The sequence below is a fragment of the Camelus ferus genome, chromosome 15, assembly GCF_009834535.1.
Source record: "Camelus ferus isolate YT-003-E chromosome 15, BCGSAC_Cfer_1.0, whole genome shotgun sequence".
In the NCBI taxonomy this organism is placed as follows: domain Eukaryota; kingdom Metazoa; phylum Chordata; class Mammalia; order Artiodactyla; family Camelidae; genus Camelus; species Camelus ferus.
The window spans coordinates 6,424,343-6,565,670 of NC_045710.1; the positions used below are offsets into that span (position 1 = coordinate 6,424,343).

Consider the following 141,328-nt stretch of genomic DNA (forward strand, 5'->3'; position numbering starts at 1 on the left):
GCTTGTGTTTTGATGTCATATCTAAGAAACCATTGCCTGATCCATAGTCAAAAAGATTTATGCTTATGATTCCTTCTGAGAGTTTTATAGTTTTAGCTCTTACATTTAGGCCTTTGATCCATTTTGAGTTAACTTTTTGTAAATGGTGTGAGGTAGGGGCCCAACTTCATTCTTTTATAAGTGACTGTCCAGTTGTTCCAGCACCACTTGTCAAAAAGACACATCTTTCTCCCATTGAATTTTCACAGCACCCTTGTCCAAAACCATAAATGTGAGGGTTTATTTCTGGACTTCTGATTTTATTCCATTAGTCTATGTATCTATCCTTATGCCAGTACCACACTGTCTTGATTACTGCAGCTTAGAGGTAATGACATAGTTCCCAGATGTAAATTAGAAAGCACATTTCCTGGTTGCCTCAGAGGAGTGTCTAGGCCAGTGGTTTTCAAAGTGTGGTCTCCAGTTAGAGATGCAAATTCTGGGGGAAAGGAGTAGCTCAGAGGTAGAGCACATGCTTAGCATGCTCATGGGCCTGAGTTCAATCCCCAATACCTCCATTAAACAGACAAAAAACTCAAAACAAGAGAAGGAAATGCAAATTCTCAGGTAACACCCCTTTGTGAATCAGAATCTCTGTGGGGTGGGACCTGGCAGTCTATGTTTCTACAAACTCTTTTCGGGATTCTGATGTGCATTAACGTTTGGCATCCACTGGTCTATATCTGCACCATCCACATGATAACCACCAGCCACACACTGCACTTGAATTGCAGCCAGTCCAAACTGAGATGTACTGTTAAGTATAGAACACACACTGAATTTCAAAGACTTAGTGTAAAAAAAAGAACGCAAAATATGTCATTCATAATTTTTAGATTGATTACAGGTTGAAGTAATATTTTCTATAGATTGCATTAAAGAAAATGTATCATTAAGATTAATTTCATCTGTGCCTCTTTACTTTTAAAAATGTGCCTACATATGTGGGTTGTGCTTTCTTTTTGTTGGAATTTGGACAGTGTTGGGGGGAAGAAGAAATGAGAGACGCGCAGGGCTGCGGGGGTGTCATTCCACCCTAGGTTAGTTGTCGAACTGTTTCAGGCAGACACTCGCAGATCGTCCTGTTCAGGGCATGTACCAATTTCTCAGGCACCAGGAACTCTATTTCCCAGTAAAGAATCCATTGGGAGCAGAGCTGGAAAAACAAGCAGCCTTTTCTGGTTCAAAATGGTTTGAAACAGAGGTCCAAGCCGTTGTTTGTTTGGCTTTGGGTTTTGTGCTTTCTAGGGAGTGCTATGCAGCCAAACAGACTCTGGGCTGCTCCCGCATCCTTCACTGACATGGAAAAGGTGTTAGGCCGGGTGGGCAGAGCCCTGGGCTGGGGCTTCGGCCTTACCAGTGGCTGCTGCCCTGGTGCCCCCTCCAGCACGGAGTAACCCCGTTATCCGTGGGCCATCTAGTGCATGGATACAGCCCTCTTCCATTCCGCTCTGCAAACCAATGACGAGCGTCTGCCCTGGGGGCCCTGGTGCAAATCTCCCACCTCTCTTTGTGGAGCAACGGCTTCGAGATCAACACTCCAAAGTCCCCAGCCTGCATGGCAACAGGGAACAAAGCCATTTCCTATTTTCTGGGGCATTTGACCCCCTCTCCCTGCAACCACTTGAGGGCAGAGCACCTGTGAGGAAAGGAGCTCAGAGAGGGCAGGCGTCTTGATCAGGTGGCACAGCTAAAATATGTCAGAGCCAGGACTGGAACCCAGGTCTCCTGGCAGACTCACCGGGGTGGGTTTCTTTCTGTGTTGGTACTGAGTCAGCCAGCCTCCCATGATGTGGAGGAGGCCGATGAAGGTGACATACTGACCTTTTACTGAGTCTCTCCCATACTATGGGCCCTGTACATACATGGCCTCTTTTAGTCCAAGGGAGATATTAATATCCACACTTTACAGATTAGGGAATTAGAACCCTGGATTAGGGGTCTGGTAGTGTTGCTGAAGAGAATGTTCTAGGCTTGCTAAAGGAGAGAGAAGGAAGAGGGAGGAGTGAAGGAGGGAAAACTTAGTTTTTTTTTTGAGAACACCCAGTGTTGCTCATTTAAGCATCTCCACCACCCCATGAAGCAGGTTAAGAGGTTCAGTGAGTTTCAGGGACCTCTCCACGGTCCTGATGCAAGTGACTGCAGGAGCTGGAAGTTGCCTCCAGGTCTGCCTGACCTGGAATCCTGTCCAATTTCCTCTGCACCTCAGAGCGGGAAGCTTTGGTGATGATGGGCGAGGCGCCGGGCTCCTGAGCCCTCACCGGCAGCCAGGCTCCCTGCCACACCCTCACCCTGCTCCCTGGAAGCCAGGCTTGGAGAGGGGTCAGGGAGCAGGGGCCAGAGGGCAATGCACTGCTCAGGGAACAATTCAGTCCATAGCAGGGCGGTTTCTCTAGGAGGAGGGACACTCTAGTTTGTCTTGATCCCCTGGAGCTTGTAAGGATGCAGGGGAAAGGGGAATCCATCAGAATGTGCCCTGAGTCACATTCTCTGGGTGACAGCCTCTGCTTCAGGGGCCGTCACGAACACTTTGGACCTCAGGGATAAGCAAGATGGCCTAGTAATTCACTGTCCCCACCCCTGATCATCTACTGACCAGGGGCAGGAGCCAGTGATTCTTATTGCTGGTGCTGTCAGCGAGTTTTCCGCTTGTTTCCTCGGCCTTGAGCTTCTGGGGTCAGGAGGAGGGCGGGCAGCCTGAGGATCCATCTCTGGTCTAAGGGAGCATCGCCCATTCTATTCCTGGCAGCCACACTGTAATTGCAAATAAAACAGTGAAAGAACCAAAGAGGACGTGGAGACAACTGGCCTCCACTTCCTCAAACATTCAAGAGCAGAAGTTTGTGAGGCAGAACCTCATTTCTCTGAAGGACCTCCCTAGTAGGGTACCCACTCAAGTTCATCACAATACTACAAATCATTGTTTGTTTGTTTGTTTGTCTTTTTAAGCAGTATTTTTTCCAGTGCCTGTGTGGACCCAGCATAGTGACATTAAGTCTGGCTTTAAACCTGGCTGTCACTGATTCTATTGTGCAAACTTGGACATTGCATTTCTTTAAGCAGAGGTGTCCTCATCTGTAAAATGTGGAAATAAGCTCAATAATGTTAGCGATAACATATGTAAAAGTGTTTCAAAAACATCCGTAAAACTAAGTCAGATATTATCAAGAATAATCAGTTATTCCTGCCTTTAAGTGTTTACAGCCATCATATGGAAGACAAACTGTATGGCACCTGTGAGGTGTTGAATTGTTCCCCCATAAAAACTTTGAAGTCCTAGCCCCTGACACCTGTGAAGATGATGTTATTTAGAAATAAGGTCTTAGTGGCTGATAAAGTGAGGTCATTAGGGTGAACTCTAATCCAATGTGACTGGTATCCTTATAAAAAGGGAAAATTTGGACACAGAGACAGATACACACAGAGGGAAGATGAGGTGAAGATACAGGGAGAAGACAGCCACCTAAAAGCCAAGAAACCCCCAAGGCTGCAGAAGTTGTGGGAGCAGCCTGAATCAGATTCTCCCCCTTAGCCCTCAGAAAGAACCAGCTCTGCTGACACCTTGATCTTGGACACTCAGCGTCCAGAACTCTGAGACAATAAATGTCTATCTTTTAAGCACCCCAGTTTGTGGCATTTTGTTATGGCAGCCCCAGGACACTAATGTCACACCTTACCCTAGATTTGCTTTCTTATGTTACATGTTTGAGTTTATTAAATCCGCAAGTATTTGTTGAGTGACTCGTATGTGCTCTCCTCCCACTAAGCTGCATAAGGGGTACTGAGGGAGCAGCAGACACAGAAAGGAAGGTTCCAGGTTGTATCTCACCTCAGGGAGAACACGTCTTCCTTAGAAGTTCAGAGAGGGAAGAAGTCTACCTGAGCTGAGGGATGGAGGGCCAGCGGGAGCTAAACTGAGCCTGGAGGGACAGGAAGGTTCCAGATTGGTGGGCAGACAGGGGAAGCGATGCTGGGTGAGAGAAGAGCCCAGGCAAAGGCAGGAGGTCCACAGGAGAGGTGGGGCCCGGGGACCCGCCCCCTTGGCTTTTGTGCTTTCCCAGGCTTTCCAGTCCTCCACTCTGCCTCTCCCCAGTGTCTACCATGCTGTCCCCTCCTCCTTATCTTTCCAGGCTTAGCAAGATTGTCACCTGCTCTGTGAGCCTCTTCTGAGCCGGTTTTCCATGTGAGCACGGCTGGTCATAGCTCAGCCCTTGATGACAGCGACTCTTGTGCTTTTGTGGGCGTCTGTGGCCCTGTGACGGAGCTTCGGAGAAATATTCTGATTTTGTAGCAGAGACTTTGCCATGAGCTTACCAAAGTGACTGTTTTCTCCTGAGCACACAGGAAGACGAATTCCCAGACCCCTTGCATTCAGGTGGGACCCTGGGGCTAATGCTGGTCAGTGAATGTGGCGGATGTGATGTGTGCCTCACGCTGCCCTGGCTCCTAGGATCCCTGAGACTCCCAGCTGGCGCTCCCTTCCTCTCTCCTTTCTGGCTGGTAGTGGGGGTGGGGTGGGCAGTGGAAGCTTCAGAGGCCCTGAAAGGAGGGTGGTGGAATCTCTAGATGGAAGAGGCTGGGGTTCCTGAATGCCTGTACGGAGTCCTCCCTATACCCTCCGACCTGCATTGAACTGCACCTGAGTGCGGAGTGGGATCGTTAAGTGTGACCACAGCAAACCATAATCTGCCCTGACTAACCCAGGCTGATAGGCCTGGGCTGGGCTTCTGACTGAGGGCACCTCACCTGTACCACAACCCTCTACGTGGAAATGCTACCAGATGCCTGTGCGATGACCTTGGCTACTGTCTTTGCTGCGAAGGAAAGATGGAACCCCTGGATACCAGAGCTGGTCCATATGACATCACACCAACCCAGTCCTGTCTTGCTCACAGTCATTGGAACATTTAACACTTGATGCAGGGCTGCCGAGGAGACTAACTCCTTCTGGGTTTAGTTTTGTCACTTGCCTGAGGGAGGGGTCTGGGCTCAGACCACCTTGCCTGCCAGCCAATTCCCCCCAAAGCCGCCCTCCTCCATTCTCTCTGCAGCATCCTGTGTAGTGGGAGTTCACTCACTGCTTTTGTGGAGGAGGATTTGACGGAGGATTTGAGTTTTCCCCTGGAGACGCTAGAAAGACAGTTTGTCGCAGCCTAACACTAACGCCCAGCTCCACATTTATGGCTGTTTCTGTGGTTACCTTTCTTCGGGGATGTTTGGGGTGGGTGGTGATGGTAGTGGTGGGGGTGTGTACATATTTGCTCTTCTAGGACCCAGATTTTCTGGGGCTGCTGGCAGGGGCCCTGGGAAGCACAGACCGATTCTTGTCTGCTAGCTGCCCATGCAAGTGCCATCACAGGGGGATTGAAAGAAGTCGGCAGGATACACTGGCCCGCCTCCCGCTGAGACCCAGGACACGGTTCCCAGGGACTGAGATGTCAACAAAGTCCCTTCCTCAGCAGAGACTAAACTCCCACGGCACGTTATGGAGGGAAGGGCCCAAAGAAGCCCGTTCCTCCTCCCATCCATTATACAGGTGGGGAAACTGAAGGCCAAGGGAGGCTGAGGGATTTGTCAAAATGGCCTAGAGTTAGCAAGAGCCACCAGAGGTGGAATCCAGGCCGCCCTCCTTTCGGCCCGGGCTCCTCTCCGGAACGAGGTGCAGGAAGGCTGGTGAGATCTGCTCATGGGACGGGCCGTGCAGACATCAGAGGGGCTTAGCAGGCGGCCTGGGGCGACTCCGGCCTCTTCCTCTTCTGGGCCACCCGGGCCGCACTTCCTGCGGAGGACTCGGGAGGCGGGGAAGAGGGTGCGGGGCCGGCCCTTCCCGGGCACCGCCTCCAGGCCTCTCCCACACCCTCAGACCAGAGGCCAAAGGTTAGAAGAGGCGGAACCGGTGCTTGGCACCGCCCCTTCCCCGAAATCCCCTCGGGGCAGGGACCGGGTCAAGGCCTCCGCTGGGCGGAGAGGCGCGAGAGAGGAGCAAGGAGCCAGGGTGGAAACTGCCGATGCCGGGCGCAGTGAGAGCCAGAAAGGGGCGTGGTTAGGGATGGGGGCGTGGCCGGAGCGGGGGTCTGCAGGCGGAGCTAAATTTGGGGGCGTGGTCGACGCGGGGGCGGGTCCACAGGAAATGTAAGCGCCCGCCCCTTTGGTGCACCCCGCCTCCAGCCCCCGCCTCCGGGCCCCGCCTTCACGTCCCTTCCTTCCCCCGGCTGGCAGGCGGGCCGCGGCGACTGCAGGCGGCGGACTGGCGGACCAGCGGACAGGCGGGCGCCTCCACCTCGCTCCCTCCCTCACTGACGGCTTCCTTTTGTCTTTCTGGGAGGCGATGAGCACAGGGCCGGCGCGGCGGCTGCGGGCGCACGGAGGCCCGCGCTCCTAGCCACCCTTCCCGGACTCGACGCGCTAGTCCCTGGCAGCGGCCCGCGCTCGCCCCAGCGCCGGCGGCGCGGAACTTGGGCTCGGGGAGCCGGCGGATCACGTCCTGCTCCGGAGCAGGTAGGGAAGGGGCAGGCTACTGGGCTTGTGCACCGGCGTGCGCTGCAATCGGGCTCTCTGCGTGTGTATGTGCGTGTGTGTTGAGGGGGATACTGTGTTTCCCTGCGCGATGGAGTTGTGAGTGACCGAGTACGTGGTATGTCTCTGGAATGGCGTGTCCTCGTGGGGATCCGTGTGTGCAGTTGAATGTACACATTTTGGGTTGCGTTTGTGGAATTGTGTGTCGAGGCGCAGTTGCTGGTGGGGACTGGTAAGGGGAGGGTGTCGTGTGTGAACGGCTCTGCGTGGGGTGCGGGTGGCAGGGTGGGCGTGGGCGGTCCAGCCCTGAGCGCGGAGCCCCAGGTCCCAGCCGGCCGGCGCAGTGCGGAGCTCCAGAGCCTGGGAGGACAGCTAGGATCCGAGGGGGCTAGCTCGGGTTTCAGGGGCAGCTCGGGATAGCCCCTCCGGGAGACAGGTCAGTGCGGCCCAAGTGAGTCTCCTGTGCGCTCTGGCCAGGGGAGGGGGCCCGCGCGGCAGCCATCTGCTCCCTCTTCCCCAGGCCGAGGGGCAACGGACAGAGCCCTGCTGCGGAGTTAGGAGCCTTGGCATCACCGTGACCGCACTGCGACCTGGACCCGACACGCCACCTTCCCGGGCCGCGGTTTTCCTATCAGATGGGGACAGTTCCTCCCTTGGGGTCTGTCGTGACGGTTAAAAATGAGAACCACTAAAGATAGCTCTGGGCCCAGTGCCTGGCACATAGTAGGTGTTATGTTAATTGGATTAGCGTCTTTGTTTTTTAAAATGTTTTTTTCCTTTATCGTGAGCAGAACTCTTGCGCCACACCACACCCTCGCCCTTCGCGCGTGTTTTGTGTTTCTCTCACCGCCCTAACTTAACCGCGAAGCACCGAGATTCAAGAAAGTTTAGGCTGCCGAGTGCGTCTCCTCCGCGGCACCTCCCGGGCGCCGCCGCCACGAATGTGTAGGAGCGCGCAGCGCTGGCCGCCGGCCCTGCTCCAGCCCTGAAGGCTCTCGCGCCCGAGCCGGGGTCCCTCTCCTGGCCGAAGGCAGAGGCTGCGGGAGGCGGGAGCCCTTTTGTTCAACAAGTGCCTAGTCCCCGGGGTGTGCAGCTCTGCTGAGAGCCACGGTGTGAAAGTGACACTCCCCACAGAGACAAACCTCGGGCTCCCAGGGCACCCCGCCGGACCTGGTCACGCTGAAGGCTGCCCCCTTTTCTCACGGCCACCACCGATTACCCTCTAGGAGCATGTTTGCTAGGATAGCACGTCCTGCCTTGGGCCTTGAGATTTAACACCCTCCCCTCCGACCCCCGCCTCCCCACAGTCATCCTCCACCCCCTTGATCAGCCTTACATCAGGAGACTAGTCCCACACCTTAATTTTTAAAATATTTAGTTTCAAACCTACTACTCATTGAACTGCAGTGAATGTGCACACAGCTCTAACCACGATTCACTCTCAGGCAGAGCCCTGCCAGCTGCACCATAGCGCTTGGCCCCAGCAGGGCCAGCTGGCCAGGGCTGCCCTGTTGCCGTCTGCCACAGCTAGTGATTCCTTCCCTCCCTCTCTGATTTCTTCCTCTCGGGACTCTTCCCATTTCCGGGGCTGGGGTGTGGGGGCCGGGGCGGTGTGGGGGCCGGGGCGGGGTTGGGGGGTGAGGGGGACCTTCACCAAGGGAGCAGCTGACCTCATGGTACATGAGGTTCTCAAAATGAAGCTCTGGCATGGAATGGACAGGGATGTTAGGAACATTGAGGGGCTGCGTTTGGGTCTGGGGTGCCTTTCCAAGTATGAGGTATTCCAGGTGGGTATTCTCAAGGAAGCTGGAATCCTGTGCAGGCTTTGATGACACAGGAGCAGAGAAACCTCCGGTTTGGATCCTTTGGTTTGTCTTCAGCCAGGACCAAAGCCCTAAGATCTCAACAGTGATGGCAGGGGAACCGAATAAGCTAATTTGTCATCCTGATTTGGTGTTAGGGGCACATTTAGAATGCAACCTGCTTTTCCTGTTTCATAAAATGATTTTATATCCCAGAGGAATAAAGGGCTTTTGATCTGAATCTATTCTCTTCCCCGTAATCAGATTCAATAATGATATTAAAAAAAATCAGTCTGGCTTTCTCTGCTGAGAAGACAGACCAAAAGCTGTTTTATCCCCCTAGTTAAAACCAGCCCTTTGTCTCAAGGAAACCAATGTTTCGGCCCTAGATCGATTTATGTTTCACTTTTGAAAGCGCCTGTAATTACCAAACTCTTGAGGTTTTATTGGATAATATGCCAGAGGGAAGGGCCAGGGGCTCTGCCTCCCGCTTGCCATGGGACGTGATGCCACATTCCAGCGTTGCCTGCTCCCTTTGGGTTCCGATTTTGTAACATGGAAAATAGACGTCAACGTTCTACAGTAACTTGGGAAACTTGGCTTTGGGAATCAGATGCCAAGAATAAGAATAAGTCAAAACCCCAGGAGAACAGAGATTTGCCCCAACTGTAGCCACTAACCCATTCATTTCCAGCGAGCCCTTCGAGAAAGAGAGACCCTAAGAGAAATAAAAAGCTTGGACAAATTCCTCTAGAATTTATCCTCATGTCCCTTTCTGGCCACAGGGCTGTGCAGAATTAGGGATACAAGCGACAGATGAGCGAGGAGTGGGCTCTCCTTGGCACACACTCCCCAGTCTGGGCCTCGTACTCACCAAGCCCCATTTCTACCTAGAGCTGCTGTGGAGTGTCATCTGGGGAAGAGGTAGTGCCATCATCTGGGGCTCACACCTCCTTCCATCAGGGATCCGCATGCACAGTTCCAAGGGTCACCATTCACATAAAATACCAAGGTGGGTGTTTGTGCATCGAGGTAGTCTGTCTCCTGTAACTCAACAGGACTTCCCCCCAAACTTAATTCTAAGACCATGCGTTGCCACTTGTAAGTGGTGATGTGCCAAGGTCTGATCATCCAGGATAGTAATAAGGAGCCCCAGAATTTTTTGGCATCAAAAAGTAAGCTCTTTGGCAGCTGAAATTTTCTCTAGGTTGGGGATCGGGTTTGTGTGAGAACTTAACACTCCAGCAAGCCCTAAACCATGCTTGTTTGCTTGAGATAATGCTTCCAACGTATGAGTTGCCAGCCCAGGCTTGATGGGGGATTATGTGTTTTTGCTAGTTTGTCAGCCCTGATGTCATTGTGCTTGGGGTAGAGGGCACTTGTAGACTCTAATTATGCTCTGCTCTGATATTTACCGTTCTCCCACATTCTCGCTGGGTTTCTTCCACGTGTTCATGCCCACACGCAAGGCTGTGCATCCCTGCTTCTCACTCTTGTCCTCTTCCCTTTGAGTTGAATTTCTAATTAAGGGATGACGGAGAGTAATTGTATATGGAGATAGCAGAGTGGGCTTAGGGGCTCTTGGTGCCACTTGCCCCACAGAAAAGGACGTTTCAAATCACTTTCTACCAAAAAAAAAAAAAATCCGCTGGAATATAGTGGTGTGGGTTTAATGTAACTTCAGGTAATCAATACAGTTTGTCAGGTGGAACACTTCTTAGGCACTGAGCAAGGTGCACGTCTAGAGAATTAAAAAAAAATCTCCTGAAAAGCACAGTAAATCCTTTAAGAGAGCCCTATCTTGGTCATGTCGTTTCAAGTAAAACTGAATGTTAGAGGCAGGTCTGCATATCTTTGTGTTTATGAGGTGTGATTAACTAAAGACACTTTCTGAGAGACCTCAGGCTCCTTCCCCTGCCTGCATCAGGGCAGCAAAGATGCTTTCTTTTACCGTTTCTTTTTTTTTTTTTTTAATAAGCCCAGTGCATCCCCTGCGTTTGCTAATCCAGCGGCTGTGTTTTCCGGGTGTTTTGTTTCTTTTTAGAATTTGATATACAGCCCAGATTGGCAGGAAGCCAGGAGACTGGGGTGGGGGTTCTGGCATCAGCCCCACCTGCCTCATTAGATGAGAAGTCTTCTTGGAGGACCTAGTGATGGATCTCTGACCCTTGGCTAAGAAACATTCAGGATTGTTCAATTCTTATTCCTTGGATAAAGCAGCCATGATCCTGAAGACAGGAAAAAAGCTTTTGAAGGTGTGTAATTCCCCTCTCAGAAGTCCTCACCGATTGCCAGAATACCCTGTTGCCCTAGCCGAAGTCTTCCCTTGCTCTGTGTCCCCTTCAGCAAGGGAGACCTACCCTTGGTCAGGCACCTGCTCTCATGTCTATGTGACGGCAGTGGCTCTCCCACAGCTCAGACCCAGTGCAGTTCGTTGTGTGGGCTCCACATCACTACACATCAAAGCAGAGCCCAGAGAGCCCCCTCCGCCTCACAGGGTTTCTGGCCCTTCCCCCTTCTTTCTCCATCAGTCCTCTGTGGCCCTGGTATTCCTCCTTATCTCCACGCCACCTCTTCCCGACGCCCAGCAAAGCCCCATCCCTTAGCCTAGAGCTTGGCTTCCAGTTCCTTCTCTGCTGTCATCCTGTTGTCAGGTCAGTGTTTAAAACAGATTTCATCATCTCCTTTTCCACCCCCGCCACCCGCTGGTTCATTCTCTTCTTCAGTAAGTTCTTCTGGAACACCTGCTGTGGCCTTGCTCCAAGCTGGGCCCTTAATGCTGGACACAGGCTTCATCCCCGCCCCCTCGAGCTTGGTCTTGGGCTGGTGGTGGGGAACCATCAAACAAGTTGACACTTGCCCAGGAGGGCAGCTCTCACCCTGGGCTAGAGCCCCCTGGGCTAGAGCTGGCCTCCAGGAGAAGCATGTCTAAGCTTCTAAGCCGGCCTGGGAGGGGGTGCGGGCCTCTGGAGGGAGGCGGGGGCGTGGAGCGGCTGGAGGGTGAGACCAGGCGGGTGGACACAGTGTCTGTCTGCTCTCCCACCCAGACTTAATTCACTAAACTACTCAATCTGTAAAAAAACTTTTTTTAATTAACAGCTTTATTGGGGTATAATTTACATATCATAAAGTGTACCCATTTAAAGTGTACTGTTCGATACTTTTCAGTAAGCTTACAGAGTTGCGCAGCCGTCACCGCAGTCCCGCTTTAGAGCGGTTTATCCCCTTGCTGGGAAGCTCCCGTAACTGTCACTCCCTGTTGCCCCTTGGGCTGAGGAAGTAGCCAGTGCTAGCGCGTGTGTGCGTGTGTGCGTGTGTGCGTGTGTGCGGCGAGCTCTGACACAGCCCACAGGCCTTACTGGCCTCTCGCAGCACCTGGGATACACCCGGAGCACACTGGCTGCACTAACTAAAGTTGCCTCCCTTGTGTTTCTCCGGTGAGCTCCTGAGTATCCAGTCAAATGCTGGAATTTCAAGTACAGGTTATGTAATTGTGTTGTGAGGCCTCGCTCCGAATCTTATTTCAGCGGGAACACTTCAGGCACATGGGATCAAAGCCATCTTTTTAAATGAAAATGTCGCAGATGCCCAGAGCCAAATAAGTAGCCGAAAGCCATGGACAGAAAGTAGAGGCACCAAGAAGTAAACCACGTGGCTTTCTCTTCCACCACTATTTGACTGTAAGGATGTGCCCCTCTGTGACTTTTCCTGCCGTTGGCCCCCAAGCAGGCCCCCCTTTTTGGGGCATGAGTGGTTCACGACACAGCTTCATTTGCCCCTGTACCTGGCTCACAGCTGACCAGGTAGGAGCAACAGTTTAAGCGTGTGACCTGCAGAGAGGCAAATAGATGAAGGCCCTGAGGGAGGGAGGGGGTGAGCGCACTTCTAGGCCTCGTGTGTTTCCGAAGCCTCTTGCATCATTTTTGTTCTTTGAGGAAAGAACAGAGGAGGAGAACTCATTTTACAAGCATGCCACCTGAGACTTGGAAATTGTATACCTAGTGTGTACTGGTTGCTCTGGGCCAGGTGTGCAGACCACTAGATCATGAATAGGCTCTCTCCCATGGATGCAGAGAACTTTCTCGGTGGACAGTGAGAGCATCTTGTATCTTTCTGAAGGTTCATGGTTGTTAGAACCTGTTTTGCAGAATTTCCCAGAGGAAAGACCAAGGCTGGGGCCAGGCAGCCTGGGGTTCCGGGAGGTCTCTGCTCTGTTGTTTATTGGCTGAGTGATGCTTGCTGAGCCTGAGTTTGCGCATGCGCACAAAGGGGTTGCAGGCCCCCTCAGTCTCATGAAACCTGGATGTGGAGGACCCGGTTAAGTCTGGCTGGTCACATGTGGGCGGAAACGGAGGCGGCTGCAGTGTTTCTTCCACCACTGAGCATTTCTTTTCAGATTTACGTTGTTGCGCATATTTCAACCCAGACTGTACTAGCACGGCACGTAACATGAGAGCCTGTGAACGTGTGTGTGCCAAGGGTCCTGGAAGGGACCCGGTGAGGGTCATGACTTGGAGTTTGGGGAGCTGCCATGTCGGATGCCCCAGCTTCCGCTTCCGCAGAGCATCTCTCAGGCTCCCTGACGCAGCCACAGTGACCCTGAACTTGGGGGAGGTCTGCACAAAGAGATCTGCAGGTTATTCCTCGGACACAGGGGGGCCCAGACCTCTCAGTCCCCTCCCACCTCGGGCGCTTGGAAAGCATTTATTGAATTTGGATGCGTGCGTGCCCGTGGGCTGAGGGGGACTCGTGGGAACGTTGGCAGAATGATGGTTCTGAGCAGCCGTATGTGTGCATCACAGCGCCGTTTTCCCTCCAGCAGTAGAATGCTCAGGTCTCTGCTTCCTTCCTGTGCAGTTAACAGATGTTTCCAGAAAACAATTGACGAGAGCTCCCCACCCTTCCCTGTCACTCCCGTCCTTTCTCTTTGCTGTGCTGTAATCCACTTTTAGAGGGACAAGAGAATCTCTCAAAATCAATCACTTGGGTTTAAAGACAGTCATTACCATGTCATGCAATTTTCTGTATTTCCATGTGGGTGTCCAGAAAAGCCGAGGGACTGGGCTGTCTCCCCCTCGCTCAGCTCTCGCTGGATCGTGGGGCGGCGGTGGCAGGAGTGAGGCTTTATTAAAAATCCTTCAGTCATGTGGTGCCAATACCATGCCTGGTGACTCAGCCTGGGCAGTCGGGCTCACTTCCAGGGGTGGGAGATGGGGCACACTCAGTGGCTGCTCTGATTTGTTTGGGTGTCTTGCTTCTTCCTGGTAAATAAAGGTAGAAACAGGCTTCAGACAGATGCTAAGGTACGGCTTTCCTTTATGCCGGAACTTTGGCATTTCTTATTCTCTGGGGATTGCTTTTTCTTCTTTCTTTCTAAAGACGGTATAAAGAATTGCTGCTTTTATTAGCCTGTGTTCTTGGTGATATGCTCTTAGCTGACTGAAAAACAATATGGCCTGGCTGATTGTTCTCAGAGCTAGCTATAAAGTCAATGCTTATGCGCTGGCGTATTATTTTTGCCATTGTTGGTGGGAGTGGGGTGGGAGAGGGGACGTATAGCACAGGTAAAGAATTCCAGGTTCTCTGGGCCAGGGGCCCTCAAGCTGTGTAAAGATTTCCCTGTTTCTCTGACTCCTTCCCTCTATGTGTTGTCCGGGACTAGTTGCTGGCTTCCCAGTACAACCACATCATCCTCATCTTCATCCTCATTCTCACCATTATCATCATCATCACTATCGTCATCACCACCACCATCGTTATCCTCACCAACACCCATCACTGTTACCATTATTGTCAGCATCATCAGCATCACTGCCGTCACTATAGCCGTCATCATGATCATCATCATTGTCATTCAGTCTCAGCACTGCTTCCCAAGCTTTGGGCCACTGCATCACATAACCCGTTTCTGTTGAATTAGCTGTTCTTTTCGGGGGATGCCCTCGACTGTTGGGGGCACTGAGGAGGAGTTACAACAGGATGGTGGTAGGCATAGAGAACCCAAATGCGGGTGGGTGATGGAATGTTACTCTGAAGGTAGCCTCATGACAATAACTAATCTGAAAGATTCTTGGAAACATCCCACCTGTGATGGTTAATTTCATGGGTCAGCCTGACAATTTTATGCCGAGGTAGCTGTTAAAACATCATGTATGGGTGTGTCTATGAGGGTGTCTCTGGTAGAAATGCGCATTTTATTGGCCTCAGTAGACCGAGTAAAGAAGATCACCCTCACCAACGTGGGTGGGTGTCACCCAGTCCAGTGAGGGCCCAAATAGAGCAAAAAGGTGAAGGAAGAAGCTCTTGAGCTGGGACATCCATCTTCTCCTGTCCTTGGACATCAGTGCTCCTGGTTCTTAAGCCTTTGGACGTGGACTGGGACTTACACCACTGGTCTTCTTGGTTCTCTAGTTTGTACATGGCAGATTGTGGGACTTCTTGGTCTCCAAAATTGCGTGAGCTAATCCCTGTAATACATTTATCTATCTATGTATTTATAGTCGTCTCCCTTTATCCATGGTTCCACTTTTTATGGTTTCAGTTACCTGCGGTCAGCCATGGTCCAAAAATATTAAATGGAAAATTCTAGAAATAAACATGTGTAAGTTTTAAATCCGGTGCCATCCTGAGAAGCATGATGAAATCTTGTGCTGTCCCACTCCGTTCCCCCGGGATCCCTTTACCCATTGACATCATCTGCTCGTGACATCCAACCACCAGCATCTCGATGGTGCAGTGAGTGATCCAGGATGAGCTGAGGCAGACGCCCCTCCTTCTGATGTGTCACTGGAAGGTCAGCAGCAGCCTAATACTACGTCACAGTGCCTGCGTCACTCACCACACTCTGTCTCCTCACGTGGGAGTTGTATCATCTCACATCATTGCAAGGGAGAAGGGTGAGTACAGTACAATATTTTGAGATAGAGAGAGCATACTCACGCTTACTACAGCATTTCATTATAACTGTTCTATTTCATTAGGAGTGATTGTTGTTAATCTCTTCCTGTGCCTAATTTGTAAATTAGGCTTTATCATGGGTGTGTGTATAGGAAAAAAACAGCAAAATAAGGTTCAGTACTGCCTGCAGTTTCAGGCATCCACTGGGGGTCTTGGGATGTATCCCCCTCGGAGAAGGGAGGACTACATAAGATGGAAGCTGTATGCATCTCTTGTATTGCAGCTGCCTGTCTATCTGGGGAAACCCTGGCCCATTCACCACCTGTCTGTTCAGGCCCAAGAGAGAGCCAGTGTCACGTGTTCTGCTAAGCTCCCCTTCGCCCCTCCAGGGAGGACAAATTGGGCTCTCAGCTGGGTTCTCCAGGCCCTTTGCTGCTGCGGCTCTCCAGGGCCTGACCTGGCAGGTTGGGGACCAAGCCTGTCCACTTCTCCCAGGGCAGTGGGCATCTTTGCATGCCTGGGACACAGTAGATGTCCAGATGTATGGCCCAACCACCATCCTCTTCTTTCAACTATAGGATGGTGGGTGAGTTGAATTATTTAAAACGTGACACCTCAGCTAAGGGGCTTGCTTGGCAAGCCTGAGCGTGTGATTGGGCAGTTCAGGGCTCTAGTACTGTTTTCTGTGCTGTTGCTGATGGCAAGTGTTTTACACACTCATTGCAGTTGCAGGACAGAGGGCAGGATGTAGGTCAGTGGTAGAGTGCATGCCTAGCATGCACAAGGTCCTGGGTTCAATCTCTAGTACCTCCATTAAAAAAAAAAAAAAAATATATATATATATATATATATATATATATATAAAATAAGTAAATAAACCTAATTACCTGCCCCTCCCTGGCAAAAAACAGTTGCGGGACAGTGGTCAGGAAGCCATCTTGGCTTTATGGCTTGCAGAAGTCATTAATGCCTAGCTTTCCCTCTCCAGCTCTCAGTTTCCTCCTTTGTCAGGTGCAGCACGGGACTGGATAACCTCTTCTCTCTCAACTCCGCCACTCAGGAAAAATGCTCAAAAGCGTAAACTTGAGTTGTAGGGCGTATCCAACATAAAGCGCAGAGAGACTTCTCACGGTGAAACTGACTGCAGCAAAAAATGAGCCCCTCAGGAAACACAGACACCTTAGCAATGGCCGTCTGAAGAGCTGGCATCACAGTTCAGAAGAAAACGGTAATACTGAGGAACAGACTTGTAGAGCACAGACTGGAAGGAAGGGGTCGGGCCAGGGGGTCCTGAAGGTAGGGAGATGAACTCTGTGTATTTCACCCACCCATCTGTCCATTCAGTGCCTTCCTCTAACTTCCTGTGCTGGGAATGGTGCTGTGTCTTAAGGAAGCTGAGACTGAGAAGGAGAGTGATTTCAGTGGGATATTCGCTGTGGGAGCACGGAAGAAGGTTGGCAGTTGAGCTGATATCTTAGGCTTTAGATTCAGGGCTTTACTTAGAAATCGTTAACGATTCCTTTAAGAGAAAACTCGGGCAAGAAGCACCAGAGCTTAGGATGTGGACGGTACTCTCTTCTGTGTGATGGTGCACTTCTGTTCTTTCCAGGAGGTTATACCTCTCACGATCTAAGAAACTGTGGACTCAACTTCTTGTTTTGACTAATTGTGAATTAGAGAAAAGTCAGAATTAGGGAGTACTGTAGAAGATAAATAACTGTATTCTTTTCAGACAAAAGTATACATATCGATGCAAACTCCTGACCAGCTTTTACCTCAAGCTGGTCTTTCTAATGAATTACTAAGCGTTCTTTGAAGTTAGCATTTGTGGTAGTAAGCTAGTAGGTATTTGCTAAAGGGGTTAAAAATAAGCAGTTTAAACATCTCCTAAATATGGACCTGGGAAGTAAGATGTAGAGCCATATAGACAGTTTCATTTCATTTACTTTTGGGAGGAAAAAAAGTCAGAGAAAATAGATGGGGCGGAAATATACCAGACTGTTAACAGCAGTCGAATCTCATGGGATCTGAGTGTTATTTCTTTTATGCTTTTAAAATATTTTCTCTACATTCTAAATTTTCATCAATGAGCATGTATTAGTTTTGCAATTAGGGGAAAAAAAGTGTTTTAAAAAGGAACCCCAAGAATGCATTCCTCTGATAACCTTGTTTATTCTCTTAATTTGCTTACCAAATTATCTTTATAGTCAGACTGGCTGGAACCCACAAATTCCATACTTGGGATGATTTGAATTAATGCAAGTTCATCATACTACATTATCAGAATTTGTTAGTCTCATCTAAAGTCAATACTGAGTAATTCTATTAACTTGGATATAAAGAAAAATATTCTGACTCTTCCAAGAAATTCACCATTTCCACATGGCAAGGATCAGAATTTGTTTGTGATCTAGAACGTGTTTCTCCTTTTTTGCTTGCTTGAATTTGGGTGTGCACTTTGCTTCTTGACCTGGAAGGAGACTTCGAGGCTCCTGCCATGTTGATGTTGGGTTTTTTGATGAGATGGTTTGATGTCCTCACACCACCTGTCCCGACTTTCCCTTCTCCGTTCTCATCACCAAATGTTCGCACAGTGGCCCTCTTCCAGGAATGATCTCCTTCCTGTTTGTCTATCAGCCTGATGTTTTTCAGCTCCCTTTTTGAAAATAACTTTTTGGTTTCACGGTCCCTAACCTTCCGTCCTGACTCCCCCGAGTGAAACTGCTGGTCTTCAGCTCCTGTGAATTGGAGGATTCCTGGGGGTGATCCTTCCCCACCGCCTGTGCTGGTCCTGCCTTGGGACCGTGGGTTGATGTTGGGCCGACTTGGGTTGACTTTGGGTTGATCGTGGGCTCACGCTGGGTTGACTGTCCCTGCTTACTGGCTGGTGAGCAGGGCCATCTCAGCCCTGGTCAGGGCCATGCCTGGCATCCCTCCAGAGGCTTCTTAGGCTGTCATCCCTGTCATTTTGCAGAGGGTTAATCTGTCTGAGCCCAGGATATTGAGTCAGCAATGGAAAGTTATGAAGGCGAAGCCAGCCATCAGAGAAATTGGCTAATATGAAAGATTAATTTCAGAGCAAATGAAGGATGCCTGGGGGCTGGGCTGTCTCTCCAGGCAAATAATATTGCTATAAAATGTGAGAAGCCAGAGGTTGCCTTTGCTACTGGCTCAGTGCCTGCTTATAGTTTCTTGGATTAAATTCTTTAAAAATCGTATGTTTATAGTCTGATGTCCATATTTATGATGTTAGAAAGAAAATATAATTGTCAGCAAAATTACATACACATCAGGTAAATATTTTGGGATCTTCACCATGAGGAAACCGTATTTAAAAAAAAAAATTAGTATGGCACCCGTGTTCAGAAATTGTTATTTTTGAAAGCTGGGTCCTTAGGTTTTTGTAAGATTCCACATGGAGGCAGGAAGTAAGCTCTCCTATCACTGGAAACAGGTAGGTTACCATGGAGACCAGGTGTGTCCCACTGGTTTCCTGGGTATCCCAGTTGTCCTGGGGATGGAAAGAATAAACCTCACTTTCTGTGATATTTCTGAAATTGTGTATGTGAATTAAGTTTTTCTAAACAAAGGGCCTACGTTTTGTTGACTTACACAGAGATTTCTGACGTAATTTTGCCCTCCGTTCTGTTTGCTTAGTCATTAACGCTGTGGAGCCCTAACTTTCCTGCCAAAACACTTAAAATACATCAAAGGAACACCTATCCCCAAACAACAACCAGAACAAAGTCTTTTAATAAAGCCAGGAATGCTTTCTTTAGTGTGAATGAAGATTACCCTGTACAATTCTACAAATTAGTTCAATAATTGTATATCGTATGCCAAGCCTGGCTCTGGGCCTGGGGATACAAAGATGACCAGGATGTTGTGGAGCTGATATTGTGGTTGTGACCCAAGACAGCAGGAAGCCGAGGAGGGGCCTTGGGCTGACCTGCCCTGGCTTGCACCGTCGGCCCCTGCCAAACAGTGTGGCCTTGAACCCGTCTCACTGCCCTGGGGGGTGAGTGGGCCTGCCTGTTGGAGGGATGACAACTGTAACTGATTTGTCTGACCCGTTCTTACTCACAGGCCTTCTCCAGAATGTAGAGCAGTGCTTTATCAATCTGCTTATCATAATTTTACACACTAGAAAAAATCCTGTTCATGCCCATTCATGTGTCCTCTGCCTAATAATTTCAGAGGGCAACCTGTTGCTGTTAACTGCTCCGAATGCTCTTTGTACTTCCTGGGTCTTGCTCAAACACCGGGCAGTTTCCTTTCTCCTTTCATCCAGTTCAGTTTCAGCATCCTCCGCCCCCATGGAGACAGAGCCTCCCCCAGCACCAGCAGCTGGAGGCCCCGGTGGGCGTCCCTGCCTCTCTCTCCCACCGTGTGCTTCTCTGCAGTCACTTCATCAGCAAAAGGCACGTCCACTCATTTCCTTCCCTTCCTCAGGTTGGTAGTAATAAGCAAAGGCCTCCTGCAGCCCCACCGCTGGACAGCCTGCGTTGCACAAGCTTGTTAACTCGTGGGGACCTTGAGTGGGCTTGTCACAGCCTGAAGAGGCTGCATGTGGGCATGGAACAGAGTCAGTAGCTGTGTTGGATGTCAGTGATACTGAGCAAGTGGCAAACTTCAGCCTCTGTGTTCACTGTGATTTGACTGGAGAGCATAGTCTTACAACCATAGAGGATGCTGTGGACTGAACAAGAAAACAACCCTCAGGCTCCAGGTGCCCTGGGCTTAGGGACTTCTTGCCTTGTTGAACTCCAGTTTTAAGGTTGCTGCAGACTGGAGATATCGCTTCCTGATGTTGCACTGACTTCCTTACAACTAATGGACAGTGAACAGACCATTCTTTTTAAAGGAAAAAAGGCACATCTATCACTCTGTCCCTATCCTGCTCTCTCTGAGGCTCAAACAGCACCCACCTTTCTCTTCTCCATGCAGGTCCCTTGGGTCTCCTAAGCATCTGTTTCCTCATCTGTGAGATGGGAATTACAATACCTCCCTCCCAGTATTGTAAAAATGGCCATTAGACTTCTTGTGAATTATAACATGCTTTATAAATGTAAGGACCATCATCATCAGCATTGTGATCATCACCATCATCATCATTATCATCATCACCATCATCATTATCATCACCAGCATCATGATCATCATCATCATCATCATCACCATTATCACCATTGTCATCACCATCATCACCATTGTCATCATCATCATCATCATTATCATCACCACCATCGTCACCATCACCATCATCATCACCATCACCACCAACAATCTTTTTCTTCACATCCAGCTGCCCCTGACACATGATTGTCTAAAACAATAGGGTCTTTGTGGCTCCCTTTGTGGAATCTGAGTCCCCAGTCTTCTGCCCTTTTCCTTTATCTGGTCTGGGGTCAACCTGTCATTTTCATTTTCCTCCTGCAAGATGTTAGCCCACAGAAGAGGCCCAGTGAAAGTATTGTCCAAGCCTCACAAAGGACGTGGAAATTCGTGTGTGCTCCTCCGTCTTCCTGGGACATCAGCTCCGCTCCATCTTTCCATCTGCCAGGCAGGGGAGTCATTGTGTGTGTGCTGGGACCTTACCACTTAAATTAAAGACACTTGTGTGGATACGGACAGTCAGCTTGGCTCAAATTGGAGCATATATTTAGCAAGCAGCTCCCGTTAAACCTGCTTCTGGATTACAACCAGCTATGTGGTCACCTTTGTCAGGGACAGAGGGGCAGGGTAGGGTGGGGACTTGGTGTCAAACTCTCAGGGAAGTTTTTCCCATCTGGCTTTTGCCTTGCTAAGGGAGGCAGTCCTGGCGGCTCCCCATTGTGGGCCCTGGGTCTTGGATTATGATGCTCAGCACATCATTTGAGGAGAGGACCACTAGCCACATGCTAACCCTCCTGCCTGTGGTACTCTCTTGCTCCTTGCACCCTCCCAGAGCACCCTGACAGCTCCCAGCCTTGCTCAGGAATCACCTCCTCCAAGAAGCCTCCTGGGCCTGCTCAGGTGCCTCACTCTTCCTGAAGTGCTGCTACTCCGGCTCCCATGGCCCTGCCACCTGCAAGGTTCTGGTCCTGGCTGGTCACCTCCCAAACGTGTGTCTCATCTTTCCTCCAGGGCAGGGGCTTCAGAAAGCGGGGGCCGGGTACTGAGTAGTTTCCCTTTAAGCAGAGACTGGGCCTGGGAAGAACCCCTAGGTAGGGAAAGGTGCCTTCTTACTAGCTGGCCCTCATTCATTCATTCATTCATTCATTCACATAGCTCCTTCTGTGTGCCAGATTCCGCACAGGAGAATATCCAGCAGAAGTCCTGACCTCTCAGAGCTGATGTTCCCAGCTGGGAGCGACAAGCAGTAAACGAAATAAGTCAATATGTCGTATAATGTAGCAATACTTAGAAGGTGATAGGACTGTGGGAAAAATAAATGAGTGCAGGGGTGGAGGTACTGGACAGAGGGTGAGTGAGAAATGAAATTGTAAGTAGAGTGGTTGAGAAGGCCTCATAAGAAGCTGACATTTGAGCAAAGACTGGATAGAAACGAGGGAGCTGGGCGGGATGGCTGGACAGGGAACAGCAAGTGCAAAGGCCCCTCTGCTCAGAGGCTGGACAGCTAAAGGCTCCACCTTCCAGCCAGGAGAATCCAGTGAGTTTGGACCAGTGAGATGTCACTTCAGGGCTGCTGGCATGCTCTCCTGTCCCTGCTCCCTTCCTGAATAAAAAGCCAAAGTCCCAAGACAGAAAGCTTTTGGCCCACCCATCTTCTTCCTGCCTGGAAAGCAGAGGTAATTTGTGGAAGTAGGGCAGCCATCCTGTGATCATGAGGCCGAAATCCATGTGCTAAGGATGGTGGAGCAGAAAAGACTCTAGGCCCTTGGGTGGCGTTCTTGAGCTGCTGCCCAGGCCATGAACACAAAGAAAACCTTTTCGTGTCCAAGCCGCTGCTTGTTGGGTCTTAGGTTGTTTGACAGAATGTCTAAAACAGAATATACTGTTCCGAAGTCGCTCAGATACGCAGGCAGGCCCTGGAGACATTCTAGCCCTGCTCAGCTTTCCTTTCCCTCTGTCCTACCCAGTTGGTCTCTAAGTTAGTCTTGAAGATTTAGATTCCCCAGATCGGTCCCAGTCTCTCCAACTTTGCTGTTCCCGTGTGACATTCACTTCACCTGCTTGCGTTATTGTCAGTTTCCAGCCCGTCCCCTCACCCAGCCTCCCCCCAGCTCCCCCTCAGACCCATTCCCCGCACCAGCCCCAGCCCAGCACCAGCCTTCTCTAATGTGTGTTGGTCACATTGCTCCATGCTTTCAAACCCTTGCTTGCAGAGCGAAGTCTGAACGCTAAGTGTGGACTGAAAAGCCCTCCTTGTGACCCTCGACCCTGCCTGATTTCTGGTCCAATCCTTCATCCCCCATGCTACATCTTGAACTCCCATCGACTGGCAGTTCCTTGTCATCCCTTCACTCCTCTGGGCCTTTGCACATGCTGTTCCGGCTGCTGGGGATCCCCCCGCCCCCAGCAAGCACTCACACATCCTTCAAGAATCAAGCAGGGCTTTTCGTGCTAGTTGATCCCCTTTCCTGTGCACCTGACTCTATTGTCCATGTTAGAGCATCTCTCAGGGGAGATGACATTTAAAAAATACATCTTTCTTCCCAGGAGATGGATTCCCATGAGAGCAGAGACCAAACGTGGTTCTGTTCACCTCTCTGGTCCATGTTGGGCTTTGCATCAGGCCTGGAACCATCCCTTGTAGTAGATGGATGTTCAGTGGATTGTTGCGGGGAGGGGTGGGTGACTGAGGCAGTTACAGGTGTTGCCCTCCCAGGTGAGGTCCTGCCCCTCCCACCTGTGTCCACATCCTTACAGACCCAGAAGTGCCTTCTCCAGGCGTGAGCCCCACCTCACTTACAATGATAATGAAAATAGTAAACACTCAAGTGACTGGCACTGTGCTAAGTGCTGTACACACTTTACCTCAGGCACTGAGAACTGGCCCACATTCATTCATTTCAGCAGGTGGTTATTGAGGGCCTACTGTGTGCCAGGAATTCTAGGCACAAGGAATACATCAATGGGGGAAAAAAACACCTCCCCCTGCCAAAAACAAAACAACCCTCTGTCCTCGTGGAGCTAATGCACACTTCCATTCTTGCTACTTTTGCACACCTTGCACTAATAACACCAATAGCATTTTAATCATTAATTTTTAAATGGGATGCAGGAGCAGTCTAAAGGATGAATTTCAACATGCAAAAGGTCCTGCTGTCCTCTCAGAAAAAAAAGAGGGGAATTAAGCCAAATGTGCTTCCAGCAAGTCAGTGAAGACTTTTTCCAAACACAAAAATTTTAAATTACTAGCTTTCATCTTGCTGTTTTAAGGGTCCCACTATTAAGAACTCATTCACCCTGTTGTTATTAAGGGTGAAACCTAGACGTCTAGTTATATAAAAGCCAATTAAAATAAATTAAATGAAATACTGTTTCATTGTAATGTTAATTTTGAGAGCTGGATCAATCAAAGGTTGTGGAAATGCCAAAGTTGTTAAGACTCTGGTTGCCATGGCGACAGCGCTCCATCTCCAGTGGTCTGTATGGCAGTGACTGCATTTCTCTGGGCAGGGCTGGAGCTCTCTGCAGTCAGGTCTGGGTTCAGCCAGGCTACCCGTCCCGTGACTTTGGGAAGAAAGTCACCTCCCCTTTTCCTTGCTTTAGGGACGGCCTATCTACATCTGTGAGTCTAACAGAGCGATTCCTTCCGCAGTTCTCAGGAACTGCTGCATTAAGGTTCAGGATTTCTCGTTAGCCCTGCTGGTTTTCAGCCTGCATTTGGGGGAAACGTGAATAAGAGAATCAAGGGAAGGGGCAGAAACCGCTCCCTCTCCTTCCTCACCTTTCTTAACTGACCTTTGATGAAAATGGAGTTCTTTATCATCATGGCCAATGGCCAGTGAATAACTGGCTAAGGATGGTTGTTTGTTCTGTTTTGTGTGTGTGTTTATGGAGGGTGGTGGAGGGTGGGGGCAGTTGTTGGGATGAACTCAGTGCTTTTAACCCTTTGGCTGCCGGAGTCACATTTTCTCAGGGATTTTCCTCTGGGCCTGCCATTGTTTCACAGATGAGCACATTGGGATTCAGAGGACAGCCTGTCCAAGCTCTGGGGCTCTCAGGCAGCCAGGCCAGGATTGGTAGGGGCTCCCGGGTGCTGGGCCAGGATGGGCGGTCTCCATGGAGCCCCAGAGGCCCCTGCTTCTCTGCCTTGCCCTGTACCAGCTTCTGTAGAGGGCTGCTCAGAGTGGGTCCCAGCCACCCTCACTTGCCAGCATCCGACTGACGAGGCCTCAGTCCCCAGTCCTGGGCCCAGAGCTACCGTGATGTTTCTCTGGGGGATGTCCTGCAGTGAAACCTCCTCACAGTGTGTGATTTTAGGACATCATGAGCCAGAACTGCTCTCCTGTCCGGGAGGAGAGCCCAGGAGTGTCTGCTCGGTGGCACCGGCCTGACTCACCATGCCTGCCCTGCGGTCCTGCTCTCTCTGCTTCATCGGCACGAATTAGTACCTTGATACTGTGGTCTGGTCCTTGAGATCCGACTGGCCTTTTCCCATCTTTGGGGGGCAGTTGTTGGGAAATGATGAAGTGGATGGGGATTTTTAAAAACTCTGTGCAGGAGACAGGTTGTCGCACTGACATTTAATTGGCTGCATAGCGGCTGAAAGTGCGGCCCGGCAGAAGGCAGAGGAGTGAGGCTGAAGGCTGGACGTTTGCCACGGGCCTGCAGTCGCAAGACTCCACCTCGGTGCTGGCACCGATGGCCTGCTGGGTGCTCCCCGAATACGTCTTGGATGGAATACAGGGAGAGGCAGCAGGGCGCACTGGACAGCCTCGCTCCCGGGCTTGCTTGGGGGTGTGGAGGTGAGTTAGCTTAGCCGTATTCTCTCGGGGTTGCTCCTCTAGTAAGTGCAGAGGGGCTCTCCCTGCATCATGGCCGTTGGGGCCACGAGTGAAGGCTGTCCTGCTGGCCCCAGCGTGTCGCTGGGAAGGTAGGAGGTTTCAGTGTGGGTTGAAGGAGCCTGGCATGTCATCCTCGTCATTCTTGGGCTCTTAAAGCAGATAGGGGGAACTCTGGTTGATCCTGCTTTTGAAACTTGACCAGCCCCTCTTTGGGGGTGGGGGTTGGGGTCCGGTGGCGCGGGCGGAACGCCTGGGCTGGGAATTCGCAGCTGGTGTGTGCGGGCCTGCCTGCCTTCCCGCCTCCGCGCCCCAAGCCTCAGTGTCTTCTCCTGTGAAGTAGAGGAGGCTGCCCGCTCTGGCCAGCTCACTGGTTAGGGTGAGACTCAAAGGGGAGAATGGGAGAGAGGCTGGCCTGAAGCCTGTTGAGCCCCACGTGAGGGACTCACTGTCCTTCTCAGCAGCAGCGCTGATACATTTATAAGACATGTGGTTTCTCCCCTTGGGGAGAATTGGGGCTGTGTCGCTTGACACATTCTGCCTTTTATAGACCACTTGCCCCTTTTCACCGCTCCCCAGGCACTTTGAAATTGGCCAGGGCTTTCTAACAGATGCTCCAGGCCCCAGACTGGGCCACCGGCTATCATGGCCTCTTGCCCCAGATCCACCCTGTGTTCCAGCTGGGCTGGACCTTTCCATCCCCCAAATGCATCTGCGAGTCCTTCCAGCCTCTAGCTATTTGTCTTTGCTGTCCCTTTGGCTCAGCCCCAGGCGTCGACTCCTCTGAGAAGCTCTCCTTTACCAAGCTGGAGCGGACCCTTTGTCTGGGTGGCCAGGGAACACTGGGCTGACAGCTGCTTTAACGTGTGGACCCCACACCTTAGAGGGAGAGAATGTGACAGCCTGTCCACTGCAGCATCCTCCAAGGGGATGAGCCTGTCCGGGCTGTGAGCCGGGGCCCGTCTTCCCTGTAGCCCAGGGCCCCGTGCAGCAGCATGTGGACAGGGACTCCTGTTGCCTCAGTTCACCTGGAATCTGGCTCCACCTTCCCCACTACTCCTGGGATTGGCAGCCATGGCTAAGGGTTGGAGAAATACCTTATATTGTTCTGGATTGTGTTAGATAGAATTTCAAAATGTGCATTTCGTGCACGGCAGTTCTGTTACCCCAAAATGTGGAAAGCAGCTCCCTGGGCAGCTCTTATGGGTGAGCTGTGGGAATAAAGTGCCCGTACCTTCTCTTGAGCCCCCGCAGTGGCCAGTGGCGGGTTAGATCTCGGCTCTTCGCTTCTTGGCCCTGTGAGCCCCGAGCAAGTCCCTTAACTGCTCTGAGCCTCCGTTTCCTCACGTGTAAGTGACACTGACCGGGAAGGCTGTCGTGGGGATTAAATTAGCGAGTGCATGTTAAAGTGCTATTATGCTCGTGTTAGTTATTCTGGTAATGATTGGGCTCAATTAGTTTTTTTTTTCTGATTTATTTTTAAGACTGGATAGGAACCAATTTACCAGAGTCATCTGTGGGTGTAAGTATTCTCACCTTTAGCCAAGACTTAATTTTGGCCAAGAGCGTTGTCTTATTCTGGTAGAGAATGGCATTATTCAGAGCCGAACTGTGCGGGACTTTATTTTCTGGGTAGCATTCTCTGCAGATGGCGTTAACGCTAATGACTTACTATATATGTATTCACAAGTGGGTGATTTATGGTTAACACCAGACCCGTAACTTTTCATTTCCTGGTTGATGTATCAGAAGCTTCATTCGTAATGGCCTGTTAGATTTAGTAAGTGTAAAAAGACTTCAGTTGAGGCCATTTCTGTCCGCGAGCTGTTCTGTTCGTGTGGTTCTGAGGCAGTGGCCTGGTGTGTTGGGTGGGACAGCCAAGGGCGTGGGCACTTGATTCCCTGTGTGGTCTCCTTTGTCTCCCCCAGCCCTCTTCATGGTAGGCAGGTGCTGGCAAGGATCCCATTTTACAGAGGAGGACACTGAGGCCCAGAGAGGTTAAGTCATTTCTCTGAGGGGGTCACAGCTCTGCACGGGAACTCAGGTGTGTCTGACTCCAGCCTGGAACAGCGTCTAGCACGGACCAGGTGCTCAGTAAGATTTGTTCACCATGATCTGGCTGACTCTCCCACCTGAACACTCACTACCCTGGATGTGCTGGCCTATAAGGGGTTGTCGGGGAAAATTATTAAATGCAACTTCCTGGCCACCTCCCACCTTTCCTGTGTCAGGGACACTAGGGGTGAGCCTCCGAATGCCTGTGAGCTGCCCTGGAGGGACTTATGCAGCCAGAAGTTAGAAACCCACGGCTCCAGCTTTGTGGAATCCATCTCCTTAAGAGTCTTGTGGTAGACATCATAATTGCCCCCTGCAAGGGTTCCACATTTTAATCCCTGGAGCTTGTGATTAAGATTGAGGACCTTGACCTGGGGAGAGTGTCCTGCATGGTCAGGGTGGACCCAGTGCCACCATGGGTGAATTCTTAAAAGGGAGGAGACTTTCCCAGCTGTAGCCAGCCTGATGGCAATGTGACTTAAGACAGGGCAGAGATGCAATGCGGTGCCGCTGCTGGCTTTCCAGATGGAGGAAGGGGCCACGAGCCAAGAGATGTGGGTGGCTGGTAGAAGCTGGAAAAGGCAAGGAAACAGATTCTCCCTTAGAGCCTCCAGAACAGATGCAGCCCTGCGACACCTGCATCTCCATGAGACCTGTGTCTCCGGGTGGGGCCAGGCAGGCGTGGTGCCCAGCTGCAGGAACTCCAAGTTGAAAGATTCCTGTAGCAAAGTGCGTTTAAAGTGATGCTGGTCCTGTCAATGAGGCCTCAGATTTGCCATGTTTTGTCTAAAAAAGTAGCAGCAATAGGCCCCTGGTCTGCGCGGGATGCGGCCACATGGAGCAGAGCGCGGCTCTAAGACTCTGGCTCCAGGATCAGCCGAGCTCTGCAGGTCTTCAGCCCTCAGAACATTTCCTGTTATTTAAAACTTGGTCCTTTTGATTTTTTTGTTTTCTTTTAAACTGAAGACTTTGTGTAGTTTCTGTGGTGAGCGAGAGGTGTTTTCCTGTTCCGAGTGGCTCTGTGATCTCCCAGTGTGTGATGAGGGCCTCGTGATGGTGTCAGGGAGGCCTCGATGGTCCACCTTCTGATGAGGAGGAAAGGTGATAAACCCTGAACTTTGGGGTAGATGGTTACCACTTACAGAATGCTTTCACAGGCAGGTTCTTGTTGGGTCCTTGAAGGATAGGGATTGGGAGCATTAGCTTTGGAGGGGGTGGGGGACAGTGCTGTCCCTCCCACCCCTTGCAAGGTCAGTTACTAACCACACCGCTCCGTTTTCCCTCTGACGGAGACGCTTCAACCACAGGGAAATCTCACAGCTCTGGAGGCTGAAAGTCTGAGATTCGGGTGTTAGCAGGGTTGGTTCCTTCTGAGGCCTCTCTCCTCGGCTTGTAGACGACCACCTCCATACTGTGTCCTCCCATGGTCATCCCTCTGTGTGAGTCTGTGTCCTGATCTCCTCTTCTTCTAAGGACACCAAGTCAGATTGGATTTGGTCCACCCATGTGACCTCATTTTAATTTAATCACCCCTTTAAAGAGCCTGTCTCCAAATACAGTCACATTCTGAGGTCCTGGGGGTTAGGATGTCAGCATATGAGTCTGGGAGGCATAACTCAGGCAGTCACACATGGGAATGCTAGCGTTCACCTGTTCACCTGATAAGGCTGGGAAGGGATTAATTTAAATGGTGATGTATTTAAGTGCTTGGCACCCTCAGGAGGAAGAGGAAAAGGAAAAGGACTCTTTCTTCAGTGCCTCTTCCAGGTGGGGTCTAGGTTCTTGCTAGACCTTCCCTCACTTCATGTGCACAGGCTGCTCTCCATGCCTGTTTCTCAAAGCCTGGACCCTGACCATCTACCTGAGAATGCAGATTCATAGGCCCCATGCCGCCTTGTGGAGTCAGAAGCTACTGGGTTGGGACCTGGGAATTTTCATTTTAAATCAGTATTGCAAGCACAGGAACTGTATTTTGAGAACTGCTGCTCATAGCCCTGTTGATTCTGCCTCCCTAGTGCAGTCCCATCCACGGCCCTCTTGTCCACTGTCCTGACATGATCGTGGCCCATTCCCCGCCCCTCCCGGGGACCAGGCCGTCCCACTTCCCTGCTCGGCTCCATTTCCATCCATGCCTCCCGTCTCTTCTTCCAGCTGCAGGAGTGACTTTCCTAAGCCACACACGATTGCTCCGCCCTCCCCATGTGCACTTTGGGGACTTGCCAGGAGTCTGCAGAGAGCAGCTCCAGCTCTGGGGGCTGCCCGGCATGCAGGTTTGTCCTGCTTGGGCTCCCACCCACCTCGCTGCCACTCCCCAGGTGCCCCGGCCCCAGCCTTCGGGAGATGCTGCCTCTCCCGCCTCCTAGGCTTTGCACATGCCCTGCCTGCCACTCGAGGACCACACCTGTCAACCTTTCTCCTGTGTTTCCTCCGGTTTGAGTTCTCAAGCACAGGGCTAGGCCTCCTTCATGTCCTTTAGGGCACAGAGCATGGTCCTCGAACCCGGGAGACACTCAGGGAATCTTTGTTGGCTGCATGGATGAAGGAAGTGATTTTCCAGGGTAAGACGCGAACTCCCAGTAACTTTTTCAAGTCTGCATCGCTGCCGGTGGGAAAGCTGGGCCGGCCGTCCTTCCTGGTGGGTGTGTTCTCGGGGCGCGGGAGGCCATTCACTCCGTGTGTTCGCGTGTTCTGTGCCTTGGCCGCCTCCTCACTTGTTCCAGGTGCCATGTCGTCTCGGGTTGCTCCTTCCTCCCCATCTCACGAGGTGTTTCTGATCATCTTGGATTTGGAAATAACTAAGCCACCATCACTTGCTCGGCCACACTGGCCACACCTGGCGGAGCTTGCTGCCTGTGTTGGTGACATGCCCTTAGCACGGCTTAGGGAGGGAGCCCTGTGTCAGCTGCGGTCATCTCCCTCGGAGCCCTGAGTACCTGTCCTCATCTCACCAGGAGCCCCATGTCACCTGTTGTCATTTCACCAGGAGCCCTGTATCACCTGTTGTTATCTCAGGAGAGAGCCCTGTGTCACCTGTCGTCATGACAGTTGGGAGGCTCATGTCACCTGTTGTTACCTTGTGGGGAGCCCTGTGTCACCTGTCCTCATCTCACGCTCTTCGACTACTGGCCGCGCTGTAACCTGGCGTGTGCCTGCACTCGCTCCGAGGGTCCTGGTCGGGCTGAGCCGTCGCTGCTGACCACTCTGCGGAGGAGCCGCAGGGGGATGCAGGGGCACGGGGGTCGCTGAGCCCTGGTGAGCTGCTCCTCCTGCCCCGCCGCCCCTCACTCGCATCTTCATTTTATTGAGATGCTGGGTAAGATTTCATTTTTAAATCCTTAGTCAAAATGTTTGAGAACACTAACCGAGACAGTCTATAAGGCCCTTCCAGCACCAGCCTCCTTTGGCTTGTAAAGCTCGTCCCTTCAGCTCTGTGGGTGTATTTGCTGGACGTCACTAAGGTCAGAATGCCTGTCCCCCTGTCCCTCAGGGCACCCAGAGTGGATGAGGGAGGATGGCCGGGAGGAAAGGCAGCTTGGGATGTGGCAGATGGGCCCCTCATGTGTGAGGCGGGGGACGAGCACCTGTCCTGGCCTGGAGCGTCCATGGGGGCCCCCGCTGGTCGCTTCACAGACATGTTCCAGGCCACATGGCTGACTCTTGGGCCACAGCTGCCCCCTCCCTGCCTGGCGGATGTGGCCTACACTTTAGGGGGCTGAACACAGCTTTGGGGAGCAGGGTCCCCAGCCGACGGGAGATGGCAGGGGCTCCAGTGGGAGAGAAGGACTCTGCAGACAGCCTGTCACGGAAACTGAGAGACGGTAGCCGCCGGAGAGCGGTGGGCAGGCTTTCTGAAAAAGGGCTTGAGGCTTTTAGCCTTGTGGAACTTGGCATGCAGTTTTGAGTGTTAATTTGTGCCGTGGTGCGTGGAGCAGGCTGCCGTGTGTGGATTTTCCTTGTCCTGCCACTAGCATCAAACCTGGAGTGGGTCCTGCCTCCCAGGGCTCACGAAGGTCCCTCCGCTCCGACACGAGGGCAGAATCGCTTGTTTTATGGTCTCCCAGAGACGGTGGGTCCTTAGCACTCTTATCTCATCCGCCTCCCTTCCTACTTCTGTGAAAGATGACAGGGCGGTTCCAAGGGGAAGTGACTTGCCCGAGGTCACCCAGTTGGAAGCAGCGCTGGCCTGGAGCCTGCGTCCTCCCACTGTGTTCCCCGTGCGTCCCCAGCCCATCTCCCTTCCCTCCGGTTCCCGCTCACCTCCTAAGCATTTCCCATCTCATTCCATTGAAGACCTCGTTACAGATGAATTCATCATGTCCTCTGACTTTTTCTTTTTTAATGTTTCTGCTTAAGTCCCTGAACCTGACAGGTTTCCGTCTTCTCTGGAACTGCCCTCTTCCTCTCCAGTCACTGTCCCAGCTCCACCACCCAGTGGTTCTGGAGAAGTCCATCTTGACCCTCGCCAACCCTTCTTTGGGCAGCTTCTGCCCAGAGTGGGTAGGATGCAGGGGTCTCGTGTCCCCAAACTCCCTGCCAGGCCACAGGCTGTTACACATTACCCTGACACTTGCTAAATGGTAGGGAGGCTTTATTCAAAACTATGGAAAAAGGGGTTGACCCTGTTAAAACAAGGGAGAGTACAGAAAGGACCAGAGGGGACTCATAGCCAAGGAGCGGGGTCAGGGGTCAGTGGATGGAAAGTTACTAAGAGGACACATCAAAGGTTGGGGGGGTTCTTGCTAAGCTGTCCTAACAGGATTGCTGCTACAGGCAGGTCAAAGGCTTCAACATCAAAGGCGGAGGATGAGGAACAGGATCAGCGATGGGGGATCAGATATCAAGGGTTGGGGGAATTCTCCATGAGCTGGAAGATGCAGGCCGAAGTCAGGGGGACCCAAAGTCGGGGGGCCCCCGGCAGAGGCCTGGTGGGGAGAAGGGCTCCTTGGGGCAGGACTGAGCAGTAACTGGACGGGTGGGGTGCTTAGGGCTGGGTATGAGCTGGGGCCTGCTGGGTTTGGTCTCTTGGGCAGAGGTGGACAAAGCTACTTCTCCTTTTAAAGTTGATTTGTTCCCCTCTGATAAAAGCAGTGTGTTTTCACTGAAGAGTCTCGGGAAGCACAGAGGAGCATAAATCAAGTGGTCATAATTAATTGTGGATGCTTGTGTCTGTGCTCGGGGGTTTGGCGTTTCTCACTCTGATCCCTGCTCTCTGTAAACCCTCTAAGGGAGGTTCAGCCTGCGCCGGAGGTCAAGGGAGCCAACATGTTGGTCTCAGCAGCCTCCTGCCTTCAGCACAGGTAGCGGGAAGCCGATCCCTCCAGGGGTGGGTGCTGGCTGCAGCCTGCCGGGTAGGTCCCCAGGGTCCTGACGCCAGGTGTGCCTTCACCTGGCCACGCCCAGGGGCGGGGCATCGCCTTGCATGAGTTTCCAGAGCTTGTCTTTGCGAGGAGGCAGGGGTATACCTTCCTCCGCCCCAAGCCTTTCCTGTAAACTGGAATTCCTTCATGCTCACAAAGCTGACACGTTCCAGTGTTAAACCGTGGCCATTTTGCTTTTGAGCTTGACTTAAGTTTTGAAGAAGTTATTTGTTTTTTTACACAAAAATTCTGCATCTTGGATGAGATTGGAAAACATGGAAAAGCAAAGAAGGAAAAAAAATCCCCCGTAACCACCCTGCCGCCCATGTAACTCTTGATAGCGTGCTCTTGTGTGCCCCTCAGGAGTTGTTCTTGTCTACGTGAAGGTGTCCATGACGTCTGGAAACATCGGCAGGTAGACACATCATCAAGAACGTACTCTTCAGTCTGTGAAGGAACAGAAGAATGTCCTGTGTCCAGACTTTATACATGCGCAGTAGTTACTTGTAATAGAAATGTGTATATTTAGCCACAGTAAGATCATAGTTTCATTTATTTTGATTAATGGTTCTGTAAAGCTCTGTAAACATGACAGATGGGCATAAAATAGTATCTCATGGTGGTTTTACATTGTACTTTCCTGAGTTCTAGTGAGGTGGAACACCTGTTCAATATATCTATTAGCCTTTTTGGTTTCCTCTGCTGTGAATTGTGTGTTCATTTCCTTTGCCCAATTTTTCATTGGGTAGATTATGTTTTTCTTATTGACTTATAGATATTTTTATATTTTGGAAATCTTATATCATCCTTTGTCAGTAGTACTATTTTATTTTCTGCTTTTTAAAGTTAACACATTGAGAATGTTTTTCTATGCCAGTGTATACTTCATTTTATTGGCCTTCCATTGTGGAGATAGATAGATAAATAGATAGAAAGAAAGAAAGAAAGAATTTAGCTGGCTATTAATGTTGTTTGCAGTTTTGCATTAGTAGGAACACAGCTGTGTGTCAGTCAGCTAAGTTACATTCTGGTAACAAATGACCCCCCAAATCTCTGTGGTTTACAGCATCATAAGTTTTTCTCTTGCTCAGGTTACGAAACGCTCCCCTGGTGGCTGTGGCTCTGCTTGATGCCCTTGTCCCGCGGGGACTGGGACTGACAGAGCAGCCCCATGTGAGACATTGCTGGTCTCGTGGCAAAGAAGAAAAGATGGTGGAGCACCATGGTTCTTTAAGCTTCTGCTCAGAAGCAGGAATTGACATGTGCCACATGTCAGTTCTCCTCGCATTTCATTGGCTAAAGCAAACCGTGTGGCCAGGGCTGATGTCAGTAGGATGGGAAGTATCCCCCACTCCCTCCACAGTGGGGGGAGGGCCAGTGACTGTTTTGAGCAATGCAGTTTACCACATGTTATGATGACTATTTCTCTACCTCCCTCCCCCAGCTTGGGTGGTTATGCCTCAGGGTAAATTCTTTGAAGTAGATTTGCTAAGTTAGGAATATGCACATTTGTAAAGGTTTTGTTGTTTATTCTGTTAGCTGGGTTTTAACTGTTGCTGAGTGTCTGCTGTGAAATTACAAGGAATTATTAGTCCTGATGACCATTTTTAAAGGAAAAACATATCATTACATGGAAATACTTCACTGCATCCTCTTCCCCCATGACCGTAACCATTTGTGTAGTTGATAGTTGTCACATTGCTTTCATATTTTATTTACTTCTCACAGCCACCTTGGAAGGTTTGGTGTCTCATCGCTATTCTATGGACAAGATGCCTGAGGCTCAGAGAAGTTGAGATGTTTGCTCAGGGCTGCACAGCTAGTAATGAGGAGAAGCCCTGACTCCAGCCCAGTCCTGGGCTCTTTCTTTGCCTTTCTGGCCTTTGGAAGCTGTGACTAAAATCTCGCCACCTACCCCCTTGTTCCCCACTTCACAACCTGCCTCTTCATCACCCCCATTCTCCAGCTCAGCCTCCTTTTCCAGTTGCGCCCAGTGGCTGGGGATGCAGTCCTCTGGGAAGGAAGCACCTGACCCCATCCCGGGCTTAGAAACGCCCCGTTGGTGTCCCTGGTGGCGCTGCAGAGCGTGCCCTCTGAGGACGAGCCGCCACTGCTGCGCTGGCTTAATCTGTATCGCTGACCATCTTTGGATTTGGGGAGGGGATTTACTATATTTAGAAAAAGTTAAGGGAGCATCATAAATCCTGTTAGTGGGCGGAACTGAAGAGATGGGATTCTTTATTGAGGAGGCTGACTTTTTCTTAGGAGTGGTGCATTTGAGACCAAAAAGACTGGGTTAAGTGATGGTTAAATGCTGAAAACTCATGGTGGGGGGTCACCATAAATGGCAAGACTCCTTCTTCAGTTTCATGGAACCACAGCTTCCTGGCTGGTCTCCAGAACAGAGGAAAAACTGAGCTTGGAATAGTACCTTGTGCTTCTTATTTCTTTGAGATGGAGGTGACATTCTGTTATCTTTCAGATTATTCATTTTCTTGGACCCTACAGTTCACTCATGAGTAAGATGTTAAAGTCTTTTCTGCCTCCTTTGTGTGGTTGCAGGGAGCAGCCGGAGAGATTTCACAGTTTAGAGCGAAATCTAAATGTGTATAATATAAATGGATACCCTCTCCGAGATGACTGAAATCAAAAAGCTGGACAATTGCAAGTGTTGGTGAAGATGCGGAGAAATAGAAGCATTGCTGGTGGAAGTGTAAAATGGTGTGGCTGCTTGGGAAAACAATTTGGCATTCCTCCAACAATTAAGAGTTACCATATGACATAGCAATTCCATTCCCAGAGAATGGAAAATGCATGTTCACACAAAACTTGTACACAATTGTTCATAACAGTATTAATCATAACAGCCCAAATGTGGAGCAACTCAAATGCCCATCAGTTGATAAATGGATAAACAAAACATGGTATATCCTTGCAGTGGAATATTGCCCAGCCATAAAAAGGAATGAAGCACTGATACGTGCTTCAACATGGATGAATCTTGAAAACATTACACTCAATGAAAGAAGCCAGATGCAAAAGGCCAATGATTGTGTGATTCTGTTTATATGAAATGGCCAGAATAAGCAAATCTAAAGAGACGGAAAATAGATTCATGGTTGCCAGGGATAGGAGTGAGGAGACATGGGAAGTGACTGCCAGAAGGTGGGTTTTCTTTTAGGGAACAATGGAAATGTTCTGAGTTAGAAGGTGGTGATGGCTGTACAACTTTATGAATATACTGGAAATCACGGAATTGTATACTTTAAAAACAAAACAAAGCAAATAATAATGGACAGTATTTTAACAAACTATTAAGGCAACATAAGGGAACATGGTGTGAAATTTTGGAACCAGACAGGCTTGGATATTAGTTGTGTGATTTTTAAAAATAGATTGCTTAATCTTTTTGAGCCTCAGGCTTCCCATCTGTAAAGTGGGGCTAATTCCCACATTGTAGGGTTGGAGCGCAGACTCAGCGAGGTGATGCACTCACAGGTGCTTATGGAGTGGTGGCTATGATTCGTTGGCCACCTTCTCTGTGCCCAGCTCGGTGTGCCAGCCACGGTAGCGTGGCCGTGGTGGCTCATGATTTAATGATGGGAGGGAATGCAAGCTAATGTCTACTGAGTGCTTACTACATGCCAGTGCCTGATGTCTAAGTGCTTTACTGAGCAACCGCATAGCACCCTGAGATAGCTACGGTGGACTGAGGGTATTTCCCAGGAAACCTCGGGTGGGGGCGGTGGGCGCCGCACAGAGGGGACGAGATGTGCAGCGAGTTGGGCATCTGAAGCTGGGTAATGGATGCCCACTGTTCATTACACTGGTCTCTGTGTTTTGTGTATATTGGACTTTTTCTACAATAAAACGTTTAAAAGCCAGCAATGCCATGAGGAAGGCGCTGCAGTTCATTTTACAGATGGGGAAGTCGGGGGACAGAGCGTGCAAGGTTACACAGCAAGACTGAGAGACAGCTCACTACAGTCTTCTGGACACTGGGGCTTAGCAACCAGATGGGTGACACAGGTCCCTGGGGCCAGTGGGTCTCCCAGGGTAACTTGAGACAAGTTCTTCCTACTGCCAGATTCGCAGGGGGCCTGGGGTTCCTGCTTCACCTGACCGCAGCTGATACCCACCTTCTTCCTCATCGCGAGAGATCCGGGCTTGACTGGTGGGAGATTAAAGGCTGTGGATTAAAGAGGGGAGACATTTTCCTTCTGCCCCTCAATGCAGGGATTCTTGGACAACCTGGGCTTCATGACATCGGATGAAGTTCTTTCACATGATTATGTGGATCTGGTAAGGTCTGTGGGCATGTGACATCACTTTGTTTCTCATATTGTGACCTTTCAAAAATTTGGGAATCAAATTGGGGTGGGGTGGCGGTGGGGGCATGTGCTTTCTTTTCCCACCCCATCTCCTCTCCCTCCACTCCCTCCATCTCCGCTCCCTTCACACGCAGAGTGGCAATAAGACAGACCTGAGTATGAAATTTAGCCCCCTGACCTTGGAGAAATGGTTTAACCTCTCTGAGCCCAGTTTCTTCACCTGAGCAGGAAAGCTATTGATGCGTCCTTTACTGAGTACTGGAGCTCCTGGGTGTGGTCACCAGGCTGCTCCAACCACGGAAGGCATAACTACTATGTTATAGGTCCTTTTGCTAAGAACTGCACCGCAATCTTGATAATGTTTTAAAGGATAATGTTTTCCAAGGATTGGCAGAGAAATGTTCTAGTTATTAACGTTTCTTTACTGGTGGGTAATTCAAAATGTCACTTAAAATAGAAGAGGTGCTGACTTTGAGAGACCACCTATAAACGGCTGTGGGAAAGCCCCCTGAGGGGGTGACAGCACCTGTTTGTCTCACCGGGATGCAGGCTCACAGGGAGTGAACTGGCTGGGCCACTAGGTCTGTAAGTGACAGAACTGGACTCCAACCCCAAGCTTGTCACCCCCAAAGCTTTGCTTTGATGCTTTCACTTCAGGTATCAGAGGAGTCTCCTTTGGGACCTAGTCTGATCCCTAAAGAGCCTTTGAGAAGAAACTGCAGCTTGCAGGCCCTGCAGCCTTATGGGGCCCTGGCTCCCTGGCCGGCTCCAAAGCCCAGAGCCCCTTCCCTCCCTGGTCCCCGAGTCCCTGTCGTGTTGACTTCCCTCTGGGTAAGAAAGAGCTCTTATAATCATGATGATTTTATTAAATTAACCCTCAAACTTCTCTTCTTTGGGCTAAATCATCCCCTTTCCCCCTCTCCTCTCAGAACATCTGTCATAAATTCTAGACGCTGTATTGGACATGCAGTAAATTCCAAATAAATTACATGACAGCCCACCAAGCTAAGCTCCACAGAATGCACCTAGAGGGAGGTTTTCAGCAGAGTTATACTTTCAATTGGCTGTCCTGGGCAATGTTTGTTACAGCCTAGGCGGATGACCCAAAAGTCTAGATGTAAAATGGAAATTGTGGCAGAAATTGAACTCCAGGGTTGCTTCTCTGTCAGGCTCGGCTGTGACGGCAGGGTTGGGGCTGGGTCTTTAAGCAAAACTCTCCCTAGAGGCAAGGAAGCTGCCCGGAGACTTGGAAACCTAAACTGGAGCTGTTGGCTCGGACCAATTCGGGAAGTGATTCCAGGGCTGCGTAACTGTGTTGTAGGAGCGCCCGAGGCGGGTGGGGGAGCTCAGCGGGAGCAGAAGCTGGCAGGCCAGTGCTTCCGGAGGGGTGTGACTGTGTTAAAGCAACGCCTTTTTGATTACCCTCTGGGAAATTCAGATATTTTGAAAATATCCAGAAGTTGGGAGTTTAAGGGGCTCTTCATCTCAGAGTGGCGCTCTTTCATTTAGATAGAGATTTCGTAAGATTTCAGACAGATTTTTTTTATTGCTCGTGAGTAATCAGTGACTCGCCACTGGAAGAGCTTGAGGGTGGGAGCCCTGCACCACTCAGCTCCAAGGGGCCCCTTGCCTCTGCGCAGGCGCCGGGGAGGCACAGCCCTGCCTTCTGTGTGCAAGGCCGGGTAGCTCTGGGCCCTGGGATAAGGTGGTAAAGCGCTGCAGTCCCTCGCCTCCAGCCTGATGGGGAGGATGGACCTAAATAATACAACTCACGGGGACCACTGCCCAGAGGGCTCCGGGAGGGACTGATTGACCCAGCAGGGCGGGGGTGCTGGGAGGAGTCTCAGGGTTGAGAGAGGTCTTGTTTGCCTGGGCTTTTAAGAATGCTAGACTTTTGGCGTGGGAAGAAATTGAGGTGAGTGCCTTCCAGGCATAAGGAACAGCATGTGCTAAGGCACCTGGGCCGTGAAAAGCCAGATGTGTTTAAGCTCTTTCTGTGCCTCCAGTGCTCACTCTAGTTGAGTTTTGTTCTGTCACAGGGCAAGGAGAGGCACAATCTGTTCCTGGGCTGGGCCAGCAGCCCTCCGGAGACTGGCCAGAACGTTCCAGTCTGGCCTCTGAGGATTCTGTCTGCCTGTCTGCCCCGTGGCCTGAATCCAAGGCTGTGGTGTGTAAGTGGCTGTTTGCATCTCCCCCTGCAGGGTCCCCTGTTCCCCTCATGAGCAGATGGACGCTCTAGCCAGGGCATGGCTGAGCCACGCAGTGGAAACACAGGCTTTGCCCGTGTGGGAGAGGAGGGAGGAGGAGGACCGTTCCTTCTTCTAACTAAGGCTGGCAGAATTTTAAAAAGGGGAAACATTTGGTCCTTTTCATTCCTCTTTGCACCCCCTTCATCCTGCCAAAGACTTCTCCCCTAAGGCACCCACGGAGGCCTGTCCCTTCCCCCTGAAACACACCACATTTATTACTTATCCCGTCTTCCTCTGCCCCTCTGCTAAGGTCTAAGAAGGTCCATGCTCAGAGTGGCAGCTCCCTTCGGGGGCAAGATGAATGCAACCTGCTGGTAATTCACACTAATGTGTGAAGGACTGATGGCACTGTATCTCCCACGAGACTCCTGGGGGTGTGTGTGGGTGGGGGCGATGTTTGGATGGTGGGCCACCCGGGGGGCAGGAGAGCCAGTCTAGCATCTGCCCACAGACTTTCACTTAAGCTATTCCTGCTGCTCCCAGGGTTGTCCTTTCTTTCTCTTCTGCATTTGGAGGCTTCTTGAGGTCTGTAGCACTCTCAGGGTGAGGAGTGGCTTTGGGTGGGGCCTCTGGCACATAGGTTTACAAGCTGCAGACCCTGGATGGAACATGGCCAAGGCCGGCTCAGAGTGACCCGCCAGAACCAACTAAAACTAAGTTTGAAGGCCAGAAACAAAACACATCCTCGTGGAGGAGGAGGGGTATTTAGATTGGCCACTGATGCCACGTAAAATCCTTCTGCTGTCCTCCTGGTGGGGGTGGTGGTGGCTGAGGGGTTAAGGGAAAGAGGAGTGACCAGAGAAGAAAGAAAAGAAGGCTCAGTCTGGAGGCTGGACAAATGGCCCGGCCACACTCTCTCCAAGCAAGTAATTTGGGAGCAAGCCTCAGGCAGGTCCGCGCCCCAGGAGGACCCGCGCTTCTCCCCGGGTTTTTGAGAATTAGCGCACCAGCTCTTTGACGTGCAGGCCCAGCAGCGCATCGAGTCTGCATGGAGCCCTGACCTGTTGCTTTTTACCTGGGCTATTGAGCTATTGAAGGACCAGGGATGCAGGGTTCCTTATTAAAAACAAAACACAAAACAAGAAAAGCAGGACAAGCACGCAGAAGCCTGAGAGCTTTGGTGCCCTCATCAGCCCTGCGGCTTTGATCTTGGAGGACGAGGAAGACATGGTCTTTGATGTGTGCTCTCCCCACGGGCATCACCACTAGCCGTCTGTGAAGGCGGTGCTGCTGTTCGGAGCCAAGGATTAATTATGTAACAGAGCCCAGAGCCCAGATCCCCGGGGCAGGCGGCCGCACCAAGAAGGGACCCCCGGAAGGCTCCTGCCTGAGTGCCCCCAGGTGCCTTGGGATTAGCCTAAGGCTCGGTTATTTGGGAAGCACGAATGAAGGCCCATCTGTCACTCGGACGCATTGAACGGTGTTTCTTAAATTGTACGGTTACTGCCTTTATGGAGTCCAGAATAGCTTCTTGGATATCACTCTGCAGGTCCCTGAAATGGAGCCCGGTACAGAGAAATTAAGAAAAGCTATCGGGCATCTGCAGCCGCTATTATACCATCTGGTGGCTCAGAAATATTTTATAATCAAGTGAGTAAGACAGGCTTCTCTCACAAACATGCTACGGTTCACGGCGCCCCCTCCACCCTCCCCTCCCGATGCGATCTCTCACCCCCCACCCCCGTTTCTCTGTCTCTCTCCTGTCTTTGGGAAACACCAGAGGAGTCTTCTCCCAGCAGTAAGAGACCATCTACTAGCTGGGTAACCTTGGGCAGCTCGGATTTTTCCAAGGATAGTGCTGGTATGTGAATCAAAATGGGATTGATGTATGAGCGTGTCCTGCTTTGATGCTACGTGCTACTTCTCTTAGAAAGACGTTAAAATTGTATACTTGGTGGGGGAAGGAATAAATGAGGAATTTGGGATTAACAGATATATACTACTACATATAAAAGAGATAAACAATGTGGTCCTACTTTATAGCAGAGGGAACTATATTCAATATCTTGTAATAACCTATAATAGAAAAGAATCTGAAAAAGAATAGATATATATGTATAATTGAATTACTTTGCTGTACACCTGAAACCTTGTGAATCAACTATACGTCAATAAAATTTAAGTAAAATTTAGCATTTAAAAAAGAAAACGAAAAAAATTGTACACTTGAGCTTTTTCTGAATATAATTGTGTTACACACATGTTCCCTGTAGAATATTCAGAAAATATAAAGAAACTAGAAAACAAATTATTAATGCGTAATACCCCCTCCCTTCAAAGGGGCAACCACTGAGAACATGTGGCCACTTTGGGGAAGATTTTCTAAGTCGCTTGAGCACACAGATGGTCTGTATACGCAAACCAGGAGTAATTGTGGGCATAAATGGAGTGTGCGTCTGTGGGCACGTTGGAGTGTGCTCCCGAGGAGGCGTGTGTGTGTGTCCACGTATGTGAGTGTGTGCTCACGTGCATGCTCACGTGTGTGCTCACATGCATGCTCACGTGTGTGCAATGCTTTGGGGTCCTCAGACCTCCTTTGTTCCCTGGCAGGGCACTGGCTCTGTTCCATTTGTGTCTTTCTTTGAGAGGAAGTCGGGGTGCTTGTGGTGCAGGGGGACGTGGAAGGTACACGGCTGGCTTCCCCTAGTGTTTGCTTTCAGCAGTACTGCAGACCAGGTGGTCAGGCCCTGCAGGAGGCTCTGGGATGTGGAGGAGGAATCCCCGTCCTGGGATGCCCCGACCCACTTGTCCTTGACCACATTTCTGCCCGTGTGCCTCATTAGCAGCTGCTTTTGGAGTCCCCGAGGCTCCCTTTGTGTGCCTGGCGCCACCCTCCTGCCCCAACTCCGCCCCTTGTGGCTTTTCTCCTCTTTAGATCGGACGGCAGTCCTGTCTTCCAGAGACAGTTAAGCAAGACAAACTCCAGATACTCTTGAGGGTGTCTGTGTCTGAAGTCGTGAGCTGGTCGGTGTACACGATCAGTTAAGCGTGTCCCCCCATTGACTGGGCGACAGAGCTGAGGACCCCAGACCAGAGACAGGTGTTTACTTACGTTGATTGGGTGCCAGGAGAGCATTTAGCATGGTCACCGTCGAGCAGAACTGAAAGTACTGTATTTTCAGCAAGATAGCACAAACCGAGAACGGGACGGACAGTCTGTCAGTTTCTGTCTTCTTCCCCTTTTGTTTTCTGTATCTATTAAAGCCCCAGACTCCCTACACAGACTCTGGCCCTCCTCCTCCCTCCACCTTCGCTCTCCCTGTCCGCCAACCCACCCGCCGCCCAGACTCCTTTCTAAGGGGTTTGTATTTATTTGCCTGCAAGGGGAGGTGGGATGCAAACCGTCTTCATCCTCAAAGGCAAACAGTGCTCACAGATAAGCCCAAGTATTGCATGACTGGAATTCACTTTCGGAAGTCCCTGGAACCCCTGCCCTGGTGCGGGCCACTGGCGGAAGCTGGTTACATGAGTTCAGCCTGCTGTGCCGGCCAGCCTCATGAGAGGGAGTGTATCTGAACACCTAGGCTCTGTGGTCCGAGCGGTGGGCCCTGATCTTTAGAAGGACTTGCTTACGTGGTCATTGGTTTGGTCTTTGAAGCAGCCCCTCTGAGTGCCTTTTCGGTGCCAGGCTCGGCCGCGGCAGAACCACATGGGCCCCGGTGTGCAGGGCATCCAGGGAAAGCTTCCTTGCAGGCTGGCGGCTGGCTTGGACCACAGTGGTTTCATGTTAGGGAAAAAAATGTGCCTCCCAGTGCCTGATAATGAGCATTCCTGATAATTCCTGATAATAAGCTCCAGCCGCAGGTGTCAGTGGGGGAGTGAGGCGGGGAGGAAAACAGTTTTCAAATGGCCACACCTACCACACCTCGTCTGGAAGTGCCTCCTTCTACTCTAGGGTCCCAGGATCTGATTTGGGGGTGTCAGTCCCTTCCTTCAAGCCCAGTTCAGACACTCTGAGTCCTTCTTCCAGCCCCTTGTCCCCTACAGGTTTAAACACACCTCGGCTACCGTCTCTTTCCAGGGGAGGTTGGGAATTCCTGGAGGCCTCCTTCAGATCCCTGGATCCACTCTGGTCCTGGAGCAGGGGCCGAATCCGCTTGTCTTCAGCTCCCCAGTCCCTTCATTCCTATGTCTTTGTTGATTCAGACAGCGTCCTGGCTTAACAGACTGTCTTTCAAACGTAAGAAAACGTAACGAGAATGTGGAGAGGGGGTATGCCCAGAAGGGTGGAAGGCACGTTTCAGTAGCCTCTGCCGTTCCAGAAGCCCTGGTCTGCAGGAGAAGGCCCAGGGTCCTGATAAGCCACTCTTAAGCGTGTCATTCATTTTTTTCATTCTGTTCTTAGATGCCTACTATAAACCCAGCATAGTGTTGGGCACATAGAAGCAAGACCAGCAGTGGAGGAATTTAGGTACAGTGAGACGGGAACTCTTAACCCACTTATTTTGCATCTATCAAAGCAGAAGCATTGTGTTGCTTTAGAATTACTCTGAGTTCTGGCCTTCTCCCAGGAAATCCAGACTTGTTGGGCGCAAGGTTGCTCAAAGCCTGTTTGATTCAGCCGCCTTGCCTTATTTCTAAAAGCAAGCCCGCCTCTTCAGCAGCTGACTCAAAATGCTTAGCGGAGGGGCTTAGCTTAGTTTCAACCAGATTCAGGGATCGATTTCGGTATTTCATGGCTCTCAGTGGAAGTAGCAGCGCCCTCGAGGCGGCCGGTCCTGATTAGTTTGCGTTCCATGCTGTTCCCTTTCCGAGTCTTTCCCGTTCACCTGTGCAGCATGGGGGCGCTTTGTTGGCTCCTGGGACAGCGCTGGCCAGGACAGTGTGGCATTCCTGAATTTCTTCCCATTGTTAGCGGGAAGTATTGGGATCTGAATCTTAAAAAGAAAAATTCATCACACGTTTTCTCTACTAGAAAAAGCAACTCAAACACATTAGAACATCTTGAAAATACTAAATGATGAAAAGGAGAGAGGAAAAATGGACATCATGTCACACCTGCCCAGTTAACCATTGTGTATTTGGGTCCAGAAAAAGCCTTTTACTGCTACCATCAACCCTGGCAGTGTGTTGCTTATTTGAAAAAGATGATTAAAGAGGAGATCCTAAAAATGAAAAAAACTTAATACAGGCATACCTTGAGCATTTTATTTTAACAGAAAACATTTCATTTTAACATAAAGCATGTGTTCATTCTCCTGTCTTCTGATTTGAGGCCCAGGCCTTTCCTGGATTATGGATCCACTGGATGGTGTCCACATTATCTTTTAAATTTTTGTTTTATTTATTTATTTAATTTTTTAGTTTTTGGTTTTTTGTGGAGGAGAAGTAATTAGGTTTTTATTTATTTTAATGGAGGTACTGGGGATTGAACCCAGGATCTTGTGCATGCTAGGCATGCCCTCTACCACTAAGCTATATCCTACCCTTATTTTTTTTTTAAACTATTTTTGGGGTGGGGAATAGGTTTGCTTGCTTGCTTGTTTGTTTGTTTGTTTATTTATTTATTTATTTATAGAGAAGGTACTAGGGATTGAACCCAGGACCTTGTGCATGCTAAGCACGTGCTCTACCACTGAGCTATACCCTCCCCCTACATTACCTTTTTTGTAGTACCCTTTACTGCATTTTCTGTGATTTTTGGTTTCTGTTTCTATCAGGTAAAGAAGGAACTGAGTGCCCAGTACATGCAGGTTTTTACACATGCCTGATATTATACAGCTATTTTGTCTGTGCCTGATTTAACAGCCATCTTCCCCAAATTCAACTCTTATTTCATAAAAACAATTCCTTTTTAACTCCTATTCCAAGGTTTACATACAATTTAATTAAGTGATGTAATTACGTAAGTACAGCTGGTGGAAGAAGGTCTGAGGACAAACATGACTGAGTCCTGGTGAGCTGAGTGCAGCTCGCCCCGAGGGCCCGGCAGGCAAGGCTGTGTGGCATAAAAGAGCAGTACAGAAAAATGAAGTGCATTTCTCTACTCTTGCAGCAAACAATCTGAAAGTTAAATTAAGAAAATAATTCCATGTACAATAGCATCAAAGAGAATAGAATGCTTAGGAATAAATTTAACAAAAGAAGTGCAAGACTTACACTCTGAAAACAAAATAATATTTTGAAACAAATTAAAGACCTAATTAAATGGGAGGACATCCAGGGCGGGAGGGTATAGCTCAGGGGTAGAGTGCGCGCTTAGCATGCATGAGGTCCTGGGTTCAATCTCCATTAAAACAAACAAACAAATAAACCTAATTCCCCCCCAAAATTAAAAAAATAAAAATAAATGGAAAGATATCTCATGTTCATGGACTGCAGGACTTAATATTGTTAAGATGGCACTGCGCCCAAATTTAATCTGCAAATCAGCACAACCCCCTATAAAAATTGCAGTTGGATTCGTTGCAGAAATTGACAAGTAGATTCTAAAATTCATCTGGAAACTTAAGAGACCCAGAATAACCAAAACAGTCTTGAAAAGAAGAACTAAGTAGAAGGACTCACACTTCCTGATTTCAAAAGTTATTACAAAGCACGAATAATTCAGTCAGTGTGGTACTAGCACAAGGATAGACATACAGATCAATGGAATAGAACTGAAAGTCCAGAAATAAGTCCTCACATTTACAGTCAATTGATTTTCAATGATAGCAGATAATTCAATAGGGAAAGAATAGTCTTTTTAACAAATGGTGCTGGAACAACTGGATAGCCACGTGTAAAAGAATGAAGTCGGGCCCCTACCTCACACCATTTATAAATATTAACCCAAAATGGATCAAAGACCTAAATGTAAGAGCTAAAATAATAAAACTCTTAGGAGAAAAATAGGTGTAAATCTTCTTGACCTTGAATTTAGGCAATTATTTCTTGTATTATATAAGCATAGCTTTAGATAAATTGAAATTATGAAAACTTCTGTGCTTCAAAAGTTCGCTATCAAGAAAATGAAAAAAAGACAACCCAAAAATGGAAACAAATATTTGCAAATCATTATATTCTATATCTGGTATGTATATAGAGAGCTCTCACAACTCAATAATAAAAGACAAACCAATTTAAAAGTGGGCAAAGGCTTTGAACAGACATCTCTCCAGAGAAGATACGCAAAGGGCCAACAAGCATGTAAAAAGATGCTTAAGATCGTTCATCATCAGAGAAATGCAAATCAAAACCACAATGAGATAGTACTTCACACCCACTAAGATTTCTAGCATCAAAAAGATCAATACAAGTGTTGGCAAGGATTTGAAGAAACTGGTACCCTCTTACACTGCTGGTAGGAATGAAAATGGTGTAGTTGTTTTGGAAAACAATCAGGTGGTTCCTCACAAGGTTAAACAGAGAGTTACCATAGGATGCAGCAATTCCACTCCCCGGTATATATACACATGAAAACTTGTACCTAAGTGTGGAAGCAACCCAATGTCCATCAGCTGGTGAATGGATAAACAGAAGTGATGTGTCCATACAATGGAATATTATTTGGCAGTAAAGAGGGTAAAGTACTGCTCATGCTACAACATGCATGGAGCTTAAAAACAACATGCTGCATGAATAAAGTGAGTCACAAGACACCACGTATTGTGTGGTTCCATTCATGTGGAATGTCCAGAGTGGCAAATGTAAAGAGATGAAAGTTGATTCATGGTTGCTTAGGGCTGGCGTTGGGAGGATGGTGGGAATGGGGAGTGACTGCTGATGGTGCAGGATTTGCTTTGTGGGGGATGAAAATGTTCTAAAATTGATTGTGGTGGTGGTGGCGGCACCACTCTGTGCAACTCTTTTGAGCTGTACGTTTGAAATTTGGTGTATGGCATGTAAATTATATCTCAAAAATCTGTTATTTTAAAAACAAAACAAAACAAAACACCCAGGAGCACTGCTGCTTATCCACATCCACCCCTGACTGTCCCCTTCCCCTTTTCCCCATCTCAAGTTTCTAGTGGGTTCTGCATCCTGTTCCTTTTGAGGTGTTTGGGACCCTCCTCTTGTCCCTCCCTAAACCCTTTAACCCTCTTTTTAGAATGTAGACTATACCTTGGCACTCACCCACATACCACTAAAACTTTTCCACTCTTGTCTTGAATCTCTTCCTTTTTCTCTTTCTTAATGGGCTGATTTCCCCGTAGGTTTGTGTCTGGATCTAAATTAATGACCCTGGAAGCAACTGACTTCAATCCCCCATGAGCTAGTTCCATTGGCACAGGTCGTGTGTGCTGGGGTTAAGACCAGACCTGTCTCTTCCTCGATAGCCCTCTGGGCAGCCGTGTGGGGCTCGGGACGGTGAGGTCAGGGTGGCACCCACGGCGAGGTGGGTCCTCTGCACCCTTTGCCTCCACCTGAATCTGCAGCCACCTCTGCTTGGCCCTCAGGGCTGGCAGGGGGCTGGGGGCCCTCACCCAGGTGCTTCTCGTGGGTAAGAGGATCCAGGAGGCACGAGACTGGGCATGAAGAGAAGCCTGAGGGAAAGTCAGTTTTTTTTTTTTAAATTTTTTATTGAAGTGTAGTTGATTTACAATGTTAGAGTCAGGGATATAGTAAAGTGATTCGGTTACACACATATACATACATATATTTTCTTTTCAGATTCTTTTCCATTATGTGTTATGGAAAGTCAGTTATTAGGACCCAAGGAGGGAGCAGTGGCTCCCAGACTTTAGCATTCTGTGAACTGGTTTAAAAAAAAAAATTTTTTTAAGTTAGGGTCAAGATAGGGTTGCTCACTTTAAATTTTGTCAAATAAGGACGTAAAACATTTCATCTACTGTTACTATTCTTTTATAATAGAAGGGGCATTTTATTTTATTATTATTTAAATTGAAATACAGTTGATTTACAATATTGTGTTAGTTCCAGGTGTACAGCAAAGTGATTCAGTTATATACATACAACCATACGTACATATATGTATATATATTATATATATTCTTCAGACTCTTTCCCAGTGTAGGTTACTACAAGATATTGAATGTAGTTCCCTGCGCTCTACAGTAAGTCCTTGTTGTTTATCTGTTTTGCATGTAGCGGTGTTTGTCTGTTAATCCCGTCCTCCTAGTTTATCCCTCCCTGCCCTTCCCCTTTGGTGATCATCAGTTTACTTTTTATGTCTGAGAGTCTTCTTCTGTTTTGTAAATCGGTTCATTTGTATCATCTTTAGATTCCACATGTAAGTGATATCATAGGATGTTTGCCTCTGACTTTGGAGGGAGCATTTTAATAGGAACACTTACAAGGAAAAACGTAGTCTCTGAAGAGAAGACAGTCCCCTGAGTGGACCTCTTTGACTGCAGAGAACCCCGCGCACTGTCCTTATTCTTGTCTTTGCCAGCATAGGCGTGTGGGGACCCTGGTGCGGGGACCCTGGTGCGGGGACCCTGGGCAGGCAGCGGTCTAGAGAAGGCGGGATTGAGATGGTCAGCCTTCCAAGTAGGCCCAGATTCTGGGATGTTTTCTTTCAATTAACTTTTTCTTGTAGAAAATTTCAAACATATATAAATGCAGCAGGAAGGGTAAAACGAATGGTCGAAGTTTAAAGGACGTGGGGGTACCTAGGATGTTTTGGGCCTGAAGGCAAAGACATGGATGGGTTCCATCACCTGCTGGACATTCAGGGTCAACACTCGCAGTTACCTACAGCTTCACTCGATGAGACCACCGCCCATCCGGCCCCCTGCTTGTTTTTGCAAATAAAGCTTTATTGAAATAGGTACTTTCATTCGTCGTTTACACCATTGTCTTTGGCTGCTCTTGCTGGGCAGGCAGAGTTGGGGAGTTGGGACAGAGACCCTGTGGCTTGTGAAGCCCAGAGTATACACTCTCTGGCCCTTTACAGGAGAAGCTGGCCGACCCCCAGCCTGGAATGCGGGATGCTGGAACCCAGGTTCCAGGGAATTTTTGAGAGAGTGTTGATTCTAAACGCCCCTCAATGCTTGGATCCTTTTTCTATAGTTTTGTGAAGTGATCCCTCATCTGCTCTGGGCTTGATTCCTCCAGCGATGGGGTGCTCACTCCACCAGTGGCAGCGTGTTCCAACCTTGCTCAGGTCTATTGCTGACTCACTCCTCAGCTGCCTCTCCCTGAAGCTTCAACTCACAGATCTTTGTTTTTAGCCTCTTTGGGCCCAGAGGAAATCCTCTCCCTCTTCCCCAGGCTCAGCCCTCATCCCCTCCCTCCTTCCTTCGTTCCACAATGTCTGCTGAGGGCCTCTGCCCGTCAGGCCGTTCAGAGCCCTCTCGGGAGCCTCCCGGTGCCTTCGCTCTCCCCTGAGCTGTAAGTGCCACTTCACTCTGCGGCTCGCTTGAACAGAACCTCTCACCTCTTCTCAGAAACTCTGGGCTGAAGCCAGGGCCCACGCTGCCAAGTTAAGCCAGGTTCAGGGTCAGCCACCTTCCAAGTTCACTCGCCAGGGTGTCCCGGAGGCAGTCCTGTCCTTGTACGGAGGAGAGGACCGAGGCTCCCAGGGTCAGTGCACAGCCGGAGGCCGAGGCGCCAGGACTCAGAGCCAGGTCTCTTGGCTACAAATCTTACATTCTTTCCACTGTCCCACACTGTCAAGGCAGGGACTGGGGTTCTCACTATTTAAAACTGCTTTTTGCTTCTTTCTGGGTTCTTGCCTAGGCTCCAGGGAAGGAAGATATAGTTGGGGGTTATTGTACAAGTGCCCCAGATTTTCCAAGAGACTGATCCTAAATATGCAGCACCTTGGAGGTCCTAGTGTGAGAATTTGTGATGCAACCTTTGCTTTCAAACTGTTCCCCTCCTGATAGGTCCAAGTCCACTGAGTCTCCTTCATGTACCAGGTGCTGCGTTAGGTGCAGGCTGGGGGAGACGAAGATGAGGAAGGCAGCAACCTTGTGCCCTGGGAGCTCACAGACTAGCGAAGGTCAGGAGGCAAAGCGGGCAGGTGCACCCAGCCTTCTGAAAGCCCCTGGGAGCAAAAGACAGGAGCTTCCTGAGGTGGGCGGTGGCGGCAAAGAGAGGGGACATTTGAACTGGGCTTTGACGGGTGCATAAGAGTTTTCCAGGACAGCCACACAATCAACTGATTACTAAAAAGAAAATGAGGAGCAACAGTGGTGTTTAGTCATGACCGCTTTTCCTGGAGACTGTCTGTGTTAGTTTAATGCAGTGACACCCTAGAAATGGCTGGGAAAATCACTAACTGTCTGACTGCCTTTGTTTGCTTTACTGCCCAGGGCTCAAGGAGATTGAGAAGGTAGTTTTACAAAGGCAGCAGAAGAGTAAACTCCACAAAGACATATACATTTTTTCTAAACAGATAAAGAAAGACCTTGTTAAAGGTCCTCTTGGATCCGTGTGGGGGCCCACGAGGCAATGCTATGAGGAGCTCAGAAATTGGTACCTGTTTTCTCTTATTTGGAGATGGAGCCCCTGGCTGACGTCTTGGGAAAGTGTGTTCTCTTCCCTGAGAACATTAGTCATGAAACAGTAATTTACCTCTGGACTTGGACAGAGTGGGATGGTACTGATTTGTGTGCCTTTTGGCAAAACATACTTGTTCATCACTGGCAAAAGAACCAGCCTGAAGGCATTCCGAGCGAAGCCTAAGTCTGTGGTCACCAATGAGGCCCTGCCCTGCTCCTATATGGGGGAGGGAGATGATGGAGGTGGGTCCAGGGGGAGAGGCAGGGAGAAATAAGGTGGGAGAGACACACACACAGATCTGCAGAGAGAAGGAGGCAGGGAGACCGAGGGGAGGGAAGAGGTGGAGGGAGAGGGAGACACAGACAAGTGAGAGAAAGAGACACGCACACTGGGAGAGAGACACGGTTAGAGACAGAGAGACTCAGAGAGGAGAGAGACACAGAGACACGGTGGGCAGAGATGGAGAGAGAAGGAGAGAAAGAGATATGCACAGAGAGAGAGACATGCAGAGACAAGGTGAGGAGAGAGACACGTGTCCAGAGGAGGGGAAGGTGAGGGAGGGGAGAGGCAGGTCGTTCACTGGTTCTTCCGCCCCCTGCCCTGGCCTTTCCCCTCCTGGGGAAGCACCAGTTGGTTTCTGAGACCGGCCCTGGGCTGGGACCTCAAGACCCGGGCGGTTTGCTTTGCCAGCTGCGTTGGTGCCTCGTGCCTGTAAGGAGACCTGTGCCCCCCATGGGAGGAGTCTGGCTGGGGACGCCCCCTCCACCACCTGCTGTCTGCTGCGACACAGAACCCCACGTGGGACTCCACGGGGCTTGGGAATGGAGGGGCTGGGCCAAGAAGATCTCAGCTCTGACCTGCTGGGTTCTGTGGGATCGGACCCCATTTCTTACATCACACGAGGTGAAGGGTACCCCTCTCCCTCTGCCACTACTAAGTCCTCATCCTGCCTGAACCCTGGGGCAGGCGCTGCGGGGGAGGACGCACACTGCGCACCCACTCGGAGCCGCACGGCTGTCCCGTGCCAGCCGGCTGGTGGGAGGGTCAGAACCGGAGCTGTCGGCTCCTCTGACACCCACAGCCCTGGCCAGGCCCTAGTCCCTACTCGTCTGTGATGTCTCCACTCACTCATTCATTGGCTCTTCTGAGTCCAGCAATAACCCTGTGAGCCAGGTGCTTTTACTGTCTCTGTTTTATACATAAATTGATGCCCAGCAGGGCTGGGTAACCTGCAGGATACACAGCTCCCAAGCCCATGGTGGGGGACCCTTCTAGCCTGGGACTCTGGGGGGTGGTTTTGAATTAGGCCTCGAAGGACAGGTGGAGGAGAAGCTTGAGGCAGGACATGTCCACCAGGCTGTGGTGGATGGGGCCTGCTCTGTGCCAGGTGCCCAGATACGGGCGTCACATGCACTGTCCCCTTCGTCCTGCAGCCACTCAGAAAGGCTGAGTAACTGGGTAGGAGGGGAATCCAGGTCTGTCTGTCCCCACAGCATGCCCGTGCCCCGTAGCCACGCCACCCTGGGGCTTGGCTGGCAGGAAGGAGCATCCCAGCGTTGGTGGCACTAAGTGAGTGGCCGATGTACTGAGACGCCCTCACTTTTATTCTCCAGGTGCCTCCCGTGGAGGCCTGGCCCTGCCCCCGGCCTCCCCCAGGCGTCAGCCCAACCACCTCCCCCTGGTCCAGCTCCCGCCCTGGGCTCCTGTGTGGTTCTCAGGCCCAGCCACGTTTGGGGGCTCGCACCTTCACTGGCTACCCATGCCCCAAATCCTGCTCATAAATCCTCGTCTTTAAAGCTATTTAAATTAGTGGTGCTCTCCGCCTGTGGGTTGGAGCAGGCAATCCTACTACGAGCCCACACCATCCATTCAGGCAACTGCGTTCTTATATAAAAGGTCTGGGTGGCCGAGTGGGATGGAGGAGGAATGGGGGTTCAGTGCGAGACCAGGCAGCCCGGGGGCAGTGAGGAAGGTGAGGGGGAGAGAGAGCCGGGCAGGTGATGGCCACGTGACAGCCACGTGATGAAGTTCACATGCCCCGGCCTAGCCCAGGGTCAGTGTGCATACACCATCTCAGCTTTCCTTCTTTCCCACGCGAGCATTTTCATTATTATTTTTCAGTGTTTCCTTATCTTCCTCCATCTACGCTGTGAGCTGTGTGCGGCCAGGCCCAAGTTTCACACCTTCTGTGGTGCTGGTGCAGGCAGAGAGGCGGCAGCAGGTGCCGATGAACGACCCCAGGTGGATGCGGGAGGGAGCGGACCCTTGTGGGTCTGCCCTGATTGGCTTCGCACCATCGCTGGTGATGCCTCTGCTCCTTAGGAGCGTATTAGAAAGAGCAGAAATGCCTCTCGCCTCGTTATTAGATTTACCCTAACTGAGCATAGAACCAGAATACTCTTTCAGACATCACGACCTTCGTGCCCTCCCCACGAGCTGTTTGCAGAACAATGTCATTTACTCCTGTTGTTTTCCCCACCTGCAGTTTAGAGAAGAAAATCAAGAAATCGTGTTTCTCTTCCCCGCACAGTCCCATCTCCAGCAGTAATAACAACGAAGCTGTCTTCCTGTTATGAAATCGCGGCAACTTCTTTAGGCAGAAAGAATGTTTTCTTACCAGGGAAGAGAAAGCATAAGGAATAGCAGGGTTCACGCCTTCCCAGGGGTACCTATCCCCCCAAGGCTCTAGCTGTGACCTTGAGCTGTACCCCCTGCCCATCCCCTTCCCCCCAAGCCTGCTGCTTTTCCTGCTCACAGAAATCTTCCTCCTGGTTCACAATGAGCTGCTGGCTAAACATGGCCCTTATTGTGATGACTCTGGTCCCACTCTGTAAACAGAGGACAGGTGTAATGTCAGGTTGTCAAGATAGCTGGGTCAAGCTCTACTTTTTTAGTAGAAAGTCTGGGGAAGGCAATAAGAATAAATTGGTAGTGTGACTGTCAGAAGAGCCTCTTCCTACTTCAGAAACTCCTGGTGACTATGATAGTGGCCTTGTGGGGGGCAGAGGTGCAGGCAGGCCAGCGAGGGGCTGCCAGCACCCTCGAGACGGAGTCGAGCCTCAGAGGTTATCTGGGCACCTCTGGCTTGTGCTTCTGCAGGCGTCCGTGGGGCTCCTTTTTACCTGGTTTCTCCCACATCTGTTTTCCTTTATAGTCCCTGCAAGTAGGAAATTGCAGGCCAGCAGTTAAGAAGCTGACACTATGATGTAAGTCAGAGGAAGACAAATATCATATAATATCACTTGTATGTGCAATCTTAAAAAAAATGATACAAATGAACTTACTTACAAAACAGAAACAGACTCATAGACATAGAAAACAAACTTACAGCTACCAAAGGGGAAGAGAGGTTAAGGAATAAATTAGGTGTCTGGGATTAACAGATACAAACTACTATATATAAAAGAGATAAACAACAGGGACCCATTTTACAGCCCAGGGAACCATATTTAATATCTGGTAATAACCTATCATGGAAAAGAATCTGAAAAAAGAATGTATATATAATTGAATCACTTTGCTCTACAGCAGAAACTAACACAACATTGTAAATCAATTATACTTCAATTTAAAAAGTAATTAAAAAAAAAAAGAAGCTTAAACGAGGTGCCATTGTTCCTAGACTTACCCCCACTCCCTCCCCGTCCTCAAGGCCTGTGTGGCAGCGCTGAGGTCAGAGAGTTGGCTCTGAGAGCCCATCTCCTACCCTCTGCCTGAAGGGACCCCTGAGCCATGGCAAGTGAGGCCTCCGTCTCTCTGGCTCTCTCTGCAGGTGGAGCCTTCGAGCTAGAGCACTGGTCCTCGAAGGCAAAGTAGGCATGTCTCTGAACCATAAACACGCCTGCCTTCCAGGCCTGCTGGGTGGTGGGTGGTTGGCGGCCTCACCCTCCAAACCCATACAAACCACAGCCCCCACCTCCCTCCCTCCCGGGATCCTGACTTTAGTCACATCATGGTCCTGATGGGCGGCTGCATTCAGGCCGGCTCCTCTCCATCCTGAGTCAGTGACGCCTTAGCAGAGTCCAGTGCTCCCAGCAGTGGTGGACGATTTTATTCCCACGTTCAGGAAAGTGTTAATGCACACGGGAAAACCCCTTTCAAAGAAGGCTAGTTACCCTTTCTTCCCATAGCTCGAGAGACCCTGAATTTGCTTTTTACATCCTTCTGCACGCCCTCGAGTTTGGCCTGAGGGCTGAACAGCACCATCACTCACTGGGTCTTTGTTTAGTCATCCATTCCTCAGCTGACTTGCCACCCAATCTCCTGTTGGGGGTGTTGGTCACTAGTCTCATGAGGGCAGTAAGACCCCCAAGAGCACATTGATGGAGTCACGGCCTGAACGGGTGTGGGGGGTTGCCGACTCCCCTCTGGGTACGGGGTGCCAGGGAGGCGTGCCTGGTAGGGGGCTGCCAGAGAGGAGAGCGCTGGGCGGGGCAGGGCGGGGCAGGGGCTATTCCAGGCACACCAAGCCTCCTCCAGGAGCCTGAGAAGTTCCATAGGCTCCCGGGAAGGGTGAGCTGAGGGTTTGGAGACTATGTGACCTTCCTGTTTTATGCAAAATGGAAAGCAAAACCAAAAAATAAAGCCAAATCTTATCAAGGTTCCCTTTGGAAAGCAAATCCCATGTGACAGGAAACCAGCCATCTTCATAGTCTGAGGGCTGGGCCCTGTGCACGGCCCAGAACAGTTCATCGGTCCAGAATGGTTTGTTGGGAGCCTCGCCTCTCCCCTCCGTGTCCCTCCTCTCCTCCCTCCCACCACCTCTCTCCTTTCATCACACTTTTCATTACTTAGCCAACAGCCTTCTGTTGGGAGATCTCTCCTGGACCCTGTGTGTGCTGGTCATCTGTAAGGTGCTGGGACTGTGTAGGGTCGAGATGGCCAGATGCCCTTTTGCTGGGGGCCTCTATTTCTATAAATATTAAATCGGATTGGGTGAGGCAAACCTGGAAACCCCGGTGTGTGTGTGGCCCCTCCAGGGCATCAGATGGTGGTCCCAGGCTCCCAGGCGGGGTCGTCCGGCTCAGTGAGTGGTGTTCAGGGGTGGGTGGCTGGGTGGATCAGAGAGTGAACAGGCTGGTTTCACTTCTGTCCATCTAACGGGGAAAGTGTACAACATAACTCACATTTTGCTCTGTCTCTGAAATCTGAATCCATTACCCTAATTGTCTTCAACTTATGGGAAGAGAGAACTCCAACAAAGGATCCTGGCCTGCCCCAGCTGTCTGGGTCTTATGTCTCTCTCCTCATTGGTTTTGTGAAACCAGTTGTGTCTGGGGACTTGAGATGGTCAATTCATCAATTACTTAGCAGCTGATTTCCTAAGCTGTGTACGTAACGCTTAGCATTATGCTGACAGCCCTTCCTATGTTATAAACGTCGCTCTATTACATCGGAACGTTAGCATCTCTTATGGCAACTGTTTTCTTTTGATATCACATTAATCACATTTCCATAGCTCTTGAAAGCTTGCCAAGTGCTTTCATGTACATCAGCTAATTTGATTCTCACAATATCCCTGGGAACTGGGGTTATCATCGCTCTTTCATAATGAGGAAACGGAGACTCAGAGAGGTTAAGTGATGTGCCCAAGGCCGCACAGCGGATGTGTAGTCCAGCAGGGCTCAGTGCTGGATCAGCTTGACTCTGCTATCCCTGAATTTGGGTTGCCCAACTAGCCAGTCTCTATTGAGCGCTTGCCGTATGCAGCACTATGGGGGAGAGTGGAGCAGAGGCAGTCATAGGCAGTAGTAAGAACTTGAGTAGTAGCATTGGTAGGGGGAGGGTGGCAGCCACAGGCTGGGGAGGCCTCAGGGAGGCGAGAAGAGCCTGCGGCAGGTGTGTGGGCGGCAGGTGTGTGGGCGGCACTTCAACCGACAGGTGGGGATGGCACCTGTGGGAGGGTAGTGTAACCGCAGGCAGAGCTTCCACTGCCTCTGGGTCCTGCTCCCCTGAGAGATCAGGCTGGAGTTTTCTGGGGGTTGTTTCTGCGGAGAGACATCTGGGGAGCGCAGGAAGAACAGAGAAGGAACATTTCTGTTCATCTCTCTACTTTCTCATTTAGACTTCTCCAGGAAGGAAAGGTGAGCCGTGGGGATGAAAGGAGGCCGAGGCCATCACAATGTGCTATTGTGAGGCTCTGCCAGTTAGCAGCCTGGCGGGGGCACAGAGCAGTCCCTGTGTTTATCTGCAGACACGGGATCCCATTTCTGCTGCTGTGGGGGTGGGGATGGGGGCAGGCCCTGAGGCTGCACAAAATGCATGCTTGTTTATGGGAGGACAGACGTGCCACCTGTCTTGGCCTTTCCCCGGCCCTAACGCTGAAGGGGGACTCTGTCCACACTTGTGGTCCTCTGTCAGATAGAAGTGCCCATAAAGGGACTGCTTTGAATGGTGGCTTTAGCCCGACCATCCCCTGTATTAGAAAATGAGATCAGGCAATTCCAGAGCAGAGAAGGATCTTAGAAGACAGCATGGCTGGGGGAATCTCCAGCCCAGAGAGGGAAGGTGGTTTTCTCAGAGCCACACAGCCTTGCAGCACCATTTCTCACTCTAGCCCAAGCTGTCTCTCTCTTTTTTCTAAGTGGACTTGAAGATGAGAGGGTTTTTTTTCCCCCAGACAAATACAGTAAAGAGCAGAGCAGCAGAGTAGCCATTCTTCTAAGGTCACTGTGACTCCACGACAGGGAGGGAGATTATTTCTGGCTCTGAGAGCCCAGCACTGGGAAGTGAGCAGCATGCCCTCCAGTGCGGCTGGCTGGAGGCTCACCCTCCATCACCTCCAATTCCGCTGCCCCCAGACTTGGACGTGTCAGCGCGTGCTCACTGCCATGACCTCCCTGTGTGGGATTTCAGTTCTATGAGAGGTGCTGGTGTGTTGCTGTGTTTCTGGAAGGCGTGACCCACCTTCCGTGAGAACAACCAGCGAGCTGGCAGGCTGAGGTGAGACTCGTGGGTCCTCCCAGACCTACTGATCAGAATCTCCAGGGCAGGGCCAAGAATTGCATTTTAAACCAGCTCCATAAGGGGTGCCCAGGTTGGCCAAAATGTGAGCCCCCTGGCCCGAAGCCAGGACGTGGTTCAGATCTCGAGCTGGCGCTGTGGCTGCACACCCTTGGGTGAGTTGTTTCTCATCCCTGAGCCGTGGGTCTTAGGCTGTGAGGCGGAGATGCTACACCTGCCATTTTAGGTCACGGTCGCCTTAGTGTGTAGAAAGTGTTCGGTGCCCAGGGAATGGTGGCCTTCAGTGGACCTGCTGAGTGGTGGGCAGGGCAGGGTGTGATTGGGGCGCAGAGTGGGTGCAGGCGCTGGGTGATGGAATGTTTCCGCTGGGAAGCCACCTGGCCATGATCGACCTCCCGGCGGAGGGTGGGCCTTTGGGAGTGGGGAAGAGGCCACACTCGAGGCCACAGTCTAGGGAAGAGCCTGCAGTGACACTTGGAGATGGTGCCTCCTCCCTTTGTTGGGCGCATGGGCTCCCAGAACGTGGGGTCCCGGAGGTCACTCAGCGTGGGCTTCCTGCTTGGGGACGTGGTGGCAGAGCTTGCCCTTCACCCAGGCTTTCCCAGGAGCCCGTGGCAACGCTCCTGAGTGGTGGCAACATCCTTCGCCCTCCGGTGCAGCTGCAGGTGTCTGGGAAGGAGGGGCTTGGGGAGGAGCCCCCAGGAGCACCTGCTAATGTTGGAAGGAAATTCTCCTGGGTTTCATGGAATCTTCCTTCCCCTCCCCTAACTTCCTCCTTGCCTAAGTGTCCCTGCTCCTCCTGTCAGGCCTTTTCCCCTTCTCTGAGGGGGACCAGGCTCAGAGTGTCGCGTGCACATTTCTCCAGCAGCACACCTCCCACAGACTCGTCAATATTTACTCTCGGTCACCATGTGCCTCCGCCTGGCCCCCGTGGCATCCTCGGCTGGCCCCCTGCCCAGCGCTGGGTGCCGGGGCTCTGGGTCACAGGTGTGTGTTTTGGGCTTGAACGATGGGTGTTTACTGAGCTTCCCCGCCGCCTGCACCAGCCGCTCCAAATGACATTTCAGGAATTGAATTACGACATTTCAGTACTTGCAGAATTCAGGAACAGACAATTTGATTATATTTGTTGGAAGTCATTGCCACAACTGGCTTCGTTTTCTTAGCCAGCATCTGTCCTGAGCAGGGAGAGACAGCAGACGAATGGCTAGATTTTCCCTGAAGCGTGTCTCCCAAGCTGGTGGCAGCCTGCGGCCTTTTCCCTGCTGTGTCCTGCCTGGCATGTGGTTGCCCCGCCTGTCCCACACCAACCACCTAGAGACACTGCTTTGGGGTGGCGGCTGCAGCAGAGGGATGTTACCCCAGCTCCGCGGGGCCAGGGAGAGGGGGCCGTCCCTCTGTGCCCTGAAAAGTCATGTAATGCCTGTGGCCTGATTTCTGTGCCCCATCTTGCCTCTTAGGGCTTGTTTCCTTGGGGCTCACATGTCCCACGGACCCCAGCAGCCCTCGTGGCTAGATGCTCCGTCCCCCACCCCTTGGGACATTCTGTCTGGACTTTTCCAGCCTCACAGTGTCAGGAGGACCTGTAGAGGTCTGAGGGTGCCCTTCTCAGCGCTGCAGGGGCATCTGTCTGCCCTTCTGCCTTCTGTCCAGGAGTCTGGGGACCGGGTGAGTGTAGACGCTTGCCCTGTGCACCTGTCTGTGTTCTGCGTGGAGCTGAGCTGGGCCCTGGCCAGCCCACTCCAGAGTGTAAATAATCCAGAGGCATCTGCTGCTGCAGGGAGGTGGGAGCCGTGGATTCCCTCCCAGCGATGAGACCGGAAGCAGATGGAGGCCCCAGGGTGCCTCCTGCCCCTGTTCTGTTCAGGAAGAAGTGAGTTTTCCTAGCGCACTTCAGAGGAGAGAGTCACCCATCCAGGACCGCTGCCGGCTCCTGCCCCTCCTGCCCCTCAGTTCTGATGGGCCCTCCTCTCTGTGCCATCGACGGGGGGACGGCGACGGGACCCTCTTGTTAGGGTGATCTTAGGTGGAGGGTCAGGCTGCATGAGATGTGGGTCTGTGGCTGGTACTTTTTATGTCTTTGACGTGAGGCCCCCGCCCAGGACTGGGCCTGGAACCGCCTCAGAAATGAGCATGGAGCCAACACAGGGCAGGGAGCTGGTTGATAAAACATGTTTGGTTTGTGGTCATTTTAACAAGTAGTGCCCGTGGACCTCCTGGTTGCTTTCCAGTTCAGTTCCTTTGGCCAGGGAGCCAGTTCCTGAGCTGCAGGACTGGCTTCTGCCCCCAGGGGCTCACCGGGCAGAGGGAGATGTTCTCATGGTGGCTCTGATAGGACTCCCGTGGCAGCCGGTTAGGTGGGAGTGCTGGGACGGGATCCCTGGAGGAGGTGGCAGGTAAGCCAGCCAACTCTGTTGGAAACTGTCACCTACTGGATTCCCTCTTCATCGAATGACGTATGTTATGTTTGGATCCACCAGGGCAAGCTGTGTGTGCTCTCAAAAGAAGCAAGAATCCAACCGGACCAGAATTAGTTTTGCTTTAAGAAATTCCACTTAGGATTTTGAAAAAGGGAAAGGCTCTGGCCTCCCTCAGCCACCCCCAGTGTGTCCTTGAAACCGTTCCACTCCTTGAAATGTGCTTCTGAGCATTCTGGAAAAACCAACTTTCTCCTTCTCTCTATAGCCCTTATCTCGCCGTGCAGGCGCGTACCTGGTCCACTTATCTACAAGAAACTACTGGGTTAGGCCCCAGGGGTGGTGGGGACTCAGGTATTGGGTTTGGCATCCTGCCCAGTGCAGCCCGAGCTTGTCCTTGGCAGGGCCCCAGGGGAGATGGCTAAATCAATCTAGGAGCCCTTTTCTTCTTTCTCTGCTGAACCCCCACCTGACCCCCAGCGCCTCCAGCTTTATTTTCTTCCAGCCCAGTTCCCAGTAGTCCTGGGTGGGGAGGGTGTGGGGGAGAGGATGGAGGCAGCACACATGTGTTTGCACCTGTCACGCCCACAGCTGCATGCCCAGAACTTGGTGTGTGTGTGTGTGTGTGCGAGCATGTGTGCGTTTAGGGGACTTTGGGGTTAGGATTCCAGCCTGGCTTGGTGTTGGCCTGTTTTGCGACTTTGTCCCCATCTGTGGAAGCTCTAGGTCCTTGTGTGCAGAACTGGACTGCCTCTCTGAGGAACGGTTTGTTCGATGCTGGCAGGAAGAGGAAGTGCTGGCCACAGGGCGTGTTGAATTTTGTCTGACCGAGCGGGGTCCTGGCCCGGGTTTGGCCCGGTTCCTGTTCAGGAAGCTGCCGTGAGGGGCGCGGAGACAGCAGCCCCCAGGCCCGGCTGCCCTCCCCTCGGTTCTCTCTTCCTGAAAAGACTGTTTCCCATCCTTGGTTTCCTTTGCCTGCTGAGTTTGAAGATGAAGGAATGTGCCTGGATGGCGGTCCTTCCCCTGACCCACAAGCACGAGGTCCGCATGGCCCACAGACTGGGGCTGCGGTGAATGGATGTCAGCTTTCACCAGTTGCTTCGGATTTCACTTTTGCTTCATCTGTGTTTCTGATCATTCTCCAACTCGGGCTGAAGATCTGAAAGTTTGCTTTTCCGTGGTGTGAGCCTCACGGCAGGGCCGTGTGGCACCAGGGCTGTGTGGCCGAGGTCAGGAAGGACCATCTTCCGAAAGGCTCTTCCTCAGGCACAGTTTATTCCACCTGAGTGTGTGTTGAGCACCCACTCCATGCCCTCCATCAATTATTAAGCCCCTATTGTGTTCCAGGCACTGTGTTCGATGTGGGGTTGATGGGTAAGGCTTGATGTCTGGGGAGCCCCCAGTTGGTGAGGGGGCAGGCAGGGGAGCACACAGGTATGACCCAGTGTCAGTGGCACTGCCAACAGGGCAGGGGGACCCCACAACTGCCTGGCCTGGAAGCCGAGGCTGAACCTGGAAAAGGAGGCCGGCATCCCCATCGCCTCTGCAAGCCCCTGGGGCCTCTCTCCCCACCCCTCCTTCCCTCAGTGCCCTCCCGAGTGAGCAGGTCAGTGCCGCAAGGGTCCCTGCCTCCCTGTCCCCTCGCTAGCCTTACCCCACAGGGAGGACGGTCTTGAACAGGTGTAACAAGTTCTCAGAGCTACAGCCGCGTGCCAGGCCAGTGAGGCCAGCAGGACGCTCCAGGAAGGAGAAGGGCCTGTGGGCCAGCAAGGCCGGGGCCCGGGGAGGTGGTGGGCAAGGCTCCTGGGCCAGAATGGGAGTCAGGCGAGAAACTGAGACCCCGAGCATAGGGCTTGTTCAGGGAGGGGCAGAGCCAGGCCTTCCGGCAAGTCCTCCGTCTAAAACGCCATGCTGCTTCTCCATGAATAAGACATGAGGTAGGTGGAGGCCTCGACGGATCATCATTATCATCTGACTTGTTAATAGAAAAATTAAAATTTAAAGTGATCTAAAGTGACAAGTGACAGGGATGTTCCTAGAAACCGGAGATTGGGTGGCGGAGCAGAGCTCGGTACTGATGATATCGGACACAAAGTGCCCTGGAGTGGGTGGGTTTTACTGGTTCAGAATCCTAAGCCAAGGAGAAAGGTCCCTGCATTCCGGGGGTGCCGCGGTCCCTGGGTCTTCAGTGCCCTGAGCCCCGGGCTCAGGATGGGTCACACCCCGCAGCTTTGTTTCTGGGTGGAGCCTCTGTGGCCCTGGGGCAGCTCCTTCCTGCGGAGACCAGAGCTGACCCTCTCGGACCTGAGGTCCCCTTCTCATTCAGATCCCCCACCAGCTTGGGAAGCAGACTCTCCCCTCCCACCTGACCCTCAGCTTTTGGAACCAGGAAGGCCTCTCAGGCCAGGCACGTCCAAGCACCTAGGAAGCTGGGAGCCCTGACCCGGCCCAGCAGCACCAGCCCATGGATTTGGGGCACTCCCACTCCTAACCACAGGGTGCCCGGGGACTCCTAGTACAGACCCCCCCCCCCCCCCGCATCCTGCCACTCCTGCAGGGTTGACTTTCTAACGCATTTTAGCCTCGAGGTCCGTGATTTCCCCTGAGGCTTCTAAAAAATCCAGCTGGATGAGTCCTCGTGTCCCTGCTCCCCTGACTGGCTGTCCCAGAGCTTGGGGTGACCTGGCTGGGCTAGCCAGCCCGCCCCGTCCCCACCATTCACCTCCCTCCCTTCCTTCTGGGTGCCCTAGATCTTCCCCTGAGCCGCTAGGCCACGTCCTCCAGGTCAGTGGGGCAGAACGCCAGAGCCCAGGGGACAGAGGACTGCATAAAACACTTATTTTAATTAGAAGAGTTATGTAACAATATATCAGAAAGTTGGCAGAATACAGGGCCAAAACAATCTCTGCCAGTGGCCTCCCAACACAGGCACTCTCTCCTTGTGTGTTCCCTTTTGGCCTTGCTTATTTTCTGTGCAGTGTTGGCACCTACCTTCCAGGGTTGCCTGTCACTCCCTACCTGACAGTTCTTGCAGGGTTTACGGATGACAGTGGGGAGCTGTTTCTCTTCGTGTTCTCAGGGAACACAGGATGCAGAGACGGGGCCCTGTCCTGCCTTCAAGGTGCTGACCATCCAGACGGGAGGCACAGCTTAACTGAGCCAGCCTTCACAGCGTCCTGTGCCTGCCAGACCCGTGCTGGGTGCTGGTGAGGCGTGGCTCCTGGGAGCGTGCAGGGAGACAGACACGGAGGTATCTAGTTCAAAGACAAAACATGACAAGGGACCAAGTGAGACAGGAGCAGGGTCTGGAGTAAGGGGATGTTGGCTGGGAAGGGAGAAAATGCATTTGGCTACAGTTGGTTCTGCGACCGCCTCTTGGAAGGGCCTGGGAGCTGAGCTGGGACAGAGAGGAGGCAGGCAGACCTTCTTCCCCTGTGGTATGGAGATGGTGTCCTAACCCCGTCCTCCCTGGCGTGGACCAGTTCACAGTGACCTTGTCTGTCTGCATGCGACTGGTTGATGGCCTGGCTCCTCTGCTCTGAGGCAGGATGCCCAAGGGATGGGACTTGGGCCTGTTCACCGCCCAGAATAAATGCTTTACAGCACTGTTTGGACAGACAGGGAGGGCAGAGATAGGCTGATGTCTGCGCAGTAGAAGACTCCCATGGGCTCATCCCAGAAGAGTGGTCTTTACAGGAGGGTCTGAGCCCAGAGGGAGGTCTGGGGTCTCTTCCCTTGTTGTCTTTTGAGGAGAAAATTAGAAAATCATTAAGAACAAAACAATGTGAGGAGGGGAGAGAAAATTCCTACCCATAACCCTGGCACAAGAGGTGACACTTTGGTGTACGTCCAGCCCCAGGACACCCCTGCTCAGATCCGTGTTCCTGTAGGTGTGACTTCGTATGTGGGATCATTCCTCATCTGCTGTTTGAAAGCCTGCTTTTTTCACTTAGCAACACTTGGTTCTCTGCAGAATTCACCAGTCAGCACCGTATTGACAAGCAACCTCTCCTGCCCGGACACCCTGCTACTCGTCCTGGGACAGGGGTCTGGGGGGGTGCATCTCTGGGGCTTTTCTCAAACGAGAGTCCTGTGTCACAGCTGTCCAGGGGAGGCAAAGTGGGCAGGAGGAATGGGAAGGGCCCCCATTCTTATTTCATATTGTTTAGGAAACTCAAGATTAAGCTGCCAGACGAGACGCAGAAGTAAGAACACAAATTGCAACTCTATCGTTCTTGGTGGTTATTACATTAACTGTATCATTATTTGTTGGGATGCACATGAATTCTGAAATCAGAATCGACCTGGATTTAAGCTCCAGATTGCCCTCTTAGCAGCCTGGTGACCTTGGACTAGTTAGCTGCCACGTGTACGGCAGGGACGGTACCTCCCTCTGAGAGTTGGAGGAGAAAATGAAACCCAAGAAAAATCTCCACGACAGCGTATTATACATACGGGGCACTCAGCAGATGCTGGCTTCCCTTCTGCCCTTCTTTTGTATCTGGTAAAACACGAAGGAATCAACCGGAAGACTATCAATCTAGTAAAATAATCAGGAGAGTAGTTGGAGAGAGGATAGTCTTATTAGCCATGACCACTTATTAACGTATAATAATTTTCCCATTCTTGTGCTGAAAATGTTATGTCGATGGTTAACACGACCATATACATTTGTCAAAACCCACTAATTGTAAACCTCAAACGAGTGAATTTTATGATATGTAAATTATACCTTAAAGATTTGACTTGACATAAAAAGACTCCATTCTTTTTTTTTTTTTTTAAAGTATAGTCAGTTTACAATTTTGTGTCAGTTTCTGGTGTACAGCATAATGTTTCAGTCATACATGTACATACATGTACTTGTTTTCGTACTCTTTTTTTATTATAGGATGCTACAAGATATTGAATATAGTTCCCTCTGCTATACAGAAGAAACTTGTGTATCTATTTTATATATATAACAGTATCTGCAAATCTCAAACTCTCAATTTATCCCTTCCCACCCTAAAAAGACCCCATTCTTAATGCTGACAAAGCATGTGAAAATACCCAGGTCTAGCATTAAGGAGAAATATGCCCGACCTAGATGAAGGAAAAAATTACATTTAACTATTCTGTTATTTTTGTCCTTTATTACAAAAGTTATACATCATACACATAGCTCATCATGCAGCAGGCATCTATTGAGTGCCTGCTGTGTGCCAGACGCTGTTTTAGGCCGTGAGGATCCACCTGAAAAATAAAGTGACAAACCTCCCACGTCAAGAGGAGACCAATAATAAATGTGATAAGTGGGTAAATCATATCACATGTCGGGTGCTGGATGCCCTGAGAAGGCACTGAGCGGACTGATGGGGAAGCAGGTGTGTAGGAGCGAGGGTCTCGCAGTTTTAGGTCAGTGGGTGACTGCAGACCTCATTAAGATGGTGATGGGTGAGCAAAGTGTGGGAACCCCTGCCGAGGAGAGTGGTCCAGGGCGAGCCAGTGCAAGACCCACGGGGGAGTGGGTCTGTCAGATGGGAGGAGCGGCAGGGGGAGCAACTGGAGCACCCTCTAATGCTGAACGGGAAAATACAGCCTCCCAGCCCCAGCCAGGCAGGCCAGTCCTGGACCACACTGTCTTCCTTAGAGCTCCTACCCCATGTGTGTCACGAAATGCAATAACACTACATTTTATTAAATGGAGGTACTGGGGATTAAACCCAGGACCTCGTGCATGCTAAGCATGTGCTCTACCACTGAGTTTTAACCCCACCCCGAGACTACATTTTTTTTTTCACATACTGCATTGTGACCCAATGTAATAACTTACTGAAATCGTTATTCTATTTTAGTAAAATCATCCTTTGTGGCCCAACTCTGCAGGCTGTGTTACTATTTCATTCCTTAGCGTGCACTGCAATTGATTAAACTAACTAATGCCCTGCTTTTCAGCGCTTGGTCCTTCTAGAAGGCACCATGGAGAGGTGTGGGGGGAACCAGGCAGCGGGAGCTGTGTCCACCCCGAATGGCCGAGTTGGGGGTGGCTGAGCTGAGCCACAACTAAAGCCCGGCACCTTGTGTGTCCAGACTTGCTGGACACTCAGGATTTATTCTGTTTTCCCATTGCTCAAGATGCAGAGACGCTTCACCTGGCGAGGTGTGGGGGTAGCATTGGATAATGTCACGGCCAGTTTGTTTCCCAGCCTGTGGGATCCAGAATAGTTACGTGGCTTCACCCACTGCGGCTACTGGGCTGGTACCCAAGTGCCGGCCACACAGGACGCCCCTCCTACCAGGGCACACCTCCCTCTACTCCTCCCGGCCTGCCTCCAAGCCCACCTGCGGGCCCTCTTTCCTGGAAGCTTCCCTTCCTCTCTGCTCACATCATCCCTCCCATGACCTGTGCGTTGAACTTGGAAAGTATCCCCAGCAGACGAGCATCTTGAGGGCAGCGCCCAGGGCTCAGGGTACCCACTGAAACACAGGACCTGAGAAACAGAAGTGGCTATTCGGGAGTTATGTTCTGAAGAACTGTCGGCCCAGTGTGGAAAGTAAACAGGTAAACATACATGAACACTCAAAGTCTGCAGCCACCCGCTGACCTGAGTGTGGTGTCAGCTGTCCCTGCCTGGGTGATGGGAGGATGGTTGCGGGGCCTTTTCCCTGGCCACGCCTGCATTTTCAGCCACCACGTTATATGACGTGGCATGTGTGTATCAGATGGGCTGAGGGTACAAAACTGGAGAACTGTTAAATTCCAGCAGCTCTGGTAGGTTGAAAGGATGAGCTGAACATAAGATGAATTTCAGCCGAGTTAAAGGCATTGTGGTTAAGTACAGATTCACTCATTCATGAGTGTGCTGTTTGAGGAAAAAAATGAAAAGATGTGGGAGGCTTGTGCGCACGCTCGGATCCTGGCTTTCCCTGGTTGGTCTACGCCCTGCAGCCCCCGAGCTGGAATCCGGAGTAGGCCTGGCTGTGGGTCCTTTGGACCAAGCTTCCAGGAGCCCCTCTTGTAAGGGAAGGTGGGCTCCTTGCCCCAGGTCCACCTGGAGGTCCAGACAGGATCCGCAATCACTGCAGCACAGCACAGCACAGCACAGTTTTAACTGCACAGATGCTCACCAGCACTGCAGAGGCGTAGGAAGAGCTGGTTGTGAGTCGTGGCCTGCCTTTCCTTTTGCCACAGTAACTTTGTATTTTAAAAAATCTAGCCCTCAGTCAGTAAGTGTAGGAGGTTGACTTTGTCCAGAGACACCAGGCTCCTGTGCTGTGGGGATGGTGAGAAGGTGTGTGGGCAGGTGGGTGGAGGTCAGCCTGCTGATTTTGGAGAGCCAGAGAGTATGCGGGGGAGCTGCTGTGGGCCGGGCAGGGGTAGGGGTGTGTTTGCTGGTTGCGTCTTTAATACGACTGCCCCCTGGACTTTTTCCACTCAGGCCAGCCCAGCTGGACACAAGTCTCCCAGCCGCCAGTGAAGGTCTCCCTGCCGTGATCCACTCGGTCCCCTTTTCACCAGGGAGCTGGGGTGCTGACCATAGCCGCCTACTGACCTGTGGTGCGTCAGCTGCCGCTGCACAGGCAAGGGAGTGTCTCGGGAAGTCCTTGGCAAGGCCTCTCCCTAGACCCCACCCCTCCACATTTCCTCTATCTCTGCATGGCTAACTCTTATTCAACCTTTGGGTCACTGTTAAGATGCTTCCTCCTCCAAGAAGCCTTCCCAGATCCTAAGCTAGGGCTGCCGGCCTCACTGTGGCCCCTGCTCAAATCCTGCACTCATGTCATGGCACATGGCACTCTGCCCTGTCATCTCCTGGGGTGCTTAAGTGAGCTCCTTGAAAGCAAGAATTGTTCATGCTCTCTGTTGCATCTGTAACACCAAGACAGTGCCGGGCGCCTAGTAACTGTTCAGTTAAATGTGTTTTGAATGAGTGAAAGAATGCATAAATGGGACTCCCATTCCCTGTCAAAGACCAGCTCATCATTCCTACGAGAAGGGTCAGACGTGGGAACCACTGGGCATCTTGGTTGGCCTAGGTTACCTGGGTCAGTGCGGTGCAGGACAGAGGCAGCCCCCAGGTCCTCATGGGGGCTCATGCTATCCTGAGGGCTGGACTTCCTGAAACACTGCTCCCTGCCCCTGAGTGGGGTGAGTGTAAAACGTGGGTGTGGTCTCCAGAGCAAGCCAGTTACACAGGCTGCCCATCCTCCTGCTCCTGCGGGCCACCCAGCAGGCCCTCGGCGCTCTTCCTGAACACTTCCTGGAGCCCCTCCCTGTTTAAAAGGATCCTGGGGAGCGGGGGCTTCCTTGTGCAAGACTCTAGAGCAGTGGGCGTCCTCCATGACCTTTGACCTGGTATTTGGAGATAAGGGTGTGGTTCCATCAGCCCACCCCAGGCACTAGATTCTGAAACCAGTGGAGAGGTGAACTCAAGCGATGACCACCAGGGACTGTGTCTACGTCAGGGTCTCACCCTCGGCACTGTGGACATCTTGGGGGGCATAATTCTTTGTTGGGGGGTGTGCATCCTGTGCACTGTAGGGTGTTTACCATCATCCTTGGCCTCCACCCGTTAGGTGCCAGTAGATGACATCCTCCCCCCCCCCCCCCGCGTTAAATAACCAGAAATGCCTCCAGACATCACCAAATGTCCCCCGGGGGCAAAATTGCCCCTGGTTGAGAATTACTAAATTATATGTATGTGTACGAATACACACACAGAGACACCGCCCCCCCCACACACACACCCCTTTTTGCTGGTGGTTCTGGATGACAAACTTGTTCTATGACCAGAATCAGTTTCCTGCTGCTTGCCCCCACCCTTAAAAATGCTTCCCAATCATGGGCAGACAGCTGAGCAGCTGCCGACCTCCACTGTTGGGGCAGCGTAGGGGAGACGGGGGACCAGGTTGGAAGGTCATTTCTTCAGCCGGATCAGATGAGCCACTCCTCCCCTTCAGGAGCAAAGTGAGAAGTGTCCTTGCAGAAGACCCCTCGTGCAAGGACCGAGACTGAGGGACAAAGCCTGCCAACTCACGTCACACGGGACAAGTCTGCAAATAGAAAGCTGTCAGCTAAACGAGTTACAGGGACCTCTCAGGCGATCACTGCTTCACCCCATGCTGACCATGCAGTTTGGCGCCAGCCTGTGTACCACGCGGGTGAGACCCCGTCCCCTCCACGTTCCTCCCCTGTGGGTACAGGCGCTAAGCTGCAGCCCCAGACAAGTGCGGTAAAAATGAGTGGCTGGGAGCTGAGGCTTCCCTCTGGAAGGGCCTGTGAGCTGGATCTGAACGGAGAGTAGTTGTCTGGGGGCCGAGAACACATCCTTCGCAGAGGAAATAGCAGTGGTGGGTCAGGGCTTGGCAGTCAAAAAAACCCCTCAGACTTTTCCTCCCAACTGTGAAGTGAGCTGAGAGACTGAAATCAAAGACAAAAACAGACACGGGGCCGTGTAGAGGCCCAGCGGTGAGCCACCTCTGCCCCGCGCTAGTGCCGGGCAGTTGCTTTGCAAATGTTTTTTCTTGTCATCTTTCCAAGAGCCCAGCAGAGCACCTGGGGCCCTGAGAGGCCCAGAGCCTGACCTAGGGCTGTGCAGGGCTGCCAGGCCAGCCAAGCCGCGATTGATCCGGGGTGACTCCTGGGACGCCAGCACTTCCTCCTGGCGGCCTCAGCTCCAGTGCTTACGGGAAATGCGGTGCCCAGGCTGAGCCCCAGAGGGTGTCCAGGGCAGGGCCTGGGAATCTGCGTTCAAGCAAGCGGCCGGCTCCAGGCTGGGGTCCTGACGGGCAGTGGTGGGATGAGCTGGAGGGAGCTCTTGGGAGGCTGTGGGTGGAAGGCGGCTCCCGGGAACCTAGTCCTCTGTGCAGACGCTCCGCACAGGAGCCTCGCGCCTCCCAGGCCAGCCGGCGGGGCTGTGATTTTCCACACGACGCTGGGCCGATTTCATTTATGGACGCGGAATGGAGAGCAGCGTGGGCAGCTCCCGGCGACAGCGGTCCACCCGGGGCGGTGGTGGGATCGCTGCCTGCTTGGCTGAGCGGCGGTGTCACTAAAGGGATCCGCAGAGCCTCCCAGGCGCTTGCGGTGTGGCGGCTGCCGCAGGAACCCGGCGGCTGCTCGTTTGCGGGGAATGAATAATTTATTTGTGTTTTCAGATGACTTATACCTTCATCACAGATGCGGTGGCTCTGCTGGCTCACTCTTGGCTACTGAATAAGTGGCTTCGGAGGAGCATTGGCCTTAATCCTCCACGGCCGTGACCCCCCGTTTGCAGGCTGGTTTGTAGGCTGCGTTTCAGGGGAGCCCAGATCCTCTCTGGGTGCTTTCCTTTCTGTCTCTTTGTGGCCAAGTTATGCTTTTCCTGCTGGTGACCTGCTTCAGGAAGCATAGCCTGGAGCACTGCTGGCCTGGGGGTCTAGGGTAGACCAGCAACTAGGACGTTAATGCAACTGTGCAGTAGCGTTCTGTCGCGGGTGGGGGTGGGTTTGTTTCCAATTTCTGTGTTTGACCAGCTGAATGCCACTTAGGATCACAAACACCTTAAGAAGCCCCGATTTTCACGAGTGCCAGTGCTCAGGTTGCTCACGTTCTCCCCAGTGGTCTCCCCCCAGTACCAGCCTTGGCACCGCGGTCCTTCCCACCCAGGCTGCCATGCTGACCTTCCTCCTCGTCCACTGCTCGAGAGCCTACCATGGCTCCCTATTGCCGAAAGCAACCTGAACCCCAGTGTTCAAAGCCCTCCATCGTCTGACAGTGTCATTCCTCTGCAGCCTCATCTCGAATCTCCTCTTCCTCTGAGCAGCCTGCTTGCTGACTCATACATTAAGCATTGATTGAAAGTTCGCCATGCTCCAGGCGCCGTGTGTGGGAGACTTGGGAGCAAGACCCCGCCCTGCGAGTGCCCAGTCTAGAAGGGCCAGGAGCCCCAGTATACGGGTTACAGGCAGTCCTCACAGACCCTCAGGGCTCCAGGGATGGGGGAGGCTGCATGGGAGCGAGTCTCAGAATTTTCAGCATCTTCGTCCTCACACACTTGGTGGGATTGAGGCCCCCACAGGACCTGATCTGGGGCTTGATTGTCGGGCCCTCAAATGCTAAGTGCTGGGGCTGTGGGACCACGAGGGGCTTCAGTCAGGGCAGAAGGGGGGCATCTGGAGCCTGGCCTTTGGAGGCTGCTCTGCAAGCAGCCTCGCCGGGAGCCCCTCTGCCCACCCTTCCTGCCTCTGCACAGACCCCACCTCAGGCCCCACCCTCTGCCCTTCCGCGAGTCTTGCCTAATTACACTTAAATACTTAATTAGTGCCACTTTCCTTGCTCCTTTATCGCTCCTGGAGGGCTTGGTTTAGTCTCTGGCAGCCCTCACTGGGTGGGCCCAGGAGGTCCAGCTGGCACGGCACTACCTGGCTGTGTGAACTTGGGAAGATGGCTTAACCTCTCTGAGCCTCTATTGCCCATCTGTAGGTGGGGTGATGATCCTGAGAGTGGGATGGAGTGTGAATGTGCCTGGCGGTCTTGAGGTGGAGCCTTAAAGGCTAGGAGCTTAAAGAGCTTCCATGTGAATTCATCACCTCCTGCGGCCCCCCAGGAGCTCACGGTGGGGAGCAGCCCTGAAGGACTGGTGACTTGCCCAGGGCCACGTGGTGACGTGTCAGAGCCCAGATCCGACATGCTTTGGGCCACCTCCATGTGGAGGGTGCTTCCTACTCTGCGTTCCTGGTGCTCTAGTACCTGCTCCCAGGATGTCCAGGGTGATCCCAGGGATGACCTTGTCTGGGAGCAGCCCTCCTGTCCTTTGCTGCCTGGCTGTGGCCCCACTGGTTGTAAAGGGAGGGGACATTGTGCCCACCCAGGCTCTCGTGAAGTTGGCTGGGTCATAGGTGGAGACTTGCTGCCATTCAAGGGGTACGTGACTCTTGTCTTCTCCTGCCTGTGGGCTATCAATGAAAGGGCAATTTTAAAAATTATTATTAATAGGCTTTATTTTTTTAGAGCAGTTTCAGGTTCACAGCAGAATTGAGCAGAAAATACAGAGTTCGCACACAGCCCTCCCCACCCACACACATATACTCCTCCACCGTCAACATCCCTCATCAGTGTGGCTTGTTTGGTACAATCAATGAACCAACATGGACACATTATTATCAACCAAAGTCCATAGTTTACATTAGGGTTCACTCTTGATGCTGTACATTCTATGGATTTTGACAAATGCTTAATGACATGTTGCCACCACTATAGTGTCAAACAGAATAACGGAAATTGCTGAAAAGTGCAATTTTGACAGCTTGTTCCAAACCCTTCCCCTCTCTCCTCCAACATCGCTATTCATAAAACTCTCAGAAAGTTTAAGAGAGGCCTGTGGCTCAGCTCATGGGGCAGGCGACCAGCAGGGGATGGGTGACTTGCAGCCTGAGCACTGGGAGGGGCACTTTTTTGGGTGTCTGAATCTTCCTTCACATCTCTGCCCAGCACTGAAAGCACCTCCATCCGTCCAGGCTGGTACCTGGCTCTCCGATCCTGGGTAAGTCCCTTCTCTGGGCACTGTTTGCTCAACTGCAAAATGAAGGAAGATTGGACAAGGTGGGTGTTCTTTTTCTTTCTCTTTGTCATTATTCTTTGCAGCCAAACCTTTTCCCTCCCAAGTGAAATCGTGGGTGGAGGTCCATGTACACGGCAGGTGAGGTGGCCTCACAGGGGTGGGGGGAGGTCTGACTGCTTCTCGGCACTCGCGAGGGACCCCCCCCCCCCAGGGGACTGGGGTTTCTGGGGTCCCCTCAGCTGCAAAAGTGTGAGCTTGTTCTCTGGCCGAGACAGACAGCTGACAGTGGGCGTGTCTGGGCAGAATGTGCCCCCAAATAGAAATTGCTGGATCGGGTTTGGATCTCTTGCTCCCCGCCTCCCCAGAGCCCGCCGGTGTTTCCCCTATGGCTGCCTCATTGTTCTCTGTTGGCAAAGGTTTGCTTTTTCTTCCTCTCTCCGGAACAGGAGGCGCCTCAGACGCCGCCGGAGAATAACGCCAGGGCAGGGTTTTTATGGCCCCTGGTCCCGGGCTCTTTGGCATCATGAGCCGATGAGGGGGAAGCAGTGACCTGAGCTCTGGAGGTTCCAAGGATTTATTAATGGGCAATGAGCCATTTTATTTTCTTTCCTGCCCACGGAGAATCAAGAATGAACAAGCTTAGATTTTATGTCTCGAGGAAATGCAGCACCTTTAGAAGTGACCTCCCACCTGAGGGGGAGAGGTCTGGAAGGTTGCAAGGAGGTCCCACTTTTTGCTGCCCTCCAGGTCCAGGGGCTCTTATAGTGCCTTTCTCCAGTGCCTGGTGTTTTTGTAGCACTGCTTTTCAAAGTTCTTCTACAGCAATTGTGCTCAAAACAAAAATGTGAACTCCTTGCCTGTCCTCTGAGCCCCTGCTCACTGCTGACCTCATCTCTTAACCCCCTACCTCTGGCCTTGTTTGTGATGCTTCAGCCATACCTATCTTCTTGCTGCTTCCAAGCATGCTCCTACCTCAGGGCCTTTGCACTTGCTGTTCCCTCTGCCCAGAGCCTTCTTCATAAGTCTGTCCCTTCCTCCTCATTTGTGTCCCTGACTCAGGACTTCCCTGAGCATCCAGGCTAGAGTACCACCCCAACCCCTTGTCCCCCTGGTGATCTTTGTCAAACCACTTCTCTTTGTTCGTTTCCTAGCAGTCTCTGCTTGCTTTCCCCATTGGTGCCTTGTTACTGGAAAGGAAGCCCCTTGAGAGCAGGGAGCCTGTCAATGCTCAGTATGTCCAATGCCTGGCACATAGTAGCTCATCAGTAAGTTTCAGCCAGTAAATCAGTGGCTGGTGTTCCAGGGAGTGCAGGCTGGGTGCTGGGTACCCGTGGGTCTTCGCTTCGTGAAAACTCACATCTCTAGCCTCTCTAGACTGTCGTGAGGAAATTAGGGCTCCAGAGGGAAGTCAGGGCCTGAGCCCAGCCTGCTCAACTTCAGAATTTTCTCTTCCCACCAGTTCACATGGGGACCTGTCTTAGGAGACGTCGTCCATGACCTATGGGACTAGTTAGCACCAGTCCTCAGTCGGGGTGGGGCTCCCGGGAAGCCCCAGATCAGCCAGGTGGGCCAGGATGGATGCAGGAACGACAGTGGGTACCTTGCTTCCTTTAATTTTTTTACTGAAATTTCACGTGCGTGCGTTAAGTGGACAGCTTGGTCAATTTTCACAAAATGAGCAAACCTTTGTCACCAGCACCCAGCAGTCCCCTGATGACCGTTTCTGGTCCTCCCCCCCACCAAGGTAGCCTCTGTCTTGATGTGCATCACCACGCATCGGTTTTATAAATAGGACTCACACAGCATGTACGCCAAAGCGTCTGGCCGCTCTGCTCAGCATCACGCTGGGAGCTTCATCCGTGTCGTGTGACCTCGAGGTTCGTTCTGATTGCTCTGTGGTCCTCCACTCTGCCGCCGGACTACAGTGTGTTATCCATCGATTGCAAGTGGACACGGGGACAGTTTCCAGCAGAGGCTTTTACAAATCGTGCAGGTGTGTGCCTTCTTGCACGTACTGTATCATTGGTGGATGTCTTTCTGCCAGGAATGTGTCAAGGAGTTGAATTTTTGGTTCACGGAGTGTGTGTGGTCATCTTTAGTAAATACACCAGTTTTTCAAAATGGCTGGAGATTGTGGGTTCCTTTTGTTTTGTAACGAGAGCTCAGATCCCCTGCTGATGAGAGTGGACCTGGGAGCTATAACAAGACATCGTGAACACTCTCTGGAAGTAGGGAATGCCGTCCCAGGGCCCCAGGTGACTGGAGGGCTGGTGCTGGGTGCTGGTCACGGCCACGCAGGGCTCAGGGTCCAGCTCACTGTCGCGTTGGTGACCTTTCCAGCCCCACCCCCTTTTGTGAAACTGGCAGCCTGTGTGGTCTCACCTGCACTTTTTGGCTTCCATGGAAGGTTCTGTGGCTGTTTCACACCCCCGGGGACGTCTTCAGAACATGCAGCCCCTTCTAACTTGAACTGAGCAGCAGAAGAAAGTGCCTCTACGTTGTGCCAAGCGTCTGTGTGAAAGAATTCTGCGAGCAACTGCCTTTACTACCTGGGGACTGTGATAGAATCAGGAATTAGTCATCCTAAAACCACAATCACCTCTGAAATGGTCATAATCCAAATCCATCCATCTTTGACTTCAGCCCCACTATATTTTTCTCCCTCTGGGACTTTGCTTCCTAATTAAGTTGGATTTCAGGATATATTAAAATAATTTGTCATCTCTTGAGCACACACCCGCCCCCAGTGTGAGCGGGCAGATCAGAGTCAGGGCGGGAGGCCTGTGCCTGGGCACCAGGAGCTGTCGAGCCCTGGCAGGAAGACATAGCTGCTTTTCCCAGAGACTGGCCATCAAGGACGGTGGGCACTGAGCCCTGCAGGCCTGGGCCACTGGAGGAGGACCTGGCTCCAGGAATGGCCTTGAAACCATTGCTTCTTGGGTGGTGATTTGTAGTGAGTGCCCTGGGGTCGCAGCCTGGGCGGTTTCAGGAACTGAGTGCTTTTAGCCTGGACAGAGTATATATCCTGAGGGACCATGTCCTACTGCCTACACCACCCCCTCCTCCCCGCAGACTGGGTCAGCCCCTTGAATGCAGAGCCATCCCTGGACCTTGTGTTTGACGGTCCATCCCTGATATCTGGCACATTCCTGAGGGTACCCCATTGCGCTGTGGGCTCCTCAAAAGCAGGATCATTGTCCTTGCATCTAATAGACATTGCGGGCACTTAGTATGTGTGGAGTGCATGCTAGGGACAGTGGCTGGGGGTGGGGGTCTCCAAGGCAGTTTTTCAGCTCGAACTGGATTTGAGGCTGCCGAGTTCTCGTGGTCAGCTGCAGTGACAAGTGCTGAGGTGTACTGGGTCCCCTGGAAGCTCTGTGTTTTGCCCCCCTGCTCCTGTGAGCCTGCCTGTTCTCCACACTTCTGTCTTCTGGGGTAGAGAAGTACAAAGCACCTGTTCCTAGTTTGTTGAGTGTTTTTATCATGAAAGGATGTTAGATTTTGTCAAATGCTTCTTCTGCATCTAGTGAGACGAGCATGCAATTTTTGCTTTTTATTTTACTGAATGTACATTAATCGATTTTCAGATGGTAAACCAACCTTGCATTCCTGAGATAAATCCCACTTGCTACGATGTGTAATTCTTTTTATTCTTTATGTTGCTGGATTTGATCTGCTAGCATTTTGTTGAGTTTTGTTTTTGTTTCTGTTCCTTTTCATCTATGTCCATTAGGGACATTGTAGTTTTCTTCTCTTGTGAAGACTTTGTCTGCTTTTGGTATCAGGGTAGTTACTAGCCTCATAGAACCAGTTGGGAAGTGTTCCTCCTCTTCTGTTTTTTGGAAGAGCTTGTAAAGAATTGGTATTAATTCTTTAAATGTTTGTAGAACTCAGCAGTGAAGCCATCTGGGCCTGGGCTTTTCCTTGGGAGTGATTTGTGTTACTAATTCCATCTGTTGCCTTCTTATGGGTATTTCAGATTGTCTATTTCCTCTCAAGTCAGTTTCGGTAGTTTGTGTCTTTCTAATTGGCTTAGATTCTTTACAAGAATATTTTCAAGGCCTCTTTCCACTCTTTTAGTCATTGTTGACATTTATTGCATTCTTCCTCGTGTGCCAAGCCCTTCCTTCCTATGTGCTGAGTATTTTGTGTGTGTGCACATTAGCTCATTTCATCTTTACTAGAACTTGATGAACTCGGTAGGATTACTATCATCTCAGTTTTTACATCCTGGAAAACTGAGGCAGAGAGAAGTTAACTAATGGGTCAGTGTCACATAACTAGGAGACAGCAGAGCTAGGATTTGAGCCAAGCAGTCCAGCCATGTAGTCTTCTCTGCTCTCCTGAGGCGCTCTGTGCTAGGAGCTAGGAGTACAAGAATGAGTCAAACCTGGTCACTGCCTGAGTCACTCCCTAGAAACCCCAAACCTAAGAGGGAGGTGCCTTCGGCCTAACGGGAACCAAGGGCTGGGAGATCAGGAAGCGCCCCACGGAGAAAGTGATGTGTGAAGCGGGCTTTGGAGGAGGGTCCAATGCAGGGGGGCATGTGGGTGAGTCAGTGAGTGTGCCCCTTCCCCGGGGCTTTTGTCTTCAACCTCTTCTCTGTCCCAAGTGCTCAGCGAAAGAAAGGGTGTCGCAGAGAACCTTGCCTGGGGACTGACGCCCTGGCTGGCAGGAGGAATTTGGAACAGTAGAATTGTGCCCAGAGGTCTGTTTGAATCTCCCAGGCCTCTGCAGTTTGCTCTCTGGGAGAGGAAGAGGCAGGACCATTTGTAAGATGATTGTGAGACAGAAATCAGGAGCGACCAGACATAACTCAACGTAATTATTTCTGCATAATGACTTCTGCTCCTTGATTCCGTCTCGAGCAATGACTGTAATCTTTATCTGTCACAGGAAAGCTGGTGGCCGGGGAGCCCCTGTGGCTTAGCGATAGAGCCAGGAGGAAATTTGCAATTCGAGTTAATGGAGTGTTCCCAAGCAGCCTGGGAGCCAGAGCTTTCCAGGCCTCTGGAGTGATGGCCCCTCCTGCTAGGAAAGGCCTAGCCTCCCAGGGGATCCAGCCCATCTGCCTTGTGTCAGATGGGGAAACTGAGACTGGCGGGGATCACAGGACATGCCCCAGTCACCGGGCCACTCGGCAGAGCTTTCCCCCGGGGGGTTGGGGTGTGTCTTGGTGAGACAGGAAGGTGTCCGTGAGGACTAGGAATGCTGTTGCCCATCCCTAAGCTGATCCCTGAGCATGTCACTCAGGCAGGGCTGCCCCCAGGAGGCTGGAAGTGGTGGGGCCTTTGTGGCCGGACAGCAGACTGACCTGTAGCCCCTTGGCATTAAGCGTGCAGTGCAGCTGGAGGGTGTGTCCTGGAGGGCAGGCTAGAGGCACACCTCTCCAGCTCCGGAAAAGCAAAAGTGGCCCCCCTCAAGCCAGGGGGGTGCTTGCTCACTACATTCCCACACCTCCTATAAGCCCTTGTAATTAGCGAGGGTGTCTGGAAAGAGCAGAGGCGGGTGTAAGGGTTTGCATTTGGGACGCCCCACTTAGCCACATGTGACCCTGGCAAGTGTCCCTGGGTCTGTTTGCTCCTCTGTAAACTGGGGGTTAGAATGGACTCTCCCCAACAGGGCCCTCAGGAGGGTGGGATGATGCAATGACGACCAGACACAGTGCTTCTAGCCCATTCTGCTGCCCAACTCTGTTACTGGCTTTCACAAGGATGACCTTGTGAAGAGCCCTCGACCCTGTCTGGGCCTTGATTTCCCTGAATGTCAAAGCAGGGCTCACAGAGTCATGAGATAATTTAGCTGAGATCATTGACATGAAAGCACCTTTAAAAAACTGGGCTGAGGCAAGTGGAGAGGGATTTTGGGGCAGAGAAACTGCTCTGTAGGGTACTAGCATGATGGATACAGGGCATACTCATTTTCCAAACCCACAGAAAGCACAACCCCGAGAATGAACTCTACTGTGAACTACGGGTTTGGGGTGATGACATGTGTCAATGTAGGCTCACCAACTGTAACAAACCCACACTGTAGCCAAGTCACTGGTGGGGATGCTGAACTTGGGGAAGGCCGTGTCCAGGGAGGGGCCAGGCGATATGTGGGAACTCTGCTTTCTGCTCAGTTTTGCTGTGAACATAAAACTGCTCTAAAAAATAAAATCTATTAAAACTTATTAATAAAATATATAAAATAGGTAAGTGACCTCCAGTGAGAATTTCTGAGGGGAAGATACGTGGCTTTTCTACCGCACGTCTTGAATCCTAGCAGTGAGTTTAAATAGCGTGATTGGCATACGAAGCTCCACACTGATGAAGCAGGGGAGAATTTCAGCTCTGAGCAGAGTGCCCTCTGCTTCGAGGAATGTCCGTGTGATGCATTTTGGGGCACTCATTTGTCAAACATGGATTATTTATTGAGCGCCTGCTGCATACAGGCTCTGGGCCAGGCACCAGCTGCACCTCGTAGAGCTCACAGTCACCTCATTCTGCGGGAGCGAGGGGAGCCCCGCTGGCCCCCACACCGTGAGGGACTGGGTTTTCCGGGATGGGTGAACTCTCTGGTTCCTGTCCTCAGGACCACTCAGTGAGTGCATATAAACTGTCATCATGGCTGCAGAGGGAGAGAACCTTGTATTATAAGAAAATAACTGGGAAATGTGTATAGATTAGGAAGAAAAACAGGCTTTCAGGTAAAAAAAAAGATAGCGTTTAAGGGAGACTGAAGGTTGGGAAGAAGCTGGCCAGTGCAGGAAGGCAGTGTAGCCCGGGGGCGTGAGAGCCCAGGACTGTCTGGTTCCATCCTGGCTCTGCCACTTAGAAGATACATGACCTTGAGCAAGTAGTTAGTTTCTCTGAGCCTCAGTTTCCCTGTCTGTAAAATAGGGTTAATAATTATGCTTATCTCAGGTAGACATAAATTTGGAGTTTGGGATTAACATATACACACTACTATATATAAAATAGACAAACAAGGACCTACTACTGTAGAGCACAGGGAACTATATTCAATATCTTGTAATAACCTATAATGGACAAATATCTGACAAAGACATGTATATATGTATATAAAACTGAATCACTTTGCTGTACACCTGAAACTAACACAACATTGTAAATTAACTATACTTCAATTTAAAAAATGGTTAAAAATAATGATAATTATGCCTACTTCATAGGGCTATTGGGAGGATTAAATTGGATGACGGAAATGAATGCATAGAAAGCTTTTAGCAGGGCACCAGCCGTGCAGGGATGGAGCTGTAAGGATGTTATAATTACATACCATGTACAAGGTGCTGCCAGTTCAGAAAGGGAAGGGGTGAGGGAGGAGGCTAGCTGGCAGCTGGCACGGGGGTGTTTGGAATGTTTGTGCCTGAAGCTGTTGGAGATGCCTGTTCTCACAGTGACCGTGGGGCTCTGAGTCATTGGCTGGGGGTCAATGACATCTTCTGACCTTTCGTTGCATGCGGGGGCCAGGGCTTGGCTGTGGGAGCTCCTGTGGGCCTGCTCTGTGCGGGTCATGGTAAGTCCAACCCACTGGGCCCTTCCAGTGACCCTGTTATGTGAGGCCTCGGGCGGCGCAGTGATGAACAGGGTGGCTCGGTAATGCTGCCGGGGCCACCTGCCACACGTGGCTTTGACCCTGGCTTGTGATAGCCAGTGACCGCATCCAAGGGGTGGCCAGCATCTCCCCGGGTGGCCTCTCTGGTCAGGACTGCGGAGGGCTTCCTTCCTCCCGGTGTTGGAGGTGCACATGCTCATGTCCCCCACCCTAAACAGTGGGACAGACTGTTTTCTGTACTTAGCATGGGGCTTACAGAAGCGGTGGTCCCCCTAGTGGTACATGGAAGCAGCCAGAGAGAAAGTCAGTGACTTCCGGGCCCGGGTGTCCCCTCCCCACGTGACTGGTTTGTCCTCTCTTCCAGGGCATGGTCTAGCAGCCCAGGCAAGGACGGAGAACCAGCCTCAGAGGTTCTGATCCCTTCCCTTCACTGCCTCCCCTTGGCCTTGGGTAAGTCACTCTGGGAGGCCACGTGGGCCTGGGAGTAAGTGAAAACGAGGGGGCTGGGGGACCTTTACCACTCTGTGGGGTCCTGCCCATGTCAGGACTTGACATAGCTTAGCGGGAAGAAGGGGGAAGACAAGGAATTTGGGGAACAGCCTGCCCAGCACCCGCATGAGACGGGTCAGGAAACGGGCCCGGAGATGAAAAGAACCCACCCAGGTCCTGTGGGAGTCTCGGTTCTTGCCCTGAACTGGCTGGGCTTGTGGGTAAATCATTTGACCTGGGGCGCTTTGGTTGTGAGATGCATCAGAAGTATGAGGGGCAGACTTTGAAGGGGACATTAAGGCCCCCTCCTCAAAAGGCTGACCACAGGAGCCCCTTCCCCACCCACAGCCCCCTCACCCTCCTGCCCTCCAGCATGGCAAGGCCCTAACCAGGCGTGAACTCAAACCAGGGGCCTGGCACCCGGCTGCTCTCGGGTCAGACCAGGGGCAAAGTGCGCCATCACCAGCATGACCTGCATGCCCTTCGTCTGTTTGAATCCACTGCCCTCCCGGCCTCATCTCCAGCCACTGCCAGCCCTGGCCGCGAGGGAGGCTCTGGTGAATGCAGCGCGCCTGTGCCACCCGCAGGTGCGTCCAGCCCCCAGGCCTCTGCTCGGCCTGTGCCCTCCACCTGCACCACCTTCCCCTTCGCATCATCTGGTACATTCCATCCTTTCCCAAGCCTCCCTGGCCCGAGGCGGAGCCAAGTGCCCATCCCCTTGTCCCCCGGAGGCGCTCTGCATGGCTCCCCTGGGACCCCCCTTCCCTGCTAGCTGCATTGAACCAGCCTGGCCGCAGGGCTGGGAAGCAAGCTGGCTCTGCTGTAGGTCTGTCCCTCTTCTTGAGCTGAGTGTTTGGTTCTGTTCCCAAGTGAGGAACCAGGCAGTGGGTGAGAGAAAGGCCTCTGACCTTGGATCTGTGCACTCGGATCCCACTGGGCCACTTAGCCTTCCCCAGGTCTCAGCCATAAGATGGTTTATCACACCTCCCTCCTTGGGCTTGTTGCAAGATTAGAGCTAAGAATAGTGTTGGGCAAGGTTCCTGGGGCGGGGGTTGCCCTTTGGCTCCTCCTTCTCCTCCCCCACCCTCCCACCCCCTGTTGTCCAGCGGTTACTACAACGACTGTCGTTTGTCATCAGCCCTGCCCTGCCTACCCTCAGTGCTGTGAGCATTGATTGAGGCCAGGGATGTGGGCTCTGTTGCCAGGGGAGTTGGGGTCAGGGCTCGGGGACGCGGCTGTTCCGATGGCCTGCCCACCGTGGCCGGCCCAGGTGTTAAGGGGCAGCAAGGAGGTCAGTGTCACTGGAGGGGAGGAGCCAGTGGGGGGACGGGAGCCGGGCAGACAGATGGGAGGGTGCAGATGATGCGGCAGGAGCGGGCACTCGCAGTGCCAGCCCAGCGACACAGGTGCAGGTGAGGAGCAGCAAGCTCAGGGCGGCTGGGGTCGCACTCTGCGATGGGCCTCCCCGCCACTTCAGAGATGCCTGTTGCTCAGAGACTTAGCCATGCTTCTGGAAGATGTGAGATCAACAGGAGTTCTGCAGGCAAAGGAGGCAGGAGAGCATGACCCCGGGCTAACCTCTCCTCTGGGTGCGGTCCACCTGGCTGTCCCGAAGTGGCCTGCAGAGTGGAAGCTGCTGTGGTTTTGAGGTGGGGCACGCACCAGGAAGGGGGAAATCCTCCCTCGGTTGTACGTTGAGGGTTATTTTTAGAGTGACTAGCGATGACTCTGCAGTATCACTTCCCGTGGGCGTCCCCTTCCACCCTCAACCGCAGGGGCAGATCCTGCATGACGAACATTGTAGGCAAATGCGTGCTCACATGTGCGTGCGCTCACACACACACAGACACACACACACTGCGGTGTGCACCTCTTGGCTTGGTGTTCTCATCTGCTATGCAGTCAGTGGAGGAACAGGGACCAGCATCCTGGCCTGTCTACTGGACAGCCAGCCCCAGGCAAGGGAATCCCTGCCCTCAGCATCCCTGAGCTTCTGCTCCAGGTAGGTTTCTGCACGAGGTGCTGTGTGGGTCCCGAGTGAGGTCCAGCCCTGGGCTCACACCTGGTTGGAGAGAAGAAAGGTAGAGGTGGAAGGAAGGGCATCTTAACCACCAGTCAGTCTTTGCTCAGCGCCCAAGGGATGGGGCAGAGAGGGAGGCTCCATCATGAATGAAGGAAGGACCAAGCGATGTCCCTGAGATTTCACTGCCTATTGGCACCTGGACGGGGCCCCTGAGCTGGGTCTCAGCCCACTCGGGTTCTCCCGCTCTGCGTCGCCGGCCTCCCGGGCCGAGCCCACACTTCTCCTTCTCACTTCGCTTCCCGAGGCATCGGGCATGTTCCAGGCACACGGCCACGATTTCTGGGACAGCCCAGATTTCGCATTTTTCCGTCCTGTGGACCCCTTGACATTTCTTGGGTTTGTCAGACCCCAGGTGCACATTTTTAGCTTGGAAGCCTTCCGGGGACATGCTGAGCAAACTGTAGCTGTGCTGGCTGTTCCTCGGACCTCAGAGGGTCTCCAGGACGTCTCCAGGCTCTTCCATTGGAGTCAGAGGACATCTGGGTCAGAAAGCCTCTGATGGACAATTCTGAGAGCTGGCGGGGGGTTGGCGAGGAACGTGGGCTCTCGGGCACTCTGGACAGTTCTCTGCGGCCACAAATGCACGGAACTGGGGGACCCGCGAGGCAGCTGGGGCTGCCGGGGCGCCCGTGTCTGCCGCCTTCTCTCCATTGCACCCACCCCAACTTCCCCTCACCGAGCACACGTCCCTCCTGTGTGTCAGGTGCCGTGCTAACTGGCTGTGGGATTATTCCTAGCCTCGTCCTGGTGACTGAAACCCAACTCTTTGTCTTTGGGGAAAAGGGCCAGGGAAGAACCTGGGCCTGGAATGCCGCCTTCCTTCCCTCCCCCTTCTCCCCGTCCCTGCCCTGCTCCCCCACCACCCCATCCCCACCATCACTGTGCTGGGCTCAGAGCAGAACTAACTCACAGTAGAGAAAGAAAGAGTAATTCACACCTTCCTCTCCAGCCACACTGTCAGCACATTGAGGCACCTTGTACTTTTGTGTGTCCCCAACACAGCGCAGTGACTGCCACTCAGTAGGTGCTCAGTTAACGCGTGTTGGTCGACACTGGCTGTGTGAGTTTGTGTGTTGGCCCCAAGCCTCCCTGCAGAATCTATGGCTTCTGGTGCTGTGATTTGAAGAATAAAAATGGCAAAGGGCAGTGCTGATGAGCTGTCTTCACTCTGACGATAAATACACTCTGATGATAGCTCAAGGCTGTAGCCCTGGGGCCACTAAGGGGCAGCTGGCACGTCACTATGTGTGCACTGAGCGTCTCAGCCAGACTGATGCCACTTTTAGGGAGAATGACTTACTGTGTTTATTTCTCTCCAAAGACATTAAACATGGATCAAATAGCAGATGAGATGATTCACTGGAAGTTTTCTTCCAAGCTTCAAAAAACACACACAGAACTGGGGATTGGTGTGCGAGTGTCCGTAAGTGAAGCCAGGAGGCATCCGGCTGGAGCCTGCCCTCCGGGGGCCCTGCCGTAGGCGGCACCTCCCGGGCTGCACCTTGCCCTGAGGTCGGGGTTGTGTGTCAACAGGCACAAAACCCCAGGGGGCCACACGAGTGCTTAAAAACACCTCTTCCGTCTGACGTTTAGAATGCCATTTCTTCTCAGTTTCGCCCAGGATATCTCAGAATGTGATCAAACCTCGTTGATTTGGGGCCCAGGGATTGAGAATTGAGCTGCCACTCAGGCAGGAACCTGGTAGAAATGAGCTTTCTACCACCCGCTGGGAAAAGAGGGACTGGGTCGGCCCACCAGGATCCTGGGAAAAGGGACACACACTCCAGCCAAGTGGGAGAACTTCTCAGGTGCCGTCGGGGCCTCCACCGGGGGTAGACTCCAAGACGTTTTCCAGGGTGGGCCGTGCCTCGGGGCCACAGTGTCCAAATTCATATTTTTTAGATGAGGAGAGTAAAGCTGTGAGGTTTGTGGCTTACCCACAGTCGTCCCAGGCCTTCCGACTCCAGCTGTGCTAATAACAACGGACTCCGATCTGCTCTTTGCAGACACCCCTCATCTACCTCACCGCGTGAGACAGTCCATTCCTTACCCTTTGCCTGAAAAAGAAGTCAGAGGCCCTCTTTCAGGTATTTTTTGACTCAGACTTTACAAATTTGAACTGCCCTTCGAGTAATTAGTCTGAATTCCTAGGGTTTGGTGGTGTTTTTCCTTCTTTCCCCTGCCACACCTCCTCCCAACCCCTTACATTTGTTAATCTATCCATTCATTCCTTATCGTCCCCTACTGTTCCATGTTGTTCCATGCTGTTCTCTGCTGTTCAGTACTGTTGTACTGTTAGTCCAGTTATTGTTCAGGAAGGTGCCTGGAGAGGTAACAGGCCCGAAACTGTGCAGCAGGGATGGGGTACTTGTGGGGGGTTGGTCTCCCCAGAAGCTTGGGCCTATGAATTCTGGAGTCAAGATGCTGCCCAGGCTCCCTGCACCACCAGGAAAGATCCTGCCCACCCCCCAGCCATGTTCCTTCAGCCACACCTCACCACACATTTTCCCACCCTCACACCTCCTCGCACACTGACTCCTCCTGGAATGATACTCCGACCTTCTCCAGTGGACAGGTGTTCCCCCGGATGGCAGCTCCGGGGGCCTTGCCACTCCCGCCCCCACCCCAGCAGAGCTCACAGGTCACACCATCAGGGCCTGGTGCGTAAAATATCTATACATTTAGTAAGTGTATGTAATAGCTGTGGAATGAAGGGAGGAATGGTAAACATGGCCCGTGCTGATTTCTCTAAGATAACTGGCTTCCCAGGAGTGAATCTGAGGCATTCCATACACTGTTGTGTTAGGAAAGCCTTCACCCTGAGAGCACCCCCTCCCTGGTGCCGCCGCCACCTCCACCTCCACCTCCACCACCACCACCAGGCCTGATTTCTCTCCCACTGGGAGCCAGAGAGCAGATGAAGGCTTTCCGTCGGTGGTGGAGGACCACACCAGTGTGGAGGAAGGGGAGTAGAGTGTGTGTATGTGTGTAGTGTGGTATGTGGTGTCTGATCTGTGTGTGTGTGTGAGTACTGGACCAGGGGTTTAATACCGCTGTGCTGGGCGTGCTGGGGAGAGGGCCTGCGGGCAGTGCAGGAAGCCCCGTGGCAGCCTCCAGCCTCCCAGCCTGCCTCTGTTTGATATTGTGATTAAGCTCATAAGCGCATCATGCATTTCTTTTATCACAGAAACTGTGATATTATGTCCGTGTATTTGTCTGATGCTTTGAATTTGTCAGAGTCCTTTTACAGCCTTCATTTCCCTTTATCCTCCCAATTACACTGTGAAACCAACAGGTTGGGACCCATTTATAGCCAAGGAAGTCAAGAATTAGCCAAGACCTAAAGGCTAGAGAAGGGGGTCCTGGGAGAGACCCGGGCTGGCCACTTGCTGCCCAGTGGGAGTCCCTTCTGTACACGGCCCCCATCCAGACTGCAGCTCCCAAAGCTGGCTTCCATCCCATTTACAGAGAAGCAAACAGAGGTTCTCTGGAGCCTTGAGACAGGGACTGCCTGACTCCAGGACCTGGCCCAGCAAATTCTCTTACCCCCTACCTCCACCTCCTGAGAGCTGCCCCTCCAGCTGGGTGCTGGTCTGGTCGTCTTGGTTTCCCTCCTGCTGGGAGGATGCTGCCCGGCTGAAGGACCGTGGCTCACATCCTGGCCATGAACAGCAGAGTGGAACCGCAGACTCGCTCTGCCAGTCATCTGCCCGCAGGGTCTGTCTCACATGGGCTCGGATTACTTGAGTCACTCCACAGCAGGGGACAAGTAGCCAGGAGGAACTTACTCCAAGATGTGCAAGGTCTAGTGTCCCAAACTTCTACGTGTGATAAAGCACAGTTGAAGCTGGGGCCCCTCCACCGGCTCTGTCCCCCCAGGGCTGACCCAATGGGGACCAGATCTAGGGAGCTGCAGGAGGGAAGGGCTTCTGAAATCTCAGACTGGCTCCTGCCTTCATCAGCAGCGTCCGGCCTACTGTGGTCCTCTCAAGTTTCCTTCAGAAGAGCAGTTAGCTTGTGGTCACCTCCAGTCCCTGAGAAGCAGATGCTGTGTGATTCACGTGTTTGTTTATTTCAGCCTTGGAGTTTTTAATTGTTCAATGAAACGGTGATAGAGTCCTGAGCCCTGGACTAGATGCATTCTGGGTGTTTTCCTAGGCATGGACATTTGCTGGGGAGGTTGGGGGGCATTGCAAGCCCCTGCCTTCCAGCTCTTCTGGTTTCTCCCCTTGACCATCTCCTCTGCAACTGACATTGTGTTCCCAGCATTCTTCCACAATCATGCTCACACTCACGTCCTGGCCTCTGTGGCCTTGGGTGGGTCTCTGGGCCTCCTCGTCCCAGCACACGCTGTTCCCTTTGTCCGCCCACCTGGAGGACTCCTGGGGCCCATAAGACTGGCGCAGGCCTCCCCTGTCAGACCTGTCAGCCATCTCACGGGGGACAGGCCAGCTCCCCTCCGGCACTCCTGGTCTCTTGTAAGTAAGCCTCATTTGGCACGTTACCAGTATTGTCAGTGTGCTGGGGGCACTGGGGGCACCTGGGAAGGGTCTGTGCATCTTGTCCACCCACATGTTCCCATGCCCGGCACAGAATGGGCTGGGAAACCTTTGTGGGCACAAGGGACAAACTTCTCTCCGTACTCCAGCCTGGTGTTTGGGGCTGTGCCTGCGTAAGCCTGAAATTTGCCTTCACAGCAAGGCACTAAGGCTCTGGCAGGGTGGGAGGGGGCAAAGCAAGCCCCCGGCTCTGCGCTCAGGCCCACCCCCTGCCAGGTGCGCTGGCCCTGCTCCTCGCCTGGCAGCCGGCACCCTCTGTGGAAACGTGGAACTCATGTACGGCTGGACGTGTGTGACGATTTCAGCGTTAAGAAACATCACACGGTCTTGTTTTGGTCCTGCCTCGAGCCCTTTTCCTGTTGCATCAGCAGATTCCGTAGAGAGACGCTCATCCTCTCAGGCATTTCCTCTTCCTCTTCCTGCCTTGTTCTTCCCTAGAGGCGCATTTATATCCCATCCACCAACCTGCCTTCCTCCATGGGGGAAGCAGCTCAAAGTGCTGGTCCCCTGAAGCTTCGGGTAGCAGTGACCCTGGCTCGAGGGTGAGGCTGCACCACTGAAGCGAGAGATCCCAGCCGGAGGGCAGAGTTGGCTGGGGACATCGCTGGGGGTGTGTGCCCCGGGGGAAGGAAGAGATGGCTCCAGTTTGGTGAATGGACCCCTGAGTCTGACACCAACCCCAGGCCCTCTATTCTGCTCCAGCTGTTCCTGTTCCAGTAAATGGAACTTTCTAGAATACCAAGTCTGAATTACAGACTATCCCTTCTTGGAGCTTCAGACCTGAGCAAGAGAGCGCTTTGCCATCCTGATCCCTGACATTCCTTCCTGTATCCCTGATACCAGAAGGGTCACAAAATATTAGAGCAAGAGGGTCCTAGAGGAAACCCATTCTCTTACTCATCTGTCCATTCGTTCAGGCTCTGTGCTAGGCCCTTGGACACACAACCATTATTTCAAATATTTTGACTGAGCACCAGTTGTGTGCCAGGCCCTGTTCCGGGCTCTTTGGGGAAACAGTGGTGAACAAAAGCAGAGTCAACCATATAGCAATACAGTGCCAGTAGTAGGAACTGCCATGCAAAGGCGGCAGGGTAAGGACCAATCCTGTTTGAGATGGGCTCCTTGGAGGCGGTGCCCCCAAGAAGACTGGAGCAAAGACATGAACATTGAGGGAGTGCACCTTGCAGATACTGAGGGGAAGGAAAGGCAGACCAGGCGGAGGGAACTGCAAACGCAGAGGCCCTGGGGCTAGAACACGTGTAGTATTATACACTGGCATGAGTGTAGTATTCTCTTTCCTCAAGGAGCTCACAGTCTAATGAGGGGAAAATGTAAATGACGTAATAAAAGTTGAGGTCATAATAGAAACAGGGTAAAAAATGCTATTGGAATGCAAAGGGAAGAGCAATTGTAGGGGGGTTGGGAAGTGCAACCCTGAGTAGGTGACATTTGAGTTGGGCTTTGGGGGATGAGCAGGAGTTTGTTGGGCAGCTGAATTGGGCAGCTCCACAGATGAACCGGTGATCTCAGAGGTACAAGGCATGCAGGAAGAGCTACCCACAGTTCCTCTTCCTGTTGCGTTAGCCGTTTCTGCAAGGGAAAGAACCCCCTCTTGATGATTTTCCTTTTCTCCACCTCTTCCTTTCCCTCAGCCTCATTTAGGGCAGGTCAGTGGCAAGAGAGTAGAAAGGAGGATGGCTCAACATGGGAAGGGGAGTCTGCCTTGCTTGGCCAGCCTGCCTCTTTCCTTCCTTCTTCCTTACTCTTTTTCTCTCCTCCCTCCTTTACTTCCAAACTTTCTTTTATACATTTGTAAAGTTTTGAGGAGTCACAGGTTTAAGCTGCTGGGGTAGGTACAGAAGTCGTGAGGGCTTTCGGTTGGATTTCTCAGCCAAAGTCACTGGCCTGGAGCCCATCCAACTGGTGAAGCTGTGACGCAACAGGTTTTCAGGAAGGTCCCTGAGGTTGGTGGGCTGAATTTGGTTCTGGGCACAACCCATAACTGTTGGCTCAAGAAGTGTGACTCACCCCCTCTCCCCATTCTCTCATGGGGCTTTCGTGTTCACCCTTGGAAGGGGAGGAGGAACACCCCTACCTGCAGCCTTACACCTTAGCCAGGGCCAGACCTGGGTCTTCACCGCAGCCTGCCTTCAGCAAAGTTCTTGAAGCTGTTGAAAACAGAAACTTCTGGGACTCACACAGAATTATGAAATGCAAACACCATTATCTTTCGAGGGCACCAAGAAGTGAAATAAACACAGGCCACCTCTCTCAGCTAGGTCACAGTTAGCAGTGGGCCTGTAAACAAGGCGCTAATGAACTTGAAGAGTCCCTGTTTGGTGACCCCAAATCGGTGCCCCAAGGATCTTCCCACCACTGGAAATAAAGTGCAAGCCATCTACATATGTAATTTTAACTTTTCTGGTAGCCACATCAAAAGAGTAAAAATAAACAGATGAGATTAATAGCACCAACATGATTAATTTAATCTGCTATATCTCAAATGGCATCATTTATCATTTCATATGTAATCAGGATAGAAAAATTGTTCATGAGATATTTATTCCTGTATTAAGTCGTCAAAATCCAACGTGAATTTTACTCCTAGAGCCTATATATGAATTTAAACTGGCCACATTTTAAGTACTCAATGGTCACATGTGGCTGGTGGTTACTGTACTGGACAAATCCAGCTTGTAGATGGAAAAACCGAGCCACCGGGAGATAGAGGGGCATGGCAGGGGCGGGGTCAGGAAGCTGGGAGGCGGGGTCTCCCGCTCAGGTCCTGAGGAGCCTGCCCGACCGCGCCCTCTAGCGTCCACCCAGCTGCACTGCAGCCTGAGCGCCCCCCCCCGCCAAACTGCTCTCTGCACTGGGTTCTGGCAGCTGTCACAGACCTCCTGGGACAGGACTGGCCCCTCCGCGGAGCAGCTGCGCTAGAAGCCAAAGCTGCAGGCGGCTTGCTTCCTACCTTCTTGCTTGGAGGATAGAAGGACACAAATGCAGTCAGTCTCTTTTCTCCCTAGGACCGTGGCTCAGCCCCAGGAGGAGCTTTTGTCCGTGGGTCACCAGGAAAAAGAACAGGGACTAGGGCTGCATGAGAAACAACACAAACCGCCTGTTTTCCTTCCACCCGCAGTGTCCTGTTCTGCCCCAGACAGAACAAGTGCTCATCTCAAACGAGCCCTCCAGTCCCTTGAAGTGCAAATTCACGGCAGCAGCCCCTTCAGCTTCATCCTGAGCTTTGGCCATTTATTAAGGAGTTGGTTCCTCCCACCTCTTCCATCATCTTCCTTCCAAGTGTTTCTAAGTCTGTTTGGCCCAGCCAGCTTTGGAGTTCCGACTTGATGAAAGCATTTTAGAGCCATGGGATGAAATGTCTTCCCACGCCGGCAGCCGGTGTTGAGCTGTGATTAATGAGACGTTTGAGCACTTGGTTCCAGAAGCCTCGCTGGCAGCTGATAGAACCATGCCATTAAAAAGGCTTTAATTTGCAGGCAACATGGACTTCAGGTTAAATATTGTCATAGGGTTCCCTAGCTACATGTTTACTTTTTTTTCCCTTTACAATTTAGCACATTAAGAACAATAACAGAGTAACTGAGACTCAGAGAGATGGATATTAGCCCTGCATTAACTCCCCCATTTTTCCATTACTGAGAATTAAAATGTCATCTTCGATGCTCTCAGAAGGCTTTTGCTTGTCTGATCCAACTCCTGCTTGGTGGTGAAGCTTTCTGAGCCCAGTAAGAGATTTTCTCTGACCTTGAATCAGTTGCTCTCCCCTGGCACTTCTTCATTGTATCTTTCACTGGAAATGAAAGCGAGATTTTTCTGGTAAATGAAGGCTGGGGTGTGTGCCTAATGATAGGGCCAGGGGACCATTTCTGCTGGGAGATGGGAGTGTTGGCTTTGTCTTTGCAGAAAGTCTTGCTTTTTGTCAGCCGTCTTCCCAGTCGGCCAGTCATCAATGAGATTGGTTCATTGGTTTAATTAGTAACAGAAGAGTCACTGGGCATGCGGTGTTCCACCATCCGTGTTCCCTGTGAGGCCACCTGCTTCGGGCTGAGAGCCTCCAGGAGGGAGCTAAAATGAGTTTCTTTTAAAATATTTCATTGGAGCCTTTGGTAAGCCATGCAGGGCCCCCCGGAGAGTGACTGGGAGTGCACGTGGGGCTTTATTTGACATGCGTGGTCCACACTTCATGGCTTCATGAAAGTCACCGTGGGAAGGCCATCTTGTGAAACTGGGTGAGAAGTTTAATGGTGAGGAACAGAGGTGGACAGCAGCTGGGAGCACCTGGGTGGCCTCTGTCCCTGCCCACGGACCTGGCACTGAAAGGGCCCCCCAGGAAAGTCATAGCCCCACCTGCCAAGGACAAGCTTGTGCCCCACAGAAGCCTCAGTTCCTTTTGTCTAAGATGGAGGTGACAGAGATGACATTGCCTCCTCCCAGCCTGGTCCAGCTCGGCCCAAACCTGCAGCACCTGGAATCTGCCATGTGTCCCTTGGAGGTGGCCTGTGGGGTTGAGCCCCCAGTGACTTTTAAAGTCCTCCTTGTCATTCAGTTTGGATCTCATGTGCCATCTTCCAAGAAAGACTGCTCGGCCCTACATGGCTATGAATGGTACCTCCTTGGAGCTTGGAGCCCCTACTTTGGGTCACTTTTTATGCCCCATCCATGTGCCATAAGCAGCCTAGAGCCGTGAGAACCGGGGCCTGCGTCCCCAGGCATTTAGAGGGCCCGATGGACTGGAATATACCAGGTACCCCCCCACCCCATGCACCCAGCCTGGCACCAGGCCCTGAGGACATGCCGAGGGCAAGGATGGCCTGCACTCCTGAGCTGACACTTTTAGGGAGCAGAGCACTGGCTAGTGGACATGTGTGCACAAGCATTTGCACAATTAAATGACTCAGGACATGGTGCAGGATGTGATGAAACACACTGGATTTGCAGACAGTGAGTTTCCAGATTCTTCTGGGGAATGCTGTACCACCTCCCCTGACTCCATTGCCTTTCTTGGGATGGGTCGGCCCTTGTGATGAGAGATGGCTCCCCCATCTCAAATAGAGACACAGGATTCTTCGACCTGCGACCTGCACACCCAAGGATCCTAGACAATCAGACCAGGAATAACACTGTGGTCCTCTTAACGCCATCTGGCCCTCTCTGAAATACACCGCCCCTTTTGAAATTTGTAATAAATTATATATAACATAAAATTTACCACCTTAGTCATTTCTGTGTACAGTTCAGTCGTGTTAAGTACATTCACACTGTTGTGCAACCAGTTAATTCCAGAATGCTGTTCATCTGAATTCAGCTCGTGCTCTTTGGAACTTTCTACAAACATAGGCCCCCCAACTCTGGCTTCTTACCTGGTCCACCAGGTTGGCTTTGACATCCTCGGAGTTGTCTTGAACTTTTAGCGAAATTAGCGTTATCAGCTTTTAAAATGATCATGCTAGCTAGCCCTTTAATTCAGCTGACTGGGCGTGGTCAAGAAATCGAAGCAGTGGTGTGGTGGGTGCCCTGCTTCAGAGCCTTGGGGTCTCCTCAAAGGGGGTTGGAAAATCAGTGATAGGATCCTGCAGCGCCATCCTCAAAAGTGTGGCCTCCCATCAGCCGTGAGTCTGACAGCCGAGGTTTTACTAACTTACCCTTCAAGATGGTGGCAGGAAGATGTGTTTTTCCAGCCTCATATTTCTTGATAGTTTTCCCCCAATGTAAAATGTATCATTTTTGTTTCTTAGGTGCCTCCTTCAATTTCTCACAGTCTAGCTTTTCTTCTTTATACAGCTGGGAATGCCTGGTCCACCTGCCAGGGTTCAGGGTCGATCGTGGAGCTCCATGGTCAAGTTCAAGATGGACTCCTGGTCACAGCCCAGCTTCACTGGCTGTGGGACCGTGAGAAAGCTACTTAACACCCCACCCCAGGCCTCGGTTTCACCATTTGTGAAATGGTCTGCGCAGCGCCAGGCACGGCGTGAGTGCTTGGGGAATTGTGGCTGTGGGTAGTATGACAGCTGTGGGGTATTTGGATGCCGAAATGGACCAGTGTCAGCGACTTGCTTGCATCCCACGTGCCTTAATAAGCTCTCTGAAGGCAAGACCCATGCCAGATACATCTGTCCCCCGAAGCAGCCAGGATGGTGGTGGATACATAATAAGGTCTTATTAAATACTTATTCAAGTTAATTCATGATTTCCAAAGATGATCAGCATTGCATTCTCTTTATTCTCTGTGACTGTACCTTATCAGTTTTTTTAAATAACAAAAACAGCTGCAGGTGATGGGGCAGCTTGCTTTTTCTTGGGGTCCCCCCACATGTGAGTGTTTTTAGGTCTTTTCTTGTTGGGAGAGGAAGAGTATTTTGGCTTCCCTGGAGAAAGAGCCTCCAGCTTGCGGGCCGAGCCTGGCCGGCGTGCTGGGAGGGTGGGGGCACCGGCAACGGGTGCTCTCTAGTTGGTGTGCAGACTGATCCTTCTCTTCCCCAGACACTCACCTTTCAGGTTGGTTCCGCACCCTCCTTCCGCTGGGCCTGTTGTTCCCCTGCCCAGAGTCTCTCCAGAGGCTCCCCTCTTTGGAGATGGAGGGGGACACTCACCTATCTGTGCTGGTGGTGGGACCTGAGGGTCTGTACTGGTCAGGGTCCGTCAGCTGCTAGGACAAATGGCCCCCACACCTCAGTGCTTAACACAATAAAGATGTATTTCCTGATCGTGTTACAAGGGGAGGTCTTTGCTCCATGCAGTCATTCAGGGACTTAAACTTCTTCCTTTTAGCAGGTCTGCCATCCCACGTCCTGCCTCCCCTGGGGTCCCAGGAAGGAATAAACCCTGATACCCTGAAGCATCCGCTGTGCACAGTGAATGACTTCTCCCCTGTGCACCTAGAGTGGTACTAGTTATGTACCGTCCTCGGAGGACCGAGGAAATGGGCACTCCAGTCATCTACTGTGGGGCGTGGTCAGATGAGGAGGCACGGTGGAGGGAGGCTACAGGGCTTGCTCCCTTGGGGGCCTCTGAGTCCTCCCCTGGTTATTGTGTGTCTAGCAGGCAGGAAAGGGCGTTGCCCAGGCCAGACCCAGAGGGGCCACGCATCACTCCATCCTGTGAGCCCCCAAAGCTTTCAAGAAGTGCCCCCTGCACTGCATCCCCCCAAAAGGGAGCATCCAGGCTCTACTGGAATGCCAGCTTTGCCAGAAACCTCCCCAAAGTTAGCCAGACCTGAAAGCAGGTGTCTGCACGTGTTCGTGCACAACCACCATCACCACAGGGCAGACACCGGCTCTGCAGAAGCGGTCAGAGAAGGAGGTGCTGGGCCACCGGATTTTGCAGCCCCAGGTGTCTGCCTGTGGGCCACACAGGAAAGGGCTGGGAAAGCGGAAGCCGCCCCAGGCAGATCTCGGAGCCCTGCGGCTGTCACCTTTTAGAGGTTATGTTAATAGAACGTGTCCCGCTCCCTCATGTGGTCCCTTCCTTTCTGTAAACATGTGTTATATCTGGTGGAGGAGGTGCTAGGAGTTTGGCATTTCTGTGGGCTGTGAAAGAAGACCCATTCTGAGGCCAGTTGATGTCTTGTTCTGAGCGGTGGCTGGTTTTCATGGAGGCGAGTGGATTCTGAAAGGACCAATCCTGAGCTCTCGGAGCCTCGAGCATCCCAGAAGGTGTCTTGTCTCCATGATGGAAAGTGCAGGAAGGCACGTTAGAGAGAGGATGGGCCACTATCAGACAGACACAGAAACACACTCAAGTATATCTTCTCTTGTTTTCACAAATGGTAGCAAACTCTGTATTCTGTTCTGCACCTTTTCTTTTCACTTAAAAGCAGATCTTGAAGGTTGTTTCACATCAGTCCGCAATGACAGGCGCCTGCGTTGTTTGTTATTACAGATAACAGTGCACACAGGCTGTGTGCACAGATGGGAGCATCTTTAGATATGTTACTAGAAGTGGGGTTACTGCGTCCAAGGGAAAGTGCTTATAATTATGAAAGATGTTGCCAAACAGCCTTACCTGGAAGTTAGAAAAAGAACTTTTCTATAATTTAAATTTATATAAAATTTACGTAATTTAAAGTCGTAAAAATAATGATATGTATGGATAAAACTAATAAAACCTGGGAGAAGGAAAAGAAGAAAGAGGAAGCACCAGGGAAAATATGTGAACTACAGTGATTATCTCTCATAACGGAGATTCTGTGCATAATGTTTAGAATTCACAAATGTTAAGAAGCAGTTCAGAGTGGTTCCCTCTGGGAGTAGGGCGAGAAACCTTTTGTTTTTATTTTCTATTTTATATGCTCCCCAAATGATTAAGCCATGTGCACGTGTTACTGTGAAAATCAGAAAATAAAATGAAATGTTGAGATGGAAGCTGTATGAATGGCTGGCAGGAAAATCACACCAGGGTCAGTCTTACGTTCAGGTCTCATGGAAAACCTCCGTGGGGAGTACGCTTCTGTCCTCCCACAGGTGCCTGAGATTTCACTATGAACATTAGAGACATCACGTCTCTTGGTGCTAATTCTAGAACCACAAAGCGTTTCTCAGAAGCAAAATAAAGTTACTAAAAAGTCCTTAAAAGTTTCTGGGTGCCTGTTCTAAGGATAAAATCAGAACGTGGTGCCCAAAAGAGAAAAGAACTGCTCAGAACACGTGGGGTATGGGTTGGGGTGAGAGCAGGCGGCCTGACAGTTTTGCCTGGAGCTGATGAGGGTGATGAGAGGAAGGATTTTATCCTCAAATCCTGTACAGCCCCCGGTGGGCACTTGATGAACGCCTCATTCCGTTGATTTTAAGTTGCCATCCCCCCCTTCCATTTCCACATTCTGGAAGTCAGGATGTGTCTTGCAGTGAGGGCGCCCTGTCCTGACTCCACTGGAGCATCTGAGCCTTCCTAGTCGTACCTGGACTGACAGCTGCCTCCCTGCAGCGGGTCCTAGATGGCCTGAGACATCCCAGGCACCGAGATGGCCCAAAGTGGACCTCTCCAGCCCTTGGTAAAGAACAGCGGAACATGCTAGGGACCTTTCTCCACCCCAATCGTTGGCTGTGGGCCGTGGGGAGCCCTCTGCCACCCCAATGTCCCCAGCCGGGTCCCCTGTCTTGCAGGTGTCGCCGCCGGCCACCATGGGCAAGCAGAACAGCAAGCTGCGGCCCGAGGTGCTGCAGGACCTGCGTGAGAACACGGAGTTTACGGACCACGAGCTGCAGGAGTGGTACAAGGGCTTCCTCAAGGACTGCCCCACCGGCCACCTGACCGTGGACGAGTTCAAGAAGATCTACGCCAACTTCTTCCCCTACGGCGATGCCTCCAAGTTCGCCGAACACGTCTTCCGCACCTTCGACACCAACAGCGACGGCACCATCGACTTCCGGGAGTTCATCATCGCGCTGAGCGTGACCTCGCGGGGCAAGCTGGAGCAGAAGCTGAAGTGGGCCTTCAGCATGTACGACCTGGACGGCAATGGCTACATCAGCCGCAGCGAGATGCTGGAGATCGTGCAGGTGCGTCCCCCTTGGGGCCGGCGGGGCGGAGGCGGCAGGTCCCCCGAGGCTGAGCCCCCTCCCGGCGTGTGCTCTCTCTGCTCATCTCGGGCTTCAGTCCTTCTCTGCTGGGTGGCAGCCCGCCCGTCTCTCGTGCACTTGTGAAAGTGAGTGGTTGGCCCCTGGCTGGTGGGTCCTCGCAAATAGTGGTAAGAGCTGGTGTTTACGGATCACTGGCCGTACATCAGGCCTGGCCTGAGGGCTTTGATGAGCTGTGACCTTCTCAACCCTTAAGCAGGGGTCATTCTCAGCATGGCACAAAATCTGGGGCTCAGAGCGGTGATTCCCTAAGAATTAACAGAGCTGAGAATTATAGGAATTGAGAGGACCCTTGACACTTGCAGAAGCCACCTAAGTTACCTTTTCGAGGCCCCTCATTCGAGAATGCAACAAACGTCTTGTCACGTCCCCAGGAACGTTCAGTTGTAAAGAAAACTGCAACGTTAGTGACCACAGAGAGCTCGGGCCCCACCCCAGGGTGTCCCCACCTCTGAACCCCTCCTCGCCTCCTGTCAGCTGCTCTGGCAGGTGAGGTCGTTTTCCAGAAAGAATCCGAGTTTTGTTCACTTCCCCAGATTCCTAGGCATGTGATAGAGACCACAGAGCCGCTGCTCCCTGGGGTCCCCTCCGAACCCCGACTCCCGGAGCCTCGGGGGATCAGTTCTAGAATTCCTTAGAGGAGGTGTTCTCTACACGGAAGGAACTTCAGGGCTGAACCACAGGCAAAGCGGCCTCACCAGCTCCTAAAGCAAGTGGCCTGAGGTGTGACCAACCTGCTGCCCGAACAGGTGGTTTTTACACAGTGAGGATAAGTCGCCGCCGGGAGCCCCGTGCTTCAGCTCTTGCTCCTGGCTCTTAGCCCCGGGCGGTGGTGGAAGTAACACATCTGCTTCCCGGGAATCTCCTATCCAGCCCCCGTGCCGGCCCATACCCTTCTGCAAACAGGCATCCCTGTCACTGGCCAAGCAGACTGGCCTTAGAGACACGGCAGGCTCGTTCAGAACAGCGCGGGGTGCCAGGCCTGTCCAGATGGGACCTGGCTGCTAGGCCACCAGGCCGTGTTCCCAAACCCTGAGTCCCTTCCCCTGGCGCCTGCGGATGGCTTGCTGGGTGGGACCTCTGGCTGCTACATCTTTGTCAAAACAGACTGGGAGCTGAGTATTTCACAGCCCACCAGAGGCCTGGGAGGGTCTTGACTCTGTCCCCTCTGTGCTCAGACCAGGGCCTCGCCCCGTCCCAGGAGCGGGTCCTGTCCCAAGAGGCCCTGAGATACACACTGCCATGCTGTGAGGCCCGGCCAGCCCCCCCCACAAATGGAGGAGGGCAATGAGGGGAGACCGTAAGGGTATCAGAAGCCTCGCTTGGGTTTATCCTTCTTTGGTTTTGTTCTGTAAACCTGCTATTAACATTGAACAACTCTCAGACTTCCGCTGTTCTTGGTCTGCTGTTTCAGGAGTGAGAATACCAGTCGAGCCATTTCCGCACAGAATCCCCCAGTAGCACGGGCCCTCCCCCACCCCGGCCTTGCACGTTACTCTGATGAGCTGCTGGTCACTGGCCTCATCACAGCCCCCTGGACACATGCGCATACACCCACCGCTGCACGGGGCACCTGCCCGGGCCAGGCCCCTTGGACAGAGACAGCCAGCAATGGTGCCAAGCCCTTGGATGGCAGTGCCCCTGAGAGAAGGTTCTCTGTCCTGCTGGAGAGAACTGCCACCCTGGCCCTGTCCTTGCTGGGGCTGGTGGGGTTCAGGGACTAAGTCTTTTTAGCTTTTACCGGAGGTACCGTGACCCCGTGGTTAAGTGTGCACGGCTCCGTGTGCAGCGTGGCAGGCTGTGCACACATATGCTCGTGTCATCATCCTCGGTGAGTTCTGGAGCATTTCCACTGTCGCAGTGGGTGGTTTGGCCTGTTCTTGAACTTCACGTAAATGAGCCTGGCGCCTTTCGCTCACCTGCCGTCTGTGATACGCATCCACACTGTTGGGAGGACCAGGGAACGTTCTAGTTGGGGAAGGGTGAGCATCCGGCCCTCTCATCCGGCCGTGGGCTGTGCGGAAGCTCACACCTGTGCCCCGCTCGCCAGGGAACAGCCCAGAACCTCAGAGCACACACATCTTGTGCCCCTTTGCAGGCTATATACAAAATGGTGTCCTCCGTGATGAAGATGCCCGAGGACGAGTCCACTCCGGAGAAACGGACGGACAAGATCTTCAGGCAGATGGACACCAACAACGATGGTAGGAGCCCTGTGTGTCTCTGCCGCACCGCCGGGAGCAGAGATGTGTCAGGGACCCTTCCCTCCCCCTCTGCAGCTTCTCAGTCTTCGCCAGCACCCCCCTAGCCTTGCCCAGTCAGTGCAGCTGCAGAGGGGAGAGCCAGGGCTCAGAGGTGGGGACACCTGGGCCAGAGTCCTGCTCCCCTGAGCCATAGTCTCCTCGATTCTAGAATGGGGAGACATGGACCTCTCCTGGGGAGAAGAGGCAGGGGAAGCGAGTCCCTTTGCACCCCATCATTCTGACATGCCCCAGTGGCCCCTGGGGGCTCTGCTGGGATGTGTTGGCCTGCAGCAGCTGGGCCAGGGTCTCTGGGACCGCACTGCAGCAGCAGAAGTGGCTGGTTATATAGGGAGGATGTGCCCCGAGTTTCCTTCTCTGCATTAGCCGTGAGCTTCTGCAGGAGCCACGCCGGGGAGGGTAGCTATGAAACTTGATGGCTCCCCGCCTCTCACCGGCGTTGTCAAGTGCAGTCCCCGAGCCAGGTCTGCTTTGCTTTTGAACGATAAATAAACACAGCATTTAGAAAAGAAAAAAAAAAAAAAAGAAAAGAAAATACCCCCTGGGCTGTGCTGGAAATTAAAAATAAGCTAATGCACAGAGAAGTGCTCTCTAAACCCTAAAGTGCAGCTTGAGGATGAGGCAGAGGAGATCCAGCAGGGGGAGGTGTGCGGCGTGGCTGCAGGCGTGTCAGCGGCAAAGGAACAGGTTTCAAAACATGTTCCCACGTGAAACAAAGTGGCTCCTGCCTGGCGTTGCCTTTGGGCTGATTTAAAACGTGTCTTCCACCCTCCAGGGTAGTAAGGCACAGGCTTTGGGTTCAACAGACCTGCATGGAGTCTTGGCTCTCCCGAGCCTCACTTTACTCCTCAGTGAAATGGGGACAATAAGTTCAGTCTCTCACAGTTGCGAGGATTCGATGAGACCGTGCTTGTAGAGCTCATGGCACAGCGCCCTGCCCTCCACCCTCAACCTCCCTCCGCCCCGACCCTCGGAGGGCCGGCTCCAGGCACCTTCCCAGGTTGAACCCCGGGGTCCATCCATCCCTCGGGGAGGGGACAGAAGAGGCAATGCTGGAGGAGAGAAGAGTGAAGCAGGATGGTCCAGGAGTGGACGGCCCTGTCTCACCTTCCCTACCGCCCTGGGAAAGCCAAGCTCTGCCCCAAGTGCCCGATGGGGGTGGCCAACGGGTTTTCTCCAGTGCACAGCACAGGTGTCACCAAAGTGACGCTCTCCTGTGAACTGAAGCCGGCCAAGCACCAGGACCACCCTGACGGCTGCCGGACAGACTGTGCTCAGGGACCCCCAGCCCCTTGCCCGCCCTGCTTTCTGCCAGGAGGAAGGGGCTTGTGCTTTCAGAACCTCCTCACCCTGAGTGGTCATAGATCAGAGGGTGGGGGAGTGGCCAGTAAAAGTCCCCACCAGCCATATGTAGGGTGACAAAGCCCAGTAGCCCTCTGCATCATCGGAGGGTCCTGGAGACCTATTTTGCTGAAGGGGTGACTGCCCACTCCCTTCCCAGTCTATCCCTTAGCCTGAGGTTGTTTAGTCTTCTGTGGGGCCAGCCTGTCTGCCCCCCTTGCTGGGGACCCACAGGAGGGGGCGTCCCTCTCGGCAGTGGGCAGGCGGGAGGCCCCTGCCTGGCAGGATGTATCCCATTGCACCTGGCTTCCCGGCCACAGCTCACTAGCTGGGTGCATCCTGCAGGCGAGGCATGGGCCGAACCCCTCAAACGCATCGTCCCCATCGGTCCTCCTGGTGGCCCTTTGAGATGGGTGTTCCCATGACCCCACCACACAAATGAGGACCCTGGGATGTAGGAAGGTGGGGCTCTTGCCCCTGGCTGCAGAGCTGGGGGAGCCTTCATGTGCTCGGCATGGAATCTGAGCTCCTTGGCTGCTGTCCTTCAGGGTAAATGGTGCTGTTTTATTTTACCGCTGCACAGCCTCGAACGCAGAGGCAAGAAGCAGTCTCCCCAGGGCACATGTTGGCAGAATGCAGGGTCTGCTTCAAACCCAAGTCCCTCCCGCATCTGCGTCCTGGTAGCCGTACTGCCAGGGAGGGCGCATGTGGGTCACCAGCATCGGTGCCTCTGGAACTCCCCTTTCTACAGCACCTTGGATTTAAAACCTGCTTCCCTGTCTCCCGGTCCCAGGAGTAACCGGGTCCTTGGAGTAGGAGGGACTGAGGGGGATGGAGGCACCAGTGGGCCTGTAGCCTGCCCGCCTCTTTCTAGTCCTCTTGCCCCTCAAAGGGCAGAGAAGAGTCCCCTAGCGGGAGCAGCAGGCCCGTGCCACCACCAGGGGATGGCCAAGCTGGACGGGTGGGAAACCATTCCCTGGGCAGTGACTTGCGGGGCTCAGATCTCCCCAGCCGTGGCCCTCTCAGCCCTGGATTAGATGCAAAGGCCATGTTCTTTCTGGACAAGTTACACTTTTCTTAAATAAAGCATAGGGCGATTTCTAAAAGAATTTAAATCATCCCGCAGCCGCAGCAGGCTGCCGCACTGGGACGTCCGGTGCTTTGCAGTGGACGGTGAAAGCAAAAAAGGGTTTTTGAAGTGAGTGGAGCCTGAACAGCGTCCAGCTTCAGGGGGGCTCAAGACTTGGACCAAAGGGGGCATCCCCAACCCGGGGGCTGTCCCTGTGCTCCCTGAAAGGCTGGTGAATGGTGGGCACTGGCTAACTCCCATTTCTCCTGTCCTCCACCCCGCAGGCAAACTGTCCCTGGAGGAATTCATTAAAGGTGCCAAGAGCGACCCGTCCATCGTCCGGTTGTTACAGTGTGATCCCCAGCAGCGCAAGTCAGTTCTGAGGGATCGGCGTCTGGACAGTGCAGAGAAACACAGGCTTGTCTTGCCATTTAAGCTTTGCTTGCGGAAGTGGATGCCTCCTCAATCATTCCTGCTCTCCCGGGGCACATTGCCAAGCAGCACATTGCACCTGCCCGCCTGGCGGCCGCCTCCCTCCTCCACCTGGCCTCCTCCCGCCCCCTCCCTGGTCCCTCCAGGGCGACCCCGGGGATGTGTTTACATGCAAGGCTCCCAGTGTCCCCGCTTCTGCTTCTGGGGCAGCTCTCCGCCCGCAGGGAGCCCAGAGGACACGCAGAGGATCCTGGTGGGACTTTCTAAGATTGCACCAAGGCCAGCTGGTTTATTTTGTGATCACAGGTGTCTCTGGAAAAGATGGGGACAAGAACGGAGGGAGAGTGGATGGGCAAGCCCTCCCTGTGCATGGCTCCACCCAGCTCGTCTGTTTTCTCTGACCAAAGCCGCTTGCACGTATATATACTGTGGTCGCCTTTCTTTGAATATATAAGTTATACGTATGGTGAAGTGAAATGTAATGTGTAGGTCCCGTATTTAATGCCTGGATTGCCTTTGAAGCGTGATTCCCTCGTGGCCTGTGACCCCTCCGAGCCTGGTTATTTTGTGGTATTTATGCACTCAATCTGCCCGTTTCAAAAGGACATGCATGCGTGCCCAGGGTTGAGGAGCCGCGCCCACCCACGTTGCGAACGCAGGCATCCACGTAAGGTTCCTCTCCCTTGTTGATTGGCATTTCCTGTATTAAAATGATCAAAATAAACGGAATTCTCTGAGTTTTGTGTTGGCCCGTGGCCCTCAGTTTGCTCCAGTACAGGTGGGCTTGGCAGGTCCAGCTGCTGTTTGTAAACTTGGCCCTCCTATGTCCCTGCAGCCGTCACTGTGTCTACAAATCTTGTGCAGCCTGTTCTTCAATAGCTGCCTAATGCCAAGAAATAGTCGTGGAAATAAAAGATGACTGTTCTTGGCAGGTTTGACTGTCACGCTTCTGCCTGCCTCCCTCCCTTCCGCGTCCCGCCCCCCACCCCAGGGTTTAATCAGCAAGGCGGAAGGACAGCAAGTACCAAGTGAGGACAGAGGGGCACGGCTGTGAGCACAGGCCTGGTTTCTCAGCCTGCGGCCACGGAGATGCTTCTGGTCCCAGCTGCAGAAAACCCAGCTAGAAGGTGCTTCAACCATGGGAGTGTTTGCAGCACATGCCGCAAAGCATTGCAGGCTTGGCTGACAGAGCAGCTGAAGAGCATCACGGAGGTCAGCCAGGTTCCTTCCGCTTCCCACCGCCCCGCCCCCAGCCCCGCAGGCAGCTTTTGTGCTCACATTTGTCTACCGGGGGTCCCCACAAGGCTGTCACTGTGCAGCTGGCATGGGAGCCTTCCACAGGCAGGAAGAGAAGCAGCCCTGGCTTTTCTTCCTTGAAAGGGAGGAGAACTTTCCAGAGTTCTGCCATGCCCTTCCCCACCAGCCGTACTTCTTATTGGCTGAAACCCAGACCAGTGCCTTGGTAGGAGCCAGGACGGGTGAGCGGGACTGGGGTTCGGGGTCCAGTGTCTGTCATACCTGCTGCGGGACCTCCGAGCCTCACCTGTAGAAGGGCCGTAACCGGGAGGCAGGTGAGCAAGGTAAGCGTGTAGCTCGGAACCTGACCCACTGCAGGCGTCAGGGACCACGGCCGTTTTGTCAGTTTTAGTGATTTTATTGTATCTCTTCTGGCTCCACGTCTGAACGGAAACGGTTATCCTGTCTGTAAGTGCCTTTCGAGCCAGTGGCATTACCTGAGGCTGGTTCATGGTGAAGCCCTGGGCGTACCACAGGCCAACCGGAGGTAGGGGAGGGGGCCCCCCCCAGTGACCGGGAGGTGGACCCAGCTTGCTACAGGGAGATTAGATGATGCCTTGACAACTCTGCCTGGCCTGGAGGAATCTCCCCTCCCAGAGAAGGGCTTGCATTTTAGAGTGGGACTGGAATTGGCAGAGGTTAAATCAGAAGTGCTTGTTGGGGTTGGGGGGCTGTGGTGCTACAAATGGGGGACATTGCTCGGTGGACATAGATGAGTGATTGCTATAGCAGGGTTCACCCCAGAAGCAGCCAACAGGATCTCTCTCTCCCTCTGTCTACATATGCATCTGTACAGGGCCGGAGGGAGAGTAAGAGAAAGATTTATGATAAGGAATTGGCTCACAGGATTATGGGAGCTGAAAAATCCCAAGATCTGCAGGCTGGAGACCCAGGGGAGCCGATGACAAAAGTTCCCGTCTGAGTCCGAAGGCAGGAGAGTGACATCCCAGCCCTAGACTGTCAGGCAGAGAAGAAAATCCCCCCCGGCTCAGCCTTTTGTTCTATTCAGCCCTTCAACCCTTTGCACACTGAGGAGGGCTGTCTGCTTTACTCAGCCTGCTAATTATTAATTAATGTTAATAAATATTCATTTCATGCAGAAACACCCTCGCAAACACACTCAGAGTAATATTTAACCAAATATCAGGGCACCCCACCACCCAGTCAAGCTGACATAAAATTAACCTTCCCAAGTACTTCCACCCAAATATGGAAGATGTAGATCTGGGGGCCCTAGTGGACCCTGCCCCCACAGGAGCTTCACAGAAGTCTGTGGTTCCTTAGGGAGTCTTCTGCTGGGAGGGAAGGGAAAGTAGTCCCAGAGATGGTGTCCATGTCAGGAAGCCCAGCTCATCATCAGAGGAGGAACCCAGAGTCGACCTCAAAACTGTCTTTTCCAAGCCGTGCCCCCCCCCCAGCCCCCGCACGAATACTGTCTTGGAGTAGATTCTTCTTCCAGGGCTGGTTGTTAAAGTGCCTCCTCCTGCCCCTCCCTGGAAATTCATGATAAAGGCCTGGGCTGGCTGCTGTTCGTCACTCCCCACCCTGCCTTCTCCTTGCCCTGGGGGAGCCCAGACCCTCTGTCATCCTGCATGGACACCTCAAGTTGGTTAAAGATACATGGGAGTTTCCCGTGTACCCCTTGCACTCTAGGCAGCAGGCCTGATCCTGTGTCTAAAGCAGGACTTCAGGAAGACGGCTCTGGTCTAGTCTGCGTGTCTTCTGACTCCACCCAGGACCCTGCCCAGAAGACATAATATCCAATCTCAGCCCTTCTTCCTTCGTGTGGCCTGAGTCCCCTGCCCTGGGGTGGTGGCTCCATGGACCCTTCTAGCTGCTCTGACAGCCATGCTCAGGGTCCTGTGCTCACTGAGGAAACACAGCAGTGGGAAAAACTCCCCAAATCAGAGAATGTTTAGAATCGAAGGAGGAAAGCCCTGGGGTGGGAGTGTGGGATATACTATGTCCAAGACTGGTCATCTGGGCAGCCTATGACCAACCCCCATGAGGGCAGGACTGTTACCCCATTACTCTGAACCCTGGGCCTTCATTAATACAACCCGACCTAGGCATTTTCTGTTTGCATAGGCCTGCCTTCCCTATGGGAACCAGCGTTAAGGCCGCATACTAGTCCACATTTGTGGAGGGCTTCCTAGGACAGATACTGCTAAACCCCTTAAATGTTTTGTCTAATTGAAACCCGCCGTTAACCCCACAGTACAGCATTACTGCCCACATGGTACAAATGGATCAGCTGGGGTTTAGAGAATAACCTGCCCCAGATGTTTAGAAATGGGTGGCAGAAGCAGGATTTGAAATCAGGAGAAGCTCCCAAGGCCAGAGTTGCCTGTGGTCCTGCCAGTCCACCTGCCCTCCTGCGGTGCACAGGAGGGCACTCTTGGGCGCATCCTCGTCAGGGAGCAGACTGTTCTCCTGTCTGTGAGCTGGGTGCAATGGCTGGAACACACGCACTCCATGCACGCACACCCACGTACCCTAACTGCCCGTCGCACAGACACTCCCCAGCGCTGCCCTGCTGCTCTCACTCTGGGCGGGTGAGCCCCGTTCACAAGGGCCATCGTGATGCGCCTGCACCACCCGCAGGCGATGAGGAAATGGGCCCTGGGAGGGAAGGGACGACCCGCAGACCAGTCCCCAATTCCGGGACTCCACTAACAACCGGCCAGGCCCCAGGAAGTCAGTGGCTGAATCAGAACAAGCCAGATCCTTTTACACCCAGACAGTGCCCCTTTTACCGTGTGTGTGTGTGTGTGTGTGTGTGTGTGTGTGTGTGTGTGTGTGTGTTTGGAGAGGGAAGGGGCTTGCTGGGACTCTGGGGTCCAGTTTGGAACGTGCGTCTGTCCTACAGGGCGGGTCACGGAGGCATACCCAGGCACATCCCGTGCAGAGACCCAGCGTCAAGGGGCTGATGTGTCTGGCCTGGGCCGGCGTCCAGGGCTTGAGGGGCGGTGGGCTGAGTCACCAGGTGTGCTGTGGGCTCTGCAGGAGCCCGTGGTAAGGGGCAGAGAACTCAAGCTGCAGGGACCCACCAGCTGTTCCCTGGGTGTGAGGCAGGAGGATCCCGGGCTGGGCTGGGGATGGGTGTCGCAAACTGTGCTCAGGAAGTTTCAGGGGGAGGAGCCTGGGCCGGGGCAGGGCTGTCTAGAGCCCCGCTTCAAAGCCCAGATACCCAGTGAGGCTGACCCTGGATCTCCCTCTAAGCCAGGCCGTGCTCATGTCCCTGCAGCCCTCCTGTCACAGTCAGGTCTCTGTCAGCGTTTGTTGAGTGACTGAGGGACCTGACTACTACTACTGCCAGACCAGCGGAGGAGCCTCAAGCACTAGGTGCTGCTGCCCCCTGGTGGTCATGGCTGGGAGGGCCATCCTGGGCTTGGGTGTGTGGATCCCCTAGCCTGGTTTCAGAGCCTCTTGGGCCAGCTGTCAGTAGGAGGTTTCTGTCTCCATCCCATTTGACAGACGAGAAGCCTAGACCCAGAGGAGCACCTGACTATCCATGAGCCACACGGCACACAGAAGCTGAGGCCGGGCTCCTAGGACCCAGGATTTGGAAGCCTTGTCAATCGGTTGCCACATAAAATACAGGTGCCCAGTTAAATCTGAATTTCAGATACTGAAGTTATTGGTTAGCAGTCTTTCAGTACTCATATGTCTCATGAAATGCCTTACATTTTTATTTGCTAAATCTGGCAAGCGTACTTATCAATCCATGGAGCTAAGCCCGCACAGCCCCCAGGGCAGGTCAGAAGCTGCTGGGGTCAGGCCAGCTCACAGGCTACCACCCTCAGGGCACATACTGTCATGTTCCTCCACGTTCCAGAGTCAGTAGTGAGGATGGAAGGAATTCGCCTCCTCCCCAAAATAGCAGAAAGCATTTCTCAGGTGTTTTCACTCAGTGCTTTAAATTCTGAGCTTCAGCGACGTCCCTCCTGACAGCCAGGCAGGTGCACGAGCCCTGCTTCTAGGGGAAGAGGGCGCGGGGGGCCTGCCACCAGCAGGGCCAAGTCGGCTGGGTCAGTGCCGCCCCAGGCTGGGGCTTGGCCACAGCTCCGGGTGCGGCCTCCGCGGACTTAGAGTCCCAGGAGCTCCAGGCCACCCCGGATGCTACCTCTCGGGTAGGGAATGAGGCTGGGAGAGAGTGAGGATAAGGACTCATGTCCCCGCCAACACCCCTGCCCTTGGTGGGACAGAGAGGCTCTTTTCAGCCCTTAGTTCTTTTTCTCCAGTAAGTGGCCAGGAGCAGAGGCTGGCAGGGGAAGATGTGGTCCTTCTCTTAAACTTGCTGGCTGAGCTCACTCGAGTCAGCTGCCTCTCTGGGCTTCATGGCATCTGTGATAAAGGAGTCTGGGAGATCTCAGCAAAGCCTTTTCTTCCTATGACACCCTACCTTGAAATCTGATGTGTTAAAAAGCAAGTGAAGCAGAGAGGGTGGAGCTCCCAGACCCAGCATGGGGGGCCCACACTCAAGAAAGTATGGGGTGATGGCCAGAAAATGTGCCAGAGGAGGTGAGCAGCCAGCAGGTAGTTATGACCCAAGAAAACCTGATATGTAGGAATGGACTCTGCATAGAGACGTGAGGAAGCAGCCCCACCTTGTGGGGAGGAAGGGCTTCAGTCCTTGGTCCCTGTGGCTCTGCTGCCTCCACCAGTCTCCAGAGCTGGCTGGGCATGAGCCAGCCCCGCCAGCCCTGCGAAGTTGAAGAGCAGGCCTTGGCCAACCCCACCCAGGCCCCGGACCCTGCCCGCTGATCCCTGTTCAGCAACTCGTGGGCGCAGGAGTCACATGATTGACTTTGTCTCCGAGCCTGTTTCCTCCCCTGGGAGGCATATTTTATGATTGCTTTAAAAGCAGTTAATAGACACACATAAAAGTGCAGTCAGTCTCCACTCCCCTCTTTAGGCCTCGATTCTCCTGCTGGGTTTCTTGTCAGTTCTTCCAAAATTTTCTTTGCATGTGCAGGTCCTCACATGCACAGAGTTTGGTTTGCTTTTTACAGGTAGTACGCAGCGTGCCGCACCCCGCTTTTTCTCCAACTTGGAGATGGTCCCACATCAGCCCCTGCAGGGCTGTGGGCCTCGAAGCAGCCACGTGTCCCCGTGATATATCTCATCAGTTCCTCTTGATGAACATACGGTTGTTTCTAATGTGTGCTGAACAAACGATGCCATGATGAATAGCCTCATAAGTGCGTTTGTCAGAAAATTCTTAGAATTGTCAGGGCAAAGGTAACACGCATTGTTTTTGATACTGCCAAGTTCTGTCCAGAGAGCTTATTCCTAGTCCCACTTTCCCACCTGCCGAGGGCGAGCCCGCCTGCCTTGGCTGTGAGGGAACCCTTTTCTCTTTGCCCACCTGACAGGTGATAGATTCTCAGCTTTAATATGCATTTGAGTTTTAAAGTTTGTTCATGTTCAAAGCTTTCTCGTCTGTGAACCTAAGTTCATGTCTCATCCAGTTTCTATTGAATTGTCCCTTTATTGATTGGAGCACTTTTAATATGAAAAAATCAGCCCTTTCTGTGTGTTAGCTTTTCCATTTGCCCCTTGCCTTTTTGACTTCAAATGTTTTCTTTCAATAGCTTTGTGGTCTCATCCGTCACAGTGAACTTTCATCTGGAATTTATTGTGGTAAAAGGTGCGTCAGTGACCCTTTTACCTTTCCCAGGTGGTTACCTGTCGCCCCACGGTCCCTGTCCCCAGTCTGGGGTGGGCCCAGCAAGCTGTATGAGATTCCCTACCAGATTTGGAGACCCCTGCCTTTACCGTGGACTGATAGCCCCTCCCACGGGGGCTGCCCGGAGACCCCAGAACCCGCAGGAGGAAGACTCACCCACTGCCTCAGTGTGGACCCCAGCTATAGACACTTCAAATCAAGGCCTAGAAATGTCATTTCTGTGAATAACCACAGTACCATCTTCAATGGAAACACAAAGGTATGCACTGCAAACTAGAACCCAAGAGGGTCCTGCTGGAGGACAGGGTTGACACACACCCAGCTGCCTGAGATCTCCATCCTCTTCTGCCGAATTCCCTTGCCCACTCCTGGATGCAGGGGCCAGGGAAGGTCATTTGTCCCAGGCTGGCCCACGTCACCATTCAGACTCCAGGGCTCACAAGTGGCTTCACCAAGGTGCCGGGGCCAGGTTCAGAGGCTGCGCTGTGGGTGGCACGGGGCTATTTCTGTCCCCACTGGCCCTGGCCAGTTGCTTGGATTGCACTCTACCTAAATAGGCTGAGAGCAGAGCAGCTTCCAAGCCCTTAGTATCATGTACTTCTTGATGGAAAACTTTTTCGAGCCAAGCTCAGTGCTGTCACTACAGCATCTCAACTCCTTCCCTCTGAAAGCAGGGACCTAACTTACCAGGTCTTAGGCTTGGCGTCCAGCTCACGTGTCTTGGCACTCAGTCACCAACCCCTTTATTTTGAACACTAGCAGCGGGCAGACTGAGGACCCGAAGGAAGTGGGCAGACTGTCCATGTGAGTGTTCTTTCCTCTCTTCCAGACTCCAGTCAGACCTATTTTCTTTGTGGCTTCTGAGAAACCCCATTCAGAGGCCTGGCAACGAAAGCCATACTCCCGCATCCAGGGAGGGACAGTGGGGCTGGTGACAAGCCAGGTCCCCGCCTGGCTAAGCAGCCAGGCGGTAACGTCAGCAGTCACAGCACTGCCGTGTGCAGGCAGGACCCACGTCGTCACTCCCCTCAGCACCTCTGGTGCATTAACAGCAGCATGACGGGCTTAATTCAGTCCCCGAGATGGAAGAAACTGCAGCATTCTGACTGTACCACGAGCTGTCCCCGCCCTGTGTCCCTCCAATGGAGCTGGCGAGACACTCGATACCACCTGCGGTGACATCTGGCTTTTACACGGCCTCCCCCCTCCCCCCTCCCCGGGCTACAGCAGGACTCACAACTCCCATTTTGGAAGTTTAGTACGAGAGGCTGCCATCCCTTTCTGGGGAGTCGGGGGACAGTGAGTAAGAGAACAGAAAAGGCCAGGGGTCAAGGCCCAAAGGTAAAGACCTACAACACAGACGGTAAGTGAACGTGCCAGAATAAGCTAACTGCCAAAAGCCGCGCTACCTCCCTAACTGGTTGGTAACTACGCAGCTTGTCCTGGGAGGGAAGTCGAGGCGGGGAGGGTCTGAGTGGTCTCGAGGCAGGGCTCCGAGGGCCCACTGACAAGGGGCTCCGGGCGCTCAGTGCACATACAGGGGCTGAGCCGTTAACAGCGGAGGCCGGCCACTGCCTCGGCCCTCCTCTCTCTCCCGCTGCACGTGGGCCAGGTCCGCTGTTCTCTGTGAGAACCTACAGCAGACTTCCTATGAGACCTATGTACTTGAAATACATATGTCAACAGGAAGGAGACATGTCCATGGGTTTTCAAAATATTAAGAACCATCAACTCAAGGCAATTTTCCCGGCCTGTGAGGGAAAAAACATTAATTTCCACTTACAAGACACTCGAGGTGAGCGTTCAGAATGGACACGTTGTAAAAACCTCCCATTGCCTCATTATTTCAAGATACTTTATTTTTTAAAACAGGTCACAACACTGAGCTTCTGGCCCATTCTGCCGATGCACAAGCTACAAACGCTTGCTTAGCAGTTGAGGGGCACGCTTTAGTAGCATGGTTTGAACAGTGAATAAAAATCCATATAAAACAAATACTCAAATAGTTTCCATAGGAACACAGATAAGTGTGACCCCATCTCCTAGTCTTCCACGTGGGTGCACCTGCGCCACCCTACTCACACAGACATCTCAAAACTAGCAGTAATTATGTTAAATGGTCCCCCCAAATCCCTTAATTCAAGCTAAACTCGCAGTTTACAGCTACAAGACTGGTATCTACACATTAATACTAGCTGAAGCACAGGCCGCTGGGTGACGCTTCATTCCACTCTCCCAAGCACAGGACACAGGCAGAGTGCTAACATCCTGCTCCTCTACTTCGGGCGGGAAGTCACGGTTCTGGATTTGCTGCATCAGTTGCCTGTAAGAGATAGAAGCGGCATACTCAGAAACCCTGAGTCACCCCTGACTGGGCAGTTTCACACAAGAAGAGCTTATTCATGAGCCTATTTGCATCCTTGGTTACTATGTCATCAGGAAGCAATTTGATGTATTTCTAAAGCAGGTATTTCTTCAGAACCAGCTTTCCACCAGTAAGGAAACCACACGTTAATACACTAATTAAAACGTTCTATTTACACAGAAATATCCCAATGGTCTTTTCCAAAGTAACTATGCCTTAAAAACGTGGAAAGAACACAGGTAACTATCATTACAGGGATTTTCCTTCCATTGCATTTTCCAAAATTTCTAGAGTATATGTTCTTAATATGGGGAGAAACACAACAAAAAAACTGTCGTTAGTATTTAATCCCAAGCAAAGCAAATTCTCATTCACCTAGACAAAAGCAGGCATAAATCCTGGAAGGTTAATTACAACTCTCATCAGAACCACAAACACGCACTGCTGGCACTAACCATGTTGGCCCTGACATCACATAGTAGATGGTCGGCCTCTGGAACCCGTTGAAAGTGGAAGCAGCAGCGACAGTGTAAGCACCCATGTTCTCAAAGAGCATCCAGTCGCCCACATGCATCTCGGGCAAGTTACAGCGCTCAACAATGCGATCCAGGCCATCGCAGGTCGGCCCCCAGATGCTGGATGAGTAATACTTCTCATCTGGTTTGGGCCTCTATGATTGAAGAGAGAGAAACACCCCTGGTCACATGGGTCCTGACCAATCATCTTAACTGCTGAATACAGCGTGTTCAGAAGGTACCTTCTGCAGAAGGGGCTTCACATGTGCGTGATCGTAAAGGATGCAGTTGAACGATCCATATACTCCATCGTTTACGTAATACATGAACGTCTGTTCACTCGACTCGTCTTCATCTACAAAGGCAGTTACCACTTTCTGTACCAATTTTCAGTTACACACGACAACGATTCACCACCCCTTCTACGTACCATCAGAGCCTGTCTGCTCCTTTAATACGAGCTTTTTGGCAATAATATTAACTGCGAGCGTGAAAGCTGATGCAACATAGTATCTTCCTGGCTCAGCTATGATTCTCACTCCCGAGTCTGATGGAAAATACTTGTCCAGCGCTGGGTTGATTACACTGGTGATCTACCAGAGTGAGACAGAGAAGAGCACGTGGTCGTCAAGGGGAAAACACCCGGAGCACAGCGCTTTGCTGTGACAACAGAACACTGAGAGCAGCCGTCAGCGGAGGCTTATCTTCAAACAGACATCCTGAAAACCAGCCTGCACATCCTTGTGGTTTCACTTTGACTTCCCCTCCAGACACCCTCTGTATCTTCTTTAAGTTGTTATGGGTATGATTTTATTAAAGAATGGTCCAAATTTCTTACCATTTTCAAGGTGCCAAAATACTTTAATCTAGCAAATACATGCCAACAAGATAAAACTTTGTATTCTACCTGCCTCATATAATCTTGACAAATAAGAATGTGGATCTGTTTTATAAATGAGTGACATATAATGGCTTAACTTCTTAAATGACTAAACACTTTAAATGTTTTAAGGAAGGACAAATTCTAGCAAAGAACATCCTGAGAAATGATGTACTTTTAAAAGTTGGCATGTTCTTTCTCCAGAGCGACAGCTCTCAGTGTAATCAATTTTCCCAAGACTTTTGGGGGAAACTGGCTCATCTAAGTTTAGAAAACCAAAGGATATTAAATATACTTTTAAATAGCACGGAAGTCACCTCAAAATAGCACATCAAGACATTTATTTTCATGGTTGTATAGTCTTTTTGGGGATTAGTTAAAACACTTTAGTTTTGAAATAGTCCAAAAAGGAACTTGCTAAGAGCTAAAGATTATAGCTTTGTTATAAATTACCTCTTCAAATTTAAGCTTTACATCCTCAGATCCAGGAAAGCCACCGCCAATATCAAGCAGATACATGTTGAAACCAACCTCGGCCTAGAGTCAAGAAAATTAAGTCAATCAAGGAGCCAGATTCGTAACAAGTTATGAAAAATGAAGCCCATAATTAGGTTAAACCTCTGTAACATGAGATGACTTCTACAAAAGGTTAAGCAGGACTAGTTTTGTCATTTCTATCCCTCTCCTTACACTTGGGGTCTACACATACTCACCCCCATGTCAAAGACACAGCGGGCATCAGAGATGGCCTGCACGAAGGTCTCAGGATCAGTACAGCCACTCCCCACGTGGAAGCTGGGGCAAAAAGAAAGAAAATATATTATTTCTACTTCTAGAAATAACTATTCACAGTGGGAGAAAACCTGTTAAACTTGCATTGTCTAATCTTAACCTCTATCTGTGCTGTCACCAAGGTCTCACCTGACACCGATGACATCAATGTCTAGCTCCTTTGCCCTTTCCAGAAGAAGCCTGCTGGTTTTCAGTGTGGCACCAAATTTGACACTGAGGCGACAGACTGCTTTGGAATCATCAGTGGCGATCCGTAAAACCAACCTAGAAGAAGGAAAAGTGTATCAAATTTCTCATGACAGAAGACCACTTACAGCCAGGGTTAAAATAGAGAATCCTTAGCTCTGCCACCCTGTGGTTTGTGTTTAACATGGTTTTATGAATCAAGAGAGTTAAACTTTTTTCTACTGTCTCTGATGCAGCACAGAGATGACTGAAGTATGGAAATTTGACTCTGTTTGCCATTACACAGATCCCATATCTGACCCTGCCCTCACATGGAGAAGTAACTCACTTGGCCTTTGGATGTGCCCTGGCAACTTTCATCAACTCGACTTCACTATCAAAAGTCATCATCTGGACTCCATTATTGGCAGCGTACTTAATCTGAGACACTTGTTTACAAGGGTTTGCATAAATAATCTTCTCTGGAGGCACCCCGAGACTCTGCACCAACTGTATTTCAGTCTGAAAAAAGAAGAGGTATTACACTACATGCAGGTGATAAATGGAAGAAACAGAGAAACATAGGAAGTGGTCACAGTCCCCACTTGTTCACGAGCATCTACTGCCCCAGCAGCACAACCAGGGCCGTCCTACACAGTCACCAGAGTTCTGCAGCTTTTGCTCACCTTGCTGGCACAGTCAAATCCTGTCCCGATGGCAGCTAGAGTCTTCACTATGGTTCTGCTATCATTGCATTTAACTGCGTAAAAGGGAGTGACCCGAGGAAGAGCTTTTAACCATCTCAGATGTTTCTTTAGAATGTCTCCCAGGTCCGCAACATAGAAGGCATCCTTATCATCCTGCAGCAAGAGTGGTTACAGGAAACCCATCAGTAGCCTAACAACACGTCTGCCAAGCAGCCTTCCCTTCTCTCGCCCATCGTTCCCAATGAAGCCCACTCTAGTCAGTCACTGACGTGCACATCACTATTGTCACTGGATGATCTACAGCCAGTTAAATTCTAAATTCCCTAACAAGACACCTGCATTTCTGTAAGGCCCCACTGAAGTTTCCCACTCATTGGCTTAACATTCTCAAAGCTGCGCTGCCAGCATGGACTTAAATATACTTACAGAAGAAGAAACTTCATTAATTTTTTGGTCCAGAATGTCCTTGGCAGTAAAGCCTTCATCCAGGAAATGGCAGTCGAACTCTTCATTACTAAAGCTGTTCATGGCTTCTTGATGTCGTTCTGAAACACAACAAACTGCAAACAGGAAGGACAAATTTACTCAGAAGTCTTAGCAACACTTAGTAATTCTTAACAAGATAAATCTGTAACAATCATGAATACTCACATGGAAAACTAAGAGAAGGAATTTAAAGAAATTATGCCTGCTTTTCACAAAGGCAATTCAGGAATCCCAAGTCCCACCGAAGATGCGTGTGCCCTGGATGAAGTGGTGGAAACGTTCTGATAAACACGGAATCTGCTGTCCACCTTAGGAACACATTAAATGGGAAGATCAGGTACTGACTGCAAATGTGTAAGCAACAGGGCTACTCAAGCACCCTCCAGATAGCTCACTCACTGGGTTTGGGAATCCCATTATTCCTAGGTTTGAGTCACATGATTTCATAAACCTTTATGGAATGAGGACACCACAGATTCAATACTAGATTTTTTCACACTAAATTTTCACATATAGTACTGTCCACCTCAAAAAAACTTCAAATGTTCCTGCTAAAAAATGGGGAATGTAGGTTTCAGGAGCTTTTCTGCACTTAGTTCACTGATGCAGAAAAAAAGTTTCGTGATAGCTTACTTTATTTCAGAGCTATTTTTCTTTAGAAGCTTAAAATACCATTACAGCAATTATTGAAAGTTGCTGTATAAATATCATGCTATTTCCTCCTTTCACTGAGTCTTACACAGAATAATTTTAACTGACTAATAGGCGTCATGTCATCACTCTCGACTTACCGGGTGCTCTTAAGTTTCCTGACAATTTTATGAGCCAATTTTCACGCTAGGCATGTGTCTGTTTAAAACTGCACTCTTCAAATCAACATACTACAGTTGCTGTATCAGATCAGAAATCAATTTTCTTAAAGCAGCGTTGCCTATCAAATTAGCAACTCTGGGGATCCCAACTGTCCTTACGTGCACTCTAACACTTGCTTAGCTACGAATGATAATCACCTGGGAATTATTTTTGGCTAACTTGCTGAATAACAAAAATAAGCAGGCGGTAATAAATTACAAATAAACAAAAATAAAGCTCATTTAACAATCATAGCCACTGTCCCTGGTCTTTATGAAACGTGACATTGGAAATGACAGTTACCTTAAAATCACTAATTTTAAATCTATTTAATTTCTGCCCGCTGGGGCTTCTTTTCCACTGTGCAACCCGCTTCAGTGCCTGCAGCCTATGGGCAGAGGCCAGGCAATGGTTCGGGGCCACAGTTTCCTCTGGCATGGGACACTATGAAAGGCCCAGGGGGACGGGCCTGCCATAAATCCAAACCCATGCATGGTAGAACTATAAGACTTGATCTAATGTGACTTTCTGGTATTGTCAAGTTCCTACGTTGCCCAAATCACCCGTAGGGGAAGGGAAAGACTAAATGCCAGCAAACCCATTTTGTCTGTAACAGTCAAATAGGCTCACCAGTGACAGACTGGGTTATCCTGGGTCTTGTTACACATTTTTAAGGCAATATTTAGATTTAGGAAGTTTTTATTTCTCTGAAATACACTACTATTAAGTATTTTGCTGTCCTGTGCCTTTCAAAGCTTTATTTTAATAACTTGCAATATGGAGCTTTATTTTAATAATTTGAATTTCACCCAAGAACAGTTTTTGGTGTTCTGCATAGCTAAATGATTTAAAACAATGACTCAATTAGCACAAAATAGCACTTTTCTGCTATGAAATCCTTTACTGCCAATTGGGTAACGTTAGAAAAGACAGGTACTAACTCAGACAGCAACTGAAAATCGTACAAACTCAACTAAATTATACCTAGTTTTAGGTCTGACCCAAGTGAACACATTCTTTGTCCTCCCCAGACATTTCTAAGAGGTTCTGCTCCCCACACTTTCCCCCAATATTTAGCATTTTCATACACAGCTGGCCTCTTTTGAAAACCCTGGGGCTGGCTTCTATGTCCAAGTCTGTTTGCCTGAACTGGGATCTTAATAACCGAGGCTTTTCTTAAATCACTAAGTCATTCCAAGATTCCTTAAACAATTATAAGCCATGGCCGGCTGAGCAGTATCAGTTACTACAAGGTTATCTCAGCTCTAGCTACTCCAGTGGGTTTCTATACTGAGTCATTCCTTCTGTACACAGAACAAAAATAAAAGCTTAAAAAAAGAAAGAAAGAAAGAAAAGAAGGACATTATTCCAGGGCATCACGGCAGAATGGCACGTCTCTTCCTTATGAAAGTGAGCATGAGCGACGCGCGCCCGGAGACCTGCGCCGGCTCGCCTGGTACCTCTCCTGCACCTGCTACCGGGCTGCCACATGGGTTTAAGAAAAATAGCGGTTGAAAGAACGACCGAGGCTTCAACAGCTTCCGGCTGAGAAACCCTCATTGACATGGTTCGGGAGAGGCGAACCCCGGGCCGTTCCAGCCCAGGCCGCCCTAAGCCGTGCGTGCAAGGGGCTGGGGGTCGGGGCCCCGCTACACTGGGGTCACCAGGGCCGGGGACGCAGCAGCTTACCAAGGTCTGGGGCCACATGTCTTCGCAGCTCCAGGCGCGGGATCTGCCCCGGCCTCCGGCCGGAGCGCAGGGACACGTGGCCGTCCCCTCCCCCCCTGCCACCCCAAGCTCCCGCCGCCTCCCAACCGCCCGGACGCGCCCCTCTCACCTTAAAGCTCTCGGGCGCCGCGGGCGGACCCCATTAAGACAAAACGCCGCCGCCAAGCGCGTAGGGCCGCCGGCCGCCCCGCCGCTGTCCCCGCCGCCCCCGTCAGCCGCCCGCCGGGCCGCCCGCCGCCTCGCTCCCTCCCGCGGAGGACCGCCGGCCCGAGGTGGCGCCGGAGCGCTGGCACAGGGGCGGCGGAGGCTGAGGGGACTGACAAAGCCCTACGCGCCGTTGCTCCGCTACTTATAGCGCCGCGCGTGTCGTCATGGAGACGCACCAGCTCAAACCAGCCGCGATCGGTTCCGTCCGGGCGTCCTCCCAGGGAGAGGGCGGAGCGCGGCCGCCGCCAACCCGGGGCCGGGCGGAGGGGCGTGGGGAGCGGGCGGTTCGACGTCAGCGCATCCGAGCGCCACCCTGCCGGCCGGCCCGGCCCGCCCCGCCCACCCGCCCGCCCCTCCCGGCCCAGCCTCAGGCCCGCGCACGCGCACACGCCGCGGGCCCCGGGCTCCACTGGCGCGGCCTCCGGCGCCAGCCCCTGGCCCTCTGCCTGTGGACGAGAGCCGCCGCCGCCGCCGCCGCAGCAGAATTGCAAAACCTGCCTCGGACCGCAGCTGAATTTAAGCATCTGCGCCATGCAAAACTGTTCTTCGACTTGGCATTAAATGCCTCGTGCCCTCGGGCGGAGAAAGGAAATCGTGGGCGCGAGCGGGCCACGTGGACCCCACCTGGCGGACTCTGGCCCCTGCTGCCCGGAGTCTCCATTCCTGTGGGAGGGACCTGGAAGTGATTCTGGCGCAGCACCACTCCACCAAGAAGGGAGCAAAGACGCAGAAGGGAGAAAGGTCACTTGGCAAGTTAGCGGCACTGCTTCGGGCTGCTCCCAATCTACTGCGCCTGTAAACCGTGGCTAACATCCAGGTGCCTTCCACCTAGATAGCAGACAGCAGACAGCAGAGGATACGCAAAGATACATGTTACGCTTATTAAGCCAGAGGCTCGTCTAAGGGCATTTGGGGAAGAGGTAGGAAGTAACAGATCCACAAACCACAAAGCGCTTTACTGTATCAGATGGCGCTTACCGATGACTTCTTTAAGGGCAGCTGGAATTGAAACCCTTTGAGGGTTTCCCAGCAAGCCAACAGCGTCTACACAGTGGATACATATGATAAAAGCTGTATCAGAAATTGGGAGTCCCCAAGAGTGCAGCTGAGGCTTCGATGGACAATGGCCTCTCAGTTGCAGTCCATCCCCCACCGCAGGGAGGGACTACAGGGATTTGAAACACATTTTCCCCTTGCATTTTTACCATTACTTCCCTTGTAGACCAAATCCAATTATGTCCCAACCTAGAGTGAGACTGACCTGAGTGCTGCCGGTCGGAGGAAGAACGTGAAACTAGCCACAGCCACACAGGTCAGTGCAGGAGACCCTGGAGGAGCTCAGTACTTACTGTAGCCTAACCTGGCCCCAACTTACTGTGTGATCTTGGGCCTCAGAAGAGGCTGGACTAGATGACCCAAAGATCTTGACAGAAACCTCCTTTTGTACTGATCCCCAGGCCTGGGGCATAGTCAGTGAGTACTTGTTTGAGGAATGCAGGAGTGAATGAAGGATCTGAGTCTCCCTGGAGCATGCATGGTTTCCACAGAATCAAGGAAAGGGAAAACAGCAAAGAGAAGTGAATCTTCGTATGAGAGAGGATATGACAAGCAGAGGTGCCTTTTCTCTTAGGCACCCTAATCAACTTTATTTTTACGTAGTCCTTGAGCAACCACTGGGTATGAGGTACCACTTAGGGAGAGGGGTGTTATCCCCACCCTAGCAAGTTTAATTCCTAGGAGGGAATGAAATTAACAATGAAGTGAAATGATCAATCCCATCAGAGAACATTACAGCCCCAGGCACTAAATGGGACAGCTTTGATTCCATGGTGAACACTCTGGATATTTGTCCCTGCTCTGTGAAGAAACATTTTGTTCCAGGGACACAGAGTTTTCCTCAAACTCCGGAAGTCTCCTGGGTCCAGTGCTGAGGCCAAGAGGGGAGTATTGTCTGCACTGCCCAAGCTTTGCATGGCGCGTCAATCAGCCAGTCCTTGGGTGGTGAACACTGTCCCTACTCTTCGGCCTCCACCCAGCAGAGGGGACCGGATGTCTCAGCATGGGAGATCCTAGTAGGAACCTTGTGGGGAGGGAAGGAGAGCCTGCCCCTGTCCTGCCAGCAGCTTGCCGTCCCGTGACCTTGACCATCTCCTTGACCCTCTGTGAACTTCTCTTTCTCCAGCCATCAAGGGAAGTCTTGGGGTCTGATCTAGGATCCCCTTCCACTGAGTTCTGTGAATTGTATTTTAGAATTAAAAGTATTAGCTAGAACGAACCTACGACTTCTCGATTCTGGAAGCCAGGTGGTCTGTCCCTCTGCTACTCACATGTGCCACTCACACGGTGGTCACCCCCACACACTGCCTTCCCTGCTAGCCCACCCCAAATATGCAAACTGCCCACAGGCCACACTTCCCTCTGGGGAGGCCCGGCCTGGCCCAGATGACCCATCCGACCCAGATGAGGAAACAGAAGCAAGGGAAGGAGGCGGTGCTGCTTCCTCGAGGGCAGGCCCTGCTGACTGCAGGCAAACTCTTGGAGTTTTGGCGTTGGGTCTGGGAGGTAACAGACCTGAGTCATTAAACTCAGTTATTAATCTGGATTCAAAGAAGGTAAACCAATGATGACTAAACTTGGCCTTGTTCAAATGCTTGTCATTAATATCTTTCTGCATATTTTCAATAGACTTTATCTTCTCCCTTCCTATTTTTTTTTTTTCCCCTTAGAGAAAAGCAGCAGATCCTTGCAAACCATGTGATACGCAACACCTGGATGTTACCCTTATGTGGAGATAAGGTTTATGTGTTTGGTGCAGAAGCAGTAACTTAGGGAAGTGAGCAAAAACATCAAAAACCATCTTGGATGTGCCAATGAGATCTGCGCCCCTAGTCATCCCACCGAAATTCTGGAACCAACTCCAGTTTTTTTAGTGACTCTCAGCACCTAGCTCATTATGAAGCCCTGAGCATCACTTCTGCTCTCTGGGTCTCAAGCTTTTTCTGTAAAATGCTCTCTGGCTGGATTGGGCTGGATAAAACCCAGGCTTTTGGACTCTGATGTTCTGAGGATCTCTGACTTCTTATACAAGGAGTTCTGTGTGAATCTGCTGACTACATTCTCTGACCCGACACTGAGGACACGTCAGGGGAAGGTTTTTTTTCTTTATTAACTTATTTACACGAAAGAGCTTATAAAGGTATATGGTAATTACAAATTTAAAAAGTCACTTTTACTGAAAAAGTGTAACACAAAAGACAATGGTCAGCAAGAATGTATGTATCCAGGTACTCAATACTGGAATAGTTGACATTGAGAACTTTCTGGGAAATGGGTTTGTGTTCTGTCCACATGTCAGTGGTCATATTCCACACCAAACTTCTTCCCAGAAGTGTAGTAAGAGTTGGCACTGGAGTGAGGCTTATGACATCCAGCCACATGAGGACTTTGGGAAGTTAGGAGCTGTCCTGCAAAGGGGCCATAACTCAGGGTAATGGGAACCAGTCCCAGGCCACTGCTAGTCGCACGTGGATGTTTGACCAAAAATAGTGTTCAGCAGCTCAGTCACTAACATTCCAGCCTTTCCATTGAATTGTTTTAGGTGTTTCCAAAAATCCAACCCACCCTCCAAGGCGGGAAGTATGCCATCTTTGCCAAATCCAAATGCCGTGCCCCGGGCACTGAGAGCTTCCGGGGAGGCCCTCCCTGCTCTGAGCAACACAGGCGTCATCACAGAAGTGGAGCATCTCCAAAAGTACCTGTTGGAAGCCAAAGACACCAGTGGAAGTGGAAGTCCCAGGACGTTTGTATTCTACAGTGCTGTTGCATCACTGCCCCTACCTGGCCTCCGCCCTGGTGCGGCTCCCTGGGAGTTTCTGGGACTAGGGTCATCTGGCAGGAACTGGGTCAGGGCCCCCAGAAGCCCAGCAGGGCCCTGCGGCGGGCCGGTGGCCACACAGTACATTGCAGAGAAGAGGTGACCTCTGTCCAGAGGTTGAGAAGCAGGAGTTCACTCACCTGGCCCATTGGTCGTAGTGATGCTTGGCTTCCCAGAGCCTGCCTTCTAGGTGCACTGAAGGCAGAGTCCTAGGAAGTGTATGCCGGGCCAGCTTCAGACATACCAGCTTCCCAGCATGTGGGCTGACCACAGAACAGAAGGTTTCAGCTCTGACCACTTTACTCGTTAATTTAAAACCCTTCCCTGGTGGCCCTTGATCCATGGGGTTAAGTCCAAACACCTTAGCCTGCACCCAGGACCCTCCAAGGTCTGCCCTACTCACCTTCCAGCCTCATCTCCTGCTCTGCCGGCGCCCCCCAAACCTTGCTCTGCAGGCCCTGCCCATCTGACATCACAGTGGGGCTCACACAGTACGGGTACCTTGGGTCTCCTTCCTCGCCTTTGAGGTCAGGACCATAATTTACCTTTCTTCATGCATCCGGTGTCTAGCCGGTACCTGGTACCCAAAAGTCGCTCAGTATTGCTAAATTGAAACTAAGGCTGTCCTAAGAAATATGTGATTTGTATTTGCCACACGACTGATTGACTCATGGAAATTTCTCCCCACGTGCTATCCAAAATTCCAGGGACAAGAGATTCGGAATATTTTCCTTTGGTCATTTATTCATTCATTCATTCATTCATTCATTCAGTACATGTTTAGATTGAGTGTCTCCTACGTGCAAGTGATGTTCTGGGGGAGGGAGGACCCCTGCTGGATGCAGCTGTGGGATGGGCTCTTGGGGACCAGCAGGGAACTGATGAAGTCCCAGAGAAACCTGACCTTCCACCCAAGGCTTAAAGAAAACTGTCTCTTTTATTTTATTTTCTCTTAAGCTCTTGGTAACTGCCTCTGGCCCAACGTGTTGCAGCACCTCTGCTGGGTTTTGCCTCTGCCTCATTTTTGCCAGAGCCCCACCCGAGCAGGTCCCCACCTCTGGGAATCCCCAAAGCCTGCACGACTTCTTCCTCTCGTGGCAGGGAGCAGCATGTGGAGGGACCTTGCGTAACCTGGGCCTTCAGGAAGGTGTGTGCTCTTTCCAGGAGTGGTGAGTGTCACTTTCCTGCCAAGTCAGAACCAAGACCGTCTGAATGGCCTGCAGTGTCACGCCAGACTGAGCCACCGGGGGCCCTTGAACACAAGGCAGCCGTGTATCTGGGTTCCCAAGGAGAGGCCGCAGGAGCATCTGAAGGTGATGCTCATTGCCTCCCTTCAAACAGCCTGTGAGGGTGGGTATAGCCCAGTGGTAGGGCATGTGCTTAGCATGCGTGAGGTCCTGGGTTTAATCCCCAGTACCTCCATTAAAGTAATAATAATAAAACAAAACCAAGACAAGCAGCCTGTGAGCCCTTATTCTAGGCCCGGGCCCCCCAGCCACCACGGGGGAGAGGACAGAAGGAGGCCCTGGCCCTGGAGCAGCCCCCAGTCAGGAGGGTGGCTAATCCTCAGCTCTGCTCTGGGTGTTGGGGTCACTGCGACAGTGGTTATGCAGGGTAATTCACCTTGGGGCCCAAGGGCAAAGGGATGAGCGCCCCTCTGAGTATTAGAAATAATCATGGAGAACCATGGGGTTGGAAAGGCTGGTCTAAGTCTGGGGAGAGTTGTGATGGGGCCCAGGGCACACAGGGCCAGAACAAGACCAGGGTACACAGAGAGGCCATCATCAGCGTGCCCACCTTCACTTGGGGAGAGGACTGAGGGCTGTGAAGGGTTCATTCTGGAGGCAGCATCCGACACCCGGGGGCTCCTCCTTTGTGGAGTGGCCTCAACCTGCATTTCCCATCAGGCCAACCAAATCCTTGCTGACTGCAGGACCCGGCGATCTTAGAAGGCGGGGTAGCTGCCACACACAGGTACAAAACCTTCCTCTTCAGCATGCCGTGCCCCATATCACGCGGGCCTGAGCATGCAAGGCAGTTCAGTGGAGGGCATTCAACTAGGATGGGAACCAGTTACAGGGATAACAGAGTATCTCACAGCTGCATGAAGCACCGCCACCCACAGGGCCGGGCACAAATGGGAGCGAGGGCCACCGGCAGAGGACCTGGGGGCTGTCCAGTGGGGACTGGAACCACAGAGAGACGCTGGCGGGAGGGGCTGGAACCACAGAGGGGACGCTGGGGATGCTGCTCGAAGCAGAGAGACAGGAGGGAAAAGATCCACTTCTGCCAGCCTCCAGGCTCCTACCAGGGCCTCCCGATTGGAGCCTGTTGGCCAGGGAGCTAGCGAGTGTGACTTTCAGGAGTCAGCCCCCGTCTCCACTTGGCGCTAGAAACCACGCAGGGCCCCGGTGGGGTGGGGAATGGGTCTGAGATTGACCAAGCCGACGACAGGCATGGCTCCCTTTCCAAAGGCTTGTCCACGTCTTCCTGCCCATTTGCAGGACACTTCCTAAGAAGAGTCTAGTGAGTGCAGGGTTATGTTACACGCTGGCTTGAGCAACAGGGAAAAATTGATCATCTCATACAACCTGAAGTCTCAAGGAAGGGAGGCTCCAGTTTCATTCACTCAGAGCCTCAGGAACAACACCGGAGACCCAAGTCTTTATCTTTCTTGATTCCGTGCTCAGGGAGTGGGCTCAGCTCCCCTCGTGGTTCCAAGATGGCCCTGGTTCTTTGGCGTCAGTACCGATGAAACGTAGGCTGGTGGACAGTGAGAAAGGACATCTCTTCCTCTGTGTCTCTCTTTATCCAACAAATACTCTCCCCCAGCAGACTTCCCTTCCTGTCTCATTGGATAGAATGTATCACACTCTCTTGCCTTCTCCATCCCAGAAAAGAGAGTAGGACCCCCATGGTTGACTTAAACTGATTACAATCCACTCCCTAGCGCTGGAGATGGGCTCAGGCCTTCCCGGAAGAGCATGGCTACTTGGAAGATGCTGTCTGTTATGGATTAAATTGTGCCCCCTCCCCAACTCTGGTCCTAAGCCCTAGAACCTCAGAATGGAATCTTATTTCAAGATAGGATTTTGACTGACATAATCAAGTTAAATGAGATCATTAGGACGGGCCCTAATCCAATAGGACTGGCATCCTTGTGAAATGGGGAGATTCAGGCAGAGGCAGCACAGAGGGAAGGCTACGGGGAGGTAAAGACGGAGATGGAGACAATGCTTCTACATGTCAGGGAACACCAAAGCTTGCTAGAACCCCCCTGGGAGCTAGGGGAGAGACCTGGAACAGACTGTTCCCTCACAGCCCCCAGAAGGAATGAACCCTGCTGACACCTTGGTCTTGGACTTCCAGCCTCCGGAGCTATGAGGGAATACATTTCTGTTGTTTAAGCTCCCCATCTGCGCTACTTTGTTACATCAGCCCTAGCAAACAAATGCACTGTCTGCCAGAAGGAAGTAGCAGACAGTGGCCTAGAATAAACCACGTGGGGAGGAACCTCAGATTTCTCCAGGACTCCCGAGTTTGTTGTGAAGAAAGAATAGAGATCATGTGTGTGCAGGGGCTCACTGTCAAAGCTCAATACAAGTTATCATAAAGCTTTTAAGGCTGGGAGCCCCAGAGCTCAGCTCCCGTGTGGTGGTGTATTTCAAGACAGTCCAAACAGAAATTCCTGTCCCTTGCTGCTTCTCAAGCATCGAGGTGGGGTCCATCCATCGCCATCTCCATCACTGTCTCCAGCTGGTGAAACGCCTGGGACCTGCTTACTCCCCTCCCTGGAAGAGCCTCCTCTCCCACCCTCAGCAGACTGCCCCACCTGTGCTCCTGCGGGGGGCCTTTCCCCGCTGGGCCCCGCCCCCTCACAGCCCTGCTTCCCACACCCCTCCTCCCCTCTTTCCAGGGTCCCTTTGATGCAGGAATGTGGGATGTGAGGAGGGCCGAGTCCTTAGTCTAGGCTGAACCCCTGGGACGTGCCCTGCCAAGTGTGGGTCCTTGGCTTCGCGAAGGAAAGAATTCAACTGCGAGCCACTGTTAAGGTAGATTTATTTAGAGAGATATATACTAGATAGAGTATAAGGCAAGACAAAGGCAAGGAGAGAGGTGTGGGAATTGGGTGCTCAGGTTAAAATAGAAGTAGGTACACACTCCATAGACAGAGTGCGGGCCTTCTCCACAGGGGAGAGAGTGCGTAAAGGGCCACTAGGCATGGTGTTGTCACTTTTTATGGTTTCAGTAGCTTCACACGCCTACAGGTGGGATCATTCCAACTGCCCTGGGGAAGGAAGCTGGGATTCCCAGGGATTGGGCTACCGCCCATTCTTTGGCCTTTTGCGGTTAGCCTTGGGGCTGTCATGGCGCCTGCAGGCATGTTATTTGATCCTGCTGTTACAATGGGCATATAATGAAGCTCAAGATCTATTAGAAGTCAAACCTCTTAATCCTCAAGGCCAACTGGGAGGTGAATCTTCTACCATTTTGGTTGCTGTCATTCCTTGAGTGGCTGTACCCTGCCCTCTTCCCTCCTGTCTCACCTTGGGGCCACTGGTCTCCATTCTGCCTGTTCATTTTGTGCCAGAGCTTGGGAGGAAGGAGGACCACCTTCCTGGAGGAAGGGACAAGGGTGGATTTTGGGATGAGACAAAATTGCTCAAAAAGTATTCAGTGACTCAGTTAGATAGGGGCTTACTTAAAAATGTAAGGGTCTGGAATTTCAGGGTCTGGGACAAACATCTTCACTAACCGTCCAGGGCGGTAGCTACTGCATGGTTACTTGTAAATACCTTCAAAACTCAGCAGATATCGTATACATCAAAGGTCTCCTCTTATCTGCTGCTGCCTCTCCCAGAGCCGCACCCAAAAATGCTCTCTGGGTTGGGACTGCCTAACAGATCAGTTATGGGCCAGGAACTGGAGGAGGCCGGAAGTTCCAGGAAGAGCCCAGCTGAGAGCCGATGTGAACTGGAAGAGTCAAAGAAAAGAAAGAGGTGAGACAAATTGGATTTTACAAGAGACAGCTGCCCCAGTATGTCTCGCCACACCTGCCAAGAAGTGAAGTGGAATCTGGGCAGGCTTGTGACCTATTTAAACCTAGAGAGGGTGACAAAGATGGTGCAGCTTCTACCTCGCTAACTGGGATGCTCACCTTTGGAACCATCACCCTGTAGGAGTGAGGCTACCCTGAGGCCACCACTGGGGGAGAAACCCCAGGCCACGTGGCAAGCCCGTGTGCAGGTGTTCTGACCTGACCTCCCAGCTGATCACCAGCACCAACTCAGGCATGTGAGGACACCAAAGGATAACATCCCTCCCCAAGCCATGAAATCTGGATGTCGTAGGGCAGAGATAAACCCGGCACACAGCCCAGAATCTGTGCACATGATAGATGGATGTTTTACCCACTAAAATTGGGGGGATTTGTGCACGAGGTCCTGGGTTCAATCCCTAGTACCTCCATGAAAAAAGAGTGATAATAAAATAAGATAAAGCTTGGAGTGTTTGTTATGCAGAGACATAAAACTGAGAGAGGCCGTTGTAATATTCTTACAGAAGAATTCTTAGCTAGGCCTTCACACCCCGGAAGGGAAGAGCTGAACTTCGGGATGAAATGTGTCACACTAGAGCAGCTGGGAGAGCAGGCTCTGGGGACAGAGGGCCCGGGTCTGAATCCCAGCTGTCCCTGGCAAGTTCGTTCATGTCCCCGAGTCTTAGTTTCCTTATCTCTAAATGGGTGAAAAGAAAAAGCTACGTCACAAGGTTGCCAGGGGAATTAAATGAGATAATTTATGCACAGCACCAGCGTTATACCTCCTGCACTTGACCCCCGAAATGGAAAAGTTTTTAATACCCTCTCCTTGACACAAGATTGTTTTCTGTAGTAACCTCTATTAAAAAAAAAAAAAAAAAAAAAAAGAGCTTGATTTGCTCTTTAGGTTTAAAACAAAAATTAATTTTAAGAGAAGACCCTATATCCTGGAGGGTGTCATTCTGGGTGAAGTGGGCCAGAAAGAGAGGGAGAAATGCCATGTGAGATCCCTCATATGTGGAATCTAAAAAAAAAAAAAAAAAAAGAACATAAATACGAAACAGAGGCAGACTCACGGACAGTGGAGTGCAAACTTGTGGTTGCCAGGGGTGGGGTGGGAAGGGATAGCCTGGGAGTTCAAAGTTTGTAGATACTGACAGGCATATGTAGAAAAGATAAACAGGATTACACGATATAGCACAGGGAAGTGTATACAGGATCTTGTGGTAGCTCACAGCAAAAAAAAATGTGACCGTGAATATATGTGTGTTTGTGTATAACTGAAGGATTGTGCTCTGCACTGGAATTTGACACAACATTGTAGAATGACTATAATTCAATAAAAAATGTTTAAAAAATAAAAAAATAAAAATAAAAAAAGAGAAGACCCTTCAATTCTAAAGATCTTATTCAAATTAAGTTAAACATTTCACGTATGATCTAAAATGGGTACTTACCAAACAAAAAGATGACGTCTTGCAGTTAACACTTCAGCTGTTTAAATTTTCGACACTGAAACTGCAAGTGGAATGACAGAATTGCAGCAATTCAAGCTGTGTTCTTTGCTTTCACAACCTCTGTGATATCCAACTGTTTGGGACCGTCGGGGCTGAAGTCATAAATCCCGGTGAACAGGGACAAGTTGGTCACCCACCGAAGCATTGCCCCGCCATGAACAACACTCAAAGTGAACACAGTAGCCTCGTCTGTGGGAAACGGGGCCCAGCTGTGGAACTGGGCGTTCTCTGAATTAATCTGGGTGCGGAATACAATGTTTATAATAGGGCAAGTCATGCAAACGTGAAGTTCACATCCGTGTTATCAAAACTCAATCATAACCACAGCAATTGTTTGGAACAAAGGACTTTTCTTCAGGGAGGAGGATTTATCAGTGATGTTGTTCAGAGCCGATGGGCATGTGACAATCACAGCAGGGCAGCTTTCAGTCGGTTTTATTATTGTTTTAAAAATTAGCTACAGACAGTGCAGGTCCTTATGGCCTGCACCTGGGCTCCGCTGTCCCAGCCTGAAGTCCCCGCCCCGGTCAGCGTGAAGCTGGCTCACGTCACAGCGAGCCTCGGGCTCACGGGAAAGCCCTTCCACCTCAGTGAGGCTGGGCTGTTATTTTGTAGGGTGGTTGGACACAGGGTTTTGTGGAGCTGTTGGTCGTGGGTGGATTTGATGAATTAAGTCCCCAGCTCAGGCCCCGTCATTTGGAAGGAACTCAACAGATGTCAGTTCTCATACCTGCTTCTGTATCTCCCTGGGGCAGTTTCCTCTCCTGGGATATGTGACCCTTTGATCTTTGCCGCATCTCAAATCAGGGAAACCTCAGTCACTGCATTCCTTCCAGCGGCTGTGCTTCTGGCCTCTCTGGAATCTCCTGTCTACATCTGGTCTTGTCTGGTCTCTGCCTCTTTGACAGATGGAATGTTAGCATCTGACACGTGCTGCCTTGTGACCCCAGGAGACTGCACTGTCCTTGGACCACGGGGGCATGTTTTCTCTTCACTGCACCCATGTAGAGACCGAAACCCACAGTTTCCAGTAAGGCCCTCGGGTCAGATGTTGGGGGTCCCATTCCATGCAGACTCTTGGTGCTAACTGTAAGGTAGACCCGTGGTCCCAGGTGGTACTGAGTCGAATGCAGATCCTGGCTTGCCTGGTACAGTCAGCCCTGGTCAGTGCTGTTGTTTCCGCGTGAAGTGCCCCTTTGCTCTCCACGCGTCCTGGTTTGGCTGAGACGTCTCATTGTCTCTTCCCTCTAGGTGACCATCCCCTCTCGTCTTCCCGCTCTCTCAGGGCCTCGTCTGTACTCACCGCCTCTCTCACAGTCTCGCTCCAGAACGCACCAGCTGAACCTCGGGCCGAGCTGCGCGCCGTCCTCTGCCATCCTGGACTCCCTGCTGCCAGAGTTCGCACAGACAAGTCCGAGCGGATGGCTTCAGCGCTGTTACTGTGCTTTTAACCCAAAGCAGGACTTTGAGAGCTCTGAAGCAGGACACCTCGCAGGAGGAGGCGGAGAGCCACGGGTGGCCAAGAACTTTCAAAAGCGTATTTGTTTAGGCTGCAGGGCCGTGACAATAGCTCTCTCTTATAACTAAAACAAGTAAAAATCGGTACATTTGCTGAATAGCAATCTGGCAGTAAGTATCCAAAACCTTAAAAATGCCATTTCCTTTATTCCGGTAATCCCACTTTTAGGACTGTATCCTAAGGATAGACTCTAAAAAGCATTCGAAGTTTTACGCACAAGGGGATTCACAAAAACGTCATTTATGATAACCCCCAAATGGAAACATTCCAAGTATCCAACGTGAATGGAATGGTAATAAAATTATGCTGTAACCATAGGATGAAATAGTATTCAATCTGTAAAATCGTGCTTATGAATGTTTCTTAATGATATGGAGAAGTGTTGCGCTATATTGTAAAATGAAAACATTTATAAAATTGTGTATCTGGTGAGAATTTTTTTTTATTGTGGTAAAGATACATATATCATCTACCTTTGTAACCATTTTTAAGTATACAATCCATGGCATTAAGTACATTCGCAAGGTTGTACAGCTGTCATTATTATCCATTTCCAAAACTTTTTCATCAAGCCCAAACAAAACAGTAAATTTATATCCTGTAAATATATACGAATGGATGGAATTTTTATTCTCTTTTTTATGCTGTTCTGTGTTATCTAACTTTGAATCAACAAGCAAATTTCTTTGTTGATTTAAGACATACTTAAAATACTATCAAATGGGAGAAACACCAGCTTTGTCTTCAAAATAACATTATTAAGTGCTACCTCCAACACTTTGGAATGACTTTGGACACTGGTCTTTGCTACGGTGAAATTTATCAAGAGAGTCAGGAAGTGTCAGTTCAGTTTTCCTTCAGCATCTTTGAATATATGTACATCGTACTTATTTAACTGTGTCTTCCCCTCAAGCCTGAGCTCAGAGATGGAGTCAGAGTTTTAAGAGCTGGCACTGTGTCTCCTTCGTTGCCGAGAGTTCCCAGTGTGCTGTAAGGGGTAAGTTTTCAGTAAATGTTTGTCGAAAGAAAGATGTTAAAAATGTTGTGTCCATTTGTGACACAGAAGGGAAGTTTTTTCCAGACACTTGGACACTGAAAATTTAGGTTCATGTCTTGAATTTCCAGTCGAATTTGCTTGTTGCAAATAATCATAGAGATTTTCATTATCTTGTTTTCTCTTTTCAGGCCACACGGCCGAGGATGTTCTGATGGCTGTCATGCCAGTTGGTACTAAAGAGGCAGCTCCTCTCGCCTCCTCCTCCACCCCTTCTAGAGCACAGGTACCTCCCACAGTCTTGGAATAAATCTAGCCTCAGGCTCCAGCGGTTGGACATGGGGAAGATACCAGACCCAGACCTAGACCCACGGGGCCGAATTCTGCTGGGCCTGAGGCATGGCCTGGATTGTTGACGTGAGGGCTGGCACCCTGGTGCCATAGGCCTGGAGGCTGTGTGCAGGCAGCTGAGGGAACCACACCAGCCATGTGCACAGAGCAGAATGACCCTGTGGCCGAGAGAGCAGGAAAAGGGAATCTGGAGGGGCCAGTGGTGTGGCCACCCCAGGCCTGCGAGGGGCCACTTTCTGCCTTGCCAGGGCTGAGCCACCTCCATCAGGTTTCATGAGATCTCCCCAGCTCTTTAGAATAAATCTCCCTTTGCTTCCTCTAGGTCACTTTCGCTCCTTGAAAGCAGACATGCCCTTGGAATAAAGAGGAACATTTTTCTGGCAGATTTGGTTTATAATAATCTCTTCAACGACTGCATTTCCAAGGCTAAACATACACGCAAAGTGAAAAACAAGAGACTGCCTGTAATTCCTTTGTGTCTCTAGCGTGTCGCCCCGCTAAGCGAGCTTTACCCTGGAACTCGTCCTGGGCAGAACGGATTTGACACCATGGTGCGGCCGGCAAACTCCTCCCCGTAGAATGCGGGACACCGTCCCCAGGTCTAGGTTTTCTGACTACACCTAGACTTGCAGACTGCTCACGTGCTGTGATGGCTCAGGCCTTTCTGATTGGCTTCCTGGGTCCATACTAAATACTCCTTTCCCCAGCTCCTGCCGGTGGTGCTCACTGCCTAGGCCAAGGCCGTCTGATTCTGCAACCCGGTAGTGTTCTATTTTCTCAGAGTCAAGTATAGCAACTGCCACTATGACTTCTGAGCACTTGAAATGTACCTAGAGTGACCGAGAAATCAAATTTGTAATTGCATTTAATTTTAATTCGTTTAAACAGCCATGCCTGGCTGCTGGTTAACCTGTTAGATGTTGCAGCTCTAGGCCAAAGCTATGAAGGATGATATCAGATATACAAATAGTGACACATCCAACAGCATTTGCATTTTGAAGACCACCTGAACTTGCTAGGACCATGGTCCCCTTTCAACTTGGCCCTTCAACAACTGTGCCCTAGGGCCAGGACTCTGACAGCACTAGAGACAGGATATTCCTTGGAAGGTCTGTTAACTCAGCACTTCAGAAGCAAGTGGAAACGGCTCCCCAAGTCACAGGCCACGCCCCCCTCAGCTCTGACCTCCCTTTGGAATAAAGCACCCCTGTGAGCTGTCGTACACCGCCAGAGTCTGAGAGCCACCCCATGACATAATTTTCACTTTAAAACCGCTTTTCCATGCTGCAGGACAAAGGTAATTCTTCCTGCTGGTAAAACCAAACCCCTTATTACACTAAGTGGACTCCCAGCTAAGCATTACTTTTGTGAAGGATACACTTCACAGAAGTGAATAAAGGATCCAGAAGGATGCTGAGCTGCAGATTTAAGCACAGGGGCAGCCTATGTGACACGGTCACACCTCCGTGAAGTCACAAGTGGACAACTCCCAGTGACATCATTGAGTGAGGCTCACAGAGCAGCCTTGTGGCCCAGACTGCGGACCACAGTGGGAGATGGCTCCTGACGGCTTAATTGCACGTGTGCACTGGGGCCTAGAGGGTAAGAATGACCAGGTCTGGCCGCACCCGGCCACAACAGCAGCCGGTGCCCCGCCTCCCTCACCGGGAACAGGCTGGGAGCCCGAAGGCCTGGTTTCTAGCCCTGGCCCTGCCATGTTCTGGTTGTTTTTTCAGCCAAGTCCTTTCCCTGTTCCAAACCTCACTTTCCCTGCCTATAAAATGGGAAGGCGGGATGACCGGCCCAGGGAGCTCGCACAATGCCAACTTTCTCCAGATTTAAAGTGAAGCAAAGGGAGGGAAAAGATTTGCTCCATGAGGTGAGCAGCTGAGTCAGGCAGGGGCCTCTTGTGCAAAGCAGGTTAGCAGATTGCCAGTAATTTTGGCCAGAAAATCTCTTTCTCCTCGGAGAAGAGCCTGGATTTTTGAGGCAGAAAATCTTGGATTCCCAAGATCTGAATCGTTCTCTGTTGAAAAGCTGTGTGACTTCGGGCACATCACAACGTCTCTGGGCCTCAGTTTCTTCCTGTATCAAATGGGAATGACAGTATCTAGCTTCCAAGGCTGTCATTTCTTTGCTTGCTTCATGTCTGCCTTTAACTCACACAAAATAACAATGACAGTATTAGTATTGGTCAGAGTTGATAATCAGATGCTAGGGCCACACCAGGTGTTCACATATTGAAATAATTCTGCAGCCTTGAGCCCTGTGACAGCTGCCCCTGCCCCTCCTTGGGACCCTTCCTCCCTCCCCTCCTCCTTCCATGATGCAGCAAAGAAAGAGCTGCTTCCTGTCCCTCAGGGGGCCCGTGGGACTCTGGTTGGCCAGTGCATATGTGGTACCAGTTGGGTTTTTTTTGTTGTTGTTGTTTCAGTTAACAACTTTAATTTTCAGAGCAGTTTCACGTTTATAGAAGAATCGTGCAGAAGATACATACTTCTCGTATACCCCTCCCCTGCCCACCTCCTTCTCCCTACTATTAACATCTTGCATTAGTGTTGTGCATTTGTTATATTGAAGTGTCAAGGCACCACCGTTAACTCAAGCCCACAATCTCCACCAGGGCTCACTTCTCAAGTAGTAAGTTGTTCACTGTTTTTCACATCACCCTCGGTACTACTAACGGCCAATGTGCCAGACACCCACTCTTCCAGATGCTTCCACACAGCCTCATTTAACCCCCACGTGTTTTAGCTCAGGCAAAAATAGAAAATGAACATTTTGTTTGTTTGACAAGACTGCTGTCCCAGAATGAAGCATCTGAGCTGAACACGAAGATCATCTGGGGAGCTTCTTAAGATATGTCAATGCCCAGGCCCTCACCTAGACGATGAAAGCAGAACCTTTTGGAAGGGAGTGGGGGAGCCCAAGCATGACTCTTGAAGCCCCCCAGGTGACCCTCTTGTGTTGCCAGGGATGAGGACCACAGCTCCCTAGCCTTGCCCTTCACATGGAGGTCATGTATCCAGCAGCAGCTCTAGGGGCTTGGTAGAAATGCAGACTCTCAGGCCCCACCCCAGAGCTAGGGAGCCAGACCTGTGTTTTAACAAGGCCCAGGTGATGTGTGTGCACCCAGACATCAGAGAAGCGAAGATCTGGAGCAGAGATACTGTTGGTCTTCCAGAGGTTAGGGCTCCTGTGCAAAGATGAGGAGTGATACCAAGTGAACTCTTCCTACAATTTCAGGACCTCCCTCTCCCTTACAGCCCACCCACGTGACAGGTAACGGGCCCCACTCTAGGTCTACATGTTTGCACATTAAAAAATTGTCCAGGCTCCACAGGAAAAAAAGTTGTATTTGCTGTGACATCATCTCTGTACGTTACTACGTGCTTACGAGCATGAAATAAAAGAGGGGGGTTTTTTCACTTTTTATATTTCCAAGCTTCAAAAAAAAAATATGAAAACCTTGTCTTTCATTTTATTTGGCTCCTCTTTTTGAGCTCACGGTATGTGGATGGGAGGGGTACAGTTCTGAGGCGGTGGTGGGGCTAAGCATTTGCATGATGGTTTATTTTGTTATAAAGAAAACAGTATCCCACCCTGGAAGAGCCTGCACCCCAAAGCCATTTGGCGGCGCTCTCCACGTTTCCTTAGTCCTCTGACATGTACCTGGCGCTTCTAGTTCACGAGACGCTGCCGTGGGCTCCGTGTTCTTTAACTCTTGGCACAGCTCAGTGAAGCAAGAACTGTGTCAGAGAGAAGGAAACCGAAGCTCGGGGAAATTCCATACTGTCAGTCAGACCAGCAGGACGCAGATCCAGGCTCCAGATTCTAGATGGTGACCAAAAATATACCTCTTTGGACCCACAACTGAAGAGCAAGCATGTAGTTGAGGCGCAGTAAATGTCTTCAGACTGAATGAACAAGTTAAGGGGAGGGAACAAGGCTCTCTGGTTCCCCATGCCCTGAGTTCTGGAAAGTTCTTGTGATGGTATCGGCGGAAAGGACCAGGAACCATTATCTGCCTCCAGTGACCCTCCCCTCAGCTGTCTCCTTCTTCCAACGTATACAGGTCAACTTTCGGATCTGACTCGACGCCACTGTGGTGAGTGGTGAAGGGGCTTCACTGCACTTGCACCCACCCCCCGACCCCACGCCCCTTACCGTGACGGCTGAGAGGGGGCCCAGCAGGCTGAGGGGTCATGGGGTTCAAGACAGTGGCGCCAGGGAAAGTGACAGTTTTCTTCAAAAATTGTGGCAAAATCTACATAACATGAAATTTACCATTTTGAAGCGTATACCCAGTACATTTACAGTATTGTGTGACCAGCACCTCCATCTACTCCCAGAGCTTTTTCATGTCCCCAAAGGAAACATCAGAGCCATCAAACAGCCTGACAGTTTCAATGAGGAGAATTGTCTTCGACAAAAAGGAACAAGGGTGGGGGATCCTGGACTCCTGGCCAAGCACACCCCCTGCTAGTCACAGCCACAGCAGAGATGGGGGTCCTGGGAAGGGGCTGCCTGCATGGGGGTGGGTTTTCATAAAGGGCAGTTCCCTCTGTCACTTCCGTGGCTGCCTCAAATGTCTAACATATGGGATGATGAAATGAATCACGGGCAGGTTTTCATGGCCTGGAATCCTACACAGTGACCGAAATGGTGTTCTCAGAGAGTGCTTCACTGCCAGGGGAAATGTTTATTTACAATGCAGGGTTTAAACACAGGAAGCAGAACACAGATGAATGCAATTTGGCCCAGTTTTTTTGGAAAGGGGGAGGGTAAGTAGGTCACACCAGGAGGAAAAGCATAAAATGTACATCATTTGGCAAGGGCTCTGCACCTGCCGGCCTGGGTTGGCGTCCAGGCTGCACTGTTGCCCAGATGGCCTGACCGATGGGTGCCCTTCATGTAACCTTGGGTGCCGGGGCCTCAGCTCAGCCCGGTGCCTGCCCACAGGAATGTGTGTCTGCCACGCCCTGAGAGCTCCGGAAAGGTTATTTCTCCCAGGTTTGGTAGGATTTCAGATACTTTTCATTTTTCTCTGATTTTGCCAACTTTTCTGTAGTAAGCAAGTTTGGGTTTTTATGATCATACATAATGAATGTGGTTTTTAAAAACGAGAGAGAATAGCATTGCAGTTGGGGATCTGCACTTGTAAGCCAGATCGAGGAGAAACCAACCCCTATGCTCACTCCTTTCATCGGCAAGCCGTGGCGTGGAAGCTGGCTGAGCTTTGGGGTCTCGGGTCATTTTTGTCACCTGGCTTGAATGCAATAGTTCCCATTAGACCCAGGGGCTGCACAGGTGCACATGTACACACACCATCCTAGTTCTTTTACAGTCATGTTCTTTGTTATAGTCCAGAACCTGCTAGAAGGACCTGTTGCAGTGAAGAAATCTACTTCCCTTTAGTGGCAGGATTACATGACAGGCGTGTGGGAGTTCCGTCTAGGCACATGGACTTAGCACACATTTATTGAATTCTGCTACTCTCTAAACAAGAAAGGCTGAGAGCCCAGAGAACAGGGGAGGACAGGGCCCCCAGGGGCTGGATTTGGGTGTGGTTGGCCAAGGCCAGGTCCTTGACTCTGCAGGCCCAGATACTCCCTACTGGTCAGGGCTCAAGGGACTGGCTCAGGCCAACTCAGGCAGGGAAGCCAAGGGGGCAGCAGACCCACTGGGGATCTGAAGACAAAGGTGACCATGGGCATGCTGGGGTGCCAGCTGGTGGCCAGCCCGGCTCTCCTTGGCCGAGGACATCACACTGTCAGAGGCTGCCCGGGGAACCCATGGCAAGGCTGGAGCCAGTATGGTAGCTGTGTGTACCTTTCCTGTGAGGGGCTGGTCATCTGGAGACTTGATGCTTCTGTCACTAGACAGGCCACTCATGGGCAAGGTTGGGTGCACAGAACATGCCCTCCCAGTCCCTGACTTCGTTGTGCCCACGGTCAGTTCGGTGGGGGAAAGAGGGTGCAGGACCTGTCCAATAGGCAGGGGCCCAGGATGCCTGGTCCAAGAGGCCCAGTGGCCCGGCTGGCCTGAGGCTCCAATGCCTCCGCCTAACGTTGCTTCAAGACAGCGTTTGGGGTCCAGTGTTGGGGGTTGTTCTTAGGGTGCTTCTGACAATGCTGGCCCAGAATGGGGACCAGGTGGGTCCCAGGACACCCCTCTGGTGAGAAGGAAGCTTCGCCTCTCTCCTTCCAGGCTCCCCGAACTTGCTGCCATATCCTCCTCCCCCACCCACTGGCCCCTCTACTTCCTCGAGGCACCTCCCGGGCTCAACGCTGCCTGGCCTCGCCGGCTTCCATGGGGTCAGGCTGGCTGGGCTCCCCATGGGGGAAGCACCAGGACCACCCAGCCTGCTTGTGGCTGGAGCTGAGACAGGGCAAGTCCAAGAGGAGCTTTTTGAGTGTGTGTGTGTGTGATAATTAGGCTTATTTATTTGTTTATTATTATTATTTTTAACAGAGGTACTGGGCGTTGAACCCAGCACACGCTCTACTGCTGAGCTAGACCCTCCCCTGCAAGAAGAACTTTTAATACCACGCTGACCAAGACCTTGAGCGTGCCCAGGGAAGGGGTTCTCATCCACTAAATTAAGATTCAGCAGCTAAGCCTGAAAGGAAGTGTGGCCTGAGGAGCAGAGAAAAACCAAGAGGAGCCCACAGGTAAAGGAGAGAGACAGGCAGGGCTAATGTTTTAGAACTTGTTTACAATTTAAACGTTGTTGTGTAACGATTTTTATTTTTTAAAGATATAATCCAACAGAAAATGATTTTACTTTCTCTCAGATTTGCCCTACCTGAGAGAAGCCTGCTCACTCAGGCCGGATCACTGCCCCCCCAACCTAGTGGCACTGGCATTTCTCGACGCCAAGCCTGCAGCTCTAAAGCCATCAGGGGAGAAGAGAATCCTGCCGGGGACCTCAGGACTGGAAACCTGAAGGCCTGGGGCACCCTGAGTCCAACACTTCACTTCAGCAAAGAGGGTCTGAGTCTCAGGATCTGAAGGAGCTAAGGGTGACATCCACAGGTGGTGAGAGACAGGGCTAGGTGGCCCCCATCCAACCACTGGCCCAGGGGGCTGTCCTATAGGACTGTGGAGAGCAGCCCTTGTGACTGACCACTCTTGGGTGTTGCAAGGATCTGGGTGAGGTATGGTAGGGTCTCAAGTGTCTGAGTCAGGATGTTGGCAAAGACAAGAAAGAAAAGAATTGGTTGGCCCTGAGCTGAGTCATCCAGCTCATGACAGTAGGATGTGGGCAATGATCAGACAAGAGAAGGGCAGAACGTGGACGTTTACTAAGCACCTACTATCTGCCAGACCCTGTGCTGTGTGCATCTGTCTTCATTAACTCACTGCATCCTTTCAACAACTCTTCTGCGGATGAGGAAACTGAGGCCCAGAGAGGTTGGGACTTGCCCAAGATTAACCATGAGTGAGTATGGAACCAGAATTCAAATCCAGGCTTGTCCAACTTCAGCAGTCACTTGGGAGGAAAGAAAGTGAAGCTTCCTGGTCCTCTTCAATGTCTCAAGCCTGAGGGAAGGAGTTTTGCTGCCTGTGGTGAGTAAGGAGAGATGGAGTGGGGTGTGCAGACAGTGGGAGCCTTCTGCTGGGCACCCCTTGGAAAGGGTCTCTGGAGGAACCACGCTCCTTTCTGAAATCTTGGTCAGAACTTCCCGGGAGAGTTCCTTATTAACTCATGCATCCAAGAACAGAAGTTATTAGCTTGATCACCTACCGTTGCCCCTTGGAAAGGCCATTGTAGAATCAATAACCTTTCCTGTCACCCAGTTGGACACCAGGTGTCTGCTGGTGTGTGGCAAGGTCACCCACCTTTGAGAGGAACTTGGTTGTGATTCGGTTCTAGTGTGTGACTTTGGATATGCCGCTTCACTTTCGGAGCCTCAATAGTCCTCATCTGTAAAACGGGGCTGGATAATAGTAGTGACTCATAGGGTTGCCGCAAGAATACATTTAGAGGGGGTGACACAAGCCAAAACAGGTTGCTAGCACCATGCCCGGCACACAGCAGGTGCTTGCTTGGGTCCAGATCTGGGGGAAATGGGAATCTATTGGCTGAGACAGTTTTGTAGCGAGAACGTTCTGATCTGAGAAGTGGGTTTGATGGTTTTGCTCAGCTCACCTGAAGACAGGCCAGTACCCAGGGGCAAAGCATATGAGTCAGCCTAAATCATTCCCCATAATGCCTGTAAGCCGTCCAACATGTGTTTAACGTGGGCACTGCAATTGATTGAGGCCGCCCATCAATCATGCCCTGGGGCCCGGGAGACCAGCAGGCCAGCCCCAGTGCGCCAGGCCAGGCCTGAGACAGGCGTTTTGCGGTCTTGTTCAGACTTAGCTACTGACTGCTTTGGGGCCTTTGGCAAATTACTTAACTTCTCCGTGTCTCGCTCTCCTTATCTGTAAAATGGGGATAATAATACTTACCTACCTCACGGGGCTTGTTGCAAGAATTAATTAAAGTTTATGAAGTGCTTTGAGAGTCCCGGATAAAAGGCACTGCGAATGTACAAAGTATTATTACCATAATCCAGGAGACTATAAAAGATAATTTTGCAGGAAAAGGCAAAAACTTAATTTCCATACAAGCAGAAACAAAGGCAGATATAGTCACAGAAAGTTTAAAAAAAAGGTCTAGAAGATAATTCATGTAATTTTTAAAAATTATAACATGTTTGCTCCCTACCAATAATCAATGCAGCATGGTAATTACAGATTTCAGTCACAGGCCAGAGGCTAATAAGTGTGCCAGGCCCAGGGTTAGGGACTGTCTGTGAGTTATCTCTTGGGATCCTATGACAACCTCATGAGGTGAATGTTATCACCCTAGTTTGGCACACGAGTCCAGGCCTCCAGGGCGAACTCTAGAATCCCCTTCTGGCCTTAGCCACTGCTCCAGATGCTTGAGCTTGGACGAGGCTTTGGTGACATTCTAACACCCCTTGGCAGATCTGAGAGGTGACCACCAGGGGAAGCCGAGGCACAGGCTGGGATCAGGTTGTTTGAAGGAAAAACAAGCCCCGGCTACCCTCTGTTCTAGTTCACGTTCAAACACCCATCCCCTGAGAAAGCCACCCAGCCCGCATCTCTAGGCTCCTTTCTTCATAAGAAAAAAGGAGAGACTGTCTCCACCTGCCTCTGAGCTGTGTTGGGAGAGTCAATTACCTTCTGTAAAAAAAAAAAAAAAATTAAAATTAATAGATGATAAATAGATAGATAGAGCTTTCATACTGGATGCATGTGTGGGGAAAATTCTGTATTGTTGATCTCTTTCATCTCTGCCTGAAGCCTTTCCACGTGTGTAATTAAGTCCCAGGCTGGGGAGCCCGGGGAGGGGGGCAGGCAGACAAACCCGGGTTCTCCATTGGGGGAAGCAGAGGCAGAGTGGGGTAACCACGGGGTTGGGGTCCAAGAAGACCTGGCTGGATTCTAGCCCTGCCCCCATTAGGTGTGAGATTTGGGGTGAAAGCTGTAACTCCTGGGCCCCTTAGTCAATGCATGTAAAGTACCTGATACTGAAAAAAAAGTGATTTTTATTTTTTGGTATATCAGATACACAGAAAAATGGGAGGCTACAGGATAGGCTGAAGAGTCCTATAATTTCACTACTTATCTGGCAAATTAAAAAAATACATTTAGATTTGAAAATTATAACATGAGATGAATGGGCCCCCAGAGGAAAGAAAAGGTGTGTCTGCCTTGCTTGCTCCAGGACCCTGTGTGTCTGCAGAGGGGTCTCTTCTGGGGAGGAGGTGCTGTCTGATGGAGGGGAAGGCAAGCCTGAGGGTGGGGTCCCAGGAGTGTGCACCCCTGAAGCGGGCACTGGGGTCCAGCCTACCCAAGCTGCTGCCTCTGGGCAACAGTGAAGGGCCAACATTTCCAATCACTTTATTTCAGTCTCAGCTTTGCCACTCCCTCTCTGTGACTTCAAGAGGGTTTTAATTTCTCTGGGTGTTTCCTGATCTGGAAACAGGCCCCCCACCCTGGACCCCTGCTCAGAGTGTGTGATGAGAACTCAACTAGTCAGTGCTTGGCTAAATGTGCACATGGAGGTCCCCAGCCCTGCAAGGATCCACCACGTCCTGGTCTGGGCCAGCTCTCAGCTGAATGAGATTTTTTTCCATCTTATCTCATTGATTCCTCACAAGGAATTTATGCGGTGAAGCATTAGGATCTTAACTTTATCTTCAAGAAATCTTTTCCCTCTAAATTCCCTGTTTTATGGAGAAGGAGAGAAAGATAAAACCTGTGACATAATGGAACACAGAGGTGAGATCCCTCATTTGGAATCCCAAGTGCTTGGAGCCGCCATCTGGCAAGAGTTGGAGCAGGAAGCAGGCGCTTGGGGAGCACCTGGCAATCAGGAGAGGCCGAGACGCTCCGTCATCTCCCCTGAGTGCTGCATTCCTGGGCAGGTGACTAAGAGCCGGGCA

General features: G+C 51.5%; 2 protein-coding genes and 1 non-coding gene across 7 annotated transcripts; 1 reads left to right on the plus strand and 2 right to left on the minus strand.

The window, feature by feature from the left end:
• Window positions 1–6,168: 6,168 nt before the first annotated feature.
• HPCAL1 (hippocalcin like 1) lies at window positions 6,169–102,621 on the plus strand. 5 transcript variants are annotated; one of them, XM_032497021.1, is made up of 6 exons: window positions 6,169–6,537; window positions 80,422–80,507; window positions 96,308–96,703; window positions 98,880–98,985; window positions 101,737–101,824; window positions 102,191–102,621. In XM_032497021.1, the coding sequence occupies exons 3-6, from the start codon at window positions 96,326–96,328 to the stop codon at window positions 102,336–102,338; spliced, it is 720 nt and encodes a 239-aa protein (XP_032352912.1). In that variant the 5' UTR covers window positions 6,169–6,537; window positions 80,422–80,507; window positions 96,308–96,325; the 3' UTR covers window positions 102,339–102,621. The 5 variants fall into 5 exon arrangements, with proteins under 5 accessions (XP_032352912.1, XP_032352911.1, XP_032352910.1 ...); XM_032497020.1 differs by having other exon boundaries at window positions 6,174–6,537; window positions 101,737–101,869; XM_006191854.3 differs by having other exon boundaries at window positions 6,201–6,537; window positions 101,737–102,621.
• An 8,088-nt stretch (window positions 102,622–110,709) lies between these two features.
• On the minus strand, window positions 110,710–117,778 carry ODC1 (ornithine decarboxylase 1). The gene is made up of 12 exons (XM_032497022.1): window positions 117,472–117,778; window positions 114,948–115,090; window positions 114,723–114,856; window positions 114,276–114,449; window positions 113,939–114,111; window positions 113,554–113,688; window positions 113,346–113,427; window positions 113,086–113,169; window positions 112,183–112,345; window positions 111,995–112,107; window positions 111,693–111,907; window positions 110,710–111,195 (listed from the first exon to the last, which is right to left on the minus strand). Exons 3-12 carry the CDS (start codon window positions 114,822–114,824, stop codon window positions 111,051–111,053), a joined length of 1,386 nt encoding a protein of 461 aa, XP_032352913.1. The 5' UTR covers window positions 114,825–114,856; window positions 114,948–115,090; window positions 117,472–117,778; the 3' UTR covers window positions 110,710–111,050.
• Window positions 115,993–116,126, minus strand: LOC116669103. The gene has a single exon (XR_004326488.1). It is a non-coding gene; the product is annotated as a small nucleolar RNA SNORA42/SNORA80 family (small nucleolar RNA).
• Window positions 117,779–141,328: the final 23,550 nt, after the last annotated feature.

Coding starts and splice junctions, on each gene's coding strand:
- HPCAL1 (XM_032497019.1), top strand. CDS start 96,326: ATGGGCAAGCAGAACAGCAAGCTGCGGCCCGAGGTGCTGCAGGACCTG. Junction 96,704..98,879: donor AGATGCTGGAGATCGTGCAG/GTGCGTCCCCCT, acceptor GCCCCTTTGCAG/GCTATATACAAAATGGTGTC. Junction 98,986..101,736: donor GATGGACACCAACAACGATG/GTAGGAGCCCTG, acceptor TCCACCCCGCAG/GCAAACTGTCCCTGGAGGAA.
- ODC1 (XM_032497022.1), bottom strand. CDS start 114,824: ATGAACAGCTTTAGTAATGAAGAGTTCGACTGCCATTTCCTGGATGAA. Junction 114,112..114,275: donor GATTTGACTGTGCCAGCAAG/GTGAGCAAAAGC, acceptor TTCTTTTTTCAG/ACTGAAATACAGTTGGTGCA. Junction 113,428..113,553: donor ATTGATGTCATCGGTGTCAG/GTGAGACCTTGG, acceptor TTTTTGCCCCAG/CTTCCACGTGGGGAGTGGCT.